The sequence below is a fragment of the Micropterus salmoides genome, unplaced genomic scaffold (genome assembly GCF_014851395.1).
Source record: "Micropterus salmoides isolate LMB-PRFRI ecotype aquatic unplaced genomic scaffold, ASM1485139v1 Ms_hic_scaffold_16, whole genome shotgun sequence".
In the NCBI taxonomy this organism is placed as follows: domain Eukaryota; kingdom Metazoa; phylum Chordata; class Actinopteri; order Centrarchiformes; family Centrarchidae; genus Micropterus; species Micropterus salmoides.
In genome coordinates this window covers 13,869,169-13,994,746 of record NW_024040707.1, presented here as the reverse complement: position 1 = coordinate 13,994,746, position 125,578 = coordinate 13,869,169, and the positions used below count along the sequence as shown (strand labels likewise).

The window sequence follows — 125,578 nt, the reverse complement described above, 5'->3', positions numbered from 1 at the left end:
AGATGGGTCACAGTGGGGAGTTGAACCCAGGTCTCTCACACCAAAGGCACCTCATCGTACCTCATCTTATCCATTGCGCCATCACCACCCCATTACAAAAAAGTAGTTGTTGTCCACCACAGAATGGTTTAATTAACTGTTCAAGACCCCAAAACAGCAACAATTAGTTGCTAAAACAATTCATACAAATTTTTCCAGTGCCCTGTTCAGCATCTCATGGATTTATATTGTGATAATTTGAAGGGCCCGGCCTCCGGATTGGGAACAAATGGACTAAACTACCTTACTGTATATAAAGTAGGTAAAACACACCTCGACCAACATGTATAATATATCGGCCATGGATGTCATTTTTCTGCAGATTGAGTACTTTCATTTTTATTACTTTAACTACATTTAGCTGTTAATACTTCTACACTTTAACTTAAGGACTTGTTCTTCTCTTCCACCCAAGCGGGAAGCTTCCGTTCAGAGACGTGAATCCAATTCGGAAGTCCCTTAAACCTGCAGTCTACTGAACGGCAAGCAGGGGGCGAATCTTCTGGTTGCAAATAGAAGTCCGGTTCCATTAGAAATAATGGTAAAATGACCCTACTTCTCACATGATTTATTACCTCAGTAAACACTTTCCTGATGAGTTTATGGTCTCAATCACAAGTTTCATTTCTTCTTCAACACAACATGATGTTCATTTAGTAAATTATGGTCCCATTTAGAGGACAATAGACCATAAAGCAGAGTATGCTTCAGGTGGGGATTATCTATGATTGAAAAGTCATTACCATGGCAACCTGTCAATCAGGCTAGAGTGACTCGTACCCACGGCACTGTGTAAATTTAACCAGCGCCGTTGAAAAAGCTTATTAGGAGTTAGCTGTTCACTTTCTCTGGTGAGTACATTTAGTTTTAAGCCTTTTGTTCGCGAGACAAAATTGTCAGCCCTAGTAAAATGACAGTTAACACATTACAGTTGCACCTAGCTAAGCAAGCTAGCTAGCTCCGCACGAGGCTGTTAGCTCCACTGTTTCCTCCAAATATGGTCATGTCCGGTGCCGCTAGTTGCAAAAACTTAACATGGCGGCGCCCTATCGGCCAAACTCAAGGCTTCAAAACGGCAGTCCACAAAACAACGGGTGATATCACGATGACTATGTCCACTTCTTATATACAGTCTATGCTTCCACCACTGGGTTAAAATTCTTTTGTCTGAGTTATGTTCATGTTTTAATGTACACGTCAACATCTTTGAACCTCCAAACTGGAACCTCCTTTAAAACTCTCTATCCTCAAAGTAGTTAATCATATTGTTGTCTTTGTCTCCTACACTAAGCAGGAACTCAGTTGGATTTCTGTGTCGTACCCTGGATCTTTATTTATAAGTAAAGAATGAACCACCCTTATCTCCCAAAAATAACATTAGGGTGGTTGTCACATGTTTTTACTGAGTCTCTTGATGTGCCGCAAAATTGTGTATAAACAATGGTGTTGGCTGCCGTTATGGTTTTGCAGTTTGGTGAACTGGGATGCTAAACTGAAAATGGACAGTACTGTAGTGTCTAAATAGATGCCTTGACAAGGACCTCTCTAATGAATAATACACCAAGATTCAGCCATACCCTTATGAATAGTGTATGGCTTTCTCTCCAAAGAAAAACACATATGAGCACAGAAGATGTACTGTTACTGCCTGGAGGTGAGCTAATGTGTAAAGTAGTCTGGAGGAATCTATCCACACCATATGAGAATAGTCCTGCCTTCATTATTTTATAAAGCAAACAACTAGTTACTGTATTGTTATTAAACTTTATCTTCCTCTTATTATTGCCCTTTCGTCACGACATATGTAATTTCTAAGATTTGGGTGTGAAAACTTTTCAAACTGTCGTTTCTCATCAGTTCTGTGATTGTCACTCCTATCTACATTTAGACAGTAATGAGTGATGAGTCTCACTTCATAGTAATGTTTTTATATTACAAATAAAACTTTCACTATGTTCAAAAAGTCACAGCTTTGTGCCTGTTTTTTTTTTTTTTGCATATGAAGATGACTGTGGTTTTTTAGAGGACAAATGTGTGGGCAGAGTGTGATGCTCTCTCACTCTGCCCACAGGAACTCTCTTGCTGAGTGACCGGTAGAGAGGAGGGAACACTGTGACCGGGACATGGCACATTGCACACCACCAGCTCCCACATACATTTCACACCGAGGGTTATACATCATCAGGCCCGTAAGAGCAAAAATAACATCAGCTGGTGTCGAGGATGTCAAGATTCATTTGGACTTTCATTGTCAAAACAATAGTCACATGCAGCGATTAAAATAATATTTGATCCTATTTGGTTTAGGACTACTAAAGAATATTTTAATTATTGATTAATCTGTTGGAGAGCTGCAACAATCAGTTGATCCATCGCTTAGTTGATCAAAAGAAAATTATTGCGACTATGTTGATAATCTAATTATCATTTTGGTAATTATTTAAGCAAAAAAAAAACAAATGTACAAACGTTAGTAACAAATGTTAGGATGATAGTAGACAAGATATTCAGTTTTGGACTATTGGTCAGACAAAACAAGACATTTGGAAAATGAGTAATCTGTTGATATTTTTTAAAGTAATGATTAATTAATTCAGTATAAAATATCAGAAAACAAAATAAATCACAATTTCCCAAACCCCAAAGTAACGTCTTGGTTAATTTTTGTCTGAATGACAATACAATTATTCTATTTACTTCGACATCGACAAAGAAAACCAGCAAATCCTCACAAAGCAAAATCTCTAAGCTGCAACCAGGAAATGTGGCATTTTTGCTTGATAGATTAGTTTGTTTTTTGGTTCTTTTACATTTTGCACAAGTGTAAAATAAAAACAGTCCAAATAGGACAGTAGAGGGAGCAGAGGTCCTACCATTCTTACAGAACAGTGGAGAACAAGCAATTGAATTACTTTTTTGATCCGATGATCAAGTAATTGGTAACTGTGGACTAATTGTTTCAGCATTTAATTTGCTTTTTAGGAAATTATCTGGTGCTCTGCTGATGACCATGGTTTGGGTTTCATATAGTCACACTAAAAATCAACAGGCCAGTGGATATAGTAGATAATTAATATATTTTGTCAACCCCACTAGAAAACAGACTCCCCTTTCACTGCACATCAAAGCTTAAAACAGGGCTATAAATCAATCAAAGCTTCACATAAAAGGCAGTTGACTAGAAATATCTGGTGCTGCACATGCTTTCAGGATGTTCGCCAGCAGTGGGAGCTGTTAACCTGTACTGCTTGACATGAAATTGTTCACCTTCTGCATCATTATTGATTCTACAGCAATCGACTGAAGCAATATTTGCATCTTGTTGCTAAATTAGTAGCGCCATTAGCTTGGCGCCAGTATTTGAGGCTGCCAAGCTGCCTCTTTGTAATACATTAATCACATTGTTTGTAACAGCAGGACTTCTCTTGGATCCCGACCCACGTCCTTGTTTCTTTAACTAAATCAGTGTATTTTAGACCATCACCGCTATTATTGGGTGGAGGAGGGATGTGTCAGCACTCTCAGCAGGCACTAATGTATATCCCCCCCTCTTATCAAAGACTGCCATTTGTCAGGAATCGCATCCGGGCCCATTCAGTCACCTTAAAATGCAGAGAAGATGAGGTCAGAGGTGTTGTTGCAGCTTCAGTCACTAGGGACATGCAGGAAATCAGATCATACTGCACTAGCACCATCCAGTCTCAGGGAATGGAGTATTTGTCAGAGTGATCTGGCAGGTGTCTGAAACAGATTCCTGTTCGGACCTATGGTATATTTGCATTTGTGTGTGTATAGTTACTGATCCCTGGTGTGCAATCAAATGTTAAGCAGCTGAGATCTGCATTTAATGGACCTCTTCAAAGAGAGCATGCGAGTACTACCCCTTATTTCTCTCAAAAAATACCTCTTTGTATTCATAAAAGTAAAAAGAAGCTGATGAGGAGATAGTGTTTCCTTCTGTTCAGTCAGATGTTTAAACAGCAAGCAAGTACATCTCTCTCTCTTCCTTCTCTCAATCACTATCCTCCGATTAGCCTTGATTTTGCCTGTCTTCTTTTCTGTCTCTTTATGGTAGTCTTTCAAGTTCACACGCACACACACACACACAACATTCTGTCCGTGGTGACGTTTCTGTGACTCCATCTTACCGCCCATTGTTCATGTTTGACAACTGCAAAGAAATTAGCAGTGTTTGGCATGATTCATCATCTTTTAATCGACTGGTTGCTAAGGTGATGGATCCATGGTGTATGTGCAGAGTGCTGAAATCCTGTGGAGTGTGTGGAGAGCGATGTCCTCACTCAGAACTTGAACTGGATGCGGCACTAAACCGTCAGGCTGAGCTGGATTCTTTCCTCTCCTGGCTTGATGTTTTAGGGTTTAGAAAAAGAAGCCCCAGATGCTGGTGGTTAAACCTCTCACTGTGCGCACAAATGTCACCCTCATCAGCAAACACTTCCAGACAGACACATCCACACACACACACACACACACACATCCACACACACCTCCCACGCTCTCATCTGCACACGACAACAACCGCTTCAAAGCCACACATATTCATCGCCCCTCTCTAAACTCCTTTTATCATATCATCATTCATATGCTAAACAGCCACACAGATTTTTGTAAACTAGAACATAGTAGCTACAATGGTAAGTTAAGGACCTGGGTCAGGCGGGATCCCGGTGTGCGTACCGTTAGGTTTGTACAGACATAGGTTTTTCTCCTTGGTTTGTTTCTGTTAAAGGGCCACTTTTTCTCGATTTTTAACCTGAATCTTTGTGTTGAGCACATGTAGCCACAGTCCAGTATTCATGATTGCTGGACTCATGCCGGACTAGCCACAAATTTTATGCCAAAATCAGTTGTAAGGAAGTTACAGGAAGGAAGGAACTGGTCCAAACTTACTACCTGAAGCTGATTCTTAGGCCAAATCATCCCCAGTCTACACCCCAAAACCTTCCATTGAAATATGAATATCCAAATATATATCCAAAAATGTGACAGATCCGACTCACACTTAGGCTGTGTTCAGCAGTGGAAGACCAAACGCATCAACACTCACACGATTTGTCCCAACTGTTAGGTCGATATAAATATAGATATTTCAGAGTTCTGAAAATCTGATGATATCAGTCGATAGTCAAACACATAAACAAAAATGTTTGACATGCATCCCTTTGGAGCCGAAATATTATTGAATTCATCAATTAGCTGATTGCCAGAACATCTTTCAGCAACTACTTTGATAATCAATTAATAGTTTCAATAATTTTTCAAGAAAAAAATAGAGAAAATAGAAAAGGTGGTATTATGCTTTTTGGCTTTTCCCCTCTCCTTTATGGAGTTATATATCTTTTTTGTGCATGTAACAGGTTTGCAAAGTGAAAAAGCCCAAAGTCCAGCCCAGAGGGAGTTCCCATCTCCCACAGAAAGCTCTGCTCTGAACCGCTTGAAAACGGCTCGTTTGTAGCCCAGCCCACTTCCTTTACTTGTGACGTCACAATGAAAACGCTCATAAAGCTTGCCAAGCGGCTAGCGGGGTCAGGCACGCCCTCAAACCAAGCTAGTCTGAGCGGAGGCCCTTTGGCTCGACTCGCCTTTGTTTGGGTTTCCATTGTAGAAATGTTGTACCTGTACCTGCTTCCAGGTACTTTTTCACCTCTGTCAAGGTTCCAAATGAGCTGAGGGATACTAAAATGTAACATGAAAACACAGCAGACTGCTGATTGGTCAGAGAGAATATTCACCATTCATTGCATCATCATTGCGTGCGCCAGACAGAGGCCAGCAACAGAAAGTTTTATATTTTACAGTTTCCGTATGGAATTTCATCACTAAATCCACTTCTGAGAAGTTTTGAAGTGAGAAATCAGCTGTATAGATTTTGAATATTGACAGTTTTACGAGAAGTGATGGTGGAACAAAAATGTGCTTGAATATTTTCAGAGTTGAGTAGCTCTGCGAGTGGCTGCTGGGGAAGCCTGTGCCAACCCGCGGGAGGAGCGTGTGAGGACGGCCAGCCAACTGCTCACAGAGCCCTCTGCTCCCACCGTCACACAGACCGCTGCAGCAACAACGGCAGAGGAAAACACAGCTGGAAGGTTTTCATACCGCTTATCTGTCTTTACATTCTGAGTAATGTTGAAACATTTTAACTAAAAAAAGAGAAAGCTGTGTGGGTCGCTGGTGTGTGTCGCATTGAGCATTACGTCGCGGCAGTTGTGTGTGGCGTCGCTATGACGACAAGCTACATACTATCTCTGGGTACTGTCTGCAATGGAAAACGGAGCAGGGCCGAGTAGAGTCGAGTCTATCGATTTGCGCTATGGTACCATTTTTCAGCAAGGCAGCAGAGATCGTCAGAACACCGGCAACAGTTCAACGTTTAGTCCTAATGGTAAGATGTGGAACAATGATGTTGTGTGGTTGTGGATGTGTCAGTAACTTATACCATCTGCTAAGTTACGGTCGCAGACTGAAGCGTCTTTGATTTGGATCACACTACCTTGTTTCTGCTTCATACCACCTTCTCTGCTTCTGATTGGCTAGTAGTCCTTACCTGGGAACTGCGCATGTGCAACTCCCAACAAAGATTTTGTACAAGTAAGATACATCACTCTGTAGCTCAAGAGCGGAGCGTACAACGCATAGGGTGTAAAGAGGAGCTGCAGCAATGTGCAGTATGAGAAAAATATTGTGTTTTCTGAAAATTAAACCATGTAAACCTGTTCTGGTACAACCCCTACTTAAGATTTTGAACCTGAAAATGAACATAATACTACCTATTTAAGTCAGCTGGGCTCCAGCCCCCCGCGACGCTGGACGCAGGATAAGCGGTTGATGATGGATGGATGGAAATGTTAAATCGAGAAAATAGAATCGAGGATGAAAATAATCGTTCAATGACGCCCTTGATCCCTTGAAACTGTTTTGTATTTATGTAATGAGAACATAATTTAGATACAGGCTGTATCTGTATTTTGCAGTTGAAAAATAAACATTTCAGTGCTCTCTTGTGGAAAACCTATTTAACAGTTTGTAACTGACCTCAATCATGCAGTTATCTTTGATATTTCTACACTTGCAATTTCTTGTTACTTATCCCTACACAGATAGACACATCTAACATGAGCCAATAAATTGGTGTAATCTTATCTCAAATTTACATTTTAACTTTGTTCCTCTCTCCTTTGTGCACTGCATGATGCGAACACTGCACAGGACATATCCAGCAGACAGCAGTGGTCTGACAGAAACTAGTCTGTAGGTTCACCTGTATATTTAAAAACATATTGCTTTAAAACGTAACATTCAAGACTGACACATCCACAGTCCTGACAGCAGTACTGCTCTTTATCTAAGCGTCTTCTGAACCATATCATTTGGACTATAATTAGAGTCTAATATTACAACAGATGCGATTGGCATTGTCATCAGCCACTGGTATCTCACTTCTTCCAAATGCAAATGCAGTTGGACGTGCTGTTATTTAACTCCTTCTATGCATGCATGCATAATGTTTCTTCCTGACGTATTGTTTAGACATGCAGGCTCAGAGCTGAGACAGTGTGCTCATTGTGAAAACCACATCAGTTTCACATGCAGCTTGACCCTGCAGATGCATCACACTGCAGAGAAACTTATTGTTTATTTATTATAGCCTCAACAAGAGAAACACAGCTCAATGCGTGACGCACAATGATCTTTTTTTGTGTTTCTAAAGGAAGTGGGGGGTTTTGTCAAGTGAGGGGTGTGAATAATATGTTAACACAGAGTGGCACTTGCTCATCTGTGTAGATGCATTAATATTAATTATATGTCCTACATGAATGGAGTAATAATCCGTTATGCCTCTGTACAAGTCATCTACAATATTGTTTTTAGTTCAAAACATCATTCTATTCATGCAATGTTAGAGCAACTCGCCACCACTCATTCCAATTTTCCACCACAGATTAGTTTTGGTGAACCAGCGTGCTTGTAGGCTTTGTGGGCATTAATCATCGAGCTCATAATGTGGCGTGAATAGTGGAAAGGGGGCGAAGATGAAAACATTTAACCAGGATATGCATCAGTAGAGCTGCCACCCCAAATTTGTCAAGTGTGTCTCCAATTTAGAGGAAGTGGCGGGGAGATAGAGTTTCAACCATGTCAGAGAATTAACACAATTTCCAATTAAGACTTTCATTTCCTTAATGAGAGGGAGGGACTAGTGCAGATTCAGACAGATCAGCACATGATGGATTGGGCTCCTGAGGGGTGTGACTGGGAATGGGCTACAACAGATTTATACCCCATCTGCTTGGCAACCTGATTTGCCCCCTTTAGAGAAGACATACCTTTACATCACCTTTTAGGAAGTATGTTCCTGTAGGTATGTGTGAAAATTAAAAGCGTATAACCTTTCTATATAACAGATGTAACATTAGAAATGATCAAACCCTCTTTCCGTGTCAAGAGGATTTTGTGTTTTGCTAACTCGCTGTAATGAAACACTCCAGCATATCTCTCAAGGCTGAAGAGTCAGACAGCTATAAATGAGGAGCTTCCGCTACAGTCAATCATTGCGAAAAGATCAAACTACCTTCAAGCTTAAAAAAGGCTATACATAGAACTTATTTTACATGTCTGTAAGGAATTACTTTTCAGCAGGAGGCAAAAAAAACCCAGCTCATATAGGAGCTCTTAGCATTCTCAGGCAGCTATTCAACTGTGGGCCACAGTCAGCTCACTTTCCTGGTGCTGCTAGTGTTACACAAAACCTAATCTAAGAGGCTAGCCATACTAGCAGCTTTGTGAAGTTGCACTTTGTGCTATGTCTAAATGTTAACGTCAGCATGCTAACATGCTCATAACGGCAATGCTGACTTTTAGCAAGTGTAATGTTACCATGTTCACAATCTTAGTTTAGCATGTTAGAATGCTAACATTTGCTAATTAGCAAAAAACATGAAGCACAGTTGAGGCTGAATGTAAGTATGCAGGCATCTGGTCAAAACACCAAAGTGCTGAACAAATAGCAACCGAAAAGTCAGAGGATCATCAAAGTTGACAGACTGACATTGTCATCCCTAAAGCCATGGATGTCTAGATGCACACCATTACTATCAAGACACTTCTTTAATCACACTCACAAGTCACATTCAAGCTAAGACATATATTTATAAAAAGATTGGTATTGCCTTCAAAAATGGCAAACTTGTTCCAGCTTCTCGGATGTAAGGATTTGGTGTGTTTCTTTGTTTTATAACATTGCTATTGTTGGTTGCAAAAGCAAGCAATTTGAGATGGCATGTTGGAAAATTGTGGTGGGCATTTTTCCATTTTCCAAAAAGAAGAATCCAAACTTACAAATTTGCCTCATAGGGCTTTATAATTCATACAACATCCAGTAAAACACCAGTTAACCCTAGACACTCGTAAGTCTACATTTTATAGACAAAACAAATTTTCTATCCAATAGACAGATTAATCAATAATGGAAACATTTGTCTGTTTCAGCCCTACTGCAATCAAGTCAAGTGGTCTTTATAATCTGGCAGGCTTGCACTCATACTCTGCTGGTCATTACTGCTGCTGTGCCCGGTTATGCATTTTGCTTCTGCCTGCTACACATAGCTGCTACTGCTTACCCCTCCTCCGCCCCAACCTCCTGCCCCATGTTTTTTTTTTCTTATTAATCATACGTCCACTGGCATTTCTTGCCTTGTGTATTATGTATCTGCCATATCTCAATGATACATGCCTGCTGAGTTCTGTTCTGTTACCCTCTGCATTTTCTGCAGCTTGAATGCTGAGAGGAGCATCCTTTTTTACCCTCTTTCAAATACAAATATAAAGCCATTTGTAGCTATAAATGGTACAGGCTCCTTTGACGCAAGTGTTTCTGAATTATTCATTTCTACAGCATGTTGACAGCGGACAGAGCCTAATATGAAAAATCAAACATCATGACAGAATAAGAATACAGAAACGATGTTTACATTTAGTTAACCAATCAGTACGTTGTTAGGACAAAAATCTATGAGCACAAAAGGCGGTGTTAATCCTACGTTAGCCACAAGACAGATTAACATTTTCTACCGTTATCACCAGACAATAAAAGCGAATGGCTGTGAGCACAGATGCACACACGTACATGTGCTTAAATCACCATCCCTGCCTTTGGAGATGCTGATTATTTCTAACAACGAGGGATGTAGTTTTCATTTTCAACTTATCCCTGCCTGCCTTTCGAACGGCACATGTGCTTTGCAGAACGCCTAATGTGTTTACATGCTGGAGCTGATCAAAGCTAGATCAGATGAATATTTATTGTTCATGTCTGTGCGTCTGTCTATGTCTTTGTGTGTTTGTGCACGCGTGTGAACTAAAAGACTCTCTACTCATAAATGAAAGCCGCGCAGCATCTTGTGATGTTCGTCATGATTATGTATAACCACTGTTGAAAGGTTTAAGCCTGCTATTTTAGACACAATACATAAAATAATGCACTGTACACACGTACTACACAATCTCTCTCAATAGCTCGCGTACAAACACACACAGTTGCACCACTTCTGTCTCATCCTACTCGCTTGCTTAATGACACAGCCCATATTAGATAATTCCTCTAAAATGATGTTGCCAAAAATATGATAGGCCAATCAGTAATCCCTGCGAGGCTTGTAATAGAATTGAATAACCCAAAAGCTAACATGATCATCCAATACTTAGCTGTGTAAGTGTTGGTACTCGCATACATAGAGTCATTAAGTACCCCTGTCCTTCACCCATGCTCTCAGTTCTTGTGATCTGTATGTTGCTTGTCTAGGAAGCTGCTGGCACAAAAACCTACCCAAAGCTCTGTGCTCATCCAGGAGACAGAGCTCCGCACTGTCTGATTAAAATGACAGGGTCTTACAGATCATGGCCAAACAGTGTGCTCATGTCTGCGGAGCTCAGGGTCTTACTGAGTACCAGTCTGCCCATTTTAATATTCCAGACACCAACCATATGGGCTCTAGCCAGTAACACAGTCTTGATTCATTCCTTACTCTGGCCTTATCCTGGCTTTCAACAGGCCTGCAACAACCAACAGCGGGTTTATGCACCATGTTCAATGAGTAAAAGTCTTTGTTTGTTCGTTTTCTTCCACCGAATGTGAAACAAAAGACAGAGCTGCTGATTTCAACTGGATCATGTGGCTCAAAAGTGTTTGGCAGAAGAACACGGCAAAGGCACTGTGATAAATCATGAGACGTAAGAGCATAAAACACAGCACATCAATCAGTGTGTTCCTTCATCTATTTTTTTTTTTTAAATCAGTTAACACGCTCCCTATCACATCCATCTGATAGTTCATTTGACTCTGTGTATGTTTCAAAGAGGAAAAGAGGACTGAATGTTGGTAGTTGGTCTTGACAGCACACTTCGATGTCTATTTGAGCCCAAATGTAAACCTCTCTTATGCTTCATTTTACTGTACGGTTGTGGAAGTCTCTGGAGCAAGCATGTTTTAGAAATGTATCTGAAAAGATTTATCAACACTTAAGACGTTCCCTAAAGTGGTAGCCACCTGGGCATCAGTGGTGGAAGTCCTTTGATGTCAAGGACCACAAAATATAACATTTACTCAGCTTCAGGGTGCGCTAAAAATGTATTTTTCAAGCTGATGGTAAGAGTTGCTCATATGCATGTGTACAAGAGCGAGCGAGCGCGCGTGCGAGAGAGAGAGTTTCAGGCCAAGCAGAAATCACATTATTGATCAGCAAATATGTAGCTCTGGTTGCCAAATGTAATGTATCTTAATTTGTATGAAAGTTTACACAAGAAGTGCTGAACTTTGTCAACTGTAGTGCTAATGCTGGGTCTGCCTGCAAATCACATGACTGGGTCCTTCATGCAATCCACCTGTTAAGGCTGGCAAATCCATTCATCTTAATGGGTCTATGCGCAACAGACTATTATTAGCTGGTGGATCAAGTTCTTCATTATAGTATATTTCATTTAATATCCATAGAAAAGCTGTTATGGATAAAAAATAACCAGAAAGAAACGCCCGCTGTTGGCTGATCTAAAACATTAGTTTTGCAAATTTGGCCACATTGGCTCAGTAGCATACAAGCAGAGACATAAAAAGGAAGAGATCCCTGAGGTATAAACAGGATGGCAGAATATGCGAGAATTGACACGTTTTTTTTTTCATCCCATAGTGCCTACATAGTGTCATATCACCCAACTGTTTGTATTATAAATACAACAAATGTCCTAGTAAAACAGCCATATACAATAGCATAATGCCACAAACAAGCTGTGACCAACAAAAAACTCAAAAGCCATGCACACCACAGCGGGTGCCACACAAATAGTTTACAGAAAATAACATGCGCACATTCTTAATTCTTGACAATCAACAGCAAGACAGAGCATAACCATAGCATATACGACATAAACTCAAAGATTACTACATGACAAACAACACAGGTTGTTTTGCAACACTTTTGCAAGAAGAATCAAGCTGCATTAGGTGAAAGGCTTTATATTATATAGTACATCAAAATCAGTAGCCTATATAACTATAGCTATCTATCCATCTCTATCTATATTGTGGGAAATAAGATGTGTGTAGATCAACTTGAATTTGTAGACGAATGAACCTTAATAATTGTCAATTTTGCATGCAGATATGTCACTTCCTGCTACCAACTTTGGAAACAGATTGAAAAAATCATGTTTACCGTGCGGCCCAATGGATATGTTTGTTCCAGCTGAGTAAAATATTCTTCTAGGAATCTGTAAATGTCTTAAAAACAACAGTAAGTGTTGTCAAACGACTTGTTACAGCTCCCCACAAACACATCAACTAAACGGTAACATTAACTTAACTTACTGCTCGACGGATCCTTAATGCTCATAGCTGGCCTCCTCCGCCTCCTCCTAGTCGGTAACGCCGATGCAGGAAAACAACTTTTTTGAGTTTGGAAACATTGTGATCCATGTTTTGCCATTTATTTACTTTTTTGCCTGGTAATTTAATGCTTTGGTTGGCTCCATCCCTTCCAGGCAGTTTTACCTATGTGCACTGTGCACCTGCTAGACGCGGGGTTCCATTGTGGGAGCGTTCGATTCGGGTCACCTGAAGTCCCCGCCGGGCGGTGCAACCTGCCGTGGTAACTATCCTCAGTCTTAGACATCACACATATTGTAGATATCTTTAACTTTATTAGGTTAAGGGGGTTGTTGTTTTTTGGGGCATTTGCACTGGCTTGTTGCTTAAATCACTTTGAGTGTGAAAGGTCTTGACCTTGTAAACATTAGTTTGACAAATAAATTCCATTTACTGACATTTTCTGGGGCTTTGAACCACATCTGTGAGCTTCCTCTGTGAATGGGGTAGTTTTAATGGAGGTTGCCATACATGGAAGGGGGAGATCATAACCCCTGTTCGAATGTGGGGGATCTTTCAACTGTCCATTTACTCCTGGTTCAACTTTTACACCCTTCTCAGATGTAACTGTGACCAGTTTTTGTCTGGTGTTCAGTTGAAAGCTCCAGAATTTTTTTTTAGTAAAACTACTGTAATCAATTGTTTGATACTCTCATTAATGAAACATGGCCCAAGGGGGGAAAAATGTTGTGATGAGTTTGTGGTTAATCCTGCCTGTCTCTATCCTTCCCCAAAAAAGAAACTGTAATCAAATTCAGAAAGGAGTATGATGGAGATACGATATTTGGCAGGAAATGGGACTGAGCTTTTCCCCATCAACCGTATCATATGACCCTTCCACCCTGAATCTAACAATGTTAGGGTGACCTGCCCCTCCAGCTTGATGAGGCAACATCTTACTGCAGTTAATCCATGACAGTCATGGGGACATGCCTGGGAGGACAGAAATAGACGTGCAGTTACAGTTTCATTGTGAACACCTCTATATAGATATCATTATCTTGGTCTGTTTACCTACCTTTCATGCAGTTCAGCGTAGAAATCCAAAAGGGTTTTAATGGATTTCAGAAAGCTTAATTGCCCTGAGCATACATGTTGTTTCCATTCTATTAAGGCCATATCATTCATTAAGCACACCAACGTATAGAGGTATTTGTTTCTATTTTTATTCAGTATCATGCTACAGTGGGGGTTTCGAGGTTGCAGTTTCTAAACGCATGCTGCATATGAGGCCCAATTAGAGGTGATTTACTGCCCTCACAGAACAGGCAAATGGCTCAATGATAAAAAAAAAAGCAATCTGATCTCCAGATGTGACTTTCTCTGTTTACAGCATCATTTAGAGGTTTACAGTTATGCTAGTGTGGTTTTGCAGTTTGTTGGGTTAATTTGTAGATTAAAGGAGAGAGGCTTCGTAGCTTTTCTTTTATTAGATCTAGTACTGCACTTGTGGTCAGAGATGAGAGAGGGAGGCCGACAGACATTTAATAGCCCCCCGTGTGTTTCTTGTGATGGTGGCATCTTGTGAAAATGGTAACAGATAGGTGGGATTAGAGGGCAGACTGCACACAGTGCCCATGTGGTTCCCATCTCATCTATTCAACGTGTTGTCATTAAGTGTCTTATGTAATTACTTCCACCCAAAGTGGATTTGGCAGACCCAGAAGGTTTGTGCTCTGGGCTCCACACTGTTGATGTAATGCCTGGGTGCTAAATGCAAAGGGACTCATGTACACATATAATTTGTGGTTGCAAAAATGATTAGGTGCAAAATAATAGTTATGGATTTCTGTTAATACGCATAGAATCTAGTGCAGGAAAGATGAAAATTAACTCCATTCTTAATAATTTCTTTTTGTCTGATTTCAATAGAGGTGAAGGAAAAGATCAAATAGCTGCAGTTAGACTGAATCTTCTGAAACGTGACAGATGGAAAGCAGCACGCGATGAAACAAGGATGGCTTCTGAAAGACATACAGCCAGAGACCTTGTCTGTCATTCCTGCGCTATTCATTTTAATAACATCTTGTTTGAATGAGAGCTCTCCACATAAAAGTTTCTTTTTTGCTCAGAGTCTCGGAAAGAAACAACTACTGAGATGTTCGGGATAATGAACACAGCACAGTATAAACTGCATGTTTCCGTGTTGTATGTATGTTACTGCACACGTGGATTTGTGCACGCATGCGTCTGTTTTCAGGTCTTTTAGTTGAGTTTTTTTTTTGGAGGAGAGAGAAAAAATGACAGCTCAGTACCCAGGAGTTGTGATAAAGATTGATGTCTGATAGTTGCCATCTTCTCTTCAACAACATTACAAAATTGAGTCCCTCTGGAGGATGGCTGTTTATCAGACAGGGGCTTAAAAGGAAACAGGTGGACACGGGAATATGTGGAGGAGATGTGTGTGAATAGATTGAAAATGGTTTAAAGATGTTGAAATGGGCAGAGAGGGAAACTGATGTTTATAGAGAAACATTGGTTTCCTTCAAATGCACGTTACCAAAGTTTTTACTAGTGTTGACGCACTGTGCACTCTGAGTTTTAGCACAAACAGCTGTCTAATTCTACCTAAATCTTCTTTTTGAATTGTATGTTGTGATCCAAATGCTTTTTCGGGCCCATGAAAGTGGATTATCTTTGCTGCGTGACTCTCCTCCTCCTGTATTGTGGCTGTGCAGTTGTGCATTGAGCCACCAGGGAATCAATGGCTCATCTCCTGAAAGCTCTTAGTGGTTTTAAGCGTGAGTGGTTATGACTGAGTGTTAACCCCTTAGGAGTCTTCATTCAGACAAGATCCTCATTAGCCTCACACTGACCACCAAACAATGTGTGAAATGGCACATTTTATAATGCACATACTCTTCTTGACTTTAGCGTGAAAAGTACAGAGGCATAATTTGTAAAATGCTTAATTCTTCAAAACCTCCAAATACCAAATGGCAGTACAAAGATAGATAAGTAGTAAAATCCCTGCAGTCTGGGTGTAAATGATAGCTTCACTTAATCGCATCATATTCTGTTAAAAGAATATTTAATAGTCAAAATGTTAATGGAAAAATGTTCTTCTTCAGCTGGGTCTGTATGTATGTAGCTTTATTAGATTTCAGTGAAGATGTTGATATTTCCAGAGGAAAAACACAGACCTTTGTTTGCTAAAAGCAGGCATGGTAATTGGAAAAGGGACACTGGGACATAATCACTCCATCACAATCCTGGCATGGATTGTAAATATTCACACTTTGGTTGCAACGCAACCTGGAAGTGATGATGTTTTGTTCAGATGGAGAAGGTCATCTATAAAAAGCAGGGCCTAACACAAACTGAAGACAACATGTGTCTCAGGCCACACTGCTCCAGGCAAAATGTGTTTTCACCCAGAGGAAAAAAGTAGTTTTCACGTTTGTCTTCGTGTATGTTGTATTTTCTGGGAAGGGGATTCAGTTCCTTCACCCTTTGAGCAGTAGTGTGAATTGTATCTGGTCTCAGATGAATATTTGCAGTTTCACAGAGGTATTTTTTTTTGGCCAGTGTTTTTGGGCTATGTGCACCCAAACATGAGTATAACAGCTACAATATACTACCAGTCTGTTTGCTGCATGAGAAAGCTAGGTGGCGCAGTGGTGCATTGGTTATCACTGTTGCCTTACAGCAAGAAGGTTCTTGGTTTGAACCCGCTGGCCAGCTGGGGGAGTTAGCATGTTCACCCTGTGTCTGTGTCCAAACGTTCAGGTTAATTCCTGTAGCTGTGAATGTGAGCGTGAATGGTTGTTTGTCTCTGTGTTACGTGTTGATATATGATAGATAATGGGATGTAGGGCTGAACAATTTATCGAAACTGCAAACTGAAATTTTCAAATCGCAGGAGGTGCAATATTTGTTAAAGGCCAAATGTGTGTCAAAATACCATTTTAAAATTAAATATTGTCATGCTGACCTACACACCAGAAGAAATCTTTGTTTGGGACAGATCCTTCGGATGGGATGGGGGATGAAGTTGAGAAAGAAGGAGTATACTGTTCAAAGATGGCGCCCCATTAATTTCTATAAAAGCTCACGCCCCTTCCTCACTTTTCTGTGTTTTTGCGCAGTACAGTCCTTCTCCAGCCGAGCCGGTTGAGTGCGCGTGTGTTTGAGACTTCATGCTGGCCAAGCTGGCTGTCTTGCTCCTGGGATAAATTAATTTAATTATACAGCTCCTCCAACTGCTGTACTCTGTCAGCTCTTGTGCTAAATAATACGTGTGGGCCTCCACTTGTCCAAATTTCTCTTCTTTTCTTACTTCTAATAAACTAGTTGACTAATACTACTACTGTCACTTCTTCTTCGTACATATTCAACGTAGTGACGAAACACGCTCTGTAGAGCAGTTTGTCCATTTGGGCTACTGTAGAAACTTCCAATAGATCCTCCTAAATATTACACACTGAACCTTTAACACAACATAAACAAAAATATTTGGCAAGGATGCCTGAAATTTAATTATATTACAGTTGTGTCAAATATATAAAATAAGGTTAGGAGATTTGAACAGAAGTTGACAGTATCAATTAATGTCAGATAGCTAGGGCTAACTATTATTTTAAATTTTAAACTTATACCTATAAGTTTCAGAATCAAAATATTGTTTTTTCATTTAACAAAAGAAGAAAGACAAGCAGGTGTACAAGAACATTGCCTAAATAAACTAGCAACATAAAATTGGCACATTTTTAATGTAAATCAGGAACTATCTGATTTGAATCACACACCATTGATGCCATCTTGCTTTGATTGACAGTTTAGGATGCCGAGTGCTAAGGACACATTTCTGTCTGTACCAGAGAAATATTGAGGCTTGATGCTCTATAAATAACAGATATGTATTTATATGATAAATGTATGGTGCTGGTAAACCCAACCCCTCCTTGTGCCTCAGCTGGAAGTAATGATGACTGTGAATTGTTTTTATCTTATTTTACCAATAAGGTGGTGTCAATCAGAGCCTCTATTACCCCCGCGGCCTCTTACTCAGAGGTTCCTCACCAGCAACAAGAGAGTTTTAACCAGTTTTATCCCATCAACTTGTCTGAGCTTTTAAAAACAGTATCACAAATGAGAGTGTCCTCCAGCCCACTTGATGTAATACCTACAAAGTTTCTACTGAAAGTAATAGATTCTGTTGGGCCCCATTTGATCTCTGTTTTCAACAGCTCCCTATCTACTGGTTGTGTCCCTGATTATTTTAAAACGGCTTGCGTGAACCCACTTTTAAAGAAACCTGGTTTAGATCCCTCCCTCCCACAAAATTTTAGACCAATTTCAAAACTGCCTTTTATTGCAAAGATTCTAGAAAGATTTGTGTCCAAACAGCTGCTCACTGTACTCGAAAATAACAAAATATTTGAAAAGTTTCAATCTGGTTTTAGGAAGTACCATAGCATGAGACTGCCCTGCTTAAAGTCCTTTTAATGTCTGCTGATGAAGGTATGTGCTGAGTCCTGGTACTCCTGGACCTTAGCGCTGCTTTTGACACCATTGATCACAACATCATGTTAGACAGACTGAGGCACTGGGTGGGGATCTCTGGTACGGCCCTAGAATGGTTTTCATCCTACCTGTCAAATAGGAAGTTTTGCGTGTCTGTAAACAACTATGTCTCCTCGTTCTGTCCAGTTAAATATGGTGTGCCTCAGGGGTCGGTCTTACGACCCATTTTTTTTTCCTTGTATCTGCTTCCCCTTGGACATATTATCCATAAACATGGCATTTCTTTTCATATTTATGCTGATGACATACAAATATACTTGCCTGTCAGATCCACAGACCCTGGAATGCTGAGTTCACTTAACAACTGCCTTTGTGAAGTTAAAAAATGGATGTCAAATAATTTCCTCCAGCTGAACTCAGACAAAACAGAAATCCTGGTCATCGGGTCCCAGCAGATGGCAAATCAAATACTGCCATCTGCTGGTTCCCTAGTAAATCACATTAAGCCTGTGGCAAAGAACCTTGGTGTTTGGTTTGATAGTAATTTAAATTTCGAGCAGCACACCACAAAGCTTGTTCAATCATGTTTTTATCAACTTAGAAATATAGCAAAAATTCGATCTATGTTAACTTTTAAGGACACCGAGACCATTTTACACGCCTTCATCTCATCACGCCTGGATTATTGCAACAGCCTTTTCACCTGTTTAACCCAAAAATCTATTGATTGTCTCCAGACTGTCCAGAACTCAGCTGCCAGGCTTTTAACCAGAACAAAGAAATATGACCACATTACTCCTATTTTAGCTTCATTACACTGGCTCCCAGTATGTTTTAGAATTGACTTTAAAATTCTGTTGATCACTTTTAAAGCTCTTCATGGCCTCTCGTCTTGTTATATTTCTGAACTTTTAGTCCCATACACACCAGCACGTACCTTGAGATCCTCGGGCAGAGGTCTGCTGTCTGTTCCAGAGTCTCGACTGAAAACTAAAGGGGACAGAGCGTTTGCTGTCAGGGCCCCAAGGCTCTGGAACAGCCTGCCCGAGGAAATCAGGTCGGCTGAGTCAGTGAACTCTTTTAAGTCCCTTCTTAAAACATACTTTTATAGGAGAGCCTTTCCCGATCTTATTTGACTTTATTTTATCCCTTTTATTTATTGTATTTTACTAATTTTATATTTATCTTAAAAGTGTATTTTAGTCTTTTCAATGTTTTCATGCTTTTATCTTGTATTGTTTTTGTATTATTGTCTCTTGGGTATTATTGTCTTTACACTTGTTAAAGCACTTTGTAACTTGTTTTTGTGCTCTACAAATAAAGATTATTATTATTATTATTATTATTATTATGTACCATATATTACAATTTTATTTATACAAATATATTGAACTTCAGCTAAGAACTATGAGAATCAATAAAAAAGCAGACTTTAGAACTTTTTTCCCCATATCTACCAACATTTACACACATGCAGAAATATCTGTGATAGGCCAAATTAATTCAGTTCATATACTCACTCACTCACTTTTCATATAGAGCAGGTCTAGACCACACTCTTTGTATTAATCTGTATTAATTTCAGCCCACCAATGTATGAGTCAGACTCTCAGTTACAGTCAGATAGATTTTGTTATGGATAAGTGCCCCCTCTCCATGCTAAATTTCTAACTTTAGGGATGACAAAGGAAGATTGAACAAGGTATTTGGTCTAAAGTTCAGGCAGGGGGAGGTGTGGCCTAAAGTGTGCAAAAATGTAAAAACGCTGAACAGAAAACAGAAAAGGGGAAGATTCAAAAGGTATCCTTTTTCTCAGAAATAATGCCATTAAGCCAAGTACATTTATGTACTTTAAATGTAGTCACTGCTTTTGTGTTGCAGGATATGACTAGGCCTCTGTTTTGGAGAGAGTCTGGGTGCCAGTGAGGGATGAGAGTCTTACTTATTGTTGCTGCAGAACTGGTTGTGTGATCAAATCAAAGGGCAAGCAGGATGACACAGACTCTAATAGAGGCAACACATCACTGTCATTCTCATTATCTCCTTTCCCTATTGACCTCATCACCTCAGTAACGCTGCTCTCCCAGCACAATAGGTCGTTAGTTTATTAAAGTGTAAATAATGTTCTCACTGTGGAGCTGAATCACACCTGCAGGATACAGCTAACTGATCTGAATGCAGTAGATATTTGGAACACGTGTCAGCAGGCACAAACATGTTCCCCTACAAACTCCCACACATGTACAGTTACACCTCTTTAAAAGGAAAGCCTTCAGGGTTGGGCTTTGTCATCCCACGACACCGCACAGTGATGGAGGAGATAAAACCCCCATGAGTCTTACTCACAGTCCCCCAGAGCTAAGTCATACTTCAGTAAGTGAAATGGAGTATGGCAGGCCAGAGCTCCCCCCTTCTCAGAGCATTTAACATCAGTATTCTGGTATCAGATGTGGAGGTCCTCAAGGGAGCCAAGGAAGTGTGCTGTGGGAAACATGACAGAGGCGCAGACTGAGAGAGAGAGAAGTCCCAAATGGGGTGCAAGTACCTTGACAAACAGGTACTGGTCACAATAATCTCTTATGGATCAGATTTGACCTTTCAATTGTTTCCTTTTTGCCTGACGGGCTGTTGTCTTTACGTCCAGTTTAGCTCTGCCTTTCTTTTCATGACTGGGGAATCGTCGCACTTTGACACACAGTAATCCTTTTGACGTCATCTTACTCTCGCAGAAACCTGACACAAATTTCCAGGGTAAAAGGTTACACAGTGTATTTAAAAATACAATTGATCAGGCTCAGGCCACAGTAATGTGGAAGAAGTAGCAAAGCCAAATTATATGATTGTGCTATTGTAGGTGTACAATGGGCACTAATGAATACTTGATTGTGAATAACAGTGTTCATGGGAAAAGGCTATGGCTGCTTGCTTTAATGGCACTGTGATCTGTAGAAAAATATCAGAATTTGCTTCTGTCTTACATAATATACATATTATTTAATTCAGAAATACCTTGGACCGTACAGTCTTTCTAACATATTTACTTTCTAGAGGTTGTTCAATTATGTCAAAGACCCGGAGACACATTACTCTATTAATATTAGACGGTGAGTAATGTCTTCACATCCCAGTTGATATTTTCAAGTCTCCTATGTAAATGTCAAGCACAGTCGTATGTGGTTGTCATGCCATCTATCACTCTCAGTTGGAGACAGCAGCTTTTACAAAGGTCCAGTATTGTGAAAGAATGAGCAGAGAACTTCTCCCTGCTTTGTATGCGACCATGAAGCGTAGCATCTCTTCCTCATTCTTATTAAAGTCTGTGTGCATCTTGAATCTATTTCTCTCTTATATAGGCTATTTACTATAAATACACTTTTGGGTTGTGATCTCTTACAAACAAAAAGGGTTCACACGTGTCTTTCGTGTTTGGATGTGTCTGTCCAAAGAGAAATTTACTCTGTAAACTTTTCCCATGGTTTTATTTACGTCCTGTAAATGTTTGTGGGCTAATTAGGCCAAATTATCCAATATTTCCCAAAAACTTAGAGAAAAGAACAAACAAACTAAAATATCCGTCACAGGGGACATTTTACTGCAGAATGACTACTTCTAGTTTTGATACTTACATTTTGAGGATAATACTTCTATACTTCTACTTCGGTAGGATTTTGAACACAAGACTTCTACTTGTAATTCAGTAATTGAACATTGTTGTATTCATACTTTTACTCAGGTACTCTGAGTGCTTCTTCCACCACTGTTATTCAGTCCCTTATTATTCCACAGTAGAGTAATGTTTACTGGCGACCTGTCCAGGGTATACCCCGCCTTTCGCCCAATGTAAGCATCGATTGGTTTCAGCCTCCCGCGACCCTGTACACAGGATAAGCGGTTGACGATGGATGGATGGATGGATGGATGGATATTAATGTTTTGTTGTAAAGTACTTTATATACTTTTATAATAAAGAAAGTGATCTCATTCTCACTGATCATCCCTCCCCTTTCTTTAGTGTATTTTTATTTATTTTGCTCATTCTGAATGGTTATACCAAAATTAATTATTTTTGCCCTCCATCAGAGTAATTTTTTTGTAGATAATGGGAATGTGAGGAATAAGTGCAGCTCAGCCGTATAATCATTAGTATATTCTATTTTTTCGCATCTACAAAGTCTATTTCCAGCCTGCAACAGAAATCTGTGGAAAGGAAATGAGTATAACAGCTACACTGCAGCGTTCCTTTGAGTCATATGGAATAGGCTCCATTTCCTCTCCGCATGTGTGTCTCCTTTTCCTGATGTTCTGCTCTCAGACAATCTGCCACTGATCTCCTTCACCTTACCATCCCTCCTTTTACCTTGTCTGTTTTTCCTCACATTCACGCCCTTTGGCTCAAATAATTTCTCCTGCTGGACCAGAGATCACAGAAATTCATTTGGATGTACGACCCTGGCAATAGACCTCCACACTTTGGGGTCTACAGTCATTAAAACAATTTTTGGTGACAGTTATTGAGTTACATTTATTGTATTATGTGCCCCACACTTCACAGATGTCTCACATCTTATCCGATTTTCTCTAAATCTGGCTTCAAATTAAATCTGGTCTCAGCCAAAACTGCTCTTCGTAATTGATTTCCAGCACCACCCATTAAAATAACCCATTTATTCAGAAAGTGGGATGTAAATTAAGTTTAATAACGTTTGCTTGGTTGTAGTCTTGTAAGTTTAAACCTAAACCTGCAGCCCAGAACTTTTGTCTCCCCCTTCTGACAGCGAAAGTAACTGTCGACACATGCTTATGACATACAGGCTATGCTATACTGAGATGCTGCTGTCGCTACAGTTGTTCTCCCCTTCAGCTCTAGCAAACCAGTTTTATGCCAACCATTACTGGTTGGCATAAAACACATCACTACCGATTCGCCAGTGCAGGAAAGTCGCCACAGACACCAGATGTTAAAACTCCGGTATACTGCAAAATACAGAGAGATTTACCTGGCGGTGAGAGGCTTAATCAGTATTGTGTGAACTCGTTTGGCCAGGGCTTGAATGTAACAGATGTTCATTTATTTGTAAAAGTCCCGCACTCTAGCTTTAAATAAATAATAAAACTAGAAGAGTGCACTCAGTAGAGTGAAGCAGGTGTGTCAGGGGGTATGTGAGTGTAGAACAGGGAGGGCAGGGCAGGTTTGTTAGTCCATGCATGAGAGTAGTGGAATGAGGGGAGAATGTTTTTTTGTATAGTGTAAGTTTTCTTACATAGATGTATGCTTGTTTTCTTTAAGATGCATAGTGTAACCGAGCGTTCTGGGTTCGCCTAACTATATAAACTTCATAAGGAAACAATAAACAGGATGAATAGTCCAAACTTCTAAATTTAATCAATGTTATTTATTTAGAACATTTTGTTGTAACACACACACACAAAATAAAACCCCTCCCTACCTCCCTCTCACGATCCAAAACAAAGTTGAATCTCACTCCTGGGCTCCCTTACAGTCAAGATGTTAAAATGGCGAATACTGCTCAAGTATTGAAAGTTGAAAATCTAAGCTAGGGCTGGCCAATAAAACAATAACAATAATTATTGTGTAATAATTTTTCTTAATAACAAATGTTCAATTAGGGCTAGACAATAAAAAAAATAACAATAATTATCGCAATATAATTTTTTTTCAAGAACAATATAACAAATGTTCAATAAATATTCAATAAATGTTTGATTTTATTTACTTGAAACATACACGAATTAGGACTTAATTTTTTATTAAGATGGTTATTTTGTTGAGGAAAAAGGACTGAAAAAAAGCTTTTACTTAATTTTACTCATACATATGTGTTGAAAAAGATTTTATCATAAATGTTTTGAATGTTCTACCTCAGATTTGTGAAGTGATCCACTGTTTGGCATGAAGTGTTGACCATAAGGACGAGTTTAATCCACAAATAACCATCAGGTTTCTTCAACTTTCCCTCTGTAGCAGAAATCAGCCTTTAAACTCAAAAGAAATAAAGATTTGATTCTTATCGTGATAATTATCGATATCGAAAGATATGAAACTTTTTATCGTGATAACATTTTTGGACATATCGTCCAGCCCTGTGTTCAATACATGTTTGATTTAATTACTTTGAATCACGAAATCTACGAAATAGCACTTAATTTTTCTATTAAGATATTTAAGGGTCTGAAAAATATTTTACTTAATTTTACTCATGCAAATTTGTTGAAAAAAATTATAATTGTTTTCAATGTTCTGACCATAAACAATTGTTTAAAACCACAGTTAACCATCTGGTTTCTTCAACTTTCACTCAGGAACAAAAATCTAACTTAAACTTGACAGAAATAATGATTTGACATTTATTGTGATAAATATCAACATTGAACAATATGACATTTTTTATCGTGATAATATTTTTGGCCATATAGGCCAAACCTAGTCTTTTATAATAGGCTTCACCAATAAAATAGTTGTTTTTTTTAAATTGTGGATCCTTGCAACCACAAGAAGTCCTTAAGCATACAGTGAAATGTGCACAAAAATATTTGTCTGATTGGTCCAGTAGTATGCAAGATTAGCTGCAGACTGATACACACACACGACCTAACGCATGATCCCCTCTAGGCTTAAGCCTGGCAGAGATAATAAATCCGGTGTGATCAGCAGAGGGGCGTGGTAAACAGTTTTGAGGTCACGGGGTTGAGTTTCAGTAGTCCAATGGGTGTTATGTCTGATATTCATACTCCAGTTTTGTTATAAAGTTATAAAGAAAAAAGTGACACAGAATCAGGACTAGAGGAGTCTTTAAAGGGGAACTTAACAGGTTTCACACCTGTTTACAGTTGTATAAAGCCTTTTGTGGCTCCATAGGGAGCTGCACAAAGTCTGATAAATTGCCTTAAACGACTCTCCTCAACTCCACTTGAAGCTAGCAGCTTGAAGTTACATTAGCCACTGCTAGCGTATCAGACCCAAATGTCTGACCAAACTGTCAGCAAACAAGTTCCATTGTGGGTAATGTAGTTTAGCCAGGATTTTTACAATGAAGAAGAATGTGTGGAATAAAATAAAGACGATATCTCTGGTTCTGCTTCATCAATTTTAATAGTTTTTAAAAACTTGCGTTGTTCGTTGTTGCCTTTAAACAACCCTTATTATCCTTTTCTGACCTGGCTAAGACAGTCCCTTCTAAAACCACTGATGTTTTATATGCCTGTTTCCTCATCTGCCACCACTATGGTTAACGTTTGGTCAGGTTTAGGCACAAAAAGGTTAAAATTAGGGAAATATTGTGGTTTTGGGGTCACATTCAACTGCTTGGTTCAAGGTGCCCTTTGGATATTTATTGTAAACAAACAAAAGTTACCTTTACATGTAATATTACTCACCAAAATATGTTGTGTGGATCATTGAGCTCTAATAGACATGTTGAATAAGTCTCTTTCCATTTTTTTTTTAACATTTCAAAACCTGCGTTGTTTACATTCACGTTTTACAAGCAATTCCTAAAATGCATCTTGAAGAGAAAGGAAGCTTGCCGGAGGAGCTATGAGCGAGGATGCACCAGTGTATCCTTTGGAAGTCTTTTCGGCACCCGTGACAAATAAAAGATAAAAATGTTCTGCCCTTCACCTTTTGCGTAGAGCCATGAAAGGCTCTGTTCAAACTGTATTCCTCAATGACATTTCACCTTGATATTGCTTGTGTTTTTAGTGCTAAATAATAAGGCTAAAGGGCTACATGCAATGAAAGTAGTGACCGTGAACATTGTTAGGAAAGTGAGAGTCATAATGCATATTGGCAATAAAGGGCGCTTGTCAGTCACACATAAAGTAAGGTACAGTACACATAAAATAAACATTGCGATTCAGTTTCTTACCACTATGCTTCTTGGGAAGTGTAGTTATCTTCTACCTTCATGTCTTTGTGTGTGTGTTGGGGGGTTGTATGTACTCTTGTTCCTTTAATTTTTTTACCAGTGAACCATTTTCTTTTTTCTTTCAGCACAGTTGCTCATTGTTTGCACTGATGATTCAACCATAAGAGCTTAATGTCCATCCAAGCCTTGCTCCAGTTGCCAGTCATCAAACATTGTCTACGCAGAAAATGAGAAACTTAACTTCTGGAACCCTGAACGCTCAAAATATCTCCTCCCACTTCACTACACAGAACCATGGCAGGCAGTACACACCGCAGATCACTGCGTAGTTACAGATGGCATGGTGCGGTAGTAGAGCAGTAACTTTGTGCTCTATTTTAGTCAGTTATTCAAATTTTCCTAGGACAGTTAGCAGGGTCAGACCTTATTTTACTCAGATGTGGCTACAGCCTTGATAGAATGAATCATATAGCACAGCGTGTCACACCTCACAAGTGATGCATTGGTGATTACTATACATTTCTAAGCATATATTATCTTCATGCCTTATGCTTTATAAGCAGTTAAAGGAACTGTTTACACCAAAAAATATTCTCCTTGCTTCCTAGAAATTGTATGAAATATTAAGGGAGACAATTAAGAAGATACTTTTTGCTGTGAGTGTTTTTTATTTAATATAAATCCTCTTGTGATTTTCTTCAAATATCTCCTGATCTTCTCCGCCCACAGCAAAGTATGTCAAGTCCTCCCAGACAATTCTCCATGTCTTTTCCATCTCCTCAAAACAGGCGTGCATAAATACTCCTGTTATTCTAATCGGAGGCTGTGTGCCACCGCACGATTGGCTGAAAGCTGATGACTCATTTCAACAGGCTGGTGTGGGGCTAGCAAGAAGAGGGTGGGTGGACGGGTGGGCGGGTTAGGTGGTGCTGAAAAGAGGGTGCAGGAGGCGGGAGTAAAGCTTTCTCCCACCGCCTGTACGCTTGTGTGCATTGCTGATGTCAGAGCATGCTGTTTCTCACACACAAACACTCCCTGTAAATACTTGCAAAGGGAGTCAACTTATCAATCTTATATACACTTTCTCACTGTTTTTCTGTTCATCTCGTCTCATCACGGTTGCCTTTAGTCAGACTTGAGGAGAGACACAAAGCCTTGAGGAGGGAGAGGGAAGGATAGAGAGAGCAAGAGAGTGCAAGAGAGAGAGAGAGAGAGAGAGAGAGACTTGTGCTGATCACAGAGTCTGCAGCCCCCAGCCTTCCCTCTGTTGCTGCTTCAGTACGTGTGAAAGGGTGAGGCAGCAGAGGCAGAGCTGGTGTTTGTGTCTAAGACTCGAAGGGAAGAGGAGGACGCTGTGAGCTGTGCAGCGCAGAGCAGAGCCAGTCAGTCACTCTGGTATGTGTCCAATGTGAGTGGCTCAGTCCAGTCCCTGCGCATCCTCTGCCGCTGTCTGAGCAGCCTCGCACACCAGGACTCTGACACCAGCCACACAAACAGGTGAGTCTCAACAGCCTCATTATGAACTGCTCTCAGCAGTGTACTGCCAATTTGACTCGACACTTTGATATGATTTGTTATATTGATTATCGTTGGCGAATGTATATGTTTGCTGTGCAACAGAATGTATTGATTTAACACGGATTGCTGAAAGTTCTCATAAGAAATGAGGTTTATCCATCATCAGTTGCGTGTGCATTTAGATGTGACGAGGTATGTTTGCGTGTGTGTTAGTTTGTGTGAAGGCTTGTTTACCTCTTGACTGACAAGTGAAAAAGACCACTGGGACTTGGGGAAAACGTTGCCTCTGATAGTAGTGCATCCGTCTGATTTCATCCCCGTTTCCCCATGTGTAAATCCATGTGTCAGTGAAAGTGGGTGGAGTGGGAAACGTTTCAGCTCTGCTACTGTTATCTCAGTCTTGTTTAGACACAGAAAAAAAACCCCCACCACGATGAAGATGCTCTCAGATGCTGTGGTGGACTATGATGGAATGCAGATTGTGCATGCATTTTGGTTTGCAGCGCGTGTGGGCACAGTCATTTATTGACAACTGTCATGAAAATCTGCAGGTGTTTACGTTTCAGATTTATACTGTTTTTCTGGAGCTTAGTATGAGCCTTTTGTCTCAACTGCGCAAGAGAACTACTGCATTCATCCCTAATTGGTGTAGCAGTGACAGGATGCGATCACAGTGGTTTAAGATTGTAACAATATTCTCAGTTCAGTGTCTAATCCAGTACATAATAAGGTTTTCAACATACTGGCCTGATTTCAAAAACAGAGCTGACATCCAATCAGAGAGGCGTCTAATGACCAAGATTATGCATGCCCCTTTTTTCTTTAATATTATATGCAAAGTGGAAAATATTATTATGTGGTATATAAAGTTGTAATGATGAATAACATATTTTGTTCCCAACATGTTCACCTTTTGACTGCATGTCTAAAAGTGATGTCACAGTTTTTTTTTCATCATACTGAATGTACTTTTTGCTAATTGCTTTGGCCATGACTGAGCTCGAACTTGCTTGTTTTTATTGTGATACACAGGTGTCTTCTAACCTCTCATCTCAAGCAAGCATTTCAGAATTCAGCACCTTCTCCTCCCTATCCGTACGTAACAATTGTCGCTTGTACTGTTGCATCCTGGAATGTAATTTGTGTGTAATGGCAGCTTATTCACCGCAGGGAATCAGCAGGTTGGTCCAGAATTGATTCCTCCAGTGCGCAACCTGTTGAATCAACTTCGGGTCTTTTGAAGTTTGTCTGTGAAGTAAGTCTTAATCTGCTTACTGACTTACTTCAAGCCTGTATGATTTGCGTACAGAGAGGACAGAGAAAGACGAGGCTTTGAATGGGGCCATATGGCTGAAGAGATTTCACAGAGAGACATTGTCAGTGTCGAGATGGTTTAAACCCTGGAACCATGACCGTGATCTGGGCTGCCAGTGAGAGTGAAAAATCCCCTCAGTGTTTGTCTCTCTCACTGTGGATGCTGCTGTTGTTTGCCCCCCTGACTGTCAGTCTGTCACTATGTGATGCTGAGGAATCAACCACAGCTCCCCGTTGACCCTGCCACATCCCTTTATCACCCATCCCTCAATATATCTGTCCCCCCCATCCATCCATCCATCCATCCCTTCACGTTTTTCCCACCGGGCTTCAAATGTTTGTCTCTTCACTTTCACCGAGCACCTCCCTCCACCCCCCTCTGCTCTGGTCGTCACAGAAACGGCTGATTCAGGAAGGGTGGGCGGGTGTCTCAGAGCTCTTGCTGCTCTGCCCCATGCGGTGCTTTCACAGTACATTTCTGCTTCTGTGCTGCTTTTATGGCCCTGATATGCTGACAGTTCAGGTGGCTCAGTCAGACGTTATACAATTGTGTCAACTACACAAAGGCTGTTTGTTCAGTTCCCTCAAAGGACATGTTCGGTATTTAGAGTTGCATTGCCATTGATGTTCAGTTTTTCTCCCAAACAACAGCACGAACATAGGGAACCTCTTCATTGCCCGCTGACAAATCACCAATGCTGGGAGATTTTTTTTTAAAGGCTTACTTTGCTGAATTTGCGCAGATATTATTTGTTTCTGACGTCAATGCCTGTCTCTTGACTGGTCAAGTCATTAAGTGTTGGGTTGATCCTGAGAGATCGCAGGCCTATTTTGGCTTAAATATATATGACACCTGGGTCGAAGTCGCACTGTGTGAGTTTAGAGTCTACACTGAGGTGATTAATAATGTAATATACCATGACCGAGTCATTTAATAATAGATTTGCTATGACCTTTCTTACATAAGGTTGCTGAAGCGGAATGAAAGTGATGGCGTACAGAATTGAAATGAATAGATGGAAGTGAAAGAAAGTTCTTGGATAAATTATCCCCTTCTTAACCGTGCATTACAGGAGACCTCCCACTCAAAAAATACTGTGTGCCAGATAAAAGATTTGCTTCTGTAATTACAGAGCAATTTATCAGAAGTGGCTTTTTGTTTTTGTGTTGTGGTTTTCTCCATTTTCTTGGGGGGGGGGGGGGGGGGGGTAGCTCTGGTTGCCATGGCGAGCTTGTACAGTAGCTTAAAACACTGCATTTTAGAAAGGCTTCTGAACAGGAAATGAAACCTGTGTTGCACCACAGTCAATTCCAAGCAGGACCCCATGAGCTCATCCTGCTGTGCCTGATTAAATTAAAATGGGAATTTGTATTCACTGAGGAGGTAATGATGAAGACCAGATCTGTCTAAATTGTTGTGCTCCCTGAAAATCAAGGTTTTGATGTTTTTGTTTTCACTGCACAAACACATTATTGATCACAGAGTCTTTCTACGGCACACTATCTCTGACAAATTAGCTGTTGCAAAAAGTTTCTTGCAGTTAATATATTATTCGACTATTTACTGTTGTTTAAACAATGATGAATGAAGAACAGGGTCTAGTGAGTCTAACCCAATATTTATATTATCGACTTGCTCCACACAGTACTTGATCTCACCTTATTTAATGAAAATGTCTCAGATGATCTTTTTTTTCTTTTTGAGAAGAAAAAGGTATAAATGTATGCAGGCTGCAGGGGTTTTTCCACCCTGCAGTGTTCAGCCATTACAGTCAGTGACGCAGCCCGAGACTCACACAGCACACTGCAGACCCGTCACAAGACACAGCCAGAACAAAGAGCATACACACTGTCATCTAAGAGAAAAATTCAACATGGATGATAACACAGAAGCAGCCTTTTGAAAAAACATCAAAGGACTGTGGATTGGGAGAGTGTGACATACAGTACGACTCCATGTGCTAAGACATGAGTGGCTCACTCCTGCTACTTGTCCCAGGTACCACTGTAGCAGCGGACGCCTCAGGTGGGACTCACGTCTGTGCGTATATACCGTCACCTGTTCACTCTTTCATGTGAGGTTGTAAATGTTTTGGCGGTTGACAGATGACGACAACCATAATGTCAGAAACTCTGATGATATACAGTATGTGCTACCACAGCCTTACTTGATAGTTCAGCAAGCCCATAACTAAACCACAAAGGTACATTTATAACAGAAAGAAAGAAATGCTAAGTTATGGATATGGTATATGTAAGGTTTTATATTAGATTTATGTAGACCCCAGCCAAAAGACTTTAATTGCTATGATGGTTACAGGGTAATCAGTAAGCAAGTGTTAAATTCACTCTAGGAAGTCTACACAATACGAAATATTGCAATGACCTGAACATTTCAAAACAAGAAACATTGTTCGTTACAGGCATCTTCAATTTGTATAATATTGTATAATACTTACACAAGAGGAGAGGCTCTTGTGCATTGTATTAGATACAAGAAATAGTCTGTCAAATGTATTCAGTCACCAGTAATACAGTAGTTTACTTAGAATGATAATAATGTAACATTTCAAAACAGTAGATGAAAACAAACTTTTAATTACTTTTAATTTTGCAGGCTCTTCTCTTGTTGGGGCCAGGGGACTTAGTTCCACTATTCTACATGCTCCAGGAGCTACAAGATAAGAAAAGATGTTTAAGCCCGTTTGTCTGTCTTGTACATTTGACTTGTATCTATTATATATTTTCCTAACTGTCAGCACATCCCATGAAAAGACAAAAAACAATAATGAACTGATCTTATTGGCAGGTATTCGCTTTTGAGCCAAAGCCTAATGCAGGTTATTCCTCTGTGCCATGAACTTCTAATGTTGTCCACATTGTTGCACTGGGTGATGTGTTCTTGCATTGCCATGAACATGGGCAGTTCATTTTGAGTTAGTCCCACATCTGCCATCCTACTGCTGTAAATACTCACTAGAGCACCAAATCTGCAGCTGAAAATAGTCAACTAATGTGCTATTTACTTCAGTTTGATTACTGTAACTGTGCTAGAAACTATAGTGGCCAGCTGTTTTTCAAAAATTAACTATATATTGGTGACCTATTTTTACTTCAGCGGTACCCAGTGGTTTTGGAGGTGAGTGCCACAGGCAGGGATGGAAAGTCAAAAAGTAGACAGAGAGACAGACTAACACATTGTTGGTTCTGGTCTTTTAATTTGGATTCATTGGCAATAACAAAAAGGCAGAATATTGCCAGTCTTACACTTTAAAACCCATGATTACAAACCATCAGGATTTTTAAGAAACCTGCATCTGACCAGAATAATGTGGAATAAATATGCTTCTATCCCTTTAAAATAAAAAAGGCTTTGACCCCTCACAAAACACACACTCACCAGTTGTTCAAAACTGACCAATCAAAACTGTACAACTAGCGGACCTCACATTTATGTAATATTAGATTATTTAAATTTTGCTGATGCAAGGGAACAACAAATCCAGACTTTGTTGAAAAAGATTTTTAAAAATATATATTAGCAGTGGAACTCACTGCTGTAGGGAGATCGTTGCCCTTTTGATTTGCTGTGCAGATTAATGAATGTTTTTTCCATTATTAACTTACTACAGTCAGCAGCCACCATGACTGATATTCCCAATAAGTTGGCCGTGTCTTTTAACTGAACTGTAGGACTGGGTAACGATCTGGTGTGGAAGAATATCTCAAAAACGTTGAGTGAAAAGTGACCGTATGTTTGCTGTCCACATCCAAAAAGGACCATTCTCCTTTTAAGATATGAATGAGAGAAAAATCTGATGAATCATGCTGTAGGTGCAGGTGCAGACGGCTTGATTTGATTACCATGTGGAGGGAAAGGTGAATATTTAGCCTCCAACCGGTTGTTACCACAATCAAGCTTGAAGTGCAAGCTGGATGATTCCCTGCGGCTGGTTGCTGTCTGATGACTAATGTTCTCCCAAGCGCCATGTTAAAGACTGTTAATTGGTTGGAATAAACCAATCATTAACTTGCCCATTAAAGCTTATTGTAGTGCTGTGACCTCTGTGGCTCCATCCTAGCAAACTTCTGTAATTGTTCCCAATGCTGCGTCGTGGTCCTGTCTGCGACATTATTCAGGACTCACCAACACCAACGTCCTGACTCACTTTTGTTCTTTAAAGATTCCTCAACACTTAGTGTCAGGGTGTTTCTGCGCTAACCTCGCTGTTCTGGCCAAAAATTTCCCATCTGGGACCACTCTTCCTACCATCTGCTCCTCTGCTCCCTCATTGGCTGGCCCATTTGACAGCTGTGAGACCTCTGGTTCAAAATGGCCCCCGCACACTTTTGTTGGACAAAAAAGACGAAAAGGAGGTAAGGTGAAAGAACATTCATAAAGCTCTGGGTTTAAACCCTATTCACCACATTCCATTGCTTTTGCGCCATGGCACTGTATGTCTCAGCAGTTTCCACCCAATCTCTGTGTATCCTAGAAAGTGCTGACCGGATCACGATAGGGATCACTAAGAGAACAATATCCAGTTTATGCTTAGTCAGAGGAAGGCTCTTTCCCTAAATTAAAAGTTAACATCCAGAGAGGAGTTGAAAGAAAGAGACAAACAGGGACAAACGGTGGCGGCTGTCAGTGCCGGTGTACGGATTATTTCCAGGGGAGGGTGACAGCAAAATGGAAATGCTGCTGCTGCTGCTGCTGCTGCTGCTGCTGCTGGTGTTGATTGTGGTGCGAGTTTGGCCTCACTGACTGATGCTTACTAGGAAAGTTAACTTTAGGGGAATCATCTGTGGAGCTGCTGTGCCCTGAGGTTTAGTACTCACTCCATCTTCATACTAATGGCATCATTAGTGGGCTTCTGAAATAGCATTTTCCTACTCACCCATTTACATGAACACGCGTCACAGAGGTACATAAAATACACAAGGAAAACATACTTAATGAGACAATCTAAGCCCATTTATGATTATAAATGACATCCTACTATTTAAAGTAGGAAACAATTGTGTTACCTGCCTCCATCTTACTTTGATACTTACCAATATTGCATACAGAGGGAAAATTTCAAAATGTGCTTTTCTGTGAGACTGACTGCTACACTATATATCATGAGTCCTTTTTCTTTTTCACTTTTCTCAGTGACATATTTTCCCCTACCCTTACAGGGATGATACGAAAGGATGGAGGAACTGGCACAACATGTACCTGCCAAATAGGACATCCTTCCACAAGCGTCATTGTGAAGTGACATCATTTCGTAACATTTTTCACATCTCTCAGCTGATGCCTTTCAACTGATTAATCAAGCATGCACAATCTGAGAGTATATACACAGGGGGATGTTTTTTTTATCACATATTCCTACCCCTTTTATGGACATGACCAGTATAAAATATTATTCACCTTTCAACGGGGTTGCATTTCACTCTCCAAAATCTTAAATGTTCACTTGCTTGCCATAAGCAGTAATTATTTAACAGTAATGTTAAGATGCAGTCTGCACCATCCGACCTATAGCAAGCACTGTCACTATTGCTAGCTATAAGGTGCGAGAGTTTTTTTTGTGTCAAATTCTTAAATGAACTTTATGAGTGAAACATTTTTCATTAATTAATCATTTATCCATTTTCTGGCGGGCCCAGAAAGACTCTTCCTTTGTACTCCAGCTTCTTATAGACACTGAAGCCCAAGTTTATGATCAAACAAAATAGATTTTACTACTTACTTTGTTTAACCTACTTCTATTGTTAAAGAGATCTGTTTTGTTAGTTTGCTCTGAAAATTGCATTTTTAACCATTAAGGCAACACTTTACTTTAAGTCTCCTTATTTAGCATTATACGCAGTATATAAACATTTAATGTTTGGTTCATAACACACTAGAATGTGGTTGTAAGTAGATATAGCTTTTTATTAATGTAACTATAACTCCCTTTTTTGGCCACCCATAAGTGAAGGCTGATGTATAAACAGATAAAGATGCCAGTATTGTAAAACACTGTTGTATTAACATAAAATATATCTTCATAGGGGAAGTTACAATTGTTTGCAAATGCTTACAATTGGGCTACATTATTAGTGTGTTTTAAACTATTTATTAAATGTTTGTATACTTCTTAAAAATGCTAAATAGGGGATGTAACAGATGCACTTAATATAGCTAGTATCAATCATTATGCAAAAAAATAAAGAAAAGAGTCTTTTAAAAAAGAACATTTAAAATGCATAGGATGCCCTTTACTTCTCACTCCAAGGCGTTCTGGAAGGGTTCTCGCTCTTTGTCGGATCCAAAAGGCATTTTACCAATTGGAACGTTCTTAAAGATGGCGGACCTCAATCGATTTCCAGGTCACAGAGAAATGAAAGGACAAGGAAGTATAAATAAGCAGCTGGAAAGAACCTCGTATCACCCTGATGTCCTGGTTCCAAATTTAGCAGGGGCATTTGCAATGTGTGCCATTGGCCTGTCTCTCGCAAATCTCAGTGTCAACTATCTTGTGAAGACAAGAAAGTTTAAAATTACAGAAATAAAGGTTTATGGTTTTACAGCAGACTATATTGCTTTGACTTGCATTATAATATACACCAATTTATCTTTTTTATACTTCCATCAGATACCTTATAGGCCTATCTTATATTTCAATGCATATAAACCAGAGAGGTATTGCCAGCAAAGCGGTTCAGTAAACTTTTTTCAGTTCAGGGTTAATTTACAATCAGACACAAAAACAAAAAAATGATGGTTTCACAACATGAGAAATGGAAATGTTGTCCTTGACTTTTTGTTATAGTTGCCAGTTTCAAGAAGCTTTTTAGACATTATTGTTGACAATAGTTATGTTGCTGTCCAAAATACCTTCCAACTAAATTAGTGTATTTTTCACTCTGGGTAACTTAAAAAACAAGATTAAACCCTAAAATCCGGGCGGTTGCCGGAGCTGATCGTGGACATTATAGTCAATGCTCGTGAGTCCACCAGACGCGGCCGCAGCACGTCCCAGAAGCGGCTCCGCAGAGAATAGGTAGCAGGTCTATTTTTGCCGCTAGCAAACTCAAGCGGCACATACTTTATCGAACCAGGCAGGAAGTCAGACACAGAAGGGATAGAGAATCGGGTCAATTTTCAAAATAAAACACCCTGTGGAGACTCCCGATCGTAAAACCGCAATAAACACGGTTAAAACGGACAGAGAAATCAAGAAATCAATTAACTATGTAGCCTACCTAATCATAGTAGAAGCACAAAATGCAAACACTGATTACCAACAAAACATGTCAAAATCAGGCAGACAAAACGCTCTGATTTTGAAATGCTCATTGTGGGATTTGCAGCCTGAAGTTAATGGAACAAAACGGGGTCACAGAGAGCCGTGAAGAAGGTAGTAGAAGCACAAAAATGACAAATTAAGTCTATAATGTGGGGCAGGCTGCATGCTCCGCTGCTGAAACGCTTGTGAGACGCTTCCAGTGAACTTTGACACTGGGCTATGAAAACATCAAACCCGTGGCCGTAACGTGCCAGTCAGTGGATTCCTGGCGTTAGGCACAGCTAAATGCTAACGTCAACATGCCAACATGCTGATGTTTAGCAGGTATCATTTTTACCTTAGTTTAGCATGCTAACATTTGCTAATTAACACTAAAAACAAAGTACAGCAGAGGTTAGGGCGATGGGAATGTCATTAGTTTAGCAGGCATTTGGTCATTGATGGCATTAGTTAAAGAGTAAGGAGATCACCAAAGTTACTACAATTCCTCCTGAACATAAATGTTGTGGCAATTATTTCAGTAGCTGTTGAGATCTTTCACTCATAACCACTGTTAAATGTAAATGTAAATGCTCTGTATTTGTATAGCGCCTTTCTAGTCTTTTTTTTTTGAAAGTTCTTTTACACTACATCTGCATTCACCATTCACACACATTCATTCACTGAGCCTAAGCGTTAACCTCGTAGTGGTGCTAGAGGAAACATTATTAGGAAACATCCTTTGGGGACCATGAATGTCTGTACAAAAGTTAGTGGCACCGCATCCAATAGATGTGGACATATTTAAATCTGGACCAAAGTGATTGACTGACATTGCCATCCATAGAGTGTTCCTAAAATTTATTACAGTTCCCTCCAACTTTGTCATCCCTTATATGGAAAGAGTTAGAGGCACTGCTATTCATAATTTAAGTTGATTTAATTTAAAATGTTCTAACAAGGCAATTTATGTTATGTATGTAAATGTAAAACTACCACTACACCCCGGAGATGATGAAGAAAAAGTCAACAATGCCTGCTTGATGCTTTAAATCTTCCATGCCCATGAGGCTGCGGTAGAATTACTTCACAGACCAAAACCTTTGGTTTCCCCTTATGAGCTCTGCGTCACTCTAAATGGCTTTGACGAGATGAGAATGTGACGCAGGCAAAGCTGTTAACTGTTACACCTCCTTTGTGAAAACCACACACACACTCTCAAATACTTTTAACCAGATCCTTTCCATGGCTGCACCACCTGCCTCTCATCAACCCCCTCATCAAGCAGAATAAGATCTCTGTTAATCCACTTGTCTCAGCCCATCTCGTACCAACAGCGCTCCCACTACAGGGCTCAGCTGTTCCCTTAGGGCTTCCTGGATGCCAAGAGTAAAGAAAGGTGCTCACAGCCTACACACATGCACCCTTTATACTGCTACCTCTCTCTCTTTTATACACACATGCATCTTTGCTCTTTACTTTTATTGTTGTTTTTTCTCGGTAAAAGACAAGGTTAGTGAACTTCAGAAAGGCAGGCGCATACAGGAAATCTCCAGTAGTGGAAAGTAAATCATCTGTAATCAGTAGAGTTTTGAGATACTTGTGCTTTACCTGAGTATCTCCTCTTTATGCAACTGTACCTCCCACTTCTACCCTACTACATTTCAGAGAGAAATATTGTACTTTTTACTCCATTGCATTTATGCGTGGACTAGTTATGAGTTACTTTTCAGATTTTACGTCAAGAAAATATGTGACAAGCGTATAAAATACAGCACATTGTTATGATGAAACCCAACCCTTTTGGCTTGTGACCTCTTATAACTGATTAGCTTCCCCTTGACTAGCTACAATTGTAAAATGCTACTTACACATTGATGTGTCAGTAACTATCCAATAATGTCATATATAATAATATATCAATAACGGGACATTTTGTTGATAATACTTTATGAACTTTATTTAAGTAGGGTTTTGAATCAAAGAGTTGTACTTGTAATAGAGTATTTTTAATTGTTGTATTGGTACTTTTTCCTACACTGGAGATGCTAAGGTTTGATTTGAAGTGAAGACCATTGAGTGAAAACTTGTAACGTGTGTGTGTGTGCGACCCCGCTGCGCAGTCACTCAGTCCTGTGGCACAACAAATCATCATCAAATCATTGATTTGTATTTGTTTACAGCCACTGCTCCCCGCTAGCTCCTAAATGTTTCTCTACGTATTTCTGATTGTGTTGTTCCGTCAATTGTGGCTCCTGATGCTTGCTCTCTCATCTGGCGAGGGTGTTCACAAAAGTAGAGGAGTAATGGGAGTTATTTTGGCTGCAAAGTCCTCTGGAGGACCATCAGGGGAGATCCAGTACCAAGAAGGTAATTGAATTTGAGGTTTCAGCTAATGATTTTTCCAACAGCGGGGCATCCCCCCTTCTCCTGGGCTCGCAGTGTCATGCATGGCCTGCGCAGAGTGTCGCTCAGGCAAGCCCTAAATCATCCAATCATGGCTTTGTAGAAGCTAAGTGCCTCTTACTCTTTAACAGGTGTGATTTAATAACACTTGTTAATCCATACATATACACAGCTTTCCATTTTGTGTGTAATCTTATAGGCATTGCTGAACAGATGTTAATCTAGATTCATTGCCTTTGGACAAGAGCATCATTGTTAAAAAGCTAATGAATCTCCTTGAGCTCAGGATACTATTTAAGACCTCCACATATGAATTCATTAGTGGTTTTATTTAGGTTATTGTGTCTTTAACTGGGATTTGTTTAACCACTGACAACTTCCTGAGAACCTACTGAGCCTGGAGTGTGAAGTTCTGTAATTATGTCTGACCAGAGCAGGGTATTGTATGTTTGACCTTTCCTTTTTTAATTAATCTACCTCTAAAATGTCAGATGTTGACATCTCTACCTCAGGTTATACAGTAACGTGTATAATTAGCTTTAATCTATGAGACTAGATTGATATTTCTTCAGTATCTAAGTATCCTTAAAAGTAGTGTACGTATAAACTCCGTTAGACCTCATGCTGTCTTTTGCCCCAGACAGACAACTTTTGAAGCTGCAGTTAAATTTGGAACCTGGCAACTTCAAGGCTGATTGGGTCTCCATTTGTAGTTCAGTCAGGAACACAGACTTCTCCCCTTAGACCCCCTGTCTCCTCACCTCCATTGTTATCCTTTTATCCTTTTTATGTTGCTCCACATAATCTCCATCTCACTTTCTGTCTTTTCTTTCACCAAGTCTTATTCCGGTGTCTACCCTCTATTAAGCTGTTTAATATATTTATTTCTCTTTCCAGCTTGGAAGCAGCTCCTATCACAAAATGAGTGGGTATCATAATTGCTCCTCTTATCCCACCCCGGCTCAGCCCACTGCTCTCTCTCTCTCTCTCTCTCTCTCACACACACACAGTCGTCTTCCCTGGTGCTGTGCTGTAACCCATTTAGGTGCGACATCTTGTCGTTACCCTTCAGCTGCACAGACTCACCACTAATGACCACCAGGTTTTTCTCATTAGTTGATTATGTTTTGTGATAAAGCCTACAGCTTTGAGGTGTTGGCTGAATGGCTTTTAGGCTAATGGTAACTGATCACCTTTGTACACAGACCAAAATTGGTCCTTTTTTGCACTACTTGCATTGTCATGGCCGTCTATTATGCCCCACTGGATTCATTCATCCCCACGGACCAGCAAGTGTTTGTCTTGGTGAACGCCAATGAACTTTTCTGCAGAAGCCCACTTCATTGTGGCTGAGGTCAGAGGCCAGTAAATAAAAGGCTCCATCAGAGATAATGGTGGCGCCCACTGGTCTATATGTAATCATACACTTACCGGTGGCTGCCCAATATCATTTTTCTCTCAGCCTATTCCCGTTTTCCAATCATGGAGGTGATTCACACAGTTACAAGTTAGGAGGGAACACCTGCAGCATCTTCAGGCCGTCACATAACATGCATACACAGATTTGTTCCTTACAGAATCCTTGTCGGGTTTTGACTTGATCTATTGAGATCTGATCGATTTGTCTCATTGTCTGCTTCTTCACAGTACTGTCACAGCCAATTTATACTTCTTTGTTCGCTTTAGAACGACTGCCGTGAGTCATTGCATGTCCATTGTTGATCACAAAAGCACTGTTTTAAAAAAAAACAGGCTACAACACTGACGGAGGGTGTCAAATGAATCATGCCTTCAGTGGCTACTCTCTCCACTCTTTTGACTTTTGGGATGGTACCCAACTCTACATAGTCAATACTGGATTCCCTTTCTTTAAACCCAAGGATTCAGTGGAAAACAGATGTTGGTGGTGGTGGGTTTTCCACTAGAGAACTCTTTCTTGATTTTTGTTTTTTTTTCCCCGAGTACAACATCTTTTCAGAGCACACTGAGCTATCTTCTGTGCTTTTTGTTTACAGCACAATGATGCATGAACCCGTGGTACTGAAGTAATATTTAAAACAACCCTCAGCCCATTTCAAATTTCTAGGGTCCATCTACTTTTCTTACAAAATAGCATGAACACTTAGGAATAGGACTCGCTCCATTTTCCAGTGTACCACTCATGCTTCATCATGCTACCCCTTCATGGCTGAGCGTTCCAGGAACAAAGCGGTCCAGGAACATGAGCTCAGACAACTCATCTCCAGACTGAACACCAAAAGACATCTCTTTCGTATGCACAGCACTTTACACATACATGGGGAGCAGTAAATTCTTCCCATATGGCAGCATCCACACATTTGTCAGCCCTTCTGTGTTGTTTTGTTTTTTTTTTTTAAAGTTTGCGGCCAGCTCGCTGCCAGTAAAACAGAGATAATGAAAATGTATTGAGATTTCTAACATTAATTCGGGAAAGAGCGCTGCGATTGTGAAATTCACACTGCTGTAACATCGAAGTCAAGTTGGTATCAATCATAGATGTCAGAAAAGAAAAAGGCTTTCTTTACTTAGCCCTGAATAAATTACCTCTTTTATAATTCATCACATTAGGAGTGTGTGGATACTGCTGTTTCATATGTGTGTCATTGTCAGTGCTGGACCCATGAGGGTAGCTCTATGTTTCATATTAATACTTTTTTAAATTATACTCGCCAACTGATAAAGTAACATAATGTAATATCTTTTTTTTAGTTTTTTAAAAAGATATATAAATATTTTTTGCCTTTAATCAGATCAAGTCGAAGAAAGACAGGAAATGCGGGGGAGAGAGAGGGGGACATCAAAAAGGCCGCAGGTCGGATTGTAACCTGCAACACTGCGACAAGGACTCATCTGTAGTACATGGGGCTTGTTAAAAAGAAATTAAAGAAATTTTTTTTTTCAAATAACACCAGGTTCCTCTCAGGATCATACAGTATTTGTAGCATAGAAATCTAATAAATATCTGTTTAGTAAGATGACATGAAAGATCTCTTAAAGATGTTTCTCATTGCTGTGAGTGCCTTATATCGTCTCCCTGAAGGGGGTTTCTCAAATTCATTAAACAACGGATGTGAACTATTAATGTGGCTTTCCTCCTGGTTTGTGTGGTGTACATCTCCACCAACTGTCTTTGGGGTTTCCGCATAATCTTGCTGGTTAACTATTTTTGTGAGCTTGCTTTTGCTCCTAGCCCCTAAATTTCCGTACCAGCATGTGATGTTGTAGGAAATTATGCTTTCCACTAGACTGGTCTGAGCCATCCTCAGGACTTCTTTGCTCACGTCAAAGCTATTTAATGTCCTTAAAAGAAACAATCTTTGCATTGCCTTTTTAAAGATGTAGCAGATGTAGATGTTTTCATTAAAATTTAAGTTTGTGTCTAAATTCATTCCTAAATATTTAATACTTCATCTCTACAGCTTGGCCCTCGATTATACACACATTGCTAGCCCACCACTATTGTTAATGAGTTCCTTGGTTTTATGAGCGTGTAAGAGCAATGCACTCTTATGACATCATGTTAATAGATTACTGCAGTGTTGTATAATGCTAGCTGCATATATTTCAATCCAAAAAAGCTGTTGCTCAAATGTGTGACGTTTTATTTAGTTTGGGGAGAATTTATCAAAGAAGGAGACTGTCCTCCCAAGAAAAACGACAGCATCAGTTGTTCCAGCAAATGTCCCAAAACATCAAAAGCAGCCGAAGGAATTATGATGGGACAAAGGAGGAAATCATGTCACATTATTATAGAGCGACAAAGTCCGTGTAGAGAAGTAGTCTGGGTGGATGGATGGGTCAACAAAATATCAGACTTTACAATGGGAGGCTGCCTTTTGTTTCCTGTTTCTTCTAACTATGACTAACCATAACTACTTGTTTATTGTTGTAATCATGGCAATGTCGTTTTTGTGCCTAAACCTTAACTAAAGCTTTGTTGCATCATATAACAGTGATATCTCTGGCCAACAGGGGTGTCTGATCAGAACATACTCGTGTCATTCTGCATAGTCCAATTATGTGTTTTGTTGTTTAATTTGGAGAACTTGTTGCAAAGATGTATTTAAGCATGAAAACTTGAGAAGGGACATTGTTTGGGAGAAAGGGAGGAAATGGTTTCAGTCAAACACGCACCTAGTGTTTGAACCATTACATAAGTCAAAAGTTACATAAGAACCGATGTAGCATTCTTCACCACAGGTTAAATTGCAAAATAACATAGTGCTTTGATTCAACCATAAAACACAGAAGTGACTTCACCGTTGCTCTATCCCTGGAATCCATCAAAGTAATGGAGCAATCTGGCAACACAACAACCAATTTAAGGGGTTCAAGCCCTTTTCCCTCACAGCATCAAGACGGCTCAGGGATTATGCCCGACCTCTTAACGCTACGCTAAGGCTTTCGGTGCTTTTACTGCTAAAGTGTTGTTGCATCACGGGAAAATGGCACAGCTATATGTGTTCAACTCCTCTCTGCCATGGTGTTTCATGAGGAGAGACTAGTGGGAGGACGTGTAAAAATGCATAGCAACAGACTCTTTCTCTCCTGTTCTCTTCTCTCTCTCTCTCACTTACTCACACAGGCATATTAACACACACTGCACACACGCACATGCACAGATATAACACATACACACACATACACGTCTGCACAGATCTAACGCACATGTAACCCCCCAAACACAAGGCTCTTTGGAATAATAATGGCCCCATAAAAGATTACACCCTCAGGCAAATGATGTAAATGGCATCACACAACAGGAATTAGCCTCAGTTTGTGAATCACCAGCAGCAGCCGAGGGAGAACATGCGCCGCTGCCCGCCCAGCTTCACTGCTCGCACAGGTCATCTGCTCGGTCTTGAAACTGATCCACTCTGTGCTGGTGTGTGTGTGTGTGTTGCCATTTCAGACTCAGTCGCTCCTGAGGCAGCCCCACTGCTCCCCAGCCGTGCCTGTCATCATACCTGATCACACCTGTCCATCAGATAATTTGGTAAAACTCCCAACAAAGATGGGGAGTGCTTATGAATACAGGCAGTATCCATTTCCCTCGCTGAGACGCAGGATGGTGCCTGTGCAGCGGCGTAAGAGTGCGATTTGCCAGTTGAAACCCTGCAATTCTATTTCAGGCCATCCCACACACAGTGGGAGAGGAGCAGAAATGTGTCACCCTTTAATTACAGCTTTTCAGGTCCTTGTGATATTTTGTGCATCTGTAGGTAAGAGAGTCCTACTTTAGATTTCAGGAACACACCTCCAACAATTAGCACATCTGGGATGTGTGTGTGTGTGTGTGTGTGTGTGTGTGTGTGTGTGCTTGAATTGGTTTGATTTAAGCATGTTGGTTTATTTGCCTTGTACATTTTGGCTCTACAGCTCAGCACATGAAAATTGGGTCTTTCCAGCTATTGATGACAACACCGTGTGAGCAGGTGCAGACGGCCAATTTGAGTGTGCGTTATGTTCCCAATTCAATCGCCAGTATTGTCACCCACTCTGAGCTTTTCTCAGCCTGTTCTGCCAGCTGAACTGCGGAGCTTTATTCCTATAGGGTCAACCCCTTTCAATTAATTTCTTGTTAGTCCTGATCCAAATAAGCTGCAGTAAGAATTTAATCCTCATAACTGGATTATGAGCTGATTGGTGCTACGAGAGAACTGTTTGTTGTTGAAATGAAGGGTTACATAATTCTGGATTTGTTGGCGTATTGACAGCTAATCGGAACCGGTCGGTTGTGTCGTTCAGAAATCTAACAGCATATGGGCTGGAGTGTCCTTGATAATGATTTTCCACGCAGAGCCTCAGCCGCTGAACATATACACACACACTAACCCACACAAACCTTCCCTTCTGTGCACGTTAGGATTAAGAAACAAGATGGAGGAAGGAAGGACACTGAACTTACTTGAAAGATGGCAATTTCAAATAATTTCTTTTTTCCTTTCTTTCCACTCAGTGAGAGCTAATCTGACAAATATCTCTCTTATCTTCGGTCGCCGATACTGTCTTCCATCCTCCTCAAACACACTGACACACACACACAAACTATTTTGTCATCTCCTGCATCTGTATTCCTACATTTAGATAAACGAATAACATATTTCCCGTCGAGCCTCATGCTTGGTTGCCATGCTGTTATGTTTATGCTGTTTTCTCTTTCATCACATGAGTGTGTAGCTGAGAGTCGTGCAAGGGTTACTGAATTTACTCAACCAGCCTGACTCCATGGTGACCAGCTCTCGTGCCATTATCCTGTATGGATGGGTAGTGTGCTCTGGCACACTCGTTCCTTGCTACGTGAGATAATTCTCCTGTTGTTGGGGGGCAGGCGGAAAAGACTGGAAGTATGAGGACTAGGAGGTTTAGGTGTGTGTAGGCAGTCTTTTGATTTTGTGGATGTGTGTCTACCCCTTTATTATTAATCGGGGATAACTGTGAGATCAGCAGGGGAGGGGAAGGAGGCCAAGGGTTGACATTTTGGGCTGTTGTAAGTCCAGTAGGGAGGGTCACACACCAGCGTTAGTGAAGCAGAACGTTACTGTTTCAGTCCTGCCCACAGTGCTTTGTTGAGTCACCATGAATCTGTGAAAATGCATTTAAATGTTTGTGAAAGGGCTGACAGGAATGTCATCCACTTTTTAACTTCAAGATTCATCACACTGCATTTGTTTTTGTGACTGGGAGCGTTACTGAACGCGCTCACCCGGGGATGTCGATCCAAACTGTACCCGCTGAGCCATTGAAAGCCATTTGCATCAAGAAACCAGTCGAGGTGAAGAGGATGATACCAGATTTCATCCATCTGTTGTCCTGTAAAATTGATTATATCAGTCGATTATGTAAGTGAGGAATGAGATGAGCCAACAAATAGGTTTCAAAGTGCAGCACTGGGAGCCAGCATGAAGTATCAATATCAGTAGATGAAACCAACATTAATAAATGGATATCAAAGCATCTCAGTTGAAACAAGTGATTTGTTCTGTAAAAGCAAAGCTATAATCTGATAAATATCCAAATCCTCTTGTTCCACTTCAAAACACCTCCAGGGGTTTTTTGTAGATGTGAAAGGCACTTAGGCAGATAATTACTATTAGTAATACTCTAAAAATTATTAGGAGACAATTTACCACACAAAAAGAATGTCTTCGAATGTTTTGTATGTTGAAAGATCACAGCAATGCATGTCTATTTTGATTCATCAGTTGGCATCTCTGGATATTGCATTGCCTTATCAGCTTCTGTTAAATTACTCAGTAAAGGAATGAGGACTGGTTTAACACGAGAGACATGGGACAGTCTATTACAGGACATCAAAAAAATCCACTTGCTTTTTATGCTCCTGCTACACTGAAGCCTGTTTACCCAAAAGAGTTGCATTTCAATTTTTCAATGATTGACCTTTATGTACTTTGTCGCATCACGTATCTGTCTGCCACAATTCTCCCAATCTCCCATTGTTGAATGTTTTGATGTTTTGCAGAGGGGGCCTTGGGGCAAACTAAATCACTACCGTTTCTTTAACATTTGGAGCATGTTAACCACTACACACAGACACACATAGAAACAGAGTGAGCAGAAAATGTATGGGCTTTAATATTTCATCGGATTTGTGGAGTCTTTGAGAATGTGATGCTGTTGAAAGTAGTAAAGTACTGCCATTACCAATAGAGAGGAGTGAGGAACATGATCTAGTTGTTTTATGCACATAGGAAATAGTTCAACAACATTGAAAAAACTGAACAGTGTTTGCTACAGCAGTTCCAACAGCCGGCATCTTTTGTTCCCCTTTTGTGTATTCGAGGGGACACAGGGGTAAAAGCATTCAGTTTAAAAGTGTTTACTCTTATTTTTTAATGTTTAAATTCAAAGCACTAGTTGATCTTGTTGATTGGAAATATACATGAACAGCACAATAAGCCCATGTCTCCGATATTTTTAGTTTTAAAAGGGGGAAATTGTAAATATAGAGAACCAGGGAATTTGTCAACCAACAGCAATTCTAATTACCGCTGAAACGCTGTATAGCGGTAACAGATAAGAAGATGAAAAGTCAGCTTTACAGTATTTTTCCTGTCATGGGGCGCCTATAGTTGAATTTGATTGGTATTACTCTCACTGTGAAGTGTTAATAGAGCCTTGGTCAGGCTCTGTGCTTCAGCCGAGCACCTCCTCTCATGTCAGCTTTTACATAAATAAGAGCTTTTTCTCTCCATCACTCCCTCTTCTTCGCTTTCTCTCATGCACACCCACACAGAGCCTGTCAGAGGCACATGAGGATGGGAGGAGGAAGGAGGGAGGTGGGTGAAGCATGACACGTGAAAAAGGAAAAGCATTGCTCTTAACACTGCATCTAGAGCCCTCTATCTATTGTTTTGCTGTGTTTTCTCCTCTCTCCTTCTGTTTCCAGATACCGTATGTATTCAAGAGTATTTTATTTTGCTGAAATGTGAGCTATTGTAAAGTTATACACAGAGCCGCTTCTCTTTGTTCTCAAAAATAACCCAATTACCCAAGATCTTCTCTCCTCTGGCATCGAGATGTCGATTAATCTCAGTTCATTTATGTGTAAATTAAGACACTGCTAATTGGATCTAACTTGAAGGAAAGCAAAATGTGGAAAAACTAAATTCACATTCAGTGATGGCTTATGATATGTAATACATGATAGGCGTACAGCATGTACATTATCCATTATATAACCCTGCCATAGTGTATAAGAAAAAAACACTAAAATGAAGATTCATGCTTCCCAACAAAGACGGTGGTCGAAAGAAAAATAAATTGCAGGTCTCTCTACTTTATTGTTAAATCAATAAGATCGTACATTTCTTCAGACACAAGTAAATGGGTGTTGTTCAAGACTTTTGCACACCAATCGGTTGCCACGGCAACTTGCAGAGTTTTTCCAGCTGACCTGCATTTGGCTGACTGCTGCCTCGACAAGGTACAGTTTGGATGAGTTGTCTTGTTTTCTCCTCTATCTGCAAGCCACTGGTTAAAATAGTAATCCTTTTGTCAAATAATTTAATTTCACAGAATAACAGAAATATTGACATTAATATTGATTGTGGATATTTGAGAGTTGTCAAGTAGGCACAGATTAATGAAATATATTGACATAGAAGCAAGGTACTTCAAAAAGAGTGACAAAAATGTATCCCCCCCCCTTGGAAGTTGTCATGTTTAATGTGGCTTTTTTGATCAACAGATGAAGACCTTTTAATGTCAAAGTGACTTCTAATACTAAATACATCTTTTACCCTCTTTGATACGACACACCTAAATCCTCACTGGTGCAACCAACTGCTTTTAGAAGTCACATAATTAGTAAATACACCTGTGTCTAGAAGGACAAACGTTTGGTGAGTCAATATCGTGACAAAACCTAAAGGAGCACCCTCAGGTAACTCAGGTTATGGATACAAGACAATATCTCAACTGAACATCCCTTTGAGTATGGCACAGCTGTAAATCTACCTAGAGAACAGCGTCCTCAAAAACTAAGAGACCGTGCACCAAGGAGACAGGTGACCAAAAGACCTACAACAACACTTCAAAGGCTCATATTGGAGAGACTGTGCATACAACAACAGTTAACCGTGTGCTTTGTCACTCTCTCAGTTGCTTTATGGGAAGAGAAAATCACTTTACTTACTTTGACATTAAAGCATCTTTCTTCCTGTTGATCAGTGTCAAAAGAAGCCACATTAAATCTACTTTTACTCAGTGTTCTAAGACCATGTGACAGCAGTAAATTTCTGTCTGTTCGGTTCAGACAACATTCATATTTTACTGTAATGACTCATGCCTACAGTATGACCCCCACAGAGAGAGGTTATCATTCCTCTTCACATAGCCGTCGCAATAAAAACACGCTTGAAGTCACAAAATACAAGAAGGTATTTTTTTCCTCCTGAGACAAATGTCAAATATTTTTTGCTATTTTGTGACATCTGAGCCACAAAGTGGCACCCAGAAAGTGCCTCTGATATTACTGATGCTAATTAGAATGTCATCATGGTTTAAAGGTTAAATACTGAATAGAAACCGGTGGGAAGTCAAGACAGCGTGTTTGTAATGATTGTAGACTACATGTTCAGCAGAGGGCAGAGAGTCTGTAGCTTTTTATTCTGGTCATTCACTCCTCCAGGTGATTTCACTGATTATTTCCTCCTATCTGGCTGAAAGTGTATCAATTGGTTGGATAGAATACCGACAATCTCTTGGTCCTGCAAGGCACATTATTGCCTATTTCTGCTGTAGACCGCTGTTAATTACGAGACCCGGATCCTTTCACAGCTGTGCTCAAAAACACTAAAACCCATCCCTGAATATTCCTTTAGTGAGCTTTCCAATTAATATTTCATTATTTTTTTCCAACATCTCACATTCTACTATAAAAATATATTTCGCTGAGGAGATTAAATGGATTAAATTTAAAGGGATAGTTCAGGGTTTTTGAAGTAGGGCTGTATGAGGAACAATGTATTACCTGCAGTAGATGGTGGTCGGAGATTCCCCAGTTTGGCGAAGCAGAGTTGTACCTGCACAGTAGCTAAGCAATGTGCTGCTGTGGACAGGGTCACCAGCAAAACAAATTTCTGCTTTTCTTCAAAGGTCTGCTCTATATTATGAACATTTTCAGCACTTTACCTGGCTGTCAGCCATTTCCTTTCTTGATGTCATAGTCACTCAATTAAATTTTATTTAATTTGTTGTCTCTTCCATAAACCACTGAAAGTCTGACCCAAACAGCTGGTCTCAGGTGGTGTTATGCGGTGTGCAGCCCAGTTGCACTTAGTACACATAGACTGTATAAAAGAAGTAGACGTAGCCACCGTGGTGTCACCCATTGGTTTGTGGATTAACGTTTTGAGCCTGGAGTTTGGCAATTTGGCCATCGCCATCTTGGCCTTTAGCAACAATATCTGGATGAGATGGTGGCGCTAGCTCAGTTAGCAAGGTGCATCCGTAATTCACGTCAACTGTATTATTAACCATGATGCTAATTTTGGCTAGCGAAAAACAGGCTTAAAACAAAATGTACTTAATGGAAAAAATGAACAACTGACTCATAATGAGCTTTTTCAATAGCACTGGTTAAATTTACAGAGTGCAGTGGATACTCTTGTCGCCTCTAGCCACAAGGTAGTCCTGTCCTAAAGCATACCCTGCTTTATCATCCTTTTCCTCTAAATAGGACCATAATTTACTAAACTTAACAACTAAATGGGCCATCAGTCATCAAGAGTACAGCTCCTTTAAGATGTAGGAGTATTTCTCTCTTTTTATTGGTCAGTTGTTGGTCTTAACTATTATTTCATTTTATCCTAACTTTTTAAATGGTTTAATTCACGTCTTATTAATTTTTACTGATCGGTTGCTGGTCTTAATTATTAAAAATGTTTTATTCTTACATTCTTAATGTTTTTTAACTCATGTATTATTTGTGTGTCTGTTTTAATTATGTTTACTTATGTCTAATGTTTTATCTTTAAACTATTATCATTTTAGAGGCTGCAACTTCCATAATAGCTCACGCTCTGTGCAGCACATTGTGCTTCCACCTGGAATGAAATGTGCTATAAAAATAAAGTTTTGCTTGCTTGCTATTTACCAATTGTGGGTTTAAGGGTCCCAGGAAGGCAAACACATTACAAAAATGTTGAAAATTACAAAATAGAGAATACTGAAATATTTATTTTCTACCCAAATATATTTCCACTTATTTCTGAAGCATGAATTACCCAAAAGTATGCCTCCTCCAGGAAACAGAAGTTCACAACTTGTCTCTCCTCTCTCCTTGTGTTGCTGGGGAAGAACAGAGGAGTGTGTTATGACTAACCAGTCGGCCTGGCGAGTGTGTATTACATCAAAAAGTCACACACTCATCAGCAGCCTTCTGTACCAGCTGAATGTGCATTCAGTCAAAAGTTAGGGTGTAAAGACAACTCATTACATTGAAACAGTTTGACACTAAAGCTGTGTTTTTGTTTAACAATGCACAGTAGAGACCTACAGTACATCTTAATAAGTGGGGTGTGAAGGGACCATTAATCGAAGCACTGGTGCACAAAGTGAAGCTGTCATTCCCTTGATCTGTGTGCGCAAAATGAATTTTACATGCTTCACAATGGTTTTACTAATAATACTGGGCTAGGGAGAAAGAAGTCTAGCCTCCCCTATCTTACAACACAACAACCAATTGGCTATTTTATTGTTGTAGTCTCTCTACAACATAACATCACACAAAACTGACTTACTAAAAACAAGGTAATGGACTCATACCTTTTTCACAGCAGACATTTTGACTCGTCATTGCAGATGCCCCAGTAAGCCACATCAGTCAGCATGCACAACACCATTTACCCAGCCATCATTAATGTAATCTGTGGTTTTCCTTCTTTTTCCGGGTCATTAAAAATTTAACTTTTTGCTCATAGATCTTCTTTAAGTAAACTTGATTTATTTAAAGGAATATTCTAGCATTATGGGAAACACACTCTTTCTTACCTGGAGTTAGAGGATGAGATCATCTCTGTAGTCAGAAGCAGCTCTGTGACACGTTTAGCCTAACTTAGCACAAACACTGGAAACAGTGGGAAACAAATTAGTCCTCCCAAAATCTGTCATATGTGCACACTGTATCTTGTGTATTAATACTTGTAAACATAGAAAACAAGACATTGTTGCTTAATGAGTAGTATGATTATACAAATTGGAGCCATGTCTTAACAAACAACAACTGGGCTATGGAAGTGAACATGAGCATCCTCTTGAAAGCCCTGTTGCCAGCTTTGCACACTTTCCTATATCTGAACAAAACCCTCCAGTTGATCCTTGAGGTATTGTGTCTAGCTTGTTTGCATACACAATGCAACATGTAAATAAAGCAATTGTGGAGCTCATGCAAGTCATATTTTTCTTCTCTTTTCATGAATGGTAGCTGTGTTTTCCCCTGCTTTCATTCTTAATGCTAAGCTAGGCTAAACCTAGCTTAGCATGTCTCCCTTCTGGATGGAGAGGAATCAGTTAGAGATGTTCAGTTGCCTACACATACGAATGAATCTTTAACACATTAAACTGACTATACTGAATCACTATACACACTACACTACTTTCTGATTAAAAGCTGACTGACAAACTGCAAAATCCACAGAAACAATCATGGTGGGAAACCTCTGTTGGTAGGTTCAGGTGTTGATAGGTGCCTGCTGAGCTATTAATATTATAAACAGTACTATTTTAGATCTAGTTTTGTACTGAACTGAATAGTGTGAGCCATCAGCAACAGGCTTAACTTATTACAGAACTGAAGACTGTCAGAAGCAGCAGCTTTCAAAAAATTTAATAAACAATTCAGTCAGTGACTAAGAATTTTTTAACTTATAGGAATAGTTTGACATTTTGGGAAATACGCTTATATGCTTTTTGGCTAGTTATGTTCAGGATTGTGTCTGGGCCACGTGACCCCCCATAAAACCATAAATTGTCATTTTTACAGTTTTTGTACAAATTAAACAAGATGTTACATTAATAATTAATGAGTTGTTGTTACCTTTAGACAGAGTCAGTCTAGCGGTTTGCCTCCTTGTTTGCTCTCTTTATGGTAAGCTAAGCTAACCGGCTGCTGGTTATAGTTTCATATTTAAACATTCAGACATGAAAAGGCTGTGCAATTTAAACTAATGCCAGCTTCCCTATGACCCAGACAGTTTTTCAGTTTTTAGTTCTTCAGCAGCTCACTGATCTGATTTCATTTTGCTAATATGCGTCACATTTGAACGGATGTCTAACTGGCGCAACAGGCTGCAGGTTCCCCAGCAGGCCCACTCTTATTCAGCCTCCATACTCTAATGAAGACCAGCCTCGGGCCAGGCTAGAGGCCCAAGGTTACATACCTGTGATCTCTCCTCACAAAGAAATCAGCAGCACCCATCTTAGAGAGATAAACAGTACTCAGCTCTGCTTGGATGGAGGCTGACTCACTGGCTCAGTCTGTGGAAATGTCTGCTGTTCCTTGGCCGCTGCTTAAGCTCTGTTTTTCTGTTATTTCTAATCTGCGGGAAATGGTGTTGCTGTCTGATAATGCCCGAAAAGGCCTTTCTTATAGTTTAGGAGAAATCATTTTGAATCAGAAATGTCAGGGCCTGTTCACACTTTCTCACCGACCATCATGCAGTGTTGTTTATGTCAGAGAACTGCTATGACCTTGATAGATGACCTACAGACACAGAAAAACCATCTGTGCTGGCATGCTTACATTGATCAGATTGTCTTCTTTGATTATATCACAAGAACCTCTGCAAGTTTATTAGTCACTGTGGGTTCAAATTTATATTAGATTCTCACATTGTTAGAAACCATGTTTGTTTCCTTCCACTTTGCACTAATTGAGTATCTCTCCACTGATAATCTTTCAAAATAACAAGCCATGACATGTAAACACAATTCATTGTCCTCTAGTTGCTGGCTTACTAGATATTCTAGTTCCCTGTAAAATTAGTTGCAATTCATTTTAATACTTTGGTGTTGGTGCAATACCTAGTCCTGTTAATTATTCATGTGTCAGTAATGTGTGCAGCTGTTCCCATTCTCAGATAGAAAGGAGGAGGAGAATATCAAATCGATCTCTTATCCATACACTCAAGTAAAGCACTGAATGCAGATACATTCACAGGTGTCTGCTGATAGTAATGTTTTGTGACTGCATTGTTAATTGTTATTTTTTAATATATAAAGTACTGTGACTGCATTTTACAGCTCTGAACCACTCATATTTTCATAGCTCTAGAGATGGCAATGTCGGTCTGTCAGTTAGTTGGTCCAGACTGAAATATCTACTACTACTATTGGATGGATTGTTACCAAATATGGTATGGACACTCATGGTGGTCAGAGGATTAAGCTTAATGACTTTGGGATTCCCCTGACTTTTCCTCTAGTGCAACCATGAGGTTGACATTTTAGTTTTAAGTGGCATGTCTCGAATACTACTGGATGAATTGTTATGAAATTATTTTGTACAGACATTCATGTTTCTTAATGACTTTTGTGATCTCTTGACTTTTCATCTAGCACCATCGTCAGGTCAATATAGTTTATTTGGTTAATGACCAAACCTGCAAAACTAATGGGATTGCCATCATCCTCTGCTGTACTGTGTGTTTAGTGCTAATTAGCCAATGTTAGCATGCTAACATTTTAAACTAAGTTGGTGAACATGGTAAAATATTATACTTGCTAAACATTAGCATGTTAGAATTGTCATTATGGGCATGTTAGCAAGCAGACATTAGCATTTAGATCGAAGCACTGCTGTGCCGCTATAGCCTTAGAGAGCCGCTAGCATAGCTGTATATACATAGCCATGTTTTGATATACCTTCAGTGCATTTTACAAATCTGTACCACTGATGTTTTACTTTCCTTCCAATATGTGAGAGCAAGGGAGAAAAGTGTAGTTCATAACATTAATTTTTTCTATAGCCCTGGTGCACCTTATGTTTACACGCTGAGAATCTAAATCTAGTTCCACATACAGCCTGGAATACTAATAAGACCAATACCCCATTTTTGCCATCTCCCATTTTTTTCTCTGTTTGCTCAATCTCCTTGTCTCTCTTTTTTTATTTGAATCTTCCTTTCTGCCTCCTTCTCACTCTCAACAGGAATACCTGTGTCCACTGAAGCAGTTTGTGTAGAGGAGCATGTTGTGACAGCCATGTCTCTGGAGATGGAGAAGACCATCACCAAGCTGATGTACGACTTCCAGAGAAACTCCACCTCTGATGATGACTCTGGATGTGCACTGGAGGAATACGTCTGGGTTCCCCCTGGCCTCAGTCCTGAGCAGGTACACAGCCTCCACAATCTGCCCTTTCAAGTCAGATATTCTGCCCACATGTTTGACACCCCTTTCACGTTGCCCCTAAGTGCTTTATTAGCTAATGCTTATTTTTGGTCGGCACAGCCAGACCGGATCGAATTAATCCGAATCAGTCAGAAGAATTTAATTATTTGGATGATAAAGTATCTGTGGCATATACCTAATAATCCTAAGATGGAAAATTCACTGATCTGAAAACAAGACAATGGATCCCCTTCATGGTGTTTTAGTCTCTTTAGGGTTGGAAGCGTAGGCTAGGGAAGGGCCGGGATGATATACAAATCACTGAGACTTCACTGTCAGGCATTTTGTGGAAGAGTAATTGTAAAGACATTTTTCAGCTGTCAGTGTTTAAGCTGACACTGTGTAGGAACCAAGTTCACTACCAGACAGAATGACAACCATAACCAAAATCATGAAAAGGAACCACAGACTGATTAGCTGATTAAAATGTATGAAGAACAGATGTGAAGCAATGACTGAATTAAGCAAATGTTGTCTGAATCACTCCGTTGTCAAAATTTGCAATTGTGTATTAATCATCATTTTATATATTCAGATGTATAGGGTTATGTTTATACAGGTGGATTCCAATTTCACATAAAGCAATAAGCAGTTTCCCTGATCAAAATCAAGAAAATGATTAGGACATTTTTCTAAAAATAAAAGAGTAACATGTCACTTTAGAACTGTTAACATATTGTAATTTTCCCATTTAATGATGCTTTTGGTATGCTAAGCCACAATTTGTTCTGTATTTTAGTGTATCCTTGCATATTTAAACCCAGAGGAATGGAAGTAATTTGAGTTGAATGTTTGGATGAATCTAAATGAAAATACGTCCAGGTTTCACAATTGCCTGTCTGGACTCATCTGCAGTTTAAATGCCTTTTAATTGCATACATGATTAAGCTAATGTAATTAACTGTGCACATCCAGAGAAAGATATTTCCTCATGATGTTTCAGTTTTGTCTGTGGTTTTCATCAGTTCTGACGATAAGATAAACACAACTATATTGTGTATAAAAAATGGTGTCTTTATTTAGTAAGGTCAGCACTCTGATGAAACAGAGCTCCTAAGGAGCTCCTCCTAGTGCTCCGTTAACAGATGACAGGCTGGGCTGATCACAGTCATTTTCTCGAGTCAGCCATCTTGACAGGATACTGAAAGAGCTTGCAGCCTCTCTTATCCAACAGGGGGTGCCGGCAATTGTAGCTGCCTGTTGCTTTTTCAATGGACTTGAATGTAATGATTTTTAGCCACGTCACTTTGTGTTTCTCTCTACACAATTTCATTTATGTAACTTGCATTTTAAAAGAAAATAACCATTTCACCTAGGGCAGTCAGAACTCCAAATTATTATTATTATTACGTTGTACATTGTACTTGTACAGCGTCTTTCAAGTCCTCTGACTACTCAAATCACTTTTACACTAAGTCACATTCACACACTGATGGCAGAGGCTAAGGTACAAACTGCTCATCAGAAACAGAAATTAACATTCAACAAACACACTGGTGGAACAGCCATCGGGAGCAATTTGGGCTTGAGTATCTTGCTCAAGGACACTTCAAAATGCAAACTGGAGGAGCCGGGGGATCAAACTGCCGATCTTCTGATTAGCGGGCAACCTTGTTGCCCACAGCTGCCCCATTAAAGAGGTCATATTATGCGTTTTGGCTTTTTCCCTATATTATATTAGTTATATAGTTATATACCTTTTTTGTGCATGTAATAGGTTTGCAAAGAGAAAAAGCCCAAAGTCCACCCCAAAGGGAGTTCCCATCTCCCACAGAAAACAGTGCTCTGAACTGCCTGAAAACAGCTCGTTTGTAGTCCAGCCTTTTCCCTTTGATCCCTGTGACGTCACAGCGAAATACGCGTCATAATGGTCGCCTAGCGGCTAGTCCGACACACCCTCAAAAACACCGGTGGAAAAACACACTGAGCTGCAGCACACAGTAACAAGATGTCTGTCTGCTGCCACTCCTCTCCCTTCCAAACATTAGCTACCCTCCAAGCAGACAATGAACATAAAGTTGTTACTGTGATGTAGAGACAGAACTCCGTTAATTTATGGATTACAGATACATTTGTTACAGATTAATAACTCACCACTCTGAAACTCTTGCTCCAGTCTATGTTGCTAAGCTGGTTAGGGGAACATACACAGCAGAACTGAAGCTGTGTTTACTGGTTTTTCAGGGCCGCCCTACTCTGCATCTGATTGGCTAGTAGTCCTTAACTAGGAACTGTGTCTGTGCAACTCCCAACAAAGATCTTTCAGAGGTTAGATGCATCACTCCATAGCCAAAACGGAGCGTTCAACAAACTGGGTGAAAAGAGGAGTTTCAGCAATGTGCAGTATGACAAAAATATGAAACCTGTTCTGGTACAACCCCTATATAAAACTGTGAACCTGAAAATGAGCATAATTCCACTTCAAGGTTCATGTGTGTCAGGATTGTCTTGTTGAAATGTTTGATTCCCCAAGTTTCTGACAAAATGGTGCCCCTGGCTGAACTATCTACTACTGACCATCTTCTGACCCAATAGCAGATAGTAACTGTATTCATAAAAGATTATCTAAATAATTGTTGCAACACAAAACGTAAAGGCATATTTCTCCTCTTTATCCTGCTTCATTATCTAACTGCTGTATAGTATCTGGTGTCAATTGAAGTTATTTTAAGAGAATACAAGATTTGGTAAGATAAGGCTTCCCATAAGTTGAAACAGAGCTAAAACTAATAGTCAATTGATTAATCGAGCAACGTAAAATTAAATGACAACAATTTAGATTATCGCATAATTATTCTAGCTTCTCATATATGAAACTTCCTGGTTTTCTTTGTGGATTTTGGACTGTTGAAGATGTCATCTTGGGCTCTGTACATTTTTCACCAGACTAGAAACAATTAATTAAGTAATCAATATTCACGTTATTCTCCTCTTAAGGGGCAGTTTCTGCAGAGAAGTTCCTCATCTGAAACGGCCCTGACTGGCATATTAAGGCTCGGTGTCACCCTCCACGGCATAGAATAAAACAAATGGGTGGGTTATAGAGGGGCAGTACTCAGAGATGCTCTCCACCACTCTGATTATGTAAATTGTATCACAACAACTTTTGCAAAATAGATCTTTACACTGCTTTTTGTCAACGGCTGTTTTTCTGAAAATCAGAGACAAGTGACAAGATTGCTCTCCGTCCGTTGAGAGTTTACAACTCCAACACCAATCAAGGTTTTCTCTATTTCACCCGCTAGCATGCAAATACAAAAAGAGGTTTTGGCCATGACTACCTAGTTCTACTGCATCATTAATTCTAATTGCAATACTAGTATGGGCAACTGAGATTTCCCTTAAGCAATGTGAATATTAGCTGTTCAAAAGAACCTGATGCTACTCAAGGTTGTATCAGCAGCAGCAGCAGCAGCACAATGTTCATTGTGCCACACACTAATTTCCAGACACTCTTTCCCAAGAGCAGTGATGGTGGAGAGCAAAACAAAACCAAATTCTATAGGCATTAAGACTATGATAAATTCATTTGAAAGTAATTTCAGATAATTTAGGTGGATTTGTCACCATGAATTGATTAGATAAATCTCATTATGTAAACTGACTACATTTAACTCAGCATGATGGACATATGACTCAGTTACCACTGTGTTACTTAGTTCTATCATGCTTATAGCAGCTGTAATCAATATTTTTATGTTAAGAATGGATCACATAACGTACGTATCACTCAACTGCAGTTCCTGTCAGCTCTACGGAGTGTTTGAGCATCTGTTTTTATTTTCCAGCCACAAATGACCTGTTTTGGTTCACACTTACTGCTTTTGTGAGCCTTGTTTTGGACCAGATGAAGCAGCTGTTTTCAGTGAAAAAGCTTTAATAAACCCACTGTACTCACCATGCCCAGCACCAAACGGCGGATAGACAAAGTTAGCGACTAGCATGCTGCAGCAGTTAGCAGCTAAAGACCCAGATTTATGTCAGGATCAGCGGAGACCAAAAACAGAGCTAAAAGGAGAGTGAATATTGAACTTACCCTCATCAGGTGGCCAGAAACATGACTTTAACTAAATTCTAATGTTACTTGTTTGCTGAATGTTTAGGTAACTGTTTGCTAACAGGTTTGCCATAGTAGGCCTATACATAATGATATGTAAGTGTTACCTACAGTTTGTCTATGAAGATTCTCAGTCATCCAGGTCATAGTTATCCAACAAAGTTAAAGTCAAGGGCAACTGGACTTGGTTGAAGATACTGGAAGACGTTTCGTCCTTCATCCAAAGGATTTCTTCAGTCTTCTTCATTCTATTCTCAGTTTGTTCTTGCCTTTGGATGAGGGACGAAACGTCTTCCAGTATCTTCAACCAAGTCCAGTTGCCCTTGATTTTAACCTTCGTTGGATACCTACAGTTTGTTTCCGCTGACACCAAGTGGCCAAAAAATCTATTTTAAAAAATATATGTGCAAACATATGTTTGATGTTTTTTTCAGGTGCATCAGTATTACAACTCCTTACCAGAAGAGAAGGTCCCCTATATAAACAGCCCTGGAGAGAAATATCGCATCAAACAACTGCTTCACCAGTTGCCACCACATGACAATGAGGTAAAAAAAAAAAGGGGGAACAACACAGATAATTTCGCATTTATACATGAACAGTTTATCTTTGTTGTTATGACTTCCAGTGGTTTTTATGATGATGCCTGATGATGAAGCGTATTGTTCAGGTGCGTTATTGTAACGCATTGGATGAGGAGGAGAAACGAGAGCTTAAGCTCTTCAGCAACCAACGGAAGAAGGACAACTTGGGCAGGGGCAATGTCCGTCCGTTCCCCCTCACCATCACTGGGGCCATCTGTGACAAGGTAAAATCAACAACTAGCCTTCCTTTTGCCCTCTTGTCCTCCATTTCACTTATTAAAGCTATCAATGGCCAACCCGACAAGCTTTAAGGCTTCTGCCTGTCTAAAGAAATTGCATTTTCTATTTCATCTGTATAATTCAGCCCATTATTAAAATGATATTCTCATTTTGTTCTTGCCTGGGCTTCTTTTTGATATTTTATCAGATAGGTTAAACCGTTAGTAGAAAACATTTCATCTTGAAAAGATAATTCAGATCATATTTTTTCCCTTTCTTTCTTTCTTTTTCTCTCCTTTCCCTTGCCCTCCCCTCCCTTGCTTTCTCTTATTTCCTTTCCTCTCCTCTCCTACAGTGTGGTGGTCAAATAAATGGAGGGGACATTGTGGTTTTTGCTGCGAGGGCAGGTCATGGAAAATGCTGGCACCCTCACTGCTTTGTCTGCAGTATGTGTGAGGAACTGTTGGTGGATCTCATCTACTTTTACCAGGATGGCAAGATCTTCTGTGGCCGGCACCATGCCGAGAGGCTGAAGCCCCGCTGCTGTGCCTGTGATGAGGTGCGCCTGTCTGGGCCTGGAGCCCTTCACGGTTGGAAATGGCTGAATGGTTCATAGCTCAGGGACTTGGATGTGGTTAAAACTGGTCTGGAGAGAAAAGATTTCTTAGTATTCTTGCCGTGTCTCAGAATGTCTGCTTGTTTTCTAACCATAATGTGTGGCAAGCAGGCCTGAGATAACAATAATAACTCTGGCCACAGTGCTGTGTACTAATTGAAGTTGTTTGTATAAAATGCAGTAGACCAGGTGCCCACTTGTATTCCACTGGGGGACATTTTTATTTGATACAAATTATGTGTTTCTTTAGCTCATTAATATTTCCGTATAAGTGACATAACATGCTTATCTGATATGACAGCTGATGACATTGGAGGATAGTGAGGTAAAGACATTTTTATAATAACAATAATTTTGGATATATTTGAAATGTTAAAATTAGTAATATATTTATAATATTTAAATGTAATAAAAAGACATTACGGTAGGATGCCTAGATCATCAGTTCCATTGGATTAATTGGAAACCCATGTACATGTACCGCTGTCCTGGGGGTAACATAAGAATATAATGAAAAGAGAATGTGATTTTTCTTCTTCAACAGCAACAATTCATCTCCGTAAAGACGTGTAGAACCAATTTAAAACCAGTTCAAATTCATCACTCATTTTACTTAACTCATTCTCCATTCAATTTCATGGAATCTCTGTGTAGAATATCCTCGCTGATGAATGTAATGTATGGTTCACGCAGATAATCTTTGCTGATGAATGCACTGAGGCAGAGGGCAGGCACTGGCACATGAAGCACTTCTGTTGCTACGAGTGTGAGACCACCCTTGGCGGCCAGCGATACATCATGAAGGACGGACGGCCACACTGCTGCAACTGCTTCGAGTCCCTTTATGCAGAGTACTGTGACGCATGTGGAGAACACATAGGTACTGTAGTTTTTTTTTCTGCTGTCCTCTAACACATATGAACTGTTACCACAACACACTGACTTGTTTTTCTTACCCTAACATCATAGAAAACCTCTAACAGCTATTTATTGTAAGTGTGGGTGTTATCAGCTCTGTGAGACTTGTGTGCCACAGCTGTGGAGAGGCGGAGTCAGTGCAGTGAGATGTGGATGGTTATTATCATCCCAAGCTCCAGTAACAGTGAAGGAGTGTGTTTCAGAGGATGCTCCCGTGTTGTATCCAGATGGGAGCTGTGAAAGATGATTACTTCCCCTAGCTGGGGAGCAGGGTTGGTGAAATGTAGTCGTGCTATCTTACAAATCGAGTGATCAAGCATGGGCATAGAATCCAATATGTTTTCATTTTAGGAGCTCTGTTTATGCATTAACTCCATTTTAGCACTAAAAGGCATATCTGGCAAAAATGAGCATAACCTACTGGCTAATGGCTAAAATCAGATTGTAGGCCGTGTTCATTGGCCACACAGACTTTGTAGAATAACATTTTCATAGTAGAGATAGCTGTCGTTACATTACCATTTTTAGGCAGTTAAGGCTATTTACTAATAAACTTGTTTCTGGGATGATGTGAAATTATGTTAATGTTTTTCTCATCTTTCCAAAGGCATTGACCAAGGCCAGATGACATATGATGGGCAGCACTGGCACGCGACTGAGGAATGTTTTTGCTGCGCCCGTTGCAAGCGCTCTCTACTGGGCCGCCCCTTCCTGCCAAAGCAGGGGCAGATTTTCTGCTCACGGTCCTGCAGCGCTGGACAGGTGGGTAACTAAAAATTTAGATTACAATATAACAGTATGTTTACATATTAGCAGTTTAATAATTGTACTAATATGTTTTATTTGAACCAATCAGGATCCAGATGAGTCTGACTCCTCAGACTCCGCCTTCCAAAGTGCCCGTTCCCGTGAATCCCGCCACAGCACAAAGATTGGGAAAAAGGAGCGCAGGAATGCTGAGCAGGAGCGGCGGAGTGCCGAGGCCCGCCAGTCGGCTCCTCCTCCCATGCCTGACCGTCTGTCTGCTGAAAGCGACCCCCTTTCTATTCAGATGGATCGTTTAAGCCTCTCCTCTAGCCAGACCCCAAGCAGGACACCTAACCGCACACCCAGCCGCACTCCGAGCCGTGCCCCGAGCCTTAACCAGGTGTGGATGAGTCGGGATGACCCCTACGTTCCGGCTGCCTATGAGGGCCCCCAGCGGGAGCCCTCCCCTACGCCAGCGCCTATACATCTGCTGGGTCAGTGTAACCTCAGACAGGGCTACAATCCCAACGCAAACGCTCATCCCCCAGCTCAGAGTCCTGCCAACCCAGTGAAGAGACCTGATTCCTGGGGTAAGGAACAAGGCAACGCTAAGAGGACCCCTATGGCTGCGTTGAGGGGCCACTCTTTTAATGAAAACTGGACCCACCACAGTCAGGACGAGTTCAGGCCCAACAAGCTACGCACCCAGATGAGCTTCAATGAGATGTCTAGCCAGAACCAGGGCTTTTCTGACAAGAGGAGCATCAGCCTGCATGGATTCCAGAGAGATGGCAGACCCCCACTGACCAGGAGGAACCCCATCACTGCAATGAGCTTCAATGAGCCTCTCACTCCACTAGAACAGACTCCTCGTGGATCCATGGACTCCCTTACTATGTCCAATGCTACAGGTACAGTAAATGATACGGTATGAAATAATATGATATAATGCCAAATGAATTAAAATGTGACATGTCATTTATGGTTGCAACAGGTAATTCTCTGGATGGGGGCAGTAAACGTCAGGAGCATTTGTCTAGGTTCTCCATGCCGGATCTGAGTAAAGACTCGGGTGTGAACGTATCTGAAAAGAGCAACATGGGCACCCTCAGCTCCTCAGTCCAGTTCCACAGCACTGAGTCACTGTCCTCCTCTCGCCCTTACAACAATAACATGTATGCTCCACTGAGAGTCGGCTACCCGCTACAGTACTGGGACGGCCCGCAGCCGCTGGGCTTTGATGGCAAAGGTCGTGTTGGGGTGATGGGCAGCAGTGGAAACCTGCGGATGGCTCCCATGAGCGACAGAATGCCTCGCAGACGCATCAATGGTCAGGAACCCGTGTCGCAGCAACAGCAGCCACAACAAAGACGTCGTAAACACCACCGCGGAAACCATGGTAATGGGCAGCACCGCAGTGGCCGCCACCACAAACGCTCTCGCCGCTCCCGCTCTGACAATGCCCTGCACCTGGTGGCAGACCGGCCTGCTCAAATGGTAGAGCTGCCCTACCGTCGCGTCCAGGAGGATTACGATCGCTTCCCCTCTGGTAATGCTGCTCGGGAGTTGTTTGGTCTGGAGCCAGGTGGGTGCAGACAGCAGCCCCACCGGCCCTGCCCCCGCACCACCTCCGATCTCACCCTGCAGAATGCTGGCTGGCAACCAGCGGGGCTGGGCGGGCCATGCTGGGGCGATGGGTACATGGAGGCTGCTGACCCCTGGTGCTCCAGCTGCTCCTCTTCCTCCGAGTCTGAGGGAGATGAGGGTTATTTCCTGGGTGAACCAATCCCTCGGCCTGTGCAGCTGTGCTACATCAACAACGAGGAGCTGCGCCATCGCTACAGCCCCTCTGGGATAGGTGGCCATCACGGACCTCTGCACGGACCGATTCATGGCCAGCTGCACACCCGCCAGAGGAGGAAGAGCAAAAACTGCATAATTTCCTAGATATAGAGATAATGAGATGGTGAGGGATGAGCAGGAGAGTGAAAGAAATGAGAGAGAGGGAGGTAAGGAGATGGTTAAAGCAACAGAGAGGTGGAAGAGAGGGAGTGGGAAGGTGAGAGTGAGACAGCTGACAGTGAATAGTGTGTGTGTGTGTGTGTGTGTGTGTGTGTGTGTGTTGGGGTTGAAGAGAGAAAAGGCCTATTTTATGTGCTTGTGAGCTTACACAACTCTACACTGGGTAGTGTTTGTGTACACCTACACAGAATGATCTAATCATAAGAGGAAGCTCAGCTGACTTACACAACAGAAATGTTTACAGTGCTAGAGATCAACTCCTCTGATGGTACCAGGACGCACTGATGAATTCGACTACTAAATATACTGTGGTTGAGGTAAATAATATGATGTGTGTGCGTGTCTGTGCGTGTATCCATGTTACAGAGAGCTTGAACAATTCCTTTACAGTTTGAAAAGGGAAGTAAAACTGGGCAAAGTGCAGCGATCTGACTGTTCATGCTGCAGCTCAGTGATCCAAGCCTTGGGCAGTAAAACTTATTCTATGTGGACAAACCAGAAATTGTGTTGGGATAGTGAAAGTTACGTGCTAGATTCCAAGCTATGTCATTGTTTACCTCAGTGGAATCCAAATGCTGCTGGAATATAGTGTTGGCTCGCTAGCCCTGTTATCACCTTGTACAAATAGTCTGTTGAACTTTGTGCTCTACATAGCCAGCTCTCCATGCTTTACCAAGGACAGCCTCTGCTCCTTGACCATTCAGGCACAGTAACGTCAGGTATGGTCCCGTTTTCTCTTCTGCAACATGCTTTGTTTTTTGAGTTACCTATAGATGATTAAGAATAATTATGACAATATTAATGCTGACAATAATAATAATAATGCAAATAATAATGATGATAATATTAAAGAATAATATCTGTTAAATGTATATATAGTAATAAACTTAATAAAGTAATGGATGTAGTAATGTAAATGTAATGTACATATGGTCTTAAATATTTATATATTTTGTAACTAAAGAATCATTATTTGTATAACATGATGTAGAGATAGGGAGACTTGCATGTTAATTTGTTGGTGTTGTCTCATACTGAAAATAAAGTGTACTTCATTCAATAACCAGCAACTCGTATTCTGTAAGTTGTACTGAGGTTGTGACCAGAGATGGGCGAAGATCCAGCAAAATGTATCCTGTTACCAAATACTCCTTCAAATAAATATATCAAAATAAAATACAAAGTACTTGTGCCAGAAAATATATCAAGATAAAATTCATGTATATTCAAAATGCAGGAAAATACATTTGTAACATTGGATAATTTGAATCTGTACAAAATGTTTGTAATGGACAAAAGGTGTTGAGAGTTTGAACCCTACTGGAAGGAAGAACACAAAGTAGAATGCTACTGTATCTTAGCAAAAACAACAATAAACAACAATGAAAATAGTCATGTACAGTATGTATAAACTTGCTCTCTGTCCAATTCAAAGGCATGGCTGTTGAGACCCAAAAATAACAATTAGCAGCCTATTTAGTAAAGAACAGACTTTTCAAATATTTGTGGTGTTAACTGCCTCCAATGTGGATAGAATATTATTCCTGCAGATGAGGACAGTATCTCAAACAGAGCTAAAGAGGGGAGGGTTGTGTTAAATATAGCAAAAAGTCTGTTTTCAAGGCTGAGTTGGAATCCTCTTGATGAGTAAACTGAATTGTGATTAAGATACGTACAGAGCAGGATATTTTACCGTTGAAAAATAAACTTCCCTTCACTCTGGTGTGTTCCTGAATAACCTCAAAGACATCTTTGGTATTTCGGTGCTGCAATTTCTTGCTATTTTTCAGATGACATTTACGCTGATATTGATATTTCTAGTGCGATAAGCCAATATCGGCCATGCTCATGCATCAGTCAGGCTTTGGATCAAACATGAGAAGGAACCTGCACTTAAGTCTTAACTTAACTTAGCACTTAAACCCTAAACTTAAACAACATGCAGCCCGGTCCCCTACTGACCCATTAAGGTTGTTCCTGCTACAACTGGATTTTGTCTTGCCCATCTAGCCTTGAATGAGTCACTGAAACAACTTTTAACTGCAAGATGTTTAATCTGAATACAAAATATATTTATTGAAAAGCAAGTGCATAAAACATTCAGCACTTTACACAGATGTCAAAATGTATTTTTGACTTCTTCATTAGGACACTTTAAATAATACAACCAGTGTATTTTTGGATCATCATCACCATTCTCAAAATTAGAAGCATTACCAAATGCCCAGATCACCTGCGTTGCTCAGTGCTCATCATAAGGCTGGCCACAGAGGGCGACTTTGTCCAGGCTGCACGCAGGAATGTACAAGCTTTTTACATCTACTATGAAACATAAAAATAATATACAAAAGCAGCCTTTAGTTACCTGAAATCACATTCTCAAAACATTAACCAGTGGGATTTATGCTCGGCATGATGCGTGTGTGTCTGATTAGTGAGACAGCTCCCTGGAGTCATAGTCCTCTATAAATTTCTCCATGGCATCCACACAGCGCTTGCCGATGTCCCTGAGGTTCTCCTGCAGAGAGGACTGGATGGGACCCTCCAGGGACTGATCCTTTGCGATCAGCATCTTTGCCACAAGGCCAAACATTTCACATTCCTGATAGTACATCTGTAAGACACACACATGCATTGGTTTTAGGGCAAATACTCAAAGAGTGAGAGGGAGGGGGAAACATCACCAAACAGAAGTTAAAGTGGGAGTGTTGGAGGGAGAGAGCACAACAAATGAGTCGAGTGAGAAGTCTTGTCAAGCATTTCCAATTACCGCTGAATGGATTAACAATCCGCAGAACCACTCACAAGCAACCTGTTCACAAGTATTGTGTGTGCCTGTATACAGAGTTTTGTGGACATTTTTTGCATTAGCTACCTGTTGCCAGTCTGCCTTTCTCACATTGACTCTATAATCCTGCAACCATGGAGATATGAAAAGCAAGAGGTCATCTTTTCCGTCAAGTGGGTGGAAACACGCGCGCACACACACACACACACACACACACACACACAGACACACACACAGCCAATGAGCAGAGCCTCATGTGATGTCTGTCACATTGACGACAGCATTAAAGCACATGTTGGAGCCTCTTGTGATACAGGTGAGCAAGGATAAACAGCCTCACTTTGCGTTTTTGCTCAATTTATTAACCTAAATAAATAACGCCATCAATCATGTCAACAATGAATAAGACCTTCTTTGTCTGGCTTGCCAAAGTGAAGACAGTAATGACACTCAAGTTGCCTTAGGCTCAGGATTTCAAAATTAATGTTCAGACTACAGAGAACAAATCTTTTTTTCTTGTCTCATGTCTCCCAGCACCTTCCAAGATCTTTCCCCTGTCACTCTATTCTCTAATCCCAGCTTCTCTTATCTTTCCTCTTCCTCTATCTTTTTTTACAACTATCCCTTCTCCCATGGCGTGTTTGTGTACTGACACTCCTCTACCTCGTCTATCTCTCTCCTCTTCTGTTGGATGGCTCTCTCTCGTGTCACCGTCTGGCTCGCAGTTGAAGGAAGCTCCCCGTCTCTGCTTCGTTCCCTTTCTTTGCTTTTGGTCCCCCTGTGATCTCTCTCCCTGCTTTGGTTCTTGTCGTTCTGACAAACCTGCAAAAGGGAAGAAAAAACAAAACAAAAGAACAAACAGGACAAGAGTTGGACTGTAGTAATCAGACAGTTGGCCAAAAACATGGGCGCAAACACTGATGATGACTGAGCTGCTAATGATCAGAAGATGACTAAACGCAAAGTTCCACATGCCAACTTGTAACACTGAGGCAAGTGGATTATAAATTCAGAATCTGTTCGGACTGCATATGTATTCAGTGGCAAAACATGGCAATTTTATATATATTTATATTTTATATTAGGCTTACTAGACCTACCATACTTCCTCTGTATTTCTTTCTTATATTTTTCTACTTTCTGTTTTTTTATTGTGAAGCACCAAAACACCAAAGCAAATTCCTTGTATGTGTAAACCTACTTATAAAGTAAAAAAGCTGATTCTGATTAAAAGAAGTCAATAGGGGTGTTATATCACAAAAATAAAACTGGTACTACTTACCTAATAAGTCATAGTGCACAAAGGTTTTATAAATTGTAGCAGCTAGCTTTATTAAAAAAAAATTTGTTACTTATTTACTCATCTTCTAATAAACATCAATTCTGCAGTTGTACATGTTGGTAAATTATTAATAAAGCATTAATAAAAGGGTTATAGTTTATTTACTTCCCAATTAGATAGATAGATAGATATATATGTGTGTAAATATATAAAACAGCTTCATTAGATGACTCAAAATCTGAAACAAGCCAGTTATTCTTTGATTCCTCTTCCTCTCTTCACTTTAACTTCACTGCAGCAGTGACCAGCGGTGATTCACCATGTGCTGCTCTGCTCTATGTTGTGTTTAGGTCAGCCAAGAAATGTACGTGGCCACTTGATTTAAGCCTTTTCTGCAGCACCTGGGCCGTTTGCATTATAGCTACATCCGTCTCTGCTATCAGCTCATGTCTAATGAACAAACGAGAACAGCATCTACAATAAACACACAAATAAATAAATCAGCCGATTAACTGATAATGAAAATAATTGTTTAAGTTGCAGGCCTTATTTCTACCAGATTTTTTCAGGGTGCATATTGCACATGAAATCAAGGTCATCTTCAAATGTATTTATTTGCTAATTAGCATAAAACTGTCCAAAGCTCTTATAAATCAGGTCACAATAATACAATTCATAATGTGCTGCCCTACATCAAATCGTTATTTTGAAAGTATATAAGGTTATTTTTAAGGAATAGGTGGACCACTATATTTTTCATGACAAAATGGAAAATGACAAGGGGAAGAGCAGAGCAGGTTTTCTGCATGTGCACTTACAGTGAACTGCATGTCCTTGTCTCTGCTGGAAGTGGACCTTGGTAGGAAAGTTCTAGTAGCTGGAAAACAGACAAACCACATGGTCAACACAACAACATCTATAGGTGTATCTTTAGGTCACTATTGATGTTTAAAGCCACCTAATCATTCTCCCTTTCTCCTCAGCCTGCTGTTACAAAAATGTTTTGTAATTTTTTCAAAAATCAATATATCTTCAAGCAGAATCTGCTGATATTCTGGAATTTTGCCTTGAAACGCTGGATTGCGGTATTCCTATGTGAAGCAATAGTTTTTTTTTTTATAGCTCATTATATACTGCTGGCTAGTCTCTGCCTCTCTTTTTCTCTTCCTCTCTCTCGCACTCTCATATACACACAAATCAGCGATGAGTCACCATCATCGCACCATCACTCAGGCACACAAAAAAAACCTGTTCCACATTCACACATACACAAACACACACCTCCACAGTGCTGCAGTGTGCGCACACATACAGTGCCTGAGTGCAAGAGAAGATTTTTTTTAAAAACATACAGTACCAACAGCTCAGTTGTTAGAAACAACACACTACTTTATTACCAGCAAAAAGACCAACAAAAACATGGACTTCCCAGTTAGTGTTAAAACCAGGGAAACATAAGTGTAACAAATTTTAAACTCCTCATGTTTACTTCCAGACTCTTCCCACTGACGAATAATCTAGGTATCTAATAAATCTACCTGTAACTAAATTACACAGTTTACAAGAGACATACTAAGACACACACTATAATGGCTGGACTACTCTCAATTCAGTGGTAAGAGCATTGACATCATCCATCTACTGAGTCCAGGAAAAGCTTCTTTGTGATCAGCATTATGTAACACTGGTTTGTTGCTACCAGAGTGTGACTACCTATCAACCACCAGATACCACGATGAGCAAATGCCCTCCAAATATTTGCAATGCAAAGTGTTCATGAAAATGTGAACGCTTCTGGCTCTGCTTCCTTATACTGCCACCCAATGGTCATTTAATAAAGTACAAGAAGATACCATACAGCTTGTTAAGTACATTATTTAAATATACTGTATATGCATGTATAAATATGGTCTTTTATAAAAGATGCTGGTTTTGTTGGGACTGTGTCGGGGGTTATTTGTTTATATAAATGACCATTTTTCAGGCTGTGGTTTGTGGTGTTGTCATATTAAACTGTATTATAGTGTATATGCGCTTCTGTGACTGTGTCTAACTGCGCATGTGTGTGAGAGAGGCAGCACGTGTTCTTCTGTTTACAGATTTACACATTCAGGGTGTATTCATTGCTTTGTAAGGTAAAGCTGAAAATAAACTCACAGATTCATTATAACACAATATGGTTAATAGTATGTTTCCACCGAAAAATCACGTTCCAAAAATGCAGCAATTAAAGAAATAGTTTGACATTTTGGAAAATTGTTGTTCAAACTTTTGCTGAGAGTTAGATGAGAAGATTGATACCACTCATGTATGTACGGTAAATATGAAGTACAGCAAGTAGCCAGATATCATAGCATATCATAAAGGCTGGGTTGGACCAAAGCAACTCATATCTATCATAATTACTATTACATGTCTTATCTGTGTGTGTGGATGATACTGGAGGTAAACAGCACACAACAACAGGTGTTACTAATAACATTAACGATGGAATTCAAAAGGTCTGCTGTGTATGGCCTGTCTATGTGGCCCTGCTGTCCTTTCATTACCCAAATCATTAGCCTTACTCTTGTAATATTCCAGTAGTTTCAACGTTTTTGTCTGTGACGCCACAGAGCCTCACAATTTAGGGACCAATTCAATTTAAATAAATAGCTTGCTATATTAAATCTGTGATGGCCCGGTTTGAACTTTCATTAGGTATGGTCCTGAAAGTCCTGCAGCCTCACACATCCCGTAACACCAAAGGGAAACATCATCTCTTCTTACAAATTCTTACAAATGTATCTCATTTGAAAATCTGGCCTATAAAATCCCAGTTGTCTTTAATACAGTGTGCTGAATAGGGCCTATGAAAAATCGTGCAAAGCCAGCGCCACTGAACAAGAGTTTCAGTGAGATTGTGTGGACACAGTGAGTACAAAGAATAGCTGAGGCCATCGTATCCATTGCCAGAGATGTTGGATGGGGCAGAGGTCAGGGCTCTGTGCAGCCCAGTCACGTTCTTCAACATCCCCCTCAGAAAAACATTTCTTTACTGGCCTCGCTTTGTGTACTGGGGAACTGTCATGTTGAAACAGGGAATGTGGTCTAAAATAGTACTGAACGTTGCATTGGCCCTATAGTGAACATTTTGTCAAAGTCTTGAAGCACCTTATATCTAAATAAATGTTCAAATGAGATGAAGGGGGTGTGAGTATCATGTGTATTATTGGTGTTTTCCTCACAGACATCTGCTGCGGACATAAACTTACAGGTGTTTTGCTTTGGAGGTGAGCTCCCATCAGCGCTCTCTCTCTGCTCGTACCGCTCCTCCTTCTCGTGGTCCCTCTCCCTCTGCGGGACGTGGTGAAGCTTTGGAGGAAAATGATCTCGCCGGTGGGAGTAACCCTGTGGGCTGAAGTGGTGGTACCTCTGGCTGCTGAAGCCAGGTTTGTAGAATGAGTGGTCATCCCTTGAAAAACTACATCATTTGAGAAGGGGAAAAAGAAGCTTTCAGAGCAGCCAGAGTCACTCCACGACCTCACCATCAATATTTTGTAAAAAAAATAAACAAATAAGTCAATTGTTGCGATAAAGTGAAATGAAAACCCGTTGTGAGGAAAAACTAAATACAAACGTCTCCCTGTTCTTGACCTGTCAATCTTACCGCGGTCTGTAGACTCGCCCTCCAAACTTCGGTTTGTAAGAATTGGACAGCCATGCCCTCGGCCTGGATGGACTTCGCACTCTTCTGATCAGCCTCTTCTCATCCTGAATGGACCCGGGGTAAACAATTTCATCACACTGTGGTACTTTACAAGGAGAGCAGAGCAATTGTACAGTCTAAAAATGTCAATTTGAGACATCTGATAGCAGGACGTACCGGACTGGGAGACGCTGAGCTGTCAGTGGGCCTCTTGTCGACAGACTCATCACTGTGTTCCCTGTGCCGCAACGTGGAGCCCTGAAGAAAGAAAGAAAGCACCACGTTAATCACAATTATTATGGCTACAGTACAGGCAGCATACAATAATGTTAGAGCTGAAAAAAATTATTAATTTGAAATCTAATTTAATAGTCCAGCCTCTGAATGTGAGGATTTGCTACTTTGAATAATTACTAGCTGAATGTGTTTTGGTTCTTGGCTGCTGGTCACACAAAACAAGCAATATTAAGACGTCACCTTGGACCTTGGCAGACTCTGATGGACATTTTTCACTATTTTCTGACATATTATAGACTAAACATTAATGGACAGATTAATCTATAATTTAAAAATTGCTAGTTGCAGCACTAGATATAATACAAATAACGCAGAAATGTCTTCAATGCAAATTTCTTAGAAACATTTAGATGTTTTAATGCTCACTGGAGCCTGAAATATAGTCACGTTCAAATCTACTGCATAACCCAATATATTTTCCTATTTCATTAATTAATAAAATTTCCATCTACAACAACATGGTACTGGCTAAGATAACTGTGTATATTAGATTGTTCTCTGCATGGAATAAACTCTCTAAATATCGGCATCGGCATCTGCCATTGAAAAACCCATATCGTTTGACCAATAGTAAACTCTTGAGTATTAAGAGCAGTGATGTTATGTTTTCAAAAATAGTCAACCTCACACTTTCTGTCATTACGCTGTGAAATTGCAGTAAAATAAAATGTGTTAGCTTAATATTACTCAGTTTCTTGAAAATAAACGTGTTTAGTGCTCAAAAGTATACAGAACCACCCTATCATCATTATATTTTTTTTTTTAATGTATGCATGTGTGTATACATGTGTGACAGTGCTTGCATGTGCTTAAAATTTAACTTTTCGTATCTCCTGTGGTTTTACTTTAATGGATGAGATAACAACAGTTCTTGTTGGTGTCCTGTTCTAGCCTTTTGTTAATGATTCAGCTCTGTTATGAAAGATTAAATATAAATGTTTGGTCAGGAGGTGGGGGGAGGTCACATGACTACTGTCAGCATTGTGCCAGCTCTTCACTTCCAGGAAATGGGCTTTCCCCAGTCTACGGATTTACCTTGCTCTGCTGTGTGTCCTGCGGCCGTGCATGGTCCATGTCTGTCGGTTCGCAGCGTTGTTTGCTCTGTGTGAATGACATGTTGACTTTAGTTTTCTATCTATCTTTCACTCTCGTCCAACAGACCAGGAAGCGCGCGCGACCTATCAACTTAATCAAGTCGGTACTTCTGGAAAGTGAAATATTTGCATTTCTGCCTCCCTCGCGCTTTGTTATCTCACAGACTGCAATGTAAAAGGTTTACCTTGTACTTAAATACCTCACGTTGTCGACAAACAACCTGCGTTTTCTCTGGTTTCCGCAATAACTTCCTTTTTCTACCGCCGCCCGACGAGACTCAGACTGTGGTCATCAAGGCGATCAAAAGCGAAAACAGAACCAGGCGCTTCTCCTGAAAACACGCAGGCGCAGTCCGCCGTATTTTCGGACGGTCACCTGTTTACACCTTTTACGGTTGTATATCATAGACTGTATATAAAGTATATATAACATTGAACTTACAAATGATCAACTGTAAAGGGACAAGGTCATCGTGGGGGGGGGGGGGTAGTAAAATGCTAATCTAGCATTTTACTACACGAAAAAATATAAAAATATTTCGCTCTAAACAATTACATAACTTATCTTAAGGCTTCCCTTAATGTAAATATACATATACATAAAAATTGAACACAATTGAATAAATTAAATTTACAGTTTATTTTAAATGACTAATAAATTTGATCAACTTATGTCAGAATGGCTTTGATCAGATAACTTTAAAATATTGTGATGAAACAGAGAATTGTCTTTATTTTTTTTACATGTTGTGGTTTTTGTTAGAATTACACTGGTGGGGGCATCTTACTCCAGGGGACGTCATACCCGATGTTACCCTATAATGCAGACTACTTAAAATGTACTTTAACGTTACTTAAGTAGGCTACACATTCAGGGTACTTTTTATGCAACTTACCAATTACTGTTTTACTTTTTACTCCAATACATAGTCTGACAGAATTAGGCCTACTATTTTTCAGATCACATTTTTATCAATACTCTTCCTGTCCAGTGAAAACCACGTTCAAATTTGGTTGGTTTTTTAAGTTTTTTTTTTTTTTTTGATAAACTGAAGGATTGAGTGCTCATTTATGGATTGAGAAAGTCTCCTACTTTTTAAGCTAAATAAACAGATTAGCATTCAACAGCCCCACACACACACACACACACACACACACACACACACACTACATAGCCTAAACCTGAGCAAAAAAACAGGTCTGTTTTTCTGAGCTCATGAAAAGTTGACTTTTTAGAGATACTTGTTTCTCACAGGATAGCAATGCTGCAAAGATAGGATGATCTTATAGAATATGATGCGTTGCTGTAGATTAAACTACCCAACAGTATATAAAGTACCAGTAAGACTGGCGACATGTCCAGGGTGTACACTGCCTTTCGGCCGATGTCAGCTGGGATTGGCTCCAGCCCCCCGCGACCCTGTACGCAGGATAAGCGGTTGATGATGGATGGATGGATGGAGGTTCTGAATGCAGGGATTTTACTCTAAGTGGGGAATTTTCACATTGTGGTATTGTTACTTTTGAACTAATTATTATCACTCAATATCTTTTAGGACATTATGAAGGGCCTATAATGGACCCTAAACCCCAGTTTGGGAACCTCTGTGTCTGTAGGCCTATATAGGGATTGTCCTTATTGTAATAAATGTTGTACCAAGATATCAGGCTAAATTATTATTGTGTACAGCTCTCGTGGACTGATAAGACACCAAGAATACTGCTGCAGTGGTGAACTGAGATGAGGAGCTTAAACAGCAATTCAGACATGTTCACAGGTCTGTTCTAAAATCATATCATCTCATGTTTATGTCTGACGTCTTCAGGGTCCCATTCCATGTAACCTGCTGATGCACAGAACTTCATTCACAAGATTAAGCAACACCACAAGCATTTGATACGTCACCATAACAACAGAAAGACAAGACTGGGAGGCCTTTAATCAACATGCATTTCAAAGAAATAACACAAAATATGTGTTAAACTATACACAAACGTGTCCAGTGCTGGTAAAGTCCACTCTGAAGTGTGAATAAAAAATCATGAGCTACACTCTCACATGGCTTTAGTTACAGCAACTCTCAGGTTGAACCTGAAAACTACAATGAAAAGAGAAGAAATTGTTCTGAGAAGAGAAGAGATTTCCTAGAAGTTAAGAATTGTTTCCAAAGTGCGAGGAATGGCAAGGCGAGTACAAAGAATAGCATCATACATGACATGCCTCGCGGACATATAGTGTTCCTCTCTCCACCCATTGTCTACACCCATCATACTTCCTCCTCCCCAGAGAGAGAGAGAGAGGGAGGGAGAGAGAGTATTGTCATCGTCAATGTTGTATTGTAATCAGACCAGATTACTTGGAGCAGTACAGTTCTCTTTCTCTTCAGCCTGTGGCAGATGTAAAGCATCATTCCCATTTGGAAAGGTAATCCTGAAACAAATATATAATGCTGACGCTGTTGGTACTTTGTGTTTGGTTCTTCTGCTGTGTGTTGGTGGTGTTTGGGGTTGACAACTTGTTGGAACAGGTTTTATTTCCAGTCGGGGCAGTGTTACATTATTATTGTCCTGTATGAATGTTGAGCTGCTTCTTGTTAAGTGTGCCTTTCTACTATTATGGGGCCAGTAGACAAGTGGCGTAGTTGGATTAAAATGAAACATTTTCTTAGTTTGATTCAGTAAAAAAAATTTCAAACACATCTGCCTCAGGGCATAAACAAATGCAAACTAATTTGTGAAAGCACTTGACTTCACTACATATGTAACTGCTGTTCTCTCAAATGCACAATTGTGTGTTTTCTAGTGTCACATTTCTCTGTTTATGAGGACAAATTCCTTTTTTAAAGTGTGTGTGTGGGGGGGGGGGGGGAGTTCTAAACTTTCTTGCTTTATGATACATGATTTGGTATCTTTTGGACAGACTCATCACTGAAATCATTCTGGCCTCATTCAGCACCCTGAGTACAAGGCTGACCGCCAGAAAAGACATGAGGTACGGACAAAATTCCTTGTAGCATCCTGAGAACATGCTTAAAGGACGAGGCAGATACTAATCTATAATTTTGGTAATGTCAACAAATCCAGTGAAAATACCAAAACCAACAATGTGTCAGTTCGTCTCTCAATATTTTCCAACTTCCCTAACCAGTCTGTGGCACGTTTGCTACGTTAACCACTTTATCAGGCACACCTGGCTAAAACGAATGCTTTCTAATCCAACACTCCTAATTCACACATGAAGGTTACAATGTTCAGTTGACTCAACTGTGTTATGATTACCTAATAAACTGGTAAATGAGTGTTTACATTTGCAAATTTTTTAAAGGCTAAATCATTTCCTAAAACAGCTGTGCATTGTGGATTTTAAAAAAATGTTACTCAAACTTGAGTAAAAAGTGCATTTATTAGGGGTCTGTTTTCAGCTGCAAGGTAAGAAAAATATAGAATGCCACCAGATTAATCCTTGTTGTTGGAGTGCATCACTGGTCTTAAAATGGTTTAATGTAATACGGTCATGTTTCACAGGGTGCCAACTTTCTCAAGATCACAAATTCTACAGGAGTTTCGTTCTCGATGCCAGGCACTTGCAGCCGATGGCAACAGAGGCTTTAAACAGGAGTTTGAGGTAGCTAGTATGTCTTAGAATTGAACTTGGATTGGATTTCTGATTTGTGAAGCTAAAAGTGTTTATCGTGTGCGCTACTTGTTTTTGGCTCTGTGAAGGAGCTAAATGAAGTTGGCAAAGACCTCCCCACCAGAGCGGGGGATTCAAACAGAGAAAAGAACCGATACCCCTACATATTGCCATGTAAGTGCAGAACTCATCACACTAGAGCAGATTACATCAAGTGTGTTGCAATGTGTGAGACTTGTATTTGTCTGCTTTCCATCTTCTGGTCATAGATGACCACTGTCGTGTGAGGCTGTCTGTTCAAAACTCCAATCCACACACTGACTACATCAACGCCAATTTTGTGCCTGTAAGAGCTCATTCACTTCCTCAAGCAAATTTGTTATTATCATTATTAGTTTGTCTTGTGCCTGTCTCTGCATTTGTCTGCATCTGTTAATGTCTGTATTCAGGGTGGAGCATCAGAAAGAGACTTCATCTGCACCCAGGGTCCTTTGCACAAGACCATGGCCGACTTCTGGAGAATGGTGTGGGAGCAAAACGTTAGGATAATCATCATGGTGACGGCGCTGAAACACAAAGACATAGTGAGAAAGACACATTACGTTTGAATGTATGTGTCTGATGAGGAAATTCCTAACATGTCCTTTAAGGTCTGACCTTGGGTATGTTTGCAGGTGCTGTGTGATAAGTATTGGCCTTTGGAACGAGGGACAGTTTATCATGGACTGATCCAAGTGACGACAGTGACCCGCAAACAAGGTCCAGATTGTTTTATCACCACCATTAACCTAAGACAGGTGAGCGAAAGACACATCCATCATCGCCTTTGTTGTCTTCAAACTACTGCTTTTGACTTCTGTGTGCACTGACCGTACCACTAATCAATCAAAGAAGAAGTCCTTGTGGTTGGATTAAAGGATTGTGTTTGTGTTTCAGAGAGACTGTTCTACAGCCAGGATAATCACACACTACTACTACCCTTCCTGGCCAGACCAGGGCGTCCCTAAAGACTCATCTTCTCTCTGTACCTTCACTGAGCATGTGCGGCAGAGTTTGGAAACCACTCCTCGCCTGGGGCCGGCTGTGGTGCACTGCAGGTCTGACCTTCAGCCTATCACCTTCTCCTTTAAGAAACCCGTTACTGTCTTATTTTTAATAATATAAAGCATAAATCCTGTAGCGTTTTCAGAGGCTTATCAATCAGATCTGAGACGGTGTTTAAAGTGAATCCTCTGTTTATGTGTTTCAGTGCAGGTGTGGGGCGTTCAGGAACGTTTGTGACATTGTTGTGGCTGATGCAGCTGTGTGCGAGGGGCATCCGGCCTAATGTCCGGGCTGCTGTGGAGGATCTACGGTTACATCGAATGTGCATGGTCCAGAATCTGGTTAGTGCTGTAATCACTCTCACCTCCAGTGGTGGATGAAGTAGTGATATCTTTTACTTAAGCAGCAATAACAAAGTAAAAAAGTACTCCATTACCAGTAAGTTCAAAATGTAACTTATGTGAAACTACAAAAGTATTAGCAGGAAGGATCAAAAGTAAAAGCAGAATGGCACCATTCCAAGAGTATATATAGTGTAAGTTCGTGTTTATGGGTATTATATTCAGAATTATTAATACACCATGTAAATGTAATTACAATTTTTATGGACTTGGTCTTTGGATTCAAAATGTTGTTGAGTAAATTAATATCAGCAATCTAATGTTCTCAAAGTATTATAAGCAAATCTAATTTTAAGGAAATTTTGAGAGGTACATGTATTCGCTTTCTTGCCCAGAGTTGGATTGATACTCTCATGTCTGTACGGTAAATATAAAGCTACAACCAGCAGCTTAGCATAAAGACTGAAAATGTGGGGAAACTGCTCTCCATGTTTCCAGTCTTTATGATTAGCACACTAAGCTAAGTTGCTAGGCGTAGCTTCATATTTCACAGATGAAAATGAGAGGTATCAATCTAATAATTGCATAGTGTCACTAAACTAGTCCTTTAGTGTACTGTATGACAATGCATCAAACACATGTGCTCATCATAAGCTTAGTTAAGTTAAATGGACCATAACCTGTTTAAACTGTTGTCTACTATGGAAACAGGAAAGTGTAAATGTATACCTGTAACTTACTCATTACTTTCTTATGACACTCCATTATCTCCTTGCTAAAACGTTGTGTGCTCTACTGTCCTCATCACCTGCTCATTCTTTTTCGTGTCCTCAGGAGCAGTACATATTTGTTCATCAGTGTCTGCTACACTGGCTAAGTGGAGGAACCTCTGCATGGTGAGAATAAAGAAAGAAGTGTGTTTATTAGTCATTGTAATGTATGACGACATTTTCACTACTTGTCTTCTTTCCCAACAGCCCACAAACTCAGGGAGCCAGTTCAAATATTAACCAGCACACTCAGCATCAATCACACAGCTCCTCAGGGAGGAGGAGACATCACCATCATCGACAGACACCTCCATCAGACCCGCCGCAGAACACACTGCAGCAGATTTTACACCCTGGGAACCTACTGAGGAGGTTACTGCCTTCCTCATCACTATTTAATCCAGGCTCACATGCCTCTTGAACTCAGTGAAACATACAAGACACAAGCAAGCTACTGGGTGAGAAAAACAAGAAGCCCTCATACAGTATCTGAGAAGTAAGAGAAGGACTGCAGAAATAAGAATGCGGTATGATGCTAAACCTTGCAGACACAAAACTGGCCTGACAACAGTGCAAACGAGTTCTGGTAAAGCAACCACAGATGCAGCAGTTTGTATTGTTACCAGAAGGGAGACTTAAGGAAAGAGCCTGCCATTCAGGTCAAACCTGTTCGTCTACGGTTATTTACTTCCCATGTCATTAGCGAGAACAATGACTGTGAGTTACATTTGGTTACTTGGAACAGGAAAACACTCTTCATGTTAACCCAAAATGTCTACTGTGCGCAGCTACCGAATGTTTTTGGACAGCTCATTGTTTTTGTAACTTTGTTTGCCTCCACTCCACGCTGAAGTGATGTTGCAAGATGATTTTTTTTTTGAAAAAAATCACACACACAATGCAGGTATCAGTACTTAAGGAGGGATGTGCAGGATTGATAGACTTACTAGAAAGGCAGACACATGGTATAGTGGCTGTACAAAAAAGGTCATGTTTCAAAAACACACAGGCACTGCCATTCTCCTTAGATGACTGAAACCTATTACAGTACATGAAGGAGCTATGAGTATTATACATTATAGAACATTAAGGGCTAACCCACTTTTTTTTAGTCTTTCATCTGTCATGTAATAAACATGTATGATACAATAGATCCCTCTTCGGGTAAGTTTTGGGGTTGGTGATGGACAGAGGAGAGAAATGAGGCTCCAGCAGCAGTCAGCATCCCTTGCCCTCCCTCCGACATGTCTCCATGTGACAAGTGCCAGTAGCTGCAGGTCGAGTGGCGGCACTGTATTGCAATAAAGTCAATGTCCTGGTGTGATTCAATGCTGCTGAGCTAGGCCAACAGGAGGCGCTACAGCCCCAAGCAGCATTCACAAACAAGTGATTCACCTTCAGAGTTCGGCGTGTCCTGACAAATGAAGTGAAACAAAGAAAGAGGGAGAATTCACACACAACTTGAAAATCAGCGTTTAGCCTATGTCTGGCTAATGCAGTCTTGATACTACCGAGGTCTTCACTGCAAGATTTAACAAGGCAGATGTGGGAAAGTAGAGCGACAAAGAGGGATGTCTATGAAAGCAGCATAGCGCAGGCCAACCCCAGTGAAAATATATATATATATGAAATATATTACAGATTAAAACAAAACAGATAATTAACAATTGTTTCAGGCTATCGGTAATAAGAACCAACAGTTAAAATAACATTTAAATTAGAGTTCAGGTCCAATAAAAAGATTAGACACTACATCCTTTGGCCAAACAAAAAGAAGAAAACTTGTGGTAAGGTTGAGAGATTGCCTCGATAAGACAAATTATCACCTGTATTGGTTGTCTGTGTATGTACAGTCCGTGTGTGTACGATATGCTGACACAGAAGGAATATAAACATATACATGCCACCCTTAAAGACCACAGATGGGTCTGAGAGAATACAAAACTACTGATAATGAGCAATCAAAGGCTGGGTGAAGAGAGAGAGGAAGGCTCTAGTCCATTTATTGTTGTCCTCCAGTCCAACTAGTGCACGCTCTCCGACATGTTAAGGACTTCCTGGATTTCGCGGACGACGAGGATGCGGGCAAGCATCTGCTCCAGCTGCTCTTTTGGGATTGGCTGAGTTGAGTACCATATGGGGCTGTTCGGCGCTACCACTGGCTCAGGAGTCAGGTAGAAGGTGTCATTGCGACCTTTTGCGCTCTGCGGACTGACAGAGAAACAGAAAACACGTTGTGAGAACACAGGTTGCACTTATTTACCAGATGTCAAAGTTGCAGTTTTAGCTCGTCTCTGCCTACGATACAATTTTGGTCAATACTCTTTGTCTGCAGCAGAGGATTAGTGGAAAATAGTGTATTTATTATCTTGCCCTCTCGCATTTATTCCCTTTGTCCGACTGACATCAGTGCTGTAACTTTTCATTATGGATTAATCTGGTGATCATATTCCCCATTAATCATTTCATGTAAGAAAAAGTGCAGATTACAATTTCTCAGAGCCCAAATTGACATCTTCAATTGCGTGTTTTGTCTGAACAACAGTAAAAAACGCAAAGAATTTAGTTTACAATGATGTTAAACACACAAAAGAAGCAAATCAAAGCAGAAACTAGTGGATGTCTGCCATTTTTGCTTGAAAACAAACCATTGAAACGAATAATCGCTTTCTGTAGATTGAGTAATCGTTTCAGGTCAAATTGACATTAGACCCTGACCGATACGGCATTTTAAAGACCAATACAGAGTTAGATTTTTGAGCATTTTAAATTACAATACTCCGATATATCGGATGATAATTTTTTTCCCTCGTTCTTTTCAGAAACACATAACATAAACAAATATTATCCCTAACATTTGTTATATGCAGTTATTAGACCTCACCAAGATAACATAACGCAGTTTAAAAATAAACTAATTTTATCTAAACAGTACTTCGAATGACAGTAAAGCTGATTATGTCAGCTTATTGCTGTGTTTTGTGGTGGATTTGTGGAGTTCAAAAGTGCCCTCTGGTGGAAAAACTATGAAACAACACGTTATTCTAGTTGTTATTTATAGGCTGGTACCGAAACACAGGTACCAATTTATCTGCTCATATCGGCACGCCTATTTATCTGTCGGCCTCTAACTGACATATTCTCCTTTATTTTGCCCTGTCCCAAGATTAACAAAAAGATTTACATTGTTGAAAAAGGGCCGATGACTGGAGCTAAAATTTAAACCCAAATTCTATATTGTTTAGTTTGTATAAGTGAGTTTATATAAGCAAAAAAGCACTGCAGGCTGGTGCGGTGTAGTATTTTGTACCGTTTATTTCTGTTTTGTTTTCCATATGTCTGTGTGCATAACACCATCTATTCTGCCACTGCTAATGGGTATCTGCCATGTGCTGACGATGTCTTTGACGTTTTTATGGCGCATGTTTTTATTGTGTTCAATATAATTTTGTACCCACACTGCAAACAGATTTTGTCAAGTCACACACTTTGTAGCTTTTTAGATTTTTAAGTAGCCCTTTTCTCCCTATTCACAAGCTGTGAAGGCTATTTTTAGAGACAGCAGAGGGCAAAGTAGTTAGTTGCCTTTGTTCCTGAGCATACAAGTGGCAGAAAACATACAAATCATTCACCATTTTTAAGAAGAGAAAATGGAAGAGTTATTATAAAGAATCCATGTTTTTGTCAGTTGCCTAGCAGCAGTGTTTAACCACTTGAACACTGAGTGTAACATGTACTCCTCGTCCCATGTCAATTACATAAACACAAGAGTTTTATTTAAAAAGGTAACAGAAGCACCTCAAAAGAGAAACTCTTGACTCATGAATTGATAACCTTAACCCTGGCCATAGTGAAAACACTACATGGTAGTACAAATAAGCAATTTTACATTTTTTTCTTTTTCTGACAAAATAAACTGTTGAAATATTGGATTAAAGTTTTATTACATAAAAAGGCAAACACCTCAAAACATACTTTAGCAGTAAGTTTCCTGATAAAAACATTCACCTCGTCATCCTTCCTATGGTTTTATATTTACCATTTGAAGAGGTAGAAATCGTAGAGCTTGATGGGGCATCGTAGCGGGTTCTCTGGGTCCTCTAGCTGCTCTGAGTACATGTCATCTGTTACTGAACAAAGAAAAATATATATACAGTAAGTAAATCATTTGTCCTTAAAATGGGGTTTCCTCTCATGATACCACAGCACAAAACCCGTTCATGTGCACGCCTTACCTTTCTGTCCAATGAACCTCTCTGTTGACTTAAGGTATCGGATGCTGGTGCTCTTGTCTTTAGGGTTGTTGGGACTCTTCCTGGTGTGTCTCAGCACCTTAGAAAAGGCCACTTTTAGATGCTGATCCACTGTCTTCAGGTGGAAATACCTGTTAAGATATACAGAATAAATATGCAATATAACAAATGTTCAATAAATGTTTGATTTATTTTATTTGAATCATGAAAGAATTAGCACTTAATTTTTCTATTAAGATATTTATTTTGTTGAGTAAAAGGGACAAAAAGATTTCACTTAATTTTACTCATGCATGTGTCATTAAAATCATAATTGTTTTGAATGTTCTAACTCAGATTTATGAAGTGATCCACTGGTAAGTGTTTGTCATGTTCTGACCATAAAGAATAGTTTAAAACCAAAATTAACCATGTGGTTTCTTCAACTTTCACTCAGGAGCTTTTAAACTGTAAAGAAATAATAATTTGACATTTACTGTGATGATTTTCAGTAACAAATGATGAGATTTTATCGTGATAACATTTTTGGCCATATCACCCCACCCTAATAGGGGCAGAAGGGAGATACATAAGCCCCCTTTTCACTGCACGGTACCAGCTCGACTCGCCTTTTTTTGGTTTTCCTTTGTGGAAAAGTTGTACCTGTACCTACTTTTTTTCCACATCACCTCCGTTGAGGTTCTATGCGAGCTGAGGCGATACTATAATGTGACGTGAAAACACAGCAGATTGCTGATGAGAAGTGATGGTGGGGCAAAAATGTGCTTGAAAGTTTTCGGAGTTTTCGGAGCTCTGCAAGAGGCGGCGGGGGAAGCCTGCGCCAACCCGTGGGAGGAGCTCGAGGCCAGCCAGCCGCCCGCTCACAGAGCCCTCTAGTCCCACTGTCACAGAGACTGCTGCAGCAACAACGACAGAGGAAAACACAGTTGTAAAGTTTTCATACCGCTTATCTGTCTTTACATTCTGAGTAATGTTGAAACGTTTTAACTTAAATAAAGAGAAAGCTTTTTGTGGGTTGCTGGTGCCTGTCGCATAGAAAATTATGCCGCGGCAGTTGTGTGTGGCGTCGCTATGACGGCCAGCTATATTGAAGGGTACTATCTCTGGGTACTATCTGCAATGGAAAAAGGAGCACGGCCAAACCGAGTCAAGGCGAGGCCAGTTGAGCTGGTACTGGTAATGGGAAAAGGGGCTAAAATAACAACTAGGGATGCAGCTAACGATTACTTTCATTGTCGATAAATCTGTCGATAATTTTCTCGATTAATCGATTACTTGTTTGGTCTATAAAAAGGTAAAAACTGTGGATCAGTGTTTTCCAAAGCTCAATATGATGTTCTCAAATACCTTGTTTTGTCCACAACCCAAATATATTCAGTTTACTGTCATGGAGAATTAAAGAAACCAGAAAATTTCACGTTAGATTCTGGGTTAATTGTTTCTTCTTTTTTTTTTTCCCTTAAGAAATTACTCAAATTAATTATGAAAAAGTTTGGCGGTTAGTTTAATAGTTGATAACTGATACAGACAGACAGAAAATATTGCTGCAGGTCGATGAAGCACTATAGAAAAATGCTTCATGTGTCATGACTGAAGTAAATGCTGCATGAGGGAAAATGGTGCAACTCACTTGGTGTTGAAGAACATTAGAGTTGTGAGCAGTGTGGAGGGAGAATGAGCTCCCAGCTGTTTACATTCCCACAGCATCTCCTCTGTCACATGGCTGGGGATAATATACCCTAGTAGATAAGGTGAAGAACAGAGTATAAAGACCTGGCAGTTTGTATAAGTGCTGTGTTCAGGACATTTCTGGCTAGCCGGTGGAGTGTGGACTCTATGAAAACTGCTCTCTGTCTGTGTGATGGATGTATAAAGAGCTGCAGGTCTGTGTGTCTGATCAACGACGAGGGCTGAGCCCTACACCTGGACTATGTAGCTGCATAATTTAAGAAAAATGAGAAAAATATCAACAGATTGGATAGAGATGGGGCAGAGACCTGGTGACACCCCTAACATAGTAGGCTTGTGTATTCACAATTTTGCACTGTACCTGAGATAAAATGAGTTCATAACACATTAAGTTAATTACAGAGGAACACACATTGAAGGTCCACACAAAGTTTGGCAAACAAATTTTGTTCACACCTAGCGGATGAATAGATGGACTCCAAGGCTCCAAGATCTGGTGCAGACTGTGAGCGAAGCGAGTGTAGTACTGATCTGAGAAAACGTCATCCACACGACCATTATCAAACAGATACTGTAGGAGAGTAATTGGAGAAAGAAAAGTCAAACAGTGTTTCCACATCAAATCCAATGACTATCAACAGAGATGGAGGTGTGTGCATTGCGAACTTACTTTTTGTATGCACAGAAATACATAGTAGAGAACATCAGACTCGTAAGTCTCCCCTTCCAGCCCCCGAGCCTCTGTTGTCATCAAAGAGAGACCGATGCAGAGTTCAGCTACCGCACACGACACCAAGTCCTCCTGGAAACGCAGTGCTTGGCGTCCTAAAACACACACACACACGATTGGGATAACAGATGAAAACAGAGACGAGATAATGACAATACACTTATGTGCATAAACAACAAAATATTGTTTTGACACTATAATGAACATTGTGTATATGCACGTACGGCCAATTGGTGCCAGTTTATTTTTGTCTGATTTGTCCAACTCTGCATTTTTCCGCTGAGCCCAAAGCCGCCACACGTCCAGCCCTTCCTCTGGCTTCAGAGTGGCAGGCAGCAGCAGCTCCTGCACCTGCACCTGCTGCTGTCCTTGGCCATCTACCTCTGCTACCACTGTCTGACCCTGTGCAGACACACACCAACACTGTTGTCAAGAGATACGGGTCTATATTTATATCTAACCATGATAAAAGACTAACATAGCTCAACAACTGTGAATGTATTCATTTTTACCTGCAGCTGCTGTGCGTCCTGCCCTGACAGACCCTGTGTGTGCAGCACTTGTTGTTGTGGATCCCAGATAAGGGACTGTGTAGCATTGGAGTAGCCCTGTACTGCCACAGGGATGTGGATATTTCCATTCATCAGCTGGGCTGGGAACAGTGTGTTTGCAGCGAGTGTGTGCACCACTTCTTCTTGGCCTCCCATTCCTCCAGAGCTTGTTATGCTGGAAACGGCCTGCGCTGTCTGACTTTGACTGGCAGGGATTTTCAGCTTGTCGTTCTCAACAGTAACTTGCGTTGGCATTGTGGTCATTGTTGTAGTGTTTGCTCCCGCGACCTGCACTGTTCCATAAGCCTCCTGGGGGATGGCAATGTGCGTGACCTGCTCACGGCCTCCGGAACCAGCAGGAGCAGAATAGACAGGGATTGTCCAAGTCTCCCCTGTGGGACTGGTGATAGTGCCTGTAGCACTGTAAAGGTGGGAGCTGTCCACGGTTAGGAGGTCTGGCCGCAGTGACACGTAACTTTGCTGCTGGCCCTGTCCCTGAGGGATGGCCAGGACTGTGGCTACTTGCTGACCAGGCAGGGCATAGGACACAGTGATGGGCATGTCAACCTTACGCTTCTTGGCTGGCTGGAGGACCCCTGCTCCCTGTGATGTAGCAACGGTGGTTCCCAGTACCCTCCTCTCAACATTGTCCTGCTGCTGGGTGGGAGAGAGGGCCCCCACTGTCTGAATTTGGATCTGTTGTCCTCCTGCAACGGCTGCCACCAACTGGGCTTGCAGCTAAAACACATGGGTGAGGGACGATAAATTCAATAGGGATACACCAAAATGAAAATTCTTGGCTAAAGCCGAAACCAAATACCAAACATTGAACAAGTACATTCACACCTTTTCCATTTATTTTGCCTTTTTTTTTACCATTGCATTGATTAAATAGTCGAAAGATTTGGAGAGACTACGGTGGGTAGGTCCGAGGCCCAAGAGGTTCCGGTAAGTAAATTACATGTGTACATTTTCTTTTAATGTACACATAATGTAATATGTTTTAGACTTTCTGTGAATATAATCCAATTAATCTTATTTTCATACTGTATAGACACCTTATTTAGAAAACTGGACGTCACATGTGCATCCTCGCACTAAATTCATCAAGTCCGACCCAATATGATAAATGTTGTGTGGTTCTCGTGTCGCGTAATACGAAGACTTCACAGCCTCTCTTCAGGTAGGACTCTCATACTGAAAAACATGTCTTTGTAAAGAGAGAAACTAACAGGATTACGTCGCTAACCTGCCTGTCAGCTCGCTCTGGTCCGATACAGTTATCATAATGGCTTGAGTATGTGTTCACTCCAAATTTAGGTGCTAGCTTAATCGCCTTCTCAGAAACGAGTGACAGAACCACTCAAAGCGGGTCAGACCGTTTGTTGCCTTTTCTAAGACGTTAGCCTCAGATGGAGTGGATGTGCTAGGAGACAATTCAGCAGAACAGTGTCTGCAAACGGTAATTTTTGCATCTTTCTTGGATACTTTAAAATACTTCCACATTGCCGACATGTCAATGTAATTGTTGATAAAATTTAATCAGTCTTTTGAGTTATTAGGCCGAACACCGAAAGTGCTATTTTTGCTATTTCCGGCCGATTAATTTTAGTGGCCGAACAGTGTATCCCTAACATTCAAACTCTAGATGATGGGGTGCTTAAATGTACCTGCTGGTGCTGCTCCTCTGTGAGGTCCCCAGGCTGAATCAGCTGTGCAGTAGTCACACCTTGAAGCTGTTGATGGGAGCCAGAGGGCACTTGGAGGACCTGACCCAGCATCTGGCCTTGCTGCTGGCCCTGGATTTGCACCTGAAATTAGAAACAATAGGCCAAATTTAGACCTGACCAATGATTGAATGGAACAGGGTTAGGGGATAAACACAACACAAAGGTCTAATAAAAAAAATAAAAAAAAAGGTACAAACCTGCACTATCTGTTGCTCTGTATTCTGTTGTACAGACTGCTGCTGAGATGTGGACTCCTGTATCTGTTGCGGCTGGACCTGCACCTGAACCTGCATCAGAAGACAGTGTCTGTCAAAAGAGCTTCATTTCAAGGACAGGGCTCTTTAACAGAATGTTTTGTGACCATTTAGTCACCATTTTAGACCATTTACCGGACAAGCCAATTCCAACAATGACCCTGCCACCTCTGTGCTGTCTGTATAGATGCAGTTCGCCTCTTGTTGGTAGACCATAGTGGTTGTGGTGGTGGTGGTATCTCCACTTTGCTGACTGAATTCCTGCAGGGCATCTGGACCCTTGCTTGCCAAGGACTCCAGGAACTCCTTCATGCGATGCTGAGGGATGCTCCGAGCCTTTTGCCTCACAAGCTCCTCGTAAGAGCCTGTGCCATCCAGGGAGTTGTTCATTGCTGCTGACAGTGTCTTCTTCTGTTGGTAGATTTGAGAAAAGGCAGGATTCACTTGGGGTTGTTTTTAATTACATTTATGCTTAGGTACGTGACATAGATGCATCAACAACGACTAACCATATAATTTATTACATTTCAACAATCCTGTCAAAACGTTAATGACTCAAACGCACTTGAAAAGGCAAGAAGAAAGCGACTTCATTTTTTAAGTAAAAATAAAAAGGAGCAAAAGCGCTGTGCTGACATCAGTTTTATCTTTAAAGTATTTACAAACTGTGCTCCAATGTCAACACAGACAGATGGTAATACGAAAGGGTTAACCTAATTCTAGCTGAGTGTGTATGAGCAGGGACAAAAGCGCGGCCACTTTCCAAATCCGATGCAGTATTCACAGAAGCGACGGAAACCGCTAACATAATGAAAACGTGCAAGTTTTACACAACAATTGAGTTACGGCTATGTGCTTGCAATGACTCCATAACGGCGCATCTTTCAGCTGATTACACAACAAGCTAGGTTAGCCAGGTACACGGCTAGTTAGCCGCGTGTTGTTTGCAAATACGATCCAGCCACAGCTGTGTTTGGCAAAGTGTAATAATACGATCATGTGCACAAACAACACAAGAGCTAACGTTACGTAGCAGGTGGTACATAAACAGAAAGCATCGGAAACCTGGGTACCTCTCTCCTGCAGTTAACGCTACCCCAACTGCATTTATTTGTGTTCTCTGGTATATCCAAAGCTAGCAGGCTAACGTTTAGCAGGCGCGTTAGCTAGCGTTACCTCTCTTCCTCAACCGGGCCGAGGCTCGAGCCGCCCACAAACGCTTCTCTACCCTCGAAACGTTACTGCTCTTTCAATGAGCAGAAAAGCGAGGTGCTACTAACGTTTCTCTGTGGCTGATGTATTCTTTATTTGTCGTGGTTTTCGTCAAATGGCTAGCTGTAGTTTTTCTTTTTCTTATCCACTCATATTTCGCTGGGCGCCATCTTACAACACTTTCCCTCAGACCAATAAGCAAGCGATTTGTAACTCTGTCGTGCTGACGCGATATTTCCACCACATGATATCGCGGTAACTGACGCCTGAAGGGTAGTCCGTTAAAGGCGACACACACGGGCAAAGTAGTCGACAAGATCGGGTAGATATCAGTCAACCTTAAAACCCAGTTGTGCCAGACAGACGCTCCTAGTGGTTCACTGGCTTCTGAATCTTTTAAGGTGGTACCGAAGAGATGCGCTGAGTATTTGGGTGGTGCTCAGGACGCTCTGGGCAGTTGAGGGTTAATTCCCACGCACTACTTTTCAGCGTGGTCTGCATTTCACTGTTTGAACCAAACACCTGCTTTAGTATACTGTAAATATATTTTGCTTACTGGGAAAAAGGAATAAAGGATATCTCTTTACCTTTTAATATAAATAAGGTTTAAACATTTTGCAACCTAAAAACATGTATTTCCTTTACATTCAAAAGAGTTTTATGCACCAATGCATAACATCATTTTTGACTGATATATTAGTATTGGTCCAGTATTTCTTCTGTCAATATTTGCCTGATTGTAGATTATGTTGCTTAACACTCAACTGGCAAATAAGCCACAGAAACCAATGCTGCAAAATATACTTAATCATTATTAGCATCAGGTTGTGTTTTATAATAACATGTTCACGTTACCTTATGATACAGTCACCACCCCTAGATTTAATGCATGTGTGTTAAGGCACCTACAATCATATATCATCACATACTAAGTCAAACATTTACCGATTACTGAGTAAAATATTATGGTCTAAAATAGCACTGGTAGCAGAATACTGGCATCAGATTCAGGTTATTAACACAGAGACATTGCAGGTTTTTGTTGTAATATTTATTTTTGTTATTTATTTTCTCCTGACATTGGCACCTCTCTGAGTCTTAAAAAGACACAAAGGTTTGGCAGTGACTCACCACCTTTGTAGGAAAGTCATGTATGACATTTGAGAGCATCGCCCTTGTGTAAGCTTACAGCCAATATTAAATTAACATAGAGGAGGTCCTTGTTGAAAAATGATCAAAAGTTGCACACATTCAACAAAGAGGAAACAATGTGAATATTATTGCAGCAGATAAAATAATCAAGGAGTCTGACACTGACCAACCAAATTTGAGATTGAGCAAAGTAATACTATAGTAATTTTGCTGGCCACAATTCTCTTATGAAGAATTCCCAGCCGACAATCAAGAAATAGATTAATATTTTCCAATTTCAGTGAGACAGATCTATGCAAGAGAATTATAATTAGGTAAATATTAACGTATCTGATTTGAATCAGTCTCAGGCTAGGCAGTCCCTTGCTTATGTCACACATTAAGTGATGCAAACAATTTGCATATGTATCCGTGGGCTCATGGGAAGCAAGAAGTGAGGCTTGATCTCAGCCAATCAGATCTTCCCAGGGTCTTCTTTGAGGGTGACTGTCCTGTTGAAGACGAGCTGCAGTGAAAGAAAGCCAAAATTATTACTCAAATTAACTAATAATAGAAGCACATTTGTACTATATAAAAAAAACAGTTTCAAAGTTGTTTAATCTTACTGTACCTTGTCTGGGGTGCTATCGGGGTCCACGGAGAAGTAGCCAACTCTCTCAAACTGGTATTTGTCCAAAACTTTTGCTCCCTTCACAGAGGTATCCACTAAGGCATTGCTTATCGTCTGCAGGGAATTCTACATAACAAAAATGCATTAAGAAATTACACTAAGACATGCATTAAAAACAGTCACTACGCCCATTTTAATGTGTTTGTTAATCCAAACAGGAGTGAAGAGGTACTCACGGGATTGATGTCACTCAGGAAGCCATTGGGCACTTCAGATGGATCCTCTGGATGTTTGTGCAGGAATCTACAGACAGTGAGACGTTTTGGTTAAGTGAGTTTTCTACATCAAGTACGGGTTGTGAATGACAGTGAGTGATTTTTTTTTTGTGTGACTTACAGTCTTTCATAAAGTCGCACTTCACACACCAAAGGCTGGCTGACCCAGTGGATGAAGGCCTTTGGTTTCTCTGCAGTCTCAGAACTGCAACAGCTCACCTCCAGTTCCACCACTTTGCCCTGAGCGTCCTGAGAAAACAAAGTGGATGTCAGCAGGGCATGTCCATGAGAACATGGATGATATGTTAAATAGTACACGCACGCACGCACGCACACACACAGAGCGAGCTACCATGCAAGGTGCTGGCCTAACCACTAGGAGCATTTGGGGGTTCAATGCCTTGCTCAAGGACACTCCCGATGTGTGGACTGGAGTAGGCAGGGATCATACTTACAATCATGCTGCTCTAACTGCTGAGCCATTTAATAATAATAATAATAATAATAATCTTAATTTGTAGAGCACTTTTCAAAAACAAGTTACAAAGTGCTTTAACAAGTGTAAAGACAATAATACCCAAAAAACAATAATACAGAAACAATACAAGATAAAAGCAAGAAAACATTGGAAAGACTAAAATACACGTTTAAGATAAATATAAAATTAGTAAAATAGAATAAAATAAAAGGGATAAAATAAAGTCAAATAAAAATTGGGAAAGGCTCTCTTATAAAAGTATGTTTTAAGAAGGGACTTAAAAGAGTTAATTGACTCAGCCGACCTGATTACTTAAGAGTCAAAGTGCAGTCGGAAGTGCTACAAAGCTGTTTTTAATTTTTTCTTTGTGGACTGCTGCTGTTAGCCCACTATGTAATTTTTCACCACACCTAGCGAGTAAATTAAATTGCTCACCTTGATGACCTTCTGGACAGAGATGACATATCCAGCATGCCTTAGACCTACAGGCTGTTCTGGGGTCAGACGCTTGTAGCCCTTCTCCATTACCTACAAAAGGAGATCAGTCCATCATCATCTTCTGTACACAGTCCAAAAATTGCACAAGGACAGCCTGCTACATTTACTGTGAGGGTTTTTATTTTGCATTTTTTTCTCTCTAACCTCTCTGAAGTCACTCTGTTCAATGAAGATTGTGCTTGTGAATGGCACCACGTGGCTGCCCTTGGCCTCGTTGGCAGGGAAGTCTGGTACTCGTACTTCCGACTGACACAGAAAAGGATAATAGAAGGAAGATTCAGTGCCCATGATGTTAAATATCATGTAAAAGACAGAACATACAGCCTATTAAAAATTTAAGCAGTTTAATGTGTAAAGTCAAACTGTACAAACCTTTGAGTTCAAAGGAAGGTTCGTAATAGTGACTTTGAGCGGTTCCAGCACAGCCATGGCTCTGGGTGCTGTGTCATTCAGCACTTCCCTAACGCACGCCTCCAGAAGGTGGGGTTCTGTCGTTGTCTGGGAAACTGTGACTCCAACCTGCGAGCAGATGTAACATATGTTATTACACGACATCACCGTCCTCATGCATGTTTTTTACTAGTTCCCCAACTCTTCCATCCGTTCTGCTTACCCGTGCACAAAAGTTGTTGATTGCCTCTGGTGGGAAACCTCTTCTCTTGAGCGCAGTCAAAGTAAAAAGCCGGGGATCATCCCAGTCTCTGTAATTAAAAAGATAACTTTATACTTACCTAACCTTGTATGAAGACGAGACACAAGAAGTTGTTGTTGAAATGCTGTACACCAAATCACAATGAGAAGTATATATGGTTTAAATTCACACATGATGTCTGATTTATATATATGCTGAGAGACATCCGTGTTGTTTTTACAAAAGTTGTGGTAGCTTTTAATATGCTTGAGAGGACTTAATTCCTTTTCAGTTATAGAATTCATATTACTGCTGAGTTCATTGGTATAATTTCATCCTGACATTGCAGAACATTTATAACAGCCACACTCTGGAGCAATATGATTAAAATACTCATACAACACAGTTAATAGGCCCTTTTTGCATATACTATATGTATTAGTAGTAGTATATTAGTAGTGGTACTTTTTTGAATGAATGGTTTAAGAATGATGCATACTCACTATGATGTATTGATGCACTAATTAAGTTAATTCAGTGGTTTAATGACTTCTCATGTAAATGTACTTGTATAGCACCTTTCTAGTCTTTTCGACCACTCAAAGCGCTTTTACACTACATCTGCATTCACCAGTCACACACATTCATACACTGAGCCTAAGTGCTCAAACGGAAACTAACATTCACACTCATTCATACACATACAGGGGCAATTCGGGGTTCAGTATCTTGCCAAGGACACTTCGACACGCAGCCAGGGATTGAACCGCCGACCTTCCGATTAACGGCCAACCCGCTCTACCTCCTGAGCCACAGCCGCCTCATCTGTTTGCCCCGGATATAAATATCTGCTGTCTTTTCCCCAAAGGTAAAATCCGTATACCACACGGCATGAAACTCACTTCGGTCTTGTGTGTAGGGCATCACTTTTATAATGACATCGACAAATGTGGATCGTCACATCTGGCTGATATCCAATCTGCTTAATAAAAGGTCAGTATTTTTCTCTCTCTGGCAGGAGGCGCAAATGAGATGTTTGCCAAAATTTCATTTTTAATTAAATATTGTTGTGCTACAATATAATATCCAATAATAAATCATTTTAATATGTTTTTGTCAGTCAATCCTACTGTAATAGTAATGTAATGTAATATAAATAGTTAAAAAATGCTTACATGCTGGAAACAATATCCAAAAAGAAATTCTATTTTACCTGACAACGCCGGTCTCTACCAGTTTGATGATTTTCCTCTTGGACACGACTGTGTAGGTGAGGTTCAAACGCCCATATTCCCATTGCACAGGGCAGTACACATCCAGAGCGTTGCACAGCCAGAAATATGATGATCGCCTATTGCAAGAAGGAACCAACAAAGAAGGTGAACATTTACAATGCATTCGTATGCCCCCAAGAAAGATTATGATTACAGCTGAGCTTCAACACATCACCTAATAATTCATGTATACCTGGCCTGGAACTCTTTGGTACAGAGTGAGTGTGTGATATGTTCAATGGAGTCGCACAGACAGTGGGTGTAGTCATAAGTGGGGTAGATGCACCTGCAGAGAAAGATGAGATAGTAAAACACAGCTTGTTGTGAGAAAGATATTGTATTTAAATGGAAATGGGTGCATAGAAAGTACAACCGTTCAGGTTTACATACCATTCATCTCCTGTCCGATGATGCGGTGTGTATTTGATGCGGTACGCCACAGGGTCCATCTTCCCGTCCTCCATGACCATCTTCATCCTCAGTGTTGCCTCTCCCTCAAGAAACATGCCCTTCTTCATCCTCTCAAACAACACCACGGACTCTTCAATTGGTCGGTCTCTCCAGGGTGATGGAAGAGTGTTGTGGCCCTTCAGTTCTTCCCCCTTTTGGTGACACACATACGCATGACCCCTGAAGGGAGACAAAGAGAAAGGATTAGACATTATCCACCAGCTTGTGCACATTTACGAATGCACACACAAAGTTCCTACACTCACCTGCGGATAAGATCCACAGCAAGGTCGTAGAGTTCCTGAAAGTAGTCTGATGCATGCGTGACAGCATAAGGTTTGTAGCCTGTATAACACAGTAATATTAATAAGAGGCTATCTTCCTGAAAGTGTGTGAAAGTGAAAATCAAAAAGCTGTACAACAACAGAGTTAAACTCACCGAGCCACTCCACCATGTCCGCGATGGCAGTGAAGTATTTTTCCTCCTCTTTCTCTGGATTTGTGTCATCATACCTCAAGAAACAAATTCCGTTGTTGGCCTACAGGAAGGGACTAGGTTTAAAGAAAACAGCTGCACCACAGAGGAAAATAGCTGAGAGGACAACAGCTAATGTGATGGAAAGAGAGGACTGAAAGACTCCCACCTTTGCGTAACCAAAATTGAAGTTGATAGCTTTGGCATGTCCAATGTGAAGGATACCGTTGGGCTCAGGAGGAAAACGAGTACGTATCTAAAAAGGGATTTGTAAATGGAAAGGAGAACAATCAGTTTTTCTTTTGAAGTTTGTGTGTTTCTTTTCCAAAGTTCAAGTAAAATCTGTAAAGTTTGTACCTGTCCACCAGTAAACTCCAGGTGATTTTTAAGCAAATTCATTGTGTTTGGCGTGACTACATAGCCCTCAGTTTTATAGTTCTCTCCTGTAGGGTGGAAAGCAGGAAGAATGAAAGATCAAAATACTCTGTAAGTAAATCTTTTAAAATGGCTCTAGATGGAGCATAAAGAGTTAAACAGCAACGCATCTAACTGTTCAGGTGGTTCCTTCTCACCTGGTTTGTGGAACTTCAGTGCCTCTCCTCTGAGCTGCTCCATTAGTGACTTTCCCTCCCCAGGCATCACCACACCTAAACAACCAACAAGCACATTTATAAAATAAAAAACAAACAATTAAATTCACTTCTGTCTGCTGTCCACTTTTCCTCTTGCTTACCGTTCACTGCCACCTCCTCTTTCTTCACCTTTACCTCCTTCTCTGCTACTTTAGTTTTCTGAGGCTGCAAAACAATTAGGTATTAACCACAGAAGAAGTCAAAACATAGTGAAGCGATTAAAGGAATAGTTAGACATTTTGGAGGAGTGGAAGAGGACTCCAGTGGCAACCTGTGAAGCACTGATGAACTCCATACCCAAGAGGGTTAAGGCAATGCTGGAAAATAATGGTAGCCACACAAAATATTGACACTTGGGGCCCAATTTGGACATTTTCACTCAGGGGTGTACTCACTTTTGTTGCCAGCGGTTTAGATTTTAATGGCTGTGTGATGTGTTATTTTGGGGGGACAGCAAATTTACACAAGTTTACAAGCTGAATGCTCACTACTTGTCATTTCTTCAGTGCTGTCACATGAAAAGATACAATCAAATATTAACTCACTTTTGTGAGATACTGTAGATAAGATGATGATCGATAACTCTCTTATCTGTATGGTAAATATGAAGCTACAACTAGCCGCCTGGCTCTGTCCAAAGGAAACAAAATCTGCCTACCAGCACCTCTAATGCTCACTCACTTTATATATTGTTTATTTAATCCGCAACATAAAGTGAAGTGTAAAAACATCAAGTTGTGATTTTACAAGCGGTTATGTGCCGGACTATTTCTTGGTTGGGTGCAGGAAGAAAGCGAAAAAGTACATTTCCAAAAATGTCAAGCTATTCCTTTAAATAATGTGATGGGAGTTACCTTAGGTTTCTTCTCTAGGTCAGCCTCTGTCTTGGGTCCTAGGAGGTGTAGGACCTTTAAGACGAAAGCCAGAGTTAGTTACAATATACAGTCATAATGACATACAGATGTACTACTAACAATACTCTTTTTTAAATTTTTTTTATTTAAAAACACACCTGCATGTCCACCTCATTTTTGATGACCTTTCCATCGGCCCATTTTAGGGCAGAGCGTGCCTCTCCTATGACAGACACAAAAGCTCAGTGAGATTGTGTCTATCTTCTATCTAAGTTTCAATGGTTTCAAAAATATTCAAGCAATGGAGTGTGAGATCGTCATACCCATTAGCAGTCCCATGTTGAAGTGGTACCTCTCCTTTAAGAGTTGTTCCTTGTGCTTCTTGATCACCATCTCCACCTGTTTAACATTCCACAGTCAATGACCACACCACATTCAAGGAACGACATACTTCTGGGCAATGTAATGCACTTACTGCCTCTTCAATCTGCTCAGGTGTTATGACCATGCCCACTCCACATGCTTCATCAAACTCCTTCTGGTTTATGGGGTCCTGAGGATGGCTCTTAACAAAGTCCAGTGCAGCTGCCAAAAAAAGAGGGAGGAGAAATTCTCTAGACATTTATGTCCACAAACCCCTTCTCGTCTACTCTCAATGCTTCTAAACACAGCTAAATTCAAACGCATATCATTTTGAAATAAAGTATTTAGAACTTGGGTCTGCAATAATTGTTTTATCTTTGAGCAGTGATGGTGATTGATGGTGAGTGAGCTTCTCTTCAATGTTTTCTTGTGTAAGGGATGAGTCTGGGAAATGACCAGTTAGAAAAGATTAATGCTAAAATATGTGATGTTATTAGAAGTCTCAGTTTTGGAAACTCATTGTTGTATTCAATCATATTGCAACATGTCAATAATGTCAAAAATTACCTGCCAGCTGTAGCTCTGTGCAGATTTTGCACTGAGCTATACAGTCTGAAAGGAACGCCAGGCGTTTGGTGTCTTTAAGGCGAGATGCCATACTGTACAGCAATGTACCCATGGCTTTGTCCACTCCTGTTGCTCCACAGACCTGCTGGGCCTTTTTAAACAAATGAGAAAAGACCAGAATTAATTGTTTCCTCTTTCAAAACAGGCACATGGACATATAGACATCAAAAGGGGCAAACAAAAAATAAATATCAGGTCGGGAGATAAGTCTTTGTCAAGTTCCTATGCCCTCTCTTCTTCTTCTTTACCGTCTCGAGTTTACAGCTAAACCCGAGGCACTGGTAGTAAAAGAAAACATGAAAGCAAAATAGACCAAAAACTCAACATTTACCACTACATAAAAAAAAAGTGTCCTTCCTTAAACAGTAACTTAAAAATGTTGATTGTAGGCTCCTCAACTAATAACTATCCATTCTATTAGTTTGTTGTATGCTGATGGATCCTTACATGATACCGACAGCCCTCCGTCAAAGCCCTTGCCACCATCAGTTTGTTGTGTGTGTGTGTGTGTGTGTGTGTGTGTGTGTGTGTGTGTGTGCGCGCCCATATACATCACCAGAGAGATGCATCTGTAATTTAGATAATACTAAAGAATACTAAATACTAAAGACCATGTCCTCTGCTCTGTGTGGATTGAACATTTTGGAGAAATAAATGTAAAAAAATAAAATAAATTAGTAAGGAACGTATTTAACGTTTTGTTTAAATAAAGCATTATGACAACTAAGTGCCCTTTTTTCACTTGAGCCCCTGCCCCCCAAAATGTCTGTGCACGTCCCTGCATCAAAATATGTGTATGTAAAGAGTTTATGAATTCTGTTAAAGCGAAGATATACAAGGAGCTATTTTGTTTCTTTATTTTGAATCTGTCAGGCATGTCTGCAAACAACCTGAATGTAAAAATGAATGTATAGTGACCCTACCACAAGAATTTTTATTTTAAAAAATTTATGAAAAATTATGATGAACGCATCCAAAAGTAACGTTAGGCTAATTTAATCTTAACCCTATGATCTAACCCCATTATAGGGGGAACCATTAAAAAGTTAGAATAATTTTTTTTTTAAAGGATACAACGAGTGAGCTAAATAAGTGAATATCAGTCACAACACAGAGCTGAACCCCAGGAAGTTGAGTTTCCCCATACACATTGTGTTGTACCTGAATAACAGCGTCCTTCAGGGCAGAACTAAGCGCTTCATTTTTCAGGGTTTCTTTCGCCTTCTGCTCACTGAGCCCAATGGAAGTGAAAAGTGCCGAAGTATCCGCCATTTTCCGACCGTATTCACCGGCAAGATCGAAGCCTCGCACACACGCAACCACCACACAAGGCTTCACTCCTCGGAGAGAGAGCGAGGAGCGACTTCCTGTACACCTCAAAGAAAAAAATGACTTATATAATAATATGCCAATAGGACACTGCGGGCACAGATGGTATTGACCAATCATGAATGAGCTTGATTTAAGTGCCGCCTACTATGACGAAGAGAGCCAATCATCAGTCATGTTGACATCGCTAAGGGAGGGGTTACCGGAATATAGGTAATGTTGCATCAGATTGACATTTTAGTAGTTTATATTAATTCTTACTATGAAGTCAGGAACATTATCAGTTCTTATTTATTTTAGATAGCAATTTAAATTGCAAATACTCAAACGTTCCACTTTTCAGAAATGTTTCTTCTCAAATATGCGCAGCTTTTCAACGCTGTGGAAGGTCTTTGTTGTCCATCAATATCGACGCTAGCTACAACAAGTCCATAGAAGTCATTTACTTTGGCTGAAGTTGTAGCTCCCCGTAAAATCAGTGAAACGCTTGTTTTAACCTCTAAACAGTCTGCAGGGTAACTGTTAGCACCAAAACAGTTATGGCCAAACATGCGGTGTTGTTATCGGGGGCAAAAATGTGGAGATCTATGGCCTGTGCAAAGTCAGAACTGCGCCTGGATCTCACTCTTGCTTGTGGACAATCTTTCCGGTAGGTGGACCAGACTCAGATCTAGCGTTAGGCTGTTGGCCTCCTGATCAACAGGAGAGTTACCGCACGGACCAACATCAGGTTGGGTCCTCTTACTGTATGTAACGTTAACTTTGTATTAACGCATCTCAACCCACAGCTGGAGAGAAACTGCAGACGGCCACTGGACCGGAGTGATGGGAGGACGAGTTTGGACTCTGACTCAGACAGATGACACTCTTTGGTACCGAGTTTACAAAAAACAAGACATTGGGGTGGAGGGAAGTGACAGGAAGAGGAAAGCTTATGTTTCTCTCCAGACAGAGAACGAGTTAGAGAAGAGATTCCAAGGAGCTTTGAAGAAGGAAGAAGAGGAGCCGGTGGCTGTGACTTTAGTGCAGGACACTCATGAGGAAGAAGAGATGCTGAGAGATTACTTCCAGCTAAATGTGAAACTGGGGGATCTCTATAAGGAATGGGGAGCAGCAGACCCCCACTTCAAGCACATTGCAGACATCTTTACAGGTTAGTGTGTGCGTGTGTCTGCACCTATCATACAAAAAGTAATGACTGAGCCGATATTTGTCTTAAATATATTGTTTGGTCTCCCCATAGGTGTTCGTATGCTGCGACAGGATCCCACTGAATGCCTGTTTTCCTTCATTTGTACCTCCAACAACCACATCTCTCGTATTCAGGGCATGGTGGAGAGGCTGTGTCAGGCTCTGGGCGCCCCACTGTGCCAACTGGATCAAACCTCTTACTACAACTTTCCCTCCCTGTCTGCGCTTGCAGGTGCCCTATTTTAAATCTTTCAAGAACATTAGTATCAGTGGGTTTAAAGCTGCGACAGGGCCCCCGGGTCTCTAGGGTCCCAAATTATATTATTCGTCCCTTCACTTTAACACTGCTAGTGTTAGTGGTTCAGTCGGAGGAAATCCAAACAGGATGCCTTGATTTGTATCCTGGCCAATGCAACAATATTTTCACCTCAAGTCATGTTGCAAAATAGAGATAAATGTCCTCACAAACATTGCCTATCATTGATGGTTCAGCGGTGCAAATTCATTGCTTTGGTCCAGGTTCTACGACAAATATGTTACAACCCTGTCAATCATATGTATTTATTTCTTCAAGTGCCTAAATATTTCATGCAGCTGTATACCTGCTTCAATGAGAGTAATTGTAACATTGTGACAATTTATCAATGTAGAAAAAAAAAAATACTTTAACCATAGAGTGAAGTAGCCAAATTGTGAGTCATGTTCGCGAGCCATTTCAGGGGTCAGTGATTGTGAATTTACTGCATTCTGAAGCCTCCATATTGTCATCATAATTGTGTTGTTTTCTACATTTTTAGACAGCAGCGTAGAGGCGTGTCTCAGGGATCTAGGTTTTGGATACAGGGCTCGGTTCCTTCAGCAGAGCGCAAAGCAGATTTTGGACACCCATGGGCTCGAGTGGCTTGAAGGTCTACGTCGTGTCCCATATCTGCAGGCCTGTGATGCTCTGCGCACTCTCCCCGGCGTGGGAACCAAGGTAGGGTAGGAAAAAAATTTTTTAGCCTCTTATATTTTTTTTAAATGAAGTGAACTTGTAACAGTAACATGTAATTAAGGGTCTCCCTGTAGGTGGCAGACTGTGTATGTCTGATGTCCCTGGATAAGGCAGAGGCCGTGCCCATAGACACACACGTGTGGCAGATTGCTAAACGGGACTACAACTATGCTTCTGGCAACGGACAAAAGAGCATCACGGATAAACTTCACAGAGATATTGGTTAGTATTCAAGCACCTCATCAGTAGTATGTTTGCAGTGTTACAATGATTGTAAACACAGAAATTTGGTTCTCTTTATTTGTTAACACAATGTCCAATGTAATATTTCTACACAGGGGATTTTTTCCGAAAACTGTGGGGTCCTTATGCTGGTTGGGCGCAGTCGGTGAGTTTTCATTCAGTATCTGCCCACGAGCTTCTGTCACGTCTTTGACAGTCTATCTGTCTTTAACCACAGAGTGTGTCTATCTGTTTTAGGTGTTGTTCTGTGCTGACCTCAAGAAGTTCCAAAAGCTGAAAGAAGTGCCACATCTGAAACAGCCGCAGGAAGAGGAACATGGTGAAGGAGAAACAAGCGTAGTGTGCAAGAAAACAAAAATGCAGAGAGAAAAAGATGCCACTGTGAATAACATGAAAACCAAGCTAGCGTCTCACAAGAAAGCAAAGCTCTCTGCCTAGAATGAGAGAATGGTATGAGGTAAACACACTTCTTACATCAGGAATGAAATATATAAAATATGTATTTGTCAAGAACTTGGTATAAAACAAATTACTGTAAAAACATTCTCAGGGGTTTTTGTTTACACATGTGGTTTACTGGGACCTCACCCATCTCTACTCTAGTTCACTACTACAGTACAAATACAGCACACTGGTTGTGAGGGAATTAAGGGGTACTTTGACTTAGGTTTCCCCTGGTTATGATTGGGTCAATTTTTGAGCTAAAGTAAGCCAAAGGTGACAGCCAAGGACTCTCTAAAACAGTCGCTCAGACTCTGCCTCACCTCTCTGTCTGCTTGGTCGATTGACTGACGCAGCTGCCTTGATAATGATGAACTCTTATCCATTTGTTAGGTGACCCAAGGTGAAGATTATCTTATTATTCTTCATTACAGACAGCCAGACTGACTGGCTCTATGTAGAAAGTGTTGTATGTGGCTTCAATGACACACAACGTGTCTTGATTTGAACAAATATCCAATAGAGTCTTCACACATACATAGAGGGGTGAATAATTACCTTAGTTGGGCACTTTCTGAATCTCTGTAGGTCTAGGAAGGATAAATATCCCTATCCATTAAACCATGCAGTGTAAGTCTTCAGCCTCCGAAACTTCATCACACCTAAACCTGGCTCCCTTTATTTCCATAACACTGTTGTTGTTGTTGTTGTTGTTGTTGTTGTTGTTTTTACAATAAAGACAAAATAACTTATGTGCCTTTTTGTATGTCTTTGAGAAAAAATATCCACATCAAGCCCACCAAAACCATTACTGCCGTATTGGCTCTCACTTCTGCAAAATGTTGCCAGAAGAGGCCCCTAGGTGGCAGTATGCATTGAAAGATACCAATCTGTAAGTTCATATCTAATATTGGGCAATTTTGCTTTAGCCAGCCTTGTTTTCCTTTTATTTAAGGACAATTTCTACTGTTTCCCTCAGTGAATACTTTTCTGTCAACCCCCCTGGTTACTGTTGCACCATGCACCATCACGTCATGACATATGCATGCATGTCTGGAAAGGTCATTGGATGGCAAAATTGTGTGTTGTGTTTCTTCAGTGCGTTCACTGCATCAAAATAGTATGCCTGTCTGTTGGATCATAAAAGGCCGCTTGGCTGGGTGGCTGTGAAGTGGTATGGTGTCTATATGTTTATCTATAGGCATTAGTTCACTGTGCCAGCTGATCTTTTTATAGCAAGGATTGCAGTTATCTGCTCGGGGCTAGTGTGACTTTCTCTTGTGACAACATGGAAATATCTCCTGGGGTACCTATTACTGTCCCTTTACAGCAATGACCAAGCAATATTTTAGTTTGTTGTAAATATACAAAGAGAGAATTCATGGTTATCAAACCTCTTTCTTGCCCTAATTTGAAAGACATATTTTCTGAGGGCTTAAGTAAGCAGGTGCATCGTGCGTGCAGTTGTTGCATCTGTGTGTGTCTGTATGTTACTTGTGTCCACAGAAGTTGTTTATTTGTGGAAGTGTGTGCAGCCATGTGTGTTAATGACTATGTGAGTCAGCTTTCATCCTCACTCCAGTTGAGCTGGACAGAAGCTGGGGCCCAGCTTTAGGGCAGAGCCACGGTGAAGAAGAAAAGCATGGTAAAAATAGAGCATATATATATATATATATATTGTTTGTTTGTTTTTTTAAGAAAGGGAAAGGTGAAAGTGTGCTAGAGGTGGGGGCATGATTTTGAAAGAAAGCGATGTGCGCATGCATGTTGACACACAAAGCCTAAAACAAAACAACAGTGGCCTTTGTGTTATGTAAGAGATGGGTCTCAGCTTGTGTTATGTCCTAGGGAACTGTTCATTTGAAAGGACATCTCACAACGTGCCTACTTTCTTTAATAGGACTTCATTACTTCCTGCATGCACCGGGGGGCGCCACGTTTGGAGCTCCAGCAAAAAGCAAAGGCCTCTGTCTATTTCCAGATGTGCAGCAGCAAGATTGAATATGATATACATAAACTACTCTATCACTGTTTGTGGAATTTCATATAAAATTATCGATAAATATCGTCATATTGTACATTTTCTCTAAAATCATTTAAAAAAACTGTTTATGGATAAAATGTCCAGATGTTTTTTCTTCTTCTGGTTTTGGCTAATCTGATGAATTGCATGCCTGACAAATCATGGTAGTTCATCACACACAGGCAGAACTTTTGTAAGAATCCTGTATTGACATCCATCCATTCGTTATCTTTTACCGCTTTTAATCCCAACAAGAGATCATTTAATTGGTGAGCTAAAGACATACAATCTTTGACCATACTCTAAATATATACAACGAGAGTGTCTGGTCTTGTATAGATGTAAGGCGCTTCATTGGAATTGCACAGATGAGTATTGAATACCTATAGTGAATTTACACTCAGTGACCCCATTATTAGGTACACGTGTACAATCAAATGCAATTCTATACCACAGCCATAAATAGTTTTTTGTTGACGTGTATATACACATGTTTTTTATTGAAGTCATAGTTAAATGTGGCCTTGTACATGTACAACAGTACATTTTTCACAATATCGCCTAATCATGGTGCCATTTAAAGCTAACCATATTTGTGAAAGGAGTCAATTTTTGAAAAATATTATTACTACATAATCATTATGATCCATTTATTTATTTTTTAAATGTGATCCTGTTTTTCAAATCCAGACTCTGTGTAAGTTTTTCTCCCCCGTGAGCCCAAAAATGATCTCTATGCACATCCACATTCTGTCCACGACAAATGATGTATATTATTATTTCTGAATAGTAACAGATGTATTATATAACAGTATCTGATACAGTACCTAAGATGGATAAAATTTAAAGTGAGTCGTGTTGATTCACCTTAGATGTGGTAAAACCCAATGCTGCTGGAGGCAGCCGTGGGGGAGCCTCAGTTACGGGGAAGGCAGTCCCAACTTGGAAAGTCTGTCTTTGGGGCCCGAAATTGGGAAGATTATTCTCTGGTGTCTAGACAACCATAGGGTGAGGGGGGGGGGAGCCACAGAGAGAAAGACTGAAAGCACAGAGCTGGCAGAGGTATTTTAAATCTTAAGCTTTTCTGAGTCATATGAGTGTGGATGGACGTTAGCATATGAAGGTCTGGCTGTTCTTAATGAAAGAGGCTTATTTTGCGGAGAAAATTAATACTTTCTACCATCTGATAGGATCCCCAGTTGGCTGGCTGTGATTAACGTTCAGTGCCTTATAGATCAGGAGGAGGAAACAGTTCAGACTATACCAGAGTTGAATTTCAGAGCCCCTACAAGGATCAATTCAAATGACTAAGAGGAATGTATTCACAACATTCCTTAACAAAGATGGTATAGAAACACTATCCATATATATATTATGGTTGTGGGGTTGGCAAGAGTTCTATGTGTGCTTCTGGTGTATGCCAGCATCAGTGCAGCTAACTCCCTCCTTTTTAAGAATTAGTTCATTTAGCAGTCTTTAAATACTGCTCCCCTCTCACTTTATTTAAAGCCCGCTACAAATTCCCCGTATGACTCAAGAGCTGTCAGTCAAAGGCAATATACATGTAAGTTGACCTGGTTTAATTTAAGCTCAGTGGGATGTGTAAACATACATTAATTTGGGTTATGTTATTCTCTGTTATGAGATAATTGAAAATGATTTAATTCAAAAAGACATGTTTTTCAGTGTAGCACAAAGGACAGAGATGACCAATGGGATAATTATAGTTATATTATGAAAATCATATGCTTACACTCAAACGGGACCACACCTGGGGAGGTCACCTATCAAACTGCTTGACACAAATGGGGGTGTGAGCACTTGTTTTAAGACTAATTTGAAACACAGTTGAAGACAGGGACAGGAGGACAAAGTCGCTTCATGTCAGGGCATTCATTTTGAAAGAAAGGTCTAATTTTATTCAGAGAAGCAACATGGCACAACCAAAGCTCAAATATCTCACTTATGTCTTATTCGGTGTTGAGCTTTCTTTTATTTTAAACCAGTGGTTCTCAAACTTTTTCACATCAAGGACCCCTAAACTGACACAAATTAGACAGACCCATATCTTTTAGATATTGTATTACAGAAAGTGTATGAAACCTGTGACCCAAGTAGTCATACATTCTGTCATTGTGTTACTTATGGATGGAATCAAACTAAATGAAAATAAACTATTCCACTTTTTGCTGGGGACCCCCTGGAACACCCTCAAGGGGCCCACTTTGAGAACCATTGTTTTAAACAATGCCTTGTTCAACATTCAAGACAAGAGTAGAGGGCACCTATGCAACGGGAAAGACTTCTGGGAATGGGGATTACAGTAATCATATTACGGCAGATACATAACTGGATAACAATCAATTCATATGATAAATACTGCAAGATTAGAGGTGCATGTACACACACACACACACACACAAAATGCCTAAATGTGCTAAAAATATGAATAACACGACATCTCTTGCAAAGATTTGACACAAACATCCATTCCCTAATTGTCTCTATTTGGTGTGTGTCTTTGAATACGTAGAGTTTTATCGTTTATCCCCAACCTATAGAATATTAGTCATAATCCATGTGCAGCGTGAAGTGTCCCGTTCTTCCTGTCCAAACCTGTCAGTGTCTCCCCTGCTGGCTCAGTAGTAATGTAATGGCATTAGGGCAATCCTCTGAGCTGCACAGGTTATTTCGGGACTGTACAGTGAGGAGGACAATCTAATGAGTGGCACACACTTAAGAGAGAAATAATGATACACAGTGAGATTGTTCCAAGTTGAGAGAATAGTATTAGCATTCGGGCTCAATCAGGCCAGATCTGCAGCCTCAACATGCCCAAACTAGAGCGTTGTGCTTGTGAAACATCGAGACTATAGGGGGTGAAGGGTAGGTCCAGGCACTGAGCCAAGGTGCATCATGAGGAAACAGTATCATCGTGGCTCAGGCTGGCTCGCTTCCCTCTACAAACCCTGGTTGGAGGGCAGGAGAGGAGAAGGAGCTAGAGTTTCGTGCAGGGCTCTGTTCCCAGCTTATTGTCCTCGCCGCTGCTGCACCACACAGCCAGAAGCGTCCTCCTCATGACACTCCTCTCTCTGCCTATACCAGGCCACTTTAACAAGCCAGTTTGGAGCATAACGAGCTTATTTTCGGCTATAATATGAGGGAGGTAAAAAAAAAAAAAACTGAACCTAGATAGTGGCGCTGCACGCTGTGTGGTGATGTCAGTGCCGGTGTAGTCATATTTCCACTGGGTAGCCTACTGTCTCTGAACAGGCTCAGGTGACAAGGTGCTCAGTCTGAAACTGCGTGCCGGACTGCTGTTGCGTAACGTGCCCGGCGGTAGGTTGGCGGGTAGCAGGCAGTCGTGTTTATCCGCTTGTTAAAAAAAATGAGAGGGAGGGAGCGATGTGGAGAGAGATAGAGCAGTTGGAGGGGGCGTACATCTCCTTAGAAGCTCATGGCTAGAGAGCTGGCAGTGGTAACTACAAGGCTGCTGAACGCAACCTCTCTGTGTGTCGATACGAAGAGGGCAGTTTTCACAGGCAGTTGTATCCAGCGGCTAAGCGGTGAACCTGGACTAACGTTACTCTTTTCCTTTGGCTAAGCCGGCAATTCATTGTGCTGCCGCAGAAGACGCCATAGGAGAGGAGGCACACGTACCTGCAGGTATGTTTGTTGTTATCGGATGGACTTGTGATAACAGTTGTGGAGTGGCTGCTATGCGGCAGTGGTCCACGCGTGACGTTGCCTCTAGCTATAGCCTACCTGTGCCACCGGTCATTGGTTCAGGTTTACAGGCTATTCTCATTCAGGCTACTCATATTCATTGTCGTACTTTTACTCTTTTTCTACCTTTTCTTGGTTTCCTGCATGGTTCGTATGCTGAGCAACGTTACGTTGTCACTGGCAATTTGAACGGTTTTTGCCCGTTGATGCCTTCGCGGAGTCTTCCTGCCGGTAACGTAGTAACGCCCTTAACGTACTCCTCTCCGTGACCAACGGTGCATAACGTCAGGTTTTGATTGTTTATATAAAAAATAGCTTTGAATCGTTCCCTCTTGGCTATTGGTTGGATCCCAAAACTACCCTAGACATTTACGGTGGCAAAGTTTACACGGACACTTTATAGCGAACGATACTTGCCAATTACGGTGGTATAACGTTAACGTAACGTAGTACATATATCCACCTTTCAATGCAAATATGCTCTGTTTACGCATTTTACGTAAAGGTGTGCCCGTTGGTTCTGTAACCATATCATTAGTAGGCCTAATACCTTTAAAATAATAGTACGTTAGTTTGTGTGGCACATGTAGACCACTTCGCCATCCATGCGACTCAACCAGGAAAGTGAGGTGAAAAAATGGGTGCGCTTTGGTAAAACTGCAACATGTGGGGCACTATTTATCCATTTGGCCTCTGCTTGCAGGTGTGTAATGTGTTGTATCTGTGTGTTTACGCAGTATATTTACAACCTCAACATGTAGGGACAAGGGCTGCAGTACATAGAGGATCTGGATTCACCTGTTCTGGATTCACCATGTTCCAATGCATGCACGCATCAGAGAGGCAGGCGGGTGGGTCAATACGCGTCTCCCTGAGAGCAAACAGGAGAGCTTCTGAATGTATCCAACTCAGATTCATAAGAAAAACAGCACACCCCGTTCCACTGACAAGAGAAAAAAGCCCTATCCAATTTTACAGCAGCTCAAAAGAGATTTATTGGCTGCTTTGATAGTGTCTTCACAGAGAAGCGAGGGTTTAAAAGGGTGCAACAGGACAGAAGATGATCCATGACTGCATGCCTCTGTATATATAGCCTATAAATGGCTTACATTAATGACGATCTTGTAAAAAAAGTTATCATTCATCCATATTTTAGGCCAGAAGCTTTTAAACTGGCAGTATGGTTAAATAATACCATCCATTTAACAGCAGACATAACATACTTCCCAGAAGTCCAGAACTGTCAGATAAGTGGAAAATAAAACATAAATCAAGACATCAGTATAACAGTGAAGCAAAAAACCACTAAGCACTAGACATGATCTCTTCTTAAACTAATTTATGGCGCTGGATCTTTTTGGCTGTGGCAGGTAGACCAAATAGTCCAGAAAATGTTGTAAGTTGTAAACATGCACTAAGGATATCTAAGCACAGCATAATACTTTATTTTTATATACATACAATGTTTGCAAATTCATGTGATTGCTACACAAGACACCACTAAACACAGCAGTGATTTTATTGCCTCCAGCTGTAACAAAGTGAGAGTTTGGGGTGAAGTGGAGCTGTGGTTAGCTCCCTGTAGCAGGCAAGCAGTTATGACCTTAGATGCCTGTAATCTATTTTACTGAAAGTGTTTTGTGGCTTGACATGGTTTAGCAGCTGTCTCAATTAGTCACCAGACTTACTATATCTCAGGGTGTGTTTTCTGGGAGTGTGATTGGATATTCTCAAACCATATTATCACTGAATCCATGTAGACAATGTAAGCTCTATGGTAAACTTTCTTTCCATTGTCACCTGGCTTATGTCAATATTCGTGGCCTGTGTTTTACCCGAGTGTAGCGGCCTGTGTCTGTCAAGATGTGTGTGTGTGTGGTAGAGTCACAATGCAGTTAAAGTGCCTCACCCCTTTTACGGTTGACCTTCAGCCTTTGATTTGAAGGCGGAACATCAGTCAAAGATGATGCTCAGCACTTTTAAGATGGACATCCTCTTCAACCGGGGATCAAACGCATCCACGATTGGTTCTAGAGCCCCCTCTCTTCATATAGCATGACCTCGCTGTGTGGTCGGTCACTCTCCACAGGAGCTTTGACCCCCCCGCCCAGGCAGTACACTGCCGTGAGAGAGGCATCTTCAACAGGCTTTGGTTTGTCTTAAAAGCTAAATGGACAGCTTGAGTCTAAGTTCTTGCCTGGAAAACATCCTGGAGAATCTATAATGCATGTCTTCACCTCATTCTCCCGATATATTAATCAGCATCATTTAAACTGAATTGTCAAGGGCCTGTTTTATTAAATTATTTGTATATGGTAGCTATAATTTACATAAACAGGAGAATATTGAGGGAGCTGTCTGCAATCTATATGTTATTTCAAGGTGTGGAATTTTTAACGGTCAAACCAGCGACCACCCCCACTACGCGCATACCAAGTTGACCACACATACTCCCTCTCCCATTCCCCCCCCACCTCTCGATTTCTCTCTCTGTCTCACGTACACACAAATTCACATACGTACACTGCTCCACAGTCTCACCTCTCCCTCTACATAGCGAAGTACAAACAAGTTATACATCTGTATGGCAAGTAGTACTTAACTGCTGTGTTGGATTGAGGAACCGTTGCAGTGCAGGGCCAAAGTGACACACAGCTCTCTGCTGGTCCATTCCAGTCTCTTTCTTTTTCTCTCTGTTCATCTTTACTATTCCTCTGTCCTTGCTTTCTGTCTGTCCATTCTTGCTGTCACTGCAGAAACCGTCTTACAGGACCTCTCTTGCCTTGTAATCTAATTGTTGCTGTCAATTTCTTGTCTGTTTTTTAAAGATTTGTATCTTTTCTTATTATCCTCTGTCCCACTCATGTTCATCCCGTTCATCTACAAGCTTTTCCTCTTGGCGGAGATCCTCTTTGCTTGAGTGACTTTGACTGTTAAATCTTGGAGCCACCTTGACATTGGAGACAACTCGGGTATTGGAGACTCAGTCACAGAAATGACCTTGTCTCATGCAATGACACATATTCACACATATGCTGATGGAAATGGGGCTGCGTCATTTCTAGCCATGCTAGCAGCACTGGCAATGTCGGTTGATCCACCACTTTGGTCCAGACTGAGATAACACAACACCTTTTGGATGGAATGCCATGACATTTTTACGGGCATTCCTGGTCCCCAGAGGATGAATCTTAATGATTTTGCTGATGTCCTGACTTTTCCTCTAGCGCCACAATGAGGTCAACATTTGTGGTTATGAGTGAAATTTTGCAACACCTGGTGGATGGACTGGACTGATTTGGTACAGGCATTCACGTCTCCCTCAGGATGAATTTAGCAACTTTGGTGATCCTCTGACTTTTCATCTAACGCCATAATCAGGAATACATTTATTTTGTCTGGCACTTTGGTTTATGGCCAAATACCTGCAATGGAAATGGCACTTCCTTCAGCCTCAGCTGTACTTTGGGTTTAGTGCTAATTAGCGAATGTTAGCAATATCTAATATGCTAAACTAATATGGTGAACATGGTTAATATTACCCACTAAACATAAGAATGTTAGCATTGTCATTGTGAGCATGCTAGTGTGTGCTAGCTGTTTTTCTACAAAATCAGTAATTTAATTATTATTAGTTATTTGCCTTTAAATTACAATCTAGAATGAGATAAATTGTGAGTCTTTCAGTACTTGACTGTTTTCCGTACCCAATGCTTAGTACACATATCGGTCATTACAGAGGTTTGATACCCAGCCCTGATGGAGACAAGTGTACATTAGACCAGTCTTTGTTGAAAAGACACAGATCCTTCTGTCCACAAATAGTCTGATGTCTGCCCTTGGAAATATTCACTCAAATGAATGGAAATTTTGCTCTGCCAGACTGCCTGGAATCTGCCAGAAAAGAGAGAACATTTGCAAAGAAGAGGGAGATTCTCCAATCTCCCCACCCCCGCCTCCCCACGTTCAGTATGGACATTAGGTAGCCATATTAGTTCAGTATTAGTGTAGACATGACATCACTATTGCGATTACGATTAACTGATTAGCAACAGCTGCTGCTGTACTGACTCATGTTATTGTGTAACCAGCAGGTCTATATACTGTGGGCAAGGAGTTTACAGTAATCTTCAGATTGTTGCTTGCTGCTGTACTATTAGGATATTACCCGTGGGCATTTCCTGCTCTGCATAAAGAACATATTGTGTAAGAGAGAGTGACGACATCTATACAACATTCACAAACCCCACTGCAAATGAAATACAGAGTGATGTGTCCCTCAGCCCCAAGGGGTTGAACATGATAAAAATACTCTTGACTGACCCATGTACCCATCTGCCTTCTCCCTGTGGACAGTCACAGAGGGACGTGATGTCTGAGTGTGGCTGTATTTTACATATTGTTGAAGGAGATGTAGTATACAAGGATGTGCTATGGTGGGCTGAGAGCATGAACGTTTATATTCAAGCCAAACACCAAACCAGCTGATTACACTGATCTGGCCTTTGTAGGGTTCGGTTAGAAACGAAATCCAACAACACACATGGTGTCCTGTTCCAGGCCTGTAATTCAGACTGCTTAGAGGAGCTGCCAATCAGCCTAAATGTGCTCCATTTGTATTAGCTCAATGGAAACATCTAGCCAAAGTGTCTAAATGTAGGCAATAAAAACACGTTGGGGAGAACACTGCTGTGTGTGTGTGGCTGTGTGTTTGTGCTTATGACCCATGTGTGGAGAGAACATTAATGCTGACAGTTTCCAATACAGCAGCAGAGTGTTTCTCTCCTCTCACTGAAGCTTATTTGGCCAAAGGCCTTTTGAACGTCATTAATCTCCACTACCTACCTTCATACACATATGAACATACACATAGGCTGACGCATTGCTGTAGTACTTTGGATCAAGATAGTGGTGTGTTTACTAAAAGACATTTCTCAATAGTCAGGTTGTTTATCTCTGGCTGCCAGAGACTGCGCACCTGCCTGTTAACCTCAGAGGAAAGGTGAAGCAGGCTCAGTTTCTATGCATGCCTTCCTGGACAAACTGTCATATCTGTGCTCCGACCATAACAAAACCGTTAATCCTGAAACACGGTTTCCACATGACTTTTTCTCAGATATTCTGCTTCTTACTTTTCAGTTGTCAGTTTCTATCAACTAGCCTCTACATCCTCCAAATTTACAGCCCTCACCACTTCTCTCAGTCTTAATTTTGGTCACAGAATCCCTCTCATTTCTCGCCCCCTCCCTTCACCATACCCTCCACTGTCAACTTCATTACCATCACCATACCGCCTCCACCTTCTCCACCCTTCCATCTATGTCTTTCCCCTCCGCCTATGCTTTCTGTGAGTGTACTTGTCGTTCTTATCTCTGCATTCTTATATCCACCTTATCTCCCTCTCTTCAGTGCCCTCTTATCAAACTTCACCTAGAAACATACTGTTGGACTGTGTTGAAGTAACTGAAGCGGGGGGACAAGAGGAAAAGAAAAAAAGGGGAAAAACAGGGATTAATCAGAGGTTGGACTGGCCAACAGCCTACTAGACTGAGTGCAGAAGAGGTGGATGAGACAGGAAGGAAAATAAACATTGAGGCTACTGTGAGTGGGTGGAGATGGAGATATACTACCACTTCTATCACTGGACTATGGTTTCTCTTCAGCGGCTCTTGTGTAACACTACTAACACTTTGTAAGCAGGGAAACAAAACATTGGTGAATAGAAGCTCAAAGGCAAGCTGAGATTGTATGTCTTGTGCACTGGTGGACATTTTCTCACATACCTGCAGTATGCATACCTGCAGTATGACTTCCCGCTTGGTGACTGACCCCTTGTACACACACACACATACTTAAACACGTTTTTTCCATCCATATGCTCACACAGATTACTCACATCGTAAGTGTGTTCATGTGTACAAAATGCACATGCCAACCCTGCTGTGCAGCTGCAGCAATCTCTAGACATTGCAGCTGTGAATGGGCCCTAGATGAGTCATAAGCAGCAGAATGAATTCTCCCATAGGCACTGATTTCTATTTTCTGTGCATTTCCTCCTAATCTTTCAGCTAAAGTTTCAGTATGATCCTGACTGCACACCCAGGGTTATCTCCCGCTGTGAGTCATAGGTAGAGACTATAGTGTGAACAAGGGAGGTTTATGTAAGGCTCAAATAGTAAAATAAAAGGCATGTTTTTTGATAAGATGTGCATGTTGAGGGGATGCGCCTGGCAGCTGTTTAGCTAGACGACTCAGAGGATTGTGTAATCCTCCAGGGCCTGGGGGTCTCTCCGTGTCACTTGGCTCTCTGAGCTTCACCACACTCGGTGTTACAGCTGTCAGCTCTTGGCATCCATGACTCAAACAGAACTAGCAGAAACAGGAGTAGAGTCCCGCTGCTTGGAACAAAAAAAACCAAAAGACTTTGGAGGAGAAAGAAACTGATATTTATCCAAAGAACATTTTATGGCAGAGTTATTTAGGAAAAACGTTAATGTGTCCATCTGCCACTGAATGAAACCATCTGTGACTCCTTTTGGGGTTTTTTTTGGTTTTGATCATCTTGATGGTGCAACTTGTTATATAACTTACAAGCTGAAGTCTTGTGTGTGTTGGCATATGTGCCATGCATTCGGAAACCATACACTTTACCACACCTTATGTGTCTGCGGGTGTCATGCTGCTAAAACATTGTGGGAATTTTATTGACCTGCCCTCGGAATCAGGACAGCAAGGCTACGACTCGCACTCCCCAAATTAGACATCATCATAGATTTACATTATTTCATGAATTGAATTAGTTATGGACCATTGCTGCTAAGTAAACAGGCATTCTGCAATTGAATCTGAGCGGCACCTACAGTATGAGGCTTCTCAGTGTTTAAACACCCACAGTGCTTTATGTGTTTGTGCCTGTGTAGTTTGTTTTGTTTCATGAAATGTAAAAATTACCGTTTTTTCTCTGTCAACAGAAGCACATAGGAAGGATGGTGTGACACACTGACAAGATAGCCAGAGGGACCAGTCAATGCTCACCACTCAGAGGCAGACCATGGCTCCCATGTCTCTCCTTTTCTTGGGCTTCCTCCTCTCCCTCCTCCATCGTTCAGATGCCCAGACCATCATTGGCTCCTCCCCCTCCTTCTCTCATCTGGACCTGCCTGTTAATTCATCACCTAAACCAACGAAGCAGATTGATAGATTCTGGCCTTCTTTGCCTCCCAGAGGGCGCAGTGATGTGCCTATCAGAGCCACAATCCGGGACAGACTGACAACTACGAATGCAGTGCAACAGGGGCAAAGAATGTCCCATCCTACTGCACAGTCCACTCCTTCTTTTATATCTGCCCTTTCTGCACAGAACCTTAGCAACGGGCCAGTTTTACCTCATCCTACTGCCTCCAGGCCCAGGACTGACACAGCTAGTTTAGCATTCATCAGGGCTTCTGTAAACAGAGATGCCACTACAAAAGGCTCAACTCCACCTCTGCCCACTTTGGCCTCCACTGCTGTCGCTGAGTCTGCAGGTAATAGGCCAGTGACAGCAGTAAATCCAGAAGAGGTGTCTTTCAAAGAGGCAGAGGATTATGATTTGCAGGGGTTGGGATCAGGTAGTATTCCAAAAGTGACACTTGTGATGGAAGATTCACCTGTTCCTCTGCAAACGGTTGGTGATGAAATGGCGCAGTATTGGCCACAAGCACAGACCGCGATATCTAGAATTTCTGATCTAAAAACGCCACCACCGGACAGCCAGACTGTGAAGCCTCACCTGTTTGCGCTTACAACAGCCAGTAAAATCTCTTTGACGCCACAGACTGAGACAAGAGCCACACTTTTCCCTGTCGTCACACAGGCGCCACCTCTGACAGGTGAGAAATCAAATAAGTTAGAATGAAAGCTCCATGAAAGTAGGGTGCTGTTGAATACAAAGTTTTTACACTGTGTACAAATGTGTCTTTTTCACCATTTTCTTTTAGGTGAACTGGCATCAAACACTCCTTCCGTTGTGCACAGAGTTGTTCCAAAGCAGGGCTCTGCTGCTGTGACATTACCCCAACTGACAACTACCACCACTGTTGATAAAGAGTCGTACACTGCTGGACAACCAGTTCCTGCCCAAAGCAGTTCGCTTTCCAACACCAAGACACAGCAACAGACAACCACATCTACTACTACTATGCTTACTACTACACAGGGAGCTGTGAGCACATCTTCCAAAACAACAAATTCACTCAACAAAACAGCATATCTAGGAAGAAATACAGCTAGTCCAACTCTACAATCATCAAGGACAGGTAATAAAGGAGGGTCTTGTGCTCTGTATTTCACTCATTTTAGAGTGTGCTTTATCCTTTGATAATTTAAAATAGAATTATTTGTGCAGCTGGGACTTTTTTACTGAAAGAATCTGGAAAAGGCTTCAAAGGAGGGAAAAAGCAGACACTTTTCCATGGAAAGTGGGGTGGTAATGTGTGGGGGTAGACAAAGCAAGTATGAGCAGGAGGTGAGAGGCAGGATTGAAGAGGGGGCGGGGAGAATTGCAGCCAAGCAGAGAGATAGACAAGAGGAAAGTAGGGTCTGAAAAAGAGTCTGTTGGGAATACAGATGAGAGAGTAGATGGGTTGGGTGAAAGTGTGGTTGAAGAAAGGTACAGGCATAGAAAAGCAGGGAGTGGGGATGGTAATGAAAGCCAGATGCACAGAGAAAGGGATGTAGGGTGGGGAGCTGAAAAAAAAAAGTAAATGGAAAAGGAAAAGCATGACACATGGGACACATGAGCCAGTCTCTAAGATACCAGGGAACAACATCTGAATGACTTTTCAGACTCATGTTCCATGAGCACATTTAAAGTCGTCAAGTAGGTTCCTGGGCAGGTCATTGAAAGTTTTAACGGCCAATGTGTACTGCATGTATATATCTGTCCACATTTGGTATCTGGGTGATTAACATATGATTATGCGTCCTATGAGATGGAACAGGATGTTTGTTTTTTAGTTCACTGCAACATGTGGACAGAAAAAGCAGTGTTAGCAGTCCTGTATGTGTGTGATTGTGTGTTAAAGCGAAAACTCAAGGGTAGGGGTAAGTGTATCCAGCTGTGTAATGTGATCAGCACATCTGGAATGTGTCTGGATCTTGCTCCTGTAAGAAGAAAAAAAAGTTTGAGGGAAGGAAGTAAAACATACCTTTATATAAATAAAGAAGTGTGTCTGATCTGTGGGCAGCGTTCGCCTATGTGAGTATGAAAGTGAAACGTGTCTGTCTGACAGGAGGGACGGAGTGAGGGAGAGAGCCAGGAAGTCAAACACATGTTGGAGTGAGGCATTAGTCAGTGTGTCAGCTTTATGGGTGTCTTCTACAGGGTGAGGACGGACTTTAAGGCCTCTGTAGCGTTTTACCACCGATCATGTTGTTCCTCCATCCATCAAGTTTTAATGGTGTGCGTGTTAAACAATTCCTTATAGATAGATACCCTTTAGCTACAACTGTTTCTTGGTTTCTCATCGGTCACAGTCATTTTATTTGATGTTTGTTGTCATCCTATAAAATACTTTAAGTAGTATTATTCACATCATTTCCTGGTGCTCCCTCATTTTTTGTATGTTATGTGTTTTTACGCTGTGCTTAATCTTTTATAGTCGAGTAGTTCACAAAGCACTCTGATGAATGGCCCCATGATTATAATGCTGTTGGGTGTTTCCGGGGCAGTAGGATCAGGTGGAGTGCCTTGAACAAACAGAAGTATGTGTGCGCATGAGAAAATGAAAGAGAGCGAGAGTGACAGAGGGATAATGTGATGCCACATTGTCATGGTGTTGGCTTGTCCTATGAGGTAGTTATATATTGTTTAATACTGCACATTTGAACTGAGTTTTCCTGGATGCATTGTGACACTGTTTGGTGTTACGTAATGTAGATGTTCTTGTGAATTACATAATCTAATCCAATTAAGCCACACAATTACTACGCAGTTATGTTCTGCTCAGCCTAATGTCTTATATATTTATAAATATAATATGGATGATGTGGTGGCATGGCATCCAAATTATCATACGATTTGTGCAGGTTATAATTGATATTTCACTTGTATTAAGTAAACATCTTTCAGCTCCATTTTAACTCCAATAGATGATTAGACTGTGGCTTGTAGACATTCTCCTCTCCCTGTATGCTGGTATTAACTGATGTATTGTGCCTTGTTTTTGGATGGATTTTTACATGCGCAGTTCCCTTTGATTATATACTGTACATGATGTGGGATCTGTACATTTCTGCTTGCTCAAAGGGGCTCTGTCTGTCTGTGGTTTAGGTCTGTCATTTCCATACTAAGCCATGATTTGGGATACAGTTTTACAGCTGATGGGTAGCAACACACTTATCGGATACTCGCAGAGAGGAAAGAGAAAAAGGAATGGAAGCAAAGTAGGATATTGAAACGAGAGATGTTATCAAGACTGTACAAGTCGGCTAATTTGATTAGACCTTGTGTTCATATTTATATTATATATAGAGACCTGGGACAATGTGTCTGTGCCGAACTGATTAAATTACAACAAAGAACTGAAGAGGGCCAGATGGTTCTGGCTCATGACTTTGGTGATCTACACCCCTCTAGTGGCTCTAAAATAGTATTTCATGTACTCTGATACTATTGGTCTGCTTTAGAGACAAATGGAATTTAGGAAGAATTTCACTATTATATATGGTTCCATAAATTCAAAAATCTGAAAACCACAACTCTGTTTCTCTTTTTCTAGGGACCTCTTCCTTCCTTACCACTGGAGTTGTACCTGTCACCCGAACAAGGTTAAGCCCCACATATAAGGCTGGTATTGTTCAGAGGAACCGCTCCATTCTCCTAGGACATCCTCACCAAGCCCCCCACTCTACTTTTTATCCAGCCCCCTCTCCCAGCGCCAGTCCGTCCGCTAATGGCACACTTCTCTACTGGGGTGACCTGAGCCGGACGCTAGCTTTTGCCTGGGAGCTGCATGTCTACGGCTCAGCGAGCCTCTTCCTCCTCCTGTTTGCTGGAGCTGCTCTCGGCCTCACCCTGTCCCCTGGTACAAACTGTCCTCATCGGGGGGCTCTTGCACTCGCCAATGCGCTATTGTTTGTGGCTGGAGGCCTTAGGGCGGCTCTCTTTTTAATTGACCCCTATGGCACACGGAAATTCCTCCCTCGCCCCGCCGTTATGGCCCTCTACAACTTGCCTCTACACCTGCTGGTGTGGACACAGGCTGCCCTGGCTCTGCTGGCATTGAGGGTGGCAGGAGTAAGTGTATTACCTCCAACTTTGGAGCGTCCACCTCTGGTGGCTGTGTTGGCTGTGTTGCAGTGTACCCTGCTGCTGGCAGCTGATCTGCTTTCCCCAGCCCTGTCCCCTGTGGTGCCTGTTACCCTACAGGTCCTGTCCCTGTGCTGGGGCCTGGCTCTCTGTCTGGGCTTCCTCTGCTTTGTCCTTCCACGTATACGGTGCCCTCCCATTCCTCACCCTGGAGTCCCTGAAGAGTCCGGGAGGAAGGCTTGGATAGGGAGTAGGAGGACAGGGGTGATCTTGGGGAGAGTGCTGGCAGTGTGTGCAGTTCTGGGGGCACTGTGCTGTGGGCTCCATGTCCATGCCACCTTATGGCTCTATGGACTGCTAGGGAGCTGGACGAGCTTCAACTGGGGATGGTGGGTAGTGCACTTCTGGGCTCGGCTCCTGGAGCTGGCCTGGGGGTTCTCCCTCCTACTCCTTGGTTCCTGGGTATTCTGGAGGCCTCGGAGTTGCCGGGGAAGGGAGGAGGCTGGACAAGATGGCAGAGCAGCAGGTGACCTGCCGTCCCCTGGCCAATCTGTAGGGTCCACTCAAAGACATACCTGCTGGTCGAAGATAGTCCAGAGCCTGAGGGGGAAGCCCTGTAGAAAGTCTGACAGTAATGGGGTGGGAGGAGGAGGAGGACCAGGGGAGGTGCCTAACAACTGGGCTGGCCAGGAGCGTCCTGGAGCTGACATCAGCAAGAGTCTGATCAGAAACCAGAACCACGAGCAGGCCACCGCTCAGCCACGTTGCGTCAAAGACAGCAACAGGGGACGCAACCATAGGGGCCACTCTGCAGAACGAGGCATATCTGACGGCTCCACAGGCTCCCTGCTGAGACTGCAGGCGCTGGGCCGGCCTCCACAGCGCTCAGTGAGTGGCAGTCTGGATCAGGATAGGGACACTTCCCTTTCTCTTTATGAGTTTGATCTGAGGCCCCCATCTCCCATTGACCTGACCCGCAGCATTGACGAGGCTCTGCACAGGGAGCACCTGCTCACAGGAGGGAGCTTGTTTCATCCTTTGAACCCGACCTCACAGTCCCCCTCCCCAGGCTCAGGGGTCAGCCAGGGGCCCTGGCTCCGCAGGAACAGTGATCCTCAGCTGCTTTCTGAGAGCAGCGATGCCCCAACAGAGTCTTCCATGCCACTGGGGGGCAGCGTTCTCAGCAGTGTGCCTAGCAGGCAGGTGACTGCTCCCCCCACGCCCTCTCACCAGGGTCACCGGTGGGCAGGAAACACAGCAGGAAGTGTTCCTTCATCAGTGTCCTGCCCTGTGTCACTTCGTCCCTCCAGAACGTCAACAGGGCAACTCGGGGAGGATGGCGTTGACGATACACGGCCGTTTATCACCCCGGACTCAGAGAGGGTGAGGGGGAGGGGCGGGAAGCCAGTGGGGTCACGGAGTTACCTGGAGGTCAGCAGACATGACGACACTGCTAGTGTCAGCAGTGAAATTATTGATTTATGAACTAAAACTCGGACATGAGGACCAATGGCCGCACACATCAAACACCCATTTTACAAAGACTTATTGTGAAAGTTGTATCATTGAACTGCCTAAAAACTATTTTTAGAAGAGGGAAAATGATATCACCTAGCTGGAACAGATATGGTATACTTTTTTACTCTGGGAGTAAAACTAGGAGTTCCAGCACAGATAAACAACACAGCACACTCATAACTCTTCCCATCTCTCTTTTTCACACATACATTATCTTCCTCTTTTTCTTGTCCTGTTTCTCTCTCTCTCTCTCTCCCTCTCTCTCTCTCTCTCTCTCTCACACACACACACACACACACCTGCATAACACTGGTAAAACTTCAAGTAAATTGGGACTATACATACATTTCAATAAGTCCTAAGAATGGCTCTTTAGAAGGTGCCTGCTTGCGATTGGGGTTGAAATTAAATCCATAAAATAGATTCAACTTCCTGTCTGTGAACAGCACCACTGAGAGTTTCAATACATTTGAAAGGTAAAAGGCAAATGTGTGTCTAAGCGTCTATGTCCCATTTCTATTGTTTCTGTGAAAAAAAAAGTCTGCATATCAACAATTGTGAATGTTATTGCTTTCATAGAGTTTATTTGCTGTCTTCCATATTTCAATTTGCTTTGTGGTGTAAAGATGTGCCATACATAACCTTGGTTGGTTCTGTGCTATTTATATGGTTCCATAAACCCATAATTTGGGTTAACTCTCTATAGCGTCTTACCATCCGTATCATAATGACTCAGCTAGGGATTACTTCTTCTGAGCTCTTAACATGCTTCTGTTGTCCAGTCTGCCTTGTATGTTAATGTGAAGCTGGTTACACGAAGAGGCAGGCAGTAAACAACAGCCAGAAACATGCAAACACATGCTTACAAGTGAAAGTGTTGCTGAGGCTTTTAACTGTAGCTGAAGTTGTCAGACTTCAAAATGAGATTCAGGCTTTCACCTGTGAGGTTAATGCATTTCATCTTGTTATTTTGCTTCAGGACAGAGCTTTTTCAATTAATAAATATGTACAATTAAAGCCTCTGACTGCATTTTTACAGAAATAAGAATATTAAACATAATCATGATCCTATCAGTTGCATTGAATCAATTCAGACTGTTTGATATGTTAACTATTAAAAGGCTACACAGCTTTGCAGGGCTGCACCCCACAAGACTGGCTTGGCATGAACCTCAGATCTCTTATACTAGACGTAACTCAATAACAGAGCACTTAACTATAAGCCTGAGCACTAGATTGAAGTATTTTAATACTCAAGAGGAAACTATCTTTCAAATATATGATGTATAAGCAACAATGTAGATACTGTTATTTTTGATGTTCATGAATAAAGGTGTATTTGAAACATAGCTGTAGTTGTTACTGTGAAAGACAATCTATCTAAAGTGGTATTTCTTATGTGTCTGAGCTGTGCAGACAGTTATGCTATTTTGACATCAGATTGTGGCCTCTTGAGGACATGCAGAGCTGTGACAGTAGATACTTGACCGCAGAGGTTATGTCAAGGACTTCCTGGGCTGTGCTCAGGATTGTAATGATGCAGGTTTTGCGTGATGAATAACTAACGGCCAAGGTCGGCAGGATTTTGATTTATTTTTTTATTTGTCATTATATTATGATAAAGGTATTGGAAAGAAACAGACAAAGCACTTCACATAGAACCATATTTAGTCAACTTGAGTTAACTTGAATATGTTTGGTGATCCTGAAAGTAGCCCCGTGGCCCTCTGCTCTGTCTTACATTTTTCCACTATGGATCATTTCAGAATAAAATGTAATTTATGCCTCTGTTCCTGGTGAGAGCCAGTCCATGACTTCTTTTCCGGTTACCTCAGGGTCACTAGCAGTACCTCCCAGTGATGTGAGATGCTTGACTTGTTTAGTATTTCCAGTACAATGGCCTTGTGTTGTTGTATACATTCCAATGAAACCGTAAGATTTGACTGTATCAGTACTCGCCGTTACCTCTTGTATTCATGACCAGGGTGGCACCTCCAGCACCCGCAGTGTTGTCCCCTCCGCAAAGCAGTACGTGCCATAGAAAATACAATCAATGTGCCCCCTCCAATCTGTAGTGCAGGAGTACAGTGTTAGATTAATTTGTTTCTTTTGCTCACTAACTTTTGTTCTTGTAATTCTTGCTGCATTACATGTCTGGAATCAAATAAAAACAAGAAAACTTCAAACAACCTTATTATTATTATTATTAATGTTTAAGTATTTCACACATTTTTAAGAATGTAACTGTGCAAAATTGAAAATCATTGTTTTTAATCTTCTCATAGTCTTCAAACTGTTCATTCTGTTGAACAGTGAAATGATTCTTCCAGTCATTAACTTTTCCTGGAAAAACAGCAATAAAAAAAATAGTAGCTGTTTTTATCTCCTCTGTTTTCTTTTTAAGTCTCCAACATATACAGGCAAACACATCTAACCTTTGCACATGGAAGGAAATACTTTAAAATCAAATTACTGAAACCATTCGCCATGTTGTCAAACTGAACTTCTGTCACTAGTTTCTTCAGCTCTGGGGAGGGAGACAGTGCCCGGAACGAGCACAGCAGTCTGCTCACCTCAATTAGGCCCTATAGAACAAATAAAGGATATAAGAAGTAGTCTGTTTCTTCACCTACCAGCCTCTCGCATGTTTGCACCAGGAACCAAACACCACTGTGAGATAACAGAAAGACAAATCACAGGTGATAAAAGAATATATATATTATATATTATATATTTCATCTATTACATATTTGCTTTTAGTTTCTAACTCGCTTTTTCCCTCCATGAATCTCTGGAGGAACCTGCTCCAGTCTCCAGGCTCTGGCTGGGCCATGTTCATGGGATCAAAGCAGAATTAAAGAGACCACAATGTCCTTGGCATTGGCAGTCCATATACAGTAGATGATCTGCAACCAGACAGAAATCAAAGGAAAATGCTGCCAAACCATGGGTGTAGCCTATTTCATCTTCGGACTTCCATTTAAAATGTGTGGGTTTTATCACTGACTTGAATTGGCACTATATAACTGAAATGCAATTGAATTTAGACAATTCTTTCATAGAGAGGGACTGAGTCTAGATGTTTGGGTGACAACTGACTGAAATTCAGAAGGTCCAGGATGTGGGACACAGACACATTTCCTTGGAAATTCAAGGAAGATGTTATACAGTTGCTTAATAGCAGTTTGCTATAGTAGCAAACACATACTAGCACACAATTTCCAAACAAACGTCTTATAATGAAAAAAATCTCACACCAAAACTACTACTACTACTGCTTGTAGTTCCTCATGTTAAATTTAAGGTGAGAATCTTTCCCTCTTCAACAGTGTGAAAACAACACCTACGCCATTCTGTACAGTAGAGGTTGAATATCCAAGTGAAGTAACAATAAGCCCAACACATTTTTGAATGGAGGGGGGCTGTAAAGAGGAACCCCTTCATTGCTGTTCACAAATAGAGAATGGCAGTCCACATACACACTGTAAACCCGAATTAGTTCAGAGTACTAAAACTATTTGTGGAAACTGATTACCTCAAACTTTATAAGTAGTGGTAATAATATTTTTGACTAAACCTTAACTTAAATACATTTTTAAAAAAAACATTTATTCACTGATGCTTGTTAAATAATTAAAATCCACTTATTCTTTATTCAATAAATGTTACTGTGCACAACTTTAATATTCTGAGGGAAATCTACTAAAAATTTTTTTTTATTGTGCTAGACTCAAATACTAATGGAAACTCACTCAACAAAATTACTACTAGTAAACTTAAAATTAACAAAATGCCCATTTTCAGATAGTAGTCCTGAAAAATACTCATTATAATTATTATAATAAGTTCTCTTTATTAGTATCATCTTCTCACAATATCTTCCATTATTTCTACATTTAACAGACACAAAATAAGGCACATCTTGCATAAAGCTGGAGTAATTGACTGCTTGATCAGATAATTAACCAGCAACCATTTTGATAATCAGTTTGTTTTCATTCTTCTATGCAATAATGTTGAACATTCTCTATTTCCAGATTCTTAATGAGATTTTTTGGTGTTAAGTGATAATAATTTGAATCTCTTGAGCGAAATAAAATGACCTTTTACTGCTTACTTTACTGTGTTTTGTGGAAAAAGCGAATATGCATAATTTTATTCCATCAGCAGCATTTTTACTTAAACAATATAAAAGGGAGCTTTAAACGTGTAGTTTTAAAGATAGCTAATAAAGATTGTTTAAAATAAGAAGTCCTATACTATACAAATTTTAATTCAGGTAGACAAGGTAATGGAACAATAGGTTGCACTTCCCCATAGCTAAAGAATAAATCTGTTTTATACCCGTGGTACAATCCGAAAGACTTGTGGCAATAACACGAAAGAATTCTGTAGATCGTGAATTGTTGCTGAACAAACTTAGGGATGCTGGTTTCTGTCCTATTGCTGTTAAATGGTTTAGAAAATATTTTGTAGATCGGACTATGTGTGTCCATGCAGAATGCCACAAATCTGAGTTTCTTGAGATATTTAAAGGGGTCCCTCAGAGGTCTATTTCGGGACCTATTCTGTTCTCTATTTTTATAAATGATTTAGGTAAGGATTGCTGATGACACTGTCATTTATACACATGCTCCTTCCATAGCACACTGCATTTTAGTCATTATAAACTGCTCTGTTCAATTTAAAATTGGTTTTAAATCCTCAGAAAACGAAGTTCATGGTCTTTTCAAAAGCTCGCCTACAGTTGCTTGATGATCTTAGCATTTTTATGTCTGATGGTAAATCCATTGAAAGGGTACCCACGCACAAGTACTTATATATGGATAGACAACAAACTTAATGTACATATTGCTAATCTAGTTAGGAAGCTCAAAGTGAAGATTGGCTTTTATTTTAGAATAAATCTAGCTTTACTTTCAATGCCAAAAAAAAAAAAACACTTGTGGAAGACATATACAGGTACTGGTCATATAATTAGAATATCATCAAAAAGTTGATTTATTTCAGTAATTCCATTCAAAAAGTGAAACTTGGATATTATATACATTCATTACACACAGACTGGTATATTTCAAATGTTTATATCATTTAATTGTGATGATTAAAACTGACAACTAATGAAAATCCCAAATTCAGTATCTCAGAAAATTTGAATATTACTTAAGACCAATACAAAAAAGGATTTTTAGAAATGTTGGCAAACATGTACATGAAAAGTAT

The 125,578-nt window shown here is 40.8% G+C and overlaps 7 protein-coding genes across 13 annotated transcripts; 4 read left to right on the top strand and 3 right to left on the bottom strand.

Moving 5' to 3' along the window:
• Positions 1-27,305: 27,305 nt before the first annotated feature.
• LOC119905906 (prickle-like protein 2) lies at positions 27,306-64,994 on the top strand. The gene is made up of 9 exons (XM_038723280.1): positions 27,306-27,822; positions 54,520-54,704; positions 59,253-59,366; positions 59,489-59,626; positions 59,977-60,180; positions 60,931-61,117; positions 61,763-61,917; positions 62,012-62,813; positions 62,897-64,994. Exons 2-9 carry the CDS (start codon positions 54,573-54,575, stop codon positions 63,847-63,849), a joined length of 2,685 nt encoding a protein of 894 aa, XP_038579208.1. The 5' UTR covers positions 27,306-27,822; positions 54,520-54,572; the 3' UTR covers positions 63,850-64,994.
• A 132-nt stretch (positions 64,995-65,126) lies between these two features.
• On the bottom strand, positions 65,127-73,409 carry LOC119905907 (periphilin-1). 3 transcript variants are annotated; one of them, XM_038723282.1, is made up of 8 exons: positions 73,259-73,409; positions 73,015-73,080; positions 71,860-71,940; positions 71,644-71,747; positions 71,249-71,457; positions 68,813-68,871; positions 67,376-67,534; positions 65,127-66,538 (listed from the first exon to the last, which is right to left on the bottom strand). In XM_038723282.1, exons 2-8 carry the CDS (start codon positions 73,051-73,053, stop codon positions 66,356-66,358), a joined length of 834 nt encoding a protein of 277 aa, XP_038579210.1. In that variant the 5' UTR covers positions 73,054-73,080; positions 73,259-73,409; the 3' UTR covers positions 65,127-66,355. The 3 variants fall into 3 exon arrangements, with proteins under 3 accessions (XP_038579210.1, XP_038579211.1, XP_038579209.1); XM_038723283.1 differs by having other exon boundaries at positions 73,274-73,373; XM_038723281.1 differs by having other exon boundaries at positions 73,015-73,385.
• Positions 73,410-74,933: 1,524 nt separating this feature from the next.
• Positions 74,934-80,013, top strand: LOC119905360 (receptor-type tyrosine-protein phosphatase V-like). Its single transcript, XM_038722306.1, has 11 exons — positions 74,934-75,498; positions 75,994-76,065; positions 76,599-76,698; positions 76,797-76,881; positions 76,977-77,053; positions 77,157-77,291; positions 77,382-77,504; positions 77,644-77,804; positions 77,957-78,092; positions 78,927-78,988; positions 79,070-80,013. Exons 2-11 carry the CDS (start codon positions 76,061-76,063, stop codon positions 79,281-79,283), a joined length of 1,098 nt encoding a protein of 365 aa, XP_038578234.1. The 5' UTR covers positions 74,934-75,498; positions 75,994-76,060; the 3' UTR covers positions 79,284-80,013.
• On the bottom strand, positions 79,834-89,506 carry LOC119905359 (glutamine-rich protein 1-like). Of its 4 annotated transcripts, none has more exons than XM_038722301.1 (12): positions 89,350-89,506; positions 88,205-88,480; positions 88,013-88,102; positions 87,756-87,896; positions 86,047-86,823; positions 85,759-85,936; positions 85,475-85,629; positions 85,261-85,375; positions 84,746-84,854; positions 83,098-83,246; positions 82,902-82,992; positions 79,834-81,073 (listed from the first exon to the last, which is right to left on the bottom strand). In XM_038722301.1, the coding sequence occupies exons 2-12, from the start codon at positions 88,457-88,459 to the stop codon at positions 80,887-80,889; spliced, it is 2,247 nt and encodes a 748-aa protein (XP_038578229.1). In that variant the 5' UTR covers positions 88,460-88,480; positions 89,350-89,506; the 3' UTR covers positions 79,834-80,886. The 4 variants fall into 4 exon arrangements, with proteins under 4 accessions (XP_038578229.1, XP_038578231.1, XP_038578232.1 ...); XM_038722303.1 differs by having other exon boundaries at positions 89,246-89,456; XM_038722304.1 differs by lacking the exon at positions 89,350-89,506 and adding an exon at positions 89,143-89,226.
• Positions 89,507-90,313: 807 nt separating this feature from the next.
• On the bottom strand, positions 90,314-98,974 carry qars1 (glutaminyl-tRNA synthetase 1). The gene is made up of 23 exons (XM_038722299.1): positions 98,762-98,974; positions 97,541-97,691; positions 97,086-97,195; positions 96,934-97,009; positions 96,769-96,833; positions 96,611-96,664; positions 95,858-95,921; positions 95,697-95,771; positions 95,482-95,567; positions 95,294-95,380; positions 95,089-95,188; positions 94,916-94,994; positions 94,590-94,829; positions 94,393-94,485; positions 94,139-94,276; positions 92,908-92,995; positions 92,667-92,813; positions 92,439-92,540; positions 92,232-92,324; positions 91,440-91,567; positions 91,280-91,346; positions 91,044-91,169; positions 90,314-90,938 (listed from the first exon to the last, which is right to left on the bottom strand). Exons 1-23 carry the CDS (start codon positions 98,870-98,872, stop codon positions 90,888-90,890), a joined length of 2,331 nt encoding a protein of 776 aa, XP_038578227.1. The 5' UTR covers positions 98,873-98,974; the 3' UTR covers positions 90,314-90,887.
• Positions 98,975-99,138: 164 nt separating this feature from the next.
• On the top strand, positions 99,139-102,550 carry ogg1 (8-oxoguanine DNA glycosylase). 2 transcript variants are annotated; one of them, XM_038722300.1, is made up of 7 exons: positions 99,142-99,578; positions 99,718-100,082; positions 100,173-100,352; positions 100,918-101,096; positions 101,189-101,336; positions 101,453-101,502; positions 101,595-102,550. In XM_038722300.1, the coding sequence occupies exons 1-7, from the start codon at positions 99,469-99,471 to the stop codon at positions 101,793-101,795; spliced, it is 1,233 nt and encodes a 410-aa protein (XP_038578228.1). In that variant the 5' UTR covers positions 99,142-99,468; the 3' UTR covers positions 101,796-102,550. The 2 variants fall into 2 exon arrangements, 1 of the variants encoding a protein (XP_038578228.1); XR_005444808.1 differs by lacking the exon at positions 101,595-102,550 and having other exon boundaries at positions 99,139-99,578; positions 100,918-101,101.
• Positions 102,551-106,467: 3,917 nt separating this feature from the next.
• LOC119906038 (proline-rich transmembrane protein 3) lies at positions 106,468-122,544 on the top strand. The gene is made up of 4 exons (XM_038723513.1): positions 106,468-107,487; positions 114,519-115,418; positions 115,527-115,844; positions 118,308-122,544. The coding sequence occupies exons 2-4, from the start codon at positions 114,575-114,577 to the stop codon at positions 120,320-120,322; spliced, it is 3,177 nt and encodes a 1,058-aa protein (XP_038579441.1). The 5' UTR covers positions 106,468-107,487; positions 114,519-114,574; the 3' UTR covers positions 120,323-122,544.
• Positions 122,545-125,578: the final 3,034 nt, after the last annotated feature.

Bases quoted from the DNA above. Each gene is read 5' to 3' on its own strand.
- LOC119905907 (XM_038723281.1), bottom strand. From the start codon at position 73,095: ATGTCATTCACACAGAGCAAACAACGCTGCGAACCGACAGACATGGAC. The intron at 71,941-73,014 runs GTAAATCCGTAG...TTCTTTCTTCAG, and splicing joins AGGACACACAGCAGAGCAAG to GGCTCCACGTTGCGGCACAG. The intron at 68,872-71,248 runs GTAAGTTTATGT...TCTGTTTTCCAG, and splicing joins ACCTCCAAAGCAAAACACCT to CTACTAGAACTTTCCTACCA.
- LOC119905360 (XM_038722306.1), top strand. The intron at 76,882-76,976 runs GTAAGTGCAGAA...TTCTGGTCATAG, and splicing joins ATACCCCTACATATTGCCAT to ATGACCACTGTCGTGTGAGG. The intron at 77,054-77,156 runs GTAAGAGCTCAT...GTCTGTATTCAG, and splicing joins TCAACGCCAATTTTGTGCCT to GGTGGAGCATCAGAAAGAGA.
- ogg1 (XM_038722300.1), top strand. From the start codon at position 99,469: ATGGCCAAACATGCGGTGTTGTTATCGGGGGCAAAAATGTGGAGATCT. The intron at 100,083-100,172 runs GTTAGTGTGTGC...GTCTCCCCATAG, and splicing joins CATTGCAGACATCTTTACAG to GTGTTCGTATGCTGCGACAG. The intron at 100,353-100,917 runs GTGCCCTATTTT...CTACATTTTTAG, and splicing joins CTCCCTGTCTGCGCTTGCAG to ACAGCAGCGTAGAGGCGTGT.
- LOC119905906 (XM_038723280.1), top strand. From the start codon at position 54,573: ATGTCTCTGGAGATGGAGAAGACCATCACCAAGCTGATGTACGACTTC. The intron at 60,181-60,930 runs GTGCGCCTGTCT...TGGTTCACGCAG, and splicing joins GCTGCTGTGCCTGTGATGAG to ATAATCTTTGCTGATGAATG. The intron at 62,814-62,896 runs GTACAGTAAATG...TGGTTGCAACAG, and splicing joins TACTATGTCCAATGCTACAG to GTAATTCTCTGGATGGGGGC.
- LOC119905359 (XM_038722301.1), bottom strand. From the start codon at position 88,459: ATGAACAACTCCCTGGATGGCACAGGCTCTTACGAGGAGCTTGTGAGG. The intron at 88,103-88,204 runs GTAAATGGTCTA...CTTCTGATGCAG, and splicing joins TGTTGGAATTGGCTTGTCCG to GTTCAGGTGCAGGTCCAGCC. The intron at 85,630-85,758 runs GTACGTGCATAT...TGTGTGTTTTAG, and splicing joins TAAACTGGCACCAATTGGCC to GACGCCAAGCACTGCGTTTC.
- qars1 (XM_038722299.1), bottom strand. From the start codon at position 98,872: ATGGCGGATACTTCGGCACTTTTCACTTCCATTGGGCTCAGTGAGCAG. The intron at 96,665-96,768 runs GTGTGTTTTTAA...TTCGTCTTAAAG, and splicing joins AAAATGAGGTGGACATGCAG to GTCCTACACCTCCTAGGACC. The intron at 91,568-92,231 runs GTGAGCAATTTA...TTGTTTTCTCAG, and splicing joins CTGTCCAGAAGGTCATCAAG to GACGCTCAGGGCAAAGTGGT.
- LOC119906038 (XM_038723513.1), top strand. From the start codon at position 114,575: ATGCTCACCACTCAGAGGCAGACCATGGCTCCCATGTCTCTCCTTTTC. The intron at 115,419-115,526 runs GTGAGAAATCAA...ATTTTCTTTTAG, and splicing joins ACAGGCGCCACCTCTGACAG to GTGAACTGGCATCAAACACT. The intron at 115,845-118,307 runs GTAATAAAGGAG...CTCTTTTTCTAG, and splicing joins TCTACAATCATCAAGGACAG to GGACCTCTTCCTTCCTTACC.